At 38.6% G+C, this 144,179-nt stretch overlaps 2 protein-coding genes across 2 annotated transcripts; one reads left to right on the forward strand and one right to left on the reverse strand.

Annotated features, from left to right (window-relative positions):
- The first annotated feature begins 5,706 nt into the window (after positions 1–5,706).
- Positions 5,707–108,203, forward strand: LOC146701664 (cadherin-12-like). The gene is made up of 12 exons (XM_085467953.1): positions 5,707–6,119; positions 41,103–41,513; positions 59,170–59,464; positions 63,796–63,915; positions 66,098–66,265; positions 68,688–68,875; positions 85,111–85,364; positions 92,106–92,242; positions 95,603–95,724; positions 101,078–101,195; positions 103,648–103,899; positions 106,884–108,203. The coding sequence occupies exons 2-12, from the start codon at positions 41,268–41,270 to the stop codon at positions 107,393–107,395; spliced, it is 2,412 nt and encodes an 803-aa protein (XP_085324079.1). The 5' UTR covers positions 5,707–6,119; positions 41,103–41,267; the 3' UTR covers positions 107,396–108,203.
- An 18,274-nt stretch (positions 108,204–126,477) lies between these two features.
- LOC146701665 (uncharacterized) lies at positions 126,478–127,372 on the reverse strand. The gene is made up of 3 exons (XM_085469198.1): positions 126,999–127,372; positions 126,795–126,912; positions 126,478–126,663 (listed from the first exon to the last, which is right to left on the reverse strand). Exons 1-3 carry the CDS (start codon positions 127,068–127,070, stop codon positions 126,503–126,505), a joined length of 351 nt encoding a protein of 116 aa, XP_085325324.1. The 5' UTR covers positions 127,071–127,372; the 3' UTR covers positions 126,478–126,502.
- Between the last annotated feature and the right edge of the window lie 16,807 nt (positions 127,373–144,179).

Raw genomic sequence — 144,179 nt, forward strand, 5'->3', positions numbered from 1 at the left:
CACATCTGTTGATTGGCCACACAGTGGGAATTCAGGGAATAATAACTGTGACGGCAGTGGGAGAGAGCTGGGATGAAGGGATCTAAAATCCAGGAAAGCCGTTTCCCTGGCACCGTTCTTCCCTCAGAGATTACATGTCTCTCGTTTTCATCATAACATCCAAGTTGGCTTGTGACCATTAATAGGACAGACCTCAGTACTTTTCCCCACTGCAACAGGCCAGGCACACAGACCGCATCAGAGGAACTGTGTCATCTACACAGCACTGACTTACAAATGCAAAACATGACATCACAGTGCAAGCTTACTGAGAGATGTTTAAGTATATCACTTCTTTTCAAATGCGAAAACAACATAGAATTCTTTTCACAGCACTAAGCTTGAAGTACAATTATGTAGTCTGGGAGAAATACTTAAATGCTCTCAATAGGCTTAAGCATGAGGCTGCGGGCTGCATTCAGGTGGACAGCGTGGAAACGTAATATACTGTCGCTGCAGAGCACAATTCAGAGCCTGCAGTGAGTTGAGGCAGTTTCTGCACCACAGCCCTGCCGGCTGTTCAAATCATCCTCGTTCACTCGCTCAATATACCTCCACCTCTGCAGGCTGGAGCCTATATACTGCCCGCCTCATCTCTCCACAGTATTTAATGTGTTCCTTCCTTCCCACTCTTAGTTCAAACCTTTGCCAAACGCTTGCCTGACAACATATCCCGCAGCTTTTGCAGCAGACAAGTAATATGGGCTCATTCTGCAGCAGCCTGTGGCACTGACAGGAGTGGGCTTGTGTCTGCCAGAGCTGATTACTTGCCAAGATTGCTGATCAAATTGTCAAATCACCCAAACTTTCAGACAGTTTTCACTCCCACCTAGTAAAATGTGACCCGGTTTTATTTGCAGGGCAATTTCTGTAATATCTGTGCTTTGCAGACAAAGACTGATGCGACTCCAAATCAAAATTTATGGGTTTTTCTCTCATACAACTCGTACTATTCTTCTAGGAAACGAGTTCCAGTTCCAGTGTATTAAATCCCGGTCCATAATAATTTGTCTTGTATTATTACCTTTTATCTTCTTCTAGAGGAGGAAAAACATCAGGGAAACACGTGCCGGCCTCACTCAAATAAGCGTTTTTAATCTCTTTCATTAAGTTGGCATTAGAGCTTTGAGAAACTGATTAGATGCCTCATTCCTAGTGGCTGCACTGATTGTTGTTAATGGCAACCTGTATTGCAGGGGCATTGTCAGACCCTGGCTCACTCTGTTCAAGCAACTTTCTGAAACACATGGCTGTTTTAATTAGGTCTCCATTCAGATCAATGCAGCATTGCTACTGTGATCAGTATTCAGTATTTGAGTTTTCCTTAAAAACTCCCCTCACTTTCCTTCTGGTCTTGATTGTGAAGAGCCTGCTTTATATGAAGAGCTTTAATGAAAGATTATTCCGCTGTGATTTCACACTGTGGATGTGGATCTCAGAACCAAATGCAACTCCAAAAGGCAAAGAGATGAAAAAAAAATGCTTTCAAATTGGTTCACTAGAATGTAGACTGCCTTGTCTAGGTATTAAATGTTTTCTTAATAAAACCTATATTATAAGGTATACTGCATTATTGTCATAAATAGCTTCTCACTGGAATATATATTAAACTAACTAATCATTGTTTCTTTGTAAGGGAGAATGTCACAGCCTATGAGCAAAGATGGAGCCTGGATCAAGTATTCTTTCTACACAGAACATATCACAGGTAAATAAAAAACAGGTTATTTAGGTTCAGTTTTATTGATGCACTACAGAAATCCGTATCTACACATGTGCTGTGCTGAGGATAAAGCCTGCCTCTCTCCTACTAGTAAATACAGTGAGTCAGAGTGGGGGAGGCAGACAAAGGCTCCAGATGCCCACTTCTGGGCTAGACCTCCCTCAGGACAGGCTCGCCTCTTCTTCGGCTTCATGATCCGGCAAGAAGCAGACTGGTGTTTCCATTAGCTTAGCCTCTAATAACAACTACACCTGGGTCCTTGTTGTCCTGCAACAAATCCCTCTCTATGTGACCCTCTTCATCCTAGTCACGCTCCAGGAAAATGAAGTACAAATGAATCTAAATATTTTGTAAGTAATATGGACAAATTTCTACAAAAAAAAAAGAAAAAGATTACTGAAAATATCTGAAATATCACCCTGCCTTTGTTTATACACCACATTGTTAATCTATGAGCTTTTAAATAAAAACATTATAATATGAAACATCAGACCTGGTGGCCAAAGAAAAGTTCATGAATAAATCTCATGCCCTTAAACTGCCCACTATAGCTACACCATCATTTAATATTTGTAAAGAATAAATCAATATAATAAGTTATCAATCCCTGAGCACAAAACTAAATGGTTTTTAAGCACATTTTGCCATTTATAGGAGCTTTACAAATTTAACTTTATTTGAATGGCACAAGTTCATGTCTGGTTTTGGTTTCCATTAGGTTCACAAAGGAACCAAATTTCACTATTAAAATCTCCTTTTTTAAATATAACTACGTCTTTATTTGTGTTGAATGCAAGGCGGGGCTTTCTGCCACATCTTCTTTGAATCTTTAAAAATGTTTAATTGCCATAGCAGTACTGAATACTGCTTTTCTATTAAATTGTTGTGGTCTAAATAGCCCAAACCTGGTCAAAAGGAGTTCTAACTTCTATCAGAGATGTTTTCTTTAAATTGGTCATTCTTTTTAATGTTTCAATTTTTACATCGCTTGTATATTTTTTCTGAACTTTATTTATCCTCTTCTTCCCCTTTAGGTATATTTAACTCATATACATAAACATGTATCTACTCATGTGAAACACAATAAGAAAATCTAGAGAAATAAAATTCCTATTTAACAACATTAAATCAGTGTTTGTATGGTCTTTCTATTCTGATTCTGATTTCTTGTATATCTACAGCATAATGGAATGTTGAAACCTTATTCATCATAATATATTGAACGTCTATTCAGTAAGAATGTATCATCACATTCAGTTACTTTTTTTTATGACACCAATGGATTTATCTCTTCCTCTGTCTTATGCATGCTTCCGTGGGACACTTTTGTGTCCCACACAGCAGTCTGAAATGCCCTGATTGACGCCTGACTCCAAGCATCCGTTCAGCCTCTTGCTTTGCAAAGCTTGTGCCAAGAGGATTAAAAATGGAGTTCTCTAGGGCCATGCCATGCCATCTGGACAGAGTTGATCTGGGAGCAGGGTTGTCAGCCAGGAGTGCTGAGTGCAAAAATACTACATAACTATATTCAAACACAGCCTTTAGCCTTTTAGAAAGACATTAAGAAACACATTTTTTCTGTGACTGTTCTGTGCATTCAGGAAGTAATACAAAATATGGTCAAAAGGAAGACAACGACTTTGTTGTCATTTATTATTACTATTTTTATTTATTTATTTTACTTTCTTCTGCCTAGTTTGATATTGCCACCTATTGTATAAAAACAATGAAATGAAATTGAAACAGGATGACTGACTAATTACGGTTAACAGGGGAGTCTTGATGTAAAGCACTGTTTTGCACTTTGAAGGCAATTACTTTCTCTAAAATAAGGCTAAACTACAGACAGGTGACACATTATATGAAAACCCATCAATGTGTCTAAGTTGAGATATGTTTTGTTTTAATGTGACTTAGAATTTATTCTACCCGTGGGTATCTTAAAGGGGGCGATCTTAATCCTGTATTTTCAGAAGGTATTTGTATATGCTGAAAAATCTTTGTTTTTCTGAAATTAAAAGCACAGACTTTTAGAGTTTGTAATAAAAAAAAAATGCAATGAAATGGGCAGAAAAGGAAATATAGTTTTACCATGAGTCCTGTCTCTCTTTAAGACATTTAAAATGAAATATTGAGAGGACTAAATGCTAATGCCTCAATAACCTTTTTCCATAGAGTGATGTGTGTCACCTTTGATTCTCCCACCATATCTCGGTCTAACTTTAAAGGTTAAAGTGAGCCGTTGCTCTTCAATATGCCTGAGAGAGGCAAGATGACATCTGCGCTCTGCGTGGCCAAGAAAGCCAAGCATAAGTGCATTAAAAACATGCACACATGAAAATAAGAGAATTTAGGTCACCGTCAGTGACAACTGCTATACTTCAGAGGCATCTGTGAAGTTTTGATGTTTAGATGATGTAATTCTTTTTCTTTGGCGATATCTGTTGGGAATAGAAGCGGGAGATGTTGGGGTTCTTTATTAGCTTTTTCTCTTTGAGTGGTTATGGCTATTAGCAGTAACCAGCTGATGCCTCCTTTTCTGACTGGATTCCCTCACCTTATTTTCACTGCGGGCATTCCCTGTACCGCTGTATATTATCGCTTTTTTTGAAAGGTGGCATCCACATAAAGACATATTTCACAACTTCGTCCACAATCTACCCCTGAAGATGCACATATTTACACTGATGCATAGTATAAACTTATACTGATTAGCTTACCCAGTACAAGCTCTGGGGTAGCCTACTAGCTCAGACATGAAAATGGAGACCTCCACAATGGTGCTTTGTTCTACAAAGCTTAACATGTTGCCATGGTATTACATTTACTAGTCATATATGATCAGGGTCTGGTGGTGCAAAAAAAAGAAAAACAAATTTAGTTAATAGAGCCCAATAGTTCTGTCAACTCATTGCTTTAATTTTGTAGTTTTTATTTCATTGCAACACTTTACTGAACTACAAGGTCTACTATACTTTACAGTGATATACTGAGCCACTTAATGCCATCTAATAGTTGCAGTTTTTACTCAATTTCCTGATTTTGACATGCTTGTTTTATATAGAGATTTACCATTTGATTTTTGAATGAATGAATGAATGAATGAAAGGCTTTATTGGCCACATGCAGGTTGCCCCGCAGTGGAGCATTAACATGCACTGTCCTAAATAAATTAAATTAAATTAAAATTAAATAAAAAATTTTCCATACACTGCAAAAACCAGCTTGATGGATTTGCAGAAGGCTACATCATTGCTATGTATGAACAACGCTAGATTTCATGTGCAAAAACGATAATAATGAAGACTTTCTTTTCACCTCTTAAAATGAATCATCAAATGCAGTTTTGGTGATTTGGCAAATTTCAGTTTTAGCTTGTGAGTTTATTTACACTACACCTCCATCTGGCTGGTTCAGCTGCCACTCAGTCCAGGATAATGGCCCTACCCAACACTATACTCTTCAAAGCACTGCCCAACAGTCCCAACAACTTCAGAAAACCAAACACACAGATCTACGTGAATCTTCTTTTTAAAGAAATGATTAACTCGCTTCTGTTTGCAAATACAAATAAGTCATCTAATTTCAGTTGAATTTTAAATGCACAACATCCACATGAGCTCTGGACAAAGGAAGCATCTCCAACCGTCTTTCTGATTAGAATATCCCCAGGGACCACAGCATGCATCATTGCCTCTGTGTGTGTGTGTGTGTGCGTGTGTCATTGGGAGTTTTGGGGGTGGGGTGCTTACTGGTCGGTTTAATCTGCTTGATGATGAAGATCTCCGGTACTCAGGGGACCTGATGGGGAGGGTAAAGGGTTTTGAAGAGAGGTGTTGCTCTACTGTCTTGCACCAATGCAATCACGACCGTTGCTCGCCACTGAAGCCAGCAGCGCTCACAAACGCTCTCCCTGTCTCTTTCCCTCGCTCTCTCACTCCTCCACACACTTCCTCTCTCACTCTCCGATACACGCACACACAGACTCGCACACTAGCTAACTTCACTGCTCACTGACTCGTTCGCCCTCCCTCAGTCGTCACCTTGTAACGGTACGGACACACTCGGCTTTGCTACAGCTCCTGTGTAATTCTCCAGCTATTCCAAAGCTGCTGTCTCAGTGCCTCGCATAGCGCGTTCACTCATAAGCATCTGTTCTGATCTAGCGTGGGCTCAAAGTGTACACAGAGAGCGGGATAATGAAAGAAAGGCACCAAGGAGGAAGGCAGGGTGAGAGAGGGAATTAAAAGGAAGAGAAGGATAGAGCTTGCTCTTGCATAAAGGTGGGAGGACAGTTTGATTCAGTGAGAATTTGGATTAAGCTGGCTACGACTCCGCTCTAAAGTTACCACTAAAGGTAAGTGCATCTTCTCCTTGAGATATTTTCACTCTGCCTCTATGCATTTCACATCCTAGTTTTCGCCTCCATCTAATTTAAACTGATTTCCAGCAACTCTGCAGCTACTTGGTTTAGTTGAGACTCGTTTTACAGCTTGTTGACAGAGCTTCACAGAATAGACGGAGCTTTATTCGATTAAGTCACTGTCATCGTTTCTTTGAGACACACAGTTGAGACTCTTCTTTGCAAAAGCTAGTTAAGTGGGATGAAATTTGGATCGGCAGTGCCCTTGACAGTGTTGTAATGCCGTTTAACTCTGACGACGGCAGACATTTAGTTGTCTGCCTCTTGGACTCTGTCACGTCTCCCAGAATTAAATGAGAATTCAGTGAGTGTCAATTAGTCACATGTCAGGGAACGCTTCACTCTAAATGTGCTAACCCCATTTGTAGGTCTCCGTTATTTCAGCTCGTCTACATACAAAAGACTGTGAAGCTTTTCAACTCTGTGTACTGGAGGGTGCTCAACACTGATTAACACACCATGGTGTGTCAAGTGGCTTTGGCAAGTTTTCCTTGCGACTTCAAAATACCACCCCCCCCCCAAAAAAAAAGAAAAAAAAGAAAAACATGAACATGACCATGCTTTCCTTCTTAAAAAATCAAACTATGGTAAAATATTTAAATCAATAGCTTCAAATTAGCACTAATATCAACGTTTTTAGCTGAGAGTAAGAGCACGCAAGGTCTGATGGCTCAATCACAGGCTTGAGATTATTCTTTTTGTTTGAATAGTGTATATCTGCAACATCATTAGTTGGTAAGGCCATTCTTGTGGTGTGGAAAGGGATTAGGGAGAACAATCTAAGAGGATATCAGATAGGCTTGACAGAATCTGATTTGCTGAGAAACATGGGATCGCAGATGCAACCTTGCCCCCATTTTGCATAACAGATGCTTATTTGGATGAGCTAGAATGGAAATCTTAGGCCACAAAATATGGAAATGTACCCTTCAGCAATGCTGAGACATTTGCATTAAATATATATATCTGATCATTACATCGGCAATTCCGCTGTGATTTGTAATTGCATCAAATTTGCATTTCTCAGACGAGATCATGCAGTGGACAGACACAGACACAATGGACTTACCGGACTTCTGAAGCAATGTGCGTCATTTTTATTGCAGCAGGAGTAATTAAGATCGCAAACTTCCCAATCTCTCTGTGTAACATCATTTCAGTCTAAAGCGATACCTTTTGAATTCAAGCACAGCTTTTCAAAGTCAATCCCATCTTTACTTACAGATTAGATTAAAAAAAAAAAAAGTCTCTTGCCTTCCTCTACTTTAAGCACGTCTAATGTAACTCACTTTAGTGTCAGAGGAGCTGAGTCTTCTTATCAGCATTCAGCTGAAAACACCTGCTTTGGAATAATCAAATTACGCTCCAAGGAGTCCACTTCCAGAGGAAAAAGAGGAGCTGGACCCTCTGAGTACACAGAGGCTACTGTGCAGAAAATGAGCATTCAGGGCATGCAGCCACCAACCACTCAGGTATTATAACTGCATTAGAGGGGATAAATGAAGAGGCATGCAGTATACTTATGGTATATTAAGTGATGACAGTGATATCTGCTGACTCGGGTGCATATTAGGACAATTATTTTAGCCACTTTGGAGACAGCGTGAGGTGGAAGGAAACACTTTCCAAACGACAGGCAATCTATAGGAAATAAATGAACAACTTTTTTTTAAGAATAAAACAATGTCAGGTTTGCATATTTTGTTTTAGATTTTCAGCATTGCCCTGCATAAGTGAAATTTGTCTGCAACGGGAATAAGTGGCATCCTTGCAGATTTCAGATCCCCACACTGCCTTCTATTTACATGGATGTAATCAGGTCTCAATGACCAACAAAATTATGATGAGCATGTCTTGTTTTTTAACTACCTCTTCTAATCACAACAACTGACAATTATGTTTGATTACTTCTTGGGATTTAGAATTAATTTAGCTCAAGGCACTATGAAAAAAGATATTAGCACTTTGTTCTATTTGTTGTAAATGTAAATGTGGAATGTCCAGAGTAATGCATATGATTAGTTTCCTAAATGCCCTGATAGATGGGTGACAAATGAAAGGACATCAAGTGACTTAGTAAGCCTCACTCTGATTTGTTTTATTCACCAAGTCTTTGTAACTCGAAAGGAGGCATGGGACAGCAACTTTTGAACATGTATTCTTTAATTTAGAGTTTTGATGACAACATTTGTTATCGTCTGCATTAAGTGCACTGAGTGGTCTAAATATTGCACAGGTGTTTAGTACTGCTGAGATCTGGTGTCTATGAGGAGGGTAGCGTAAGAGCCACAACCCAAACCTTTCACTGACTTTTCATTCTCTGTGAACAAGAGCATCTTCATCCTGGTGCTCTGAGTCCTGACTGCTCACATCAGGGTAGACATGTTTCAGTACAGAACAAAGGTGACCACTCAGAACAACTTTGTATTGATTTGCTAACTCTAAAGAGATAAAGTGGATCCAAACCACACCAGCAAAATACCTCTAACTACTCACTCTAAGGGTCAGTCATTCAGGTTTTTCCTTTAATTTGTCAGCTGTCCGTATGAGACCATGAGCCCAGGAAAATGTAAAGCCAAGCAGCTCCTGATGCCTTTCTCTGCACTGTGTCCATGTAAATTTAATGGCAACCCTGAGTGCTTTGTGGTAAATTACAGCATTAGGTCTACAAAGCTGTCATCATACGTTAGGATCCACTGCTCTGTTTGATTAGGGCTGAGCTGTTATTTATGGAGAGTCTGCAGCCTTTACCGTAAGCAGAACTACGGTGATCAGTCATACAGATATGCTACCTATCACTGCATTTTGAAGTAAGTGTCCATCAAGAGCCTTGGGCTTAAACAGAATCAATACTTGAGATTATTTGAAGTCCCCAGACTCTCTTTACCTTGGGCTCTTCAATCTCTGCCCTCACTCAACGGACTCATTTTGACATCATTCCACTCTAAATGAGGTGTGTCCGAGTGTGTGTGTGTTTGTGTGACAATAAAGTGTCTGTGTTCATTTCTGTAGCACCCCAAGATGTAATAAGCCATCTGTCAGAAACTTGCCTCCATCGATTAAAGCATCTGAATGCTAATCAGACAGTGGATTCAGTTGTTCTGTCTGCAGTCCTTATTGTACTTGCATAAATGCGCTTTGTGTAAGGCAGTGATTTCTTGCCCTCATCCACCCACACCCCCTCCCGCAAGCCGCTCTCAACTAAGAACCCTGCAGACCTCTAAGACCAGGCTCTCATCAGCAAGAGTCCTAAACATCTCAAATTAAAGTCTTGCAGTGATGGATGACTCTCAATCTCTAGGAGATATTGCGCACGCTTCTACTCTGAATGATGGGCAACTCCTCTTCACTCTACTTAGTAATTATTTATATGGATTTGTCTCTGCTCGTTTGTCAGTTTTTGAGACGTGTCGTTTCTTCCTCTCTGTGGTATTAATACCCAGCAGAGGTAAAACCTCACAGTTTCTGCAGCCGTCTGATGCTGGTGTTTCTTCTTTAATATATATTCTTTTCTCCTTCTGGAAGGAAAACGAATATAACCTTCCCTGTGGTATACGCTTGTTGTCTGAAGCAATGGTGAAAACAGAAGTAGGAAGGATGCAGTTACCAGACGATACAATTTATAGAGGACACAACTGTTTTGCCCTACGAAAATACAAAACAGTGAGCTCAGTGTGGTGTTCTGTGTGAGATAAAAGGTGAGGCAGGACTCAACTGTGCCGAGTTTCAACATTGATTATTACTCATATCTGAGCACTGCTGTGGCTTATCTTAAAATGCCCACAGTTGGAAGCATCAAGGAAAATGACAACAGTTTTTTATTCCTTCTTCATTGACATTATTAAGCTGCTTTTCCACATCCTTTAAGAGTTTCACCTAAATGCCTCTGATTTTTTAAGTATTCCCTTTGAAGATATTTCAAGGAAAGTGGGGTCACATCATTGTCTCTCCTTTTGTTCGATTGCTTTATGAACTTTCTTTCATAAATGATTTTAACATTGCAGTGCAAAGTCTTTAAATATCCCAAAGAGGCCCCTGGGCCTTTGCGTCTTTGAATGTATTTGTGCCATCCCTTTGAGAAATCCACCACAGATTCTCAGCCAACAGTGGGCAGAAACAGTTGGGGTTATAAAAATCACCAGAGGCAAAGCACAGGCACAAGTACAAGCAGATGATTGAGGGTGTTTTTGTGCCAACGCTTTTACGCCACCATTTATAAAAGTTGTTCTTTGTTGTGTCTCCATATTCGAAGAGCACTGAATAACTGGTTGCATTGTTTTCAGTCTTGGTCAGACAGGCAATTAGCAGGTTATATATGTAATCTCCATCCTCTGCATTTGTGATGAAATACTTTCGATCTGACAAACATTTAATCACCGGGAGTCGTCCAAACAATAAACAGTCATCTCTGGCTGGACTCGACTTTATAACCTTAAACACAACCTCGCTCGCCCCAGGGGGGGACGTGGGAAAGATTTCCTGTCACACAGGTGAATGACTATTAGTTTACTGACCCTAGAGGTAGAGGGAGATTGTAATGATTTTTAGAGAGGGTGCTGGGGGGCCTTTCATTATAGGGGCTGAACAGGGCTGTGGAAGTCCTGCAGGAAAGAGGAAGGCAGATATGGAATACTCTATTCTGGTGAACTGATTAAATCTCGCAGATGACTGCAACCCCTTGGCTTTAACGGGTCAATAAAATTATCGCAAGTTTATTTTCATTTGAGTTCGGCTCTTCAGGAAACACTGGGAATCGTTTCTATGTTGGCAATCCGTCACTTAATCCGTCGGTGATGATAAGATGAGCACTGAGATACAAATACAGTGACATCCCCAGGCCAGACAAAAAATAAAACGTGATACAGAACATCCTGAAGCAGGCATTAGTATTTTAAAGGCCCGTGATCCCAAGCCAAGTCAAGCCATTGGCTTTAGCTTCAATAACGCCAAAGATGGAGTGCTCAAAGCTGAGGTAATGAAAGCATAAGAGATGAGCCAAGGAAGTCGAGGGACCTCCTAGCCATCTGCAACCATTACGAACCCGGCTGTAAGAGGATATGGAGAGAAAGAATATAGTCTGCTGGTGCACCTGAAGCAGTGGAAAACTGAATGACTGCATCACATTTAAACACTACTAAGCTGAGCATTAGCAAAAAAAATAACAAGAGTGATGAGTTTTGATTAGCATAGATTTTAAAATGGCAGGGTTTTCACAGGCTACCACCAAAGTTGGCAACTAGGGGCATTAACATTTATTCATGTATGTATTGCTTTATTTATTTTATTCATTTGGTTGCAGTTTTGGTCACAACTTGTAAAAGGATTTAAAACAATACAAAAACCTGATGGTATGTTGGGTTATTTTTAATTGCCACTTTTCATTCAATTAGCATCACCATTTTATCAGTCATACACATTTAGCTCGAAAACATATTTGTCTCACTTTAATGCTCATTACTTAGTATAGTATATAATGAGGCTACATGGTCAATCTTATTAATGCTAAATACAAGCTTAATTTTGATTTAAGGAGATGAATGTGTTGTTGTCTGGTTCAGTATATATTATCGGCAATGCCTCCTTTTTCAGTTTTCAAGAAAACTTTGCAATTAATTCATTCATTCTTCTACTACATGCTGCATAAAATTGTTACTTTATTAATTATAACTCTTTTGTATTTAATTAAAATGAAATTAGCTCCTTCAATGACAATATCCAAGTGCAGCAAACACTACTTTTTCATGAAGTACCCTCAGCAAATACATTTTGTTTAAAACACCTGAAGAAGCTAATCATCCGGAAAGTAGACTTCAGTAATGCAGCTGGTGAAGCCGAAGTGTTTTATACTCCGTTTCCCATGTCCAGCAATACTATCACAGTATCAATTTCATAAGTCTTTGACACTGGAGAATATTGTATAGATATTTCTAAGATCTTCCAAACTACAGGTGAGCCACAAACTAAAAGAACAAAAAGGGCATATAAACACAGTTGTATGATTTATAATATCTGAGGTGTAATTTCAGTCCTGTGTGCATAAAACGGCTGGTGTAGGTGTTCAAGGTGATTTGATAAAATTACCCATGGAAGTTGCTCCCGCTGGTATCTCCTCCTCTTATCATTATTGTGGTAGAAAGGAAAATTACATCATAACTTACTGAAGTAGAACAGGGGCTGAGCTAGCACAGTTGCAGGCTGCTGTTTGATATGGGCGCTAACCACAAAAATCACTTGAATTATCACTCATTCATGTTATCACAGTATTGGTACATCCTAGAGTCAGGCTGTTAGGCCTGTCAACCATTGCTGATGGAGGTTGCACTCAGTGTCTGCAGAAACATGACATGAAACTTTGTAGAGTTTTTGTTGTTGGTTTTTTAGGATTAATTAAAACTGGTGGGTTTTGGAATTAAAGACACACTTTCTAGAGTTTTGTGCAGCACATAAAGATGCTGATGTTAGCAAAAGTTGGCTTTTTGAATGGGACCAAAAACATGCATTTTAGGCAATCTTTGATTAATTAGCTGCAGAAAAAAAGAAAGTTAGTAAACTTTCATATTAAACAACTGACGACACTGTAATTTAGGAGGTGTTGTTCAAATTAGCCTACTACGAGATTTCAGCCAAATCAAAAACCTTTGGAGGAAAAGAATTAAGACTCTGAAGTGTCGTCTTTGATCACGTCTTGAGGACAAAGAAGCTGTTTCTATCGTATTCATTCGTGCTTATCTTCCAGTAAATGCCTCTGTGAAAAAGGTCCCTGAGATAGGCAAACATTGTTGTCTGCTTTTTAGTTTACTATTGAGAAGAGCGCCAATCCAATCTGAAATTACCCATTCATTCCCAACACACTTAAATCACTGTGACTCTTAAGGACATGTCTTTTTTGTATACAGGGTTTTTGACTTAACAGCTTGCCATTTCAAACAGGTTTGCCTCTTATGTCTTATATAAACCATGAACTTGGGGAGTGATAAAGCGTTGCACTTCTTCCATTAAATAGAATAAGAAATCATCCTGACAGACCCTAGATCTTGGCCTGGGTTAGTCTTCTTATGAGCGAGACTTCCTCAAGGTCAGCATGATGGTACTTTTCTTTGGTGTGTGCAAGCACCTGTGATGAATAGGACACAGTGTATGCGGGAAAAGGATGTGAGGGATGAAGATTCACGAGGGTTAATGTATTGTGTTTACCTGTAAATAGAGGCCACGGGTTTCAAAGACGTGACAAAGAACTTTTTTTTTGAGAGAGCGTGCCCTGATATGTCCCAGTCTTTATAAACTGTTAATGTCACTACACGGACAGGCACAAATCACCAGCTATTAAAACCAACAGTTTGTCAAGTTAGTTACCAATTCAAAGATTATCTCTGTGTAACTAACTATGCTTTCTTTTTATTCCCTTTTTATTCCCTTGAAAGATTTCTAATAATGTTACGGTTAAGGTCCAAAAAGGAGCACAACAAATCAAAAAAAGATTGTAATAGTTTGATTCAGTACTTAAAAATGTTAAGAAGAAGCGTGAGTCATTGTTAAAGTTGAAAAGCTTTCAAAGTAATTTCATGCTAAACTTGGAAGTTAAAAGCAGTGTGACACTGAGGTGACCTACATCAAAAGTGCTGATTGGAATACTTGAGATTAGCATGGAAAGTCCCTCTCTACAATCAATATATTATGCCAAAAGAATTTGACAGGTTTATGTCACAATGTCTCATCTGGAAATAACCCATTGAACACGGTGAAATGGTCAGAGGAACAAGACAGTTTCTTTGTGTTTACGGGATGTATTTTTTCTGAAAGTGTGTTGAGTACACTAGAAAAAAAAAAAGAAAATAAATAAAAAGCACTAGTGAAATATTACCTATTACACAAAGGCGGCCTTTCAACCGGGGATGGAAATATGCTTATTGTGTGCTTCAAAGAAAAGAGAACTGTATCTGAAAATGAGAGGATCTGAATACTGAGTGTGGATTTTAACAGTCAAATACAATTGTCAGTGCAACAGACAGTTCAAGACAGGTTGCCTTGATCTGGCTGGTCAAAACTAGTGTCAGGTCCATGCAAAACATCTTGGCTACAATATCACAGGGTTCTTAATGCTGAACGAACACGCTGTCTTGCAGTTTACTTACAAAATCTACTTACACTGTAAGTAGGGCTGCCACGATTAGTTGACTAGTCGCGATTACGTCGACTATCAAAATCGTCGATGACTGATTTAATAGTCGACGCGTCGTTTGAAGCTTTGTAAGATCACAAAAGACGCAGGAATAAGTAGTAGGATTTAAGAGTGTAATAACGGACTGAAACAGAAGATGGCAGCAGTGCATGTACAAGGATGCCAGCTGCCGTTAAACCCAGAAGAAGAAGAAGCTGTGTCCCAGAATTCATAGCGCTGCCCAGCTCAGTTTCCAACAATGGCGGCAGCTAGTTAGTTTTAATGTTACTCTTATTATTCTTTCTGGGTCACAAAATAAACGTTTAACATATTTTCAGGTGAGAATGTAGCTGTGTAAACCTCAAATATCTGCTCAGTTTATCAAGACACCACATATTTTCAAAAGCGCTCCGACGTCTGTTACCCACTAGCTCGATAGCTAGCCGGTGGCAAGGCTCACTAGAGCCCATGAGAACACCGGACTCCCGGCAAATCGTTTTCAAACCCACCGCCGTCTTACGCTACTCAGGTTAAACATATATAAGTCACTTAGATAACTTAAAAATGTTATTGTTTGGCTTTTTTTTTGTATTTTATTTGTTCCTGAGTAAATCGGTTTGGCTGAGATTATAGTTATAGTTTTTACACAGCTGAACAAACGTCAAGCAGACAACTGATTATCAGAAGTGTGAGATGCTGGAGAATTTACTCCGGTGTCCTGTTAGATTTTAGATAGCAAGGAGTTTCTTAAACTTCACCGAAACAATCTGCAAATTTCATTAAAATTTAATAAACTATCATCTTGTCTTTATTTTTAGTTAGCACATACCTTAAACACTTAAAGCTGTAAGCTAATGATAGTTATATAAGAGCAGATGCTGCTGGTGCAATAAGCTGTACGCTGTACGTCCAATGGATGCATGATCTGATTAGTCGACTAATCGCAAAAATAATTGGTGACTAGTCGACTATCAAAATAATTGTTTGTGGCAGCCCTAACTGTAAGGACATTATTTTGTGGTTTACTGCTCTGTCCGATGTAAATAAAACAAGTAATTACCTGAATCTATATGAACATGCTATTAAAGCAGGTTATCAGTGGTCGCTGTTTAAATAGCATGGGTGGCTTTTTCCAATTCTAACTACCCTCAAAGTGGAAGTGCTCCAAACTTCCACAGGTTCTGCTGTACTTTACTTCTGCAGAGCAGAACAATGAGTCACACAAAGCAAAATTCAAAACAAAACCCCAAAGGCTTGGTGCCTGTGTCTTTGACAGCTGTGGCCTAGCCTGCTGAGTTTTCCTGATGAGCAAGACTTCATTGTGTAGAAGATAAACAAGAATGTGCTCAGTCACCCTTCTCCAAGCAAGGCCTCTGTGAACCCCATTTCTGGTAGTCTGCACAATCCACTAGACTGACAGATCTATCATCTTTGTTATATAGAGCTATAAATCACTCTGGCTATGTTTTAGTAACTTAAAATTGGTTACATGTTTGATCAAATAACCTGCAGTAACAAAAGGTTCACAGTGTTTACAAAATATAATTTATGAAAGGGAAATCTAAACTACACACACAGAACAATGCTTTTCTTTTTAAATAAAAAAAAAAAAAAAGTCCCTTCATACATTTTTAAATACAATTTGTATTCTTTATCAAAACCACATGCATTGCACAAGTAACTGGGCCAACTAGGACAACAAAGCATCCGGCAAGGCTATATTTTCTTTATATAGCGCTATCCATTAGCACTGCAGCCTCACAGTAAAAAAGGACCTAGGTTTTAACCTGGGGCCTTGTCCCTGTTCTCCTTCTGCCTGCACGGGTCTCCTCTGGGTGATCCACTTTCCTTACTCAGCCCAAAGACATGTTTGTCAGGTTAACTGGTCATTGTCTGTCTCTCTGTGTTAGCCCTGTGATGGACTCTGAGGTGCAGCTCACCTTTCGCCATTAGTCAGCAGGGACAGTGTATACACTCCAGGCTCACAAAGTTGGAAAAGCAGTAAAGGATATTGACTGTATCTAAACAAACATCTGAAGACTTGAGTAACATCTTTAATTAAAGAATTAAATCAACTGAAATATGTTATAATTCAACAAGAAATTTGACATTGAAGATTTAGCTAATTTTTTGGTTCTCTGTCAGTGTCATTAACGACTGCTGCCAATATTCAAGTGACTGGCAACACTCGTGTGTGCTTGCATCCAAGAAAAAACAAAAAAAATACAACAGCTTATGTTAGTGTCATGACTCAAGAGAACTATTTCTTACTGGCAGAGATGATCTGTTTTAGACTGTGTGATTTTAAGAGTTAGGGTGAGAATTATTCCCCAAAATGTTTTTGTATCGTGCAACAATAGTGGCGGTCTCTGTTGTTTTTGGAGTATTGCACATTAACCCGACATGTGGACCAGTGCACTTATTTTCATTGATTTTATGTGACTACTAATGCACTTTGTCATGTGGCACTTTGATTGCATCATTGAATAAGAGTCAAAGTACACACAGTACAAGTACTCGGGACTGCATGGTGCACAGAGTTTTGACTTAAACCTAATATGACAAGGTTTGCGACTGTGGTTAAGATAACAAAATGTGCTGTAAACTTGGATTTAGTCAAAGAAAAAAACAATAAAATTCCATGTAATCCGAGTATGAACTGGTGTAGCAACATTGCGTACAAAAATGTAATCCATTTATTTCACTCTACAGAGAGCCATTTACTTTCCACCTCAAAGAAACATAATTAAAACATTCTGCAGATGTTTTTGGGTGATGGGTGATGATTATGTCTCTACACGTTATGCACGATAACTGTGAAAGAAATAAATAAAAAAAGGCAAATAACTGGTACATGTGACTCATTCAAGAAACACATGGCTGATCTCTTATCTTATCACACGAACAGGGATTACATAATTAACAGTTACTCTGGGAAAATAATGATTTGATGGTTGAAGCAGCTGGGGAAAAAAAAAAAAAAAAAAAAAAAAAAAAGGAGCCGCATAGCGCTGTCAGATTATACAGACGATGCCTCACAGTAGCTGCTCATCAACACTTAATTTTCTCCTCTACAAAAGAAAAAAAATCCACATGAAGATTAATTTTCCTCCCGCTTATACTGTTGTTTTTAGAATTTTATGGATGCAATTTCTAGTCATTTATAACCAAATAAGAAAATACTTCTTGTTCATGCTGAAGCAGTGAAATCGGCTACGTGTGATTAAAATAATAGATTATAAACATGTAAACATTGCAGCTTATCTATATATTTGCATTTAGCTTTTCAGACGAAGAAGTAGAGGTTGAGTGTATTGCAGCCGACAGCCAGCAAAGAGCAAAAATATCTTCTTCCTGTTGCATAACATCATACCTGGTATACAGCTTACAGTAAGAGACTGCTTTGAAACACCTATGTATAGAATAGTTTTATATTCACTTCAGTTCAATGGATGATGGATGAATAATTTGTATTTTCTGGCAAAGGGTTTTTTCTGTTTTTAACGGAATTCATATTAACCTGCTCCAGTTTCAGCACATGCCAACACCTTTTCTTCCCAAAGTTTACTTGCTAACTGGAACAGAATAATGTAGAGGAGATGAAATGTGGTATGTGAAGTTATTCATAAACCTTTTATAGCTATTGTCAGCATTAGACTCCATCTTTTCAATATTTCAATACAGCTTGCAAAGAAGAAAGTACAATAGAAGGAAAGCAAGTGAGAGAGTTCCTCCCAAAGGGAATTTTATGTCCAGCGCTGTTGCTTAACAGACAAAAGATATTATACCATTTTAAATACTGAAAGAGTCCTTTATAAAATAAACCAGCACAGAGATATTTCTTTTTCCGAAGTCAATAAATACACTTTTTGCAGCAATTAAACAGTCAATATTGCTGCTTTTAAATAGAGGAGTAACTGCTGACAATTAGCTTTAACGTCCAAATTTAACAACAAACATAGATGCACACAAATGCCATAAAGGACATGAAGAGCCTTCAAAACAGAGGAAACAAAGTGACACAGACAGACTATCAGGCAAACCTAACTGTGTTGTTTATGAGCAGGAAAAGCCGGAGACCTGTACTCTTTATTTATTTATTTATTTCGACTTGGTTTGTTGCGGGGGGAAATGTTCCCGTTTTCTTCCCATCAGTGTGAGTCATGAAACTCAAGTGCAGCAACCTCAGATCTTCTTCTCCAGTTTTGTATGCCATACCATTATGCACCATTGACCCAGTGAGACAGGGCCATTACAGAAAAGACTAATTCTTAATCTAGGATATTGCTTTCTCATTATTCCCTCTCCCTCTGGCCTCTTGCGTGATAACTGTTTGATTAAGGCAGTTATGTCACTTGAGGCCCTGAAAGAGCCCACCTTTTAATATTACCTGGCTGAGTGATTATGCCAGCACTGCTTGAGGCTAATAATGTTGAACTGCGATGCTTGATTACAAAAGCTGATGGGGCCTCTTTGACAGCATTCAGAATTCTTAAATATTAATCAATAAACACTACAAACGGAATCCCAGTGCCAATTCATTTTTAATAGCGTGCACTCAGATTGACTCTGAAGTTTACATTTTTGTTTAGTCCCTGTGTAATTCTACCATTTCATACAAGACACGCTACTGCTGCCTGTGAAACTTCATTCATCTGCATTGAAACTGAAGAGCATGAGCAGTCCACTTCAATGAAATAAAGACTGTCATACCTTCAAGAATGCTTTGATTGCACACTGTTGGAATGAGGCTCGTGTCACTTTAATTAAGTGCTGAAAAACACTGGGGCTTAAGTAGCTTTCTGAATGCCTGTGAGGTCAGGCCACTCTATTATAATAGTGAGGCTCAGCTGAGGGTCCATTACATTATCTGTGCTTTGAGATGAGAACTTGACAGCTTGAAAAGGAATTTCAGGACAGGGGAGCGACATGGAAGTCAAACTGTGAGCAAAAAAACTGAGAAAAACTCTCAAAGGAAGAGAGTCAAATAAAGATGCATGTAGCAGCTTTTTTTTTTTTTTTTTTTTTTATTTACTTATAAAATCTGTTTTCAATTTCAGACAAGCGCAGGCTTATATGCCGTGAAGTTACGCTGAGCTGGAAGTGTGCTGTGTATACAAAAAAAACCCAAAAAACAACCTCTGTTTTAACTGAAAGCATATCATCCTTGCCTGTCCTAATGCTCTTTGACAGCTTTGTGTCTCGTATTGTTTCTCAGTAATCAGTGGCAGACGACAGCAGGCAGGGGAAATGCCAAATAAATGAGATCACAACAGTTTCAAAAAGATAATCCCACCAAACAGCCACCTCAAAGTCACTGACTCACAAAACTGTTCCCTCTTCTATTTGCACAAAAAGGTATCACAGGTTAAAGTGGACATTTTTGCCGGCACAGTAATATCACCCTGCAATGCTGCAAACATCAATAGCTTGCAGTGCAAATTGCTAAAGGGGAGGAAGATGAGATTCCGTGAGGCGTATCATTTATATCACATAGTGTGGTCACCGAGGGGCCGCCTAAGGCAAAACCCTGAACTCATTCTCTTTTACTTGCATTTCTTTGATCTTCATTAATTAATTAGATAATTATTACACCAAATTTCAAGCGTGTGAAATGCGCATAATGGACCATTAGTTTGGGATGATGTGATTGGTCTACTGGGTTTCTAACACTTGCAAGTCAATGAAAAGCCTAAAGAAATGTTTACTGCTCAGTTCTTCTGTGTCTTCTTGCATTAACAGTGAGATACTCTGCACTCAGTTACAGACTCGCACACTTTAATATACATATGTACCAGCATGACCATTTGGCTACATGGACACACATGAAAAACACAGAAGCTCATTAGCATAAACCAATGACATGATCATAACTATACATCAGCGACTTCCAACCCAAATGTTCTTTGTGTTTATCTTTACCCTGATAATGAGACTCAGCTTAATGTGATTCTGTATCTAATAACCCAGAACACCATGACAAAAATATTTGCTTTTGTCTCTCCCTTTCTAGTTTTATTTTGCAGCATGGTTGAGCAGAAAATGTGCACCACGCAAGAGAAAATAAAAGAGCCATTAAAACCGAGGATAAAATAGAGCCAGCTGTGGAGGAGTGGAGGTTGACTGGAGGCCACAGAATAGTAACCTGGTCTAAGGTTGATTCACTCCCACACCTGCCCACCCGTGACAGATAGTGGAGACCAGAAAGTTCAACTGCATCATTTTAGGTTCACTGACTTGGCAAAAACCTAACGGTTAATGAAATTAGGTGCAGAGTTTTGTTTTTTTTGTCAAGGTTTCATTTCAAGGACATAACTCCAATAAAGGAGAAATAAACCTGGCTGTGTTACTGATATGATATTCTTCCATTCCATTCTTCTGATATTCTACTTTTCTATTTTAAAGGTTTCTCTTAAAGGGCTTACATCTATGAGCTACATAGATGCATTGATTATATAAGCTATCTAATTAATCTAAGTTAGATGTGTCACCTTACATTTAAGAACAGCATGTTTTAATCATGCTTTTCATCGATTAATGATTCAGAAAAGGATGAAGCTCATTTAAATCAGTTTTGCTGTCTACAACTGGGAAAACACGAGTAACTACACTATCTTTTGCATGCAAATTAAACCAGCTTCTCTCTTCTTCCACTTGTCTTACAGTTCTGAAAATGTTATTGTTTCACAATACTTAAACCAGGATTTTTCAATAAAAGTTGCCCAGGAGCCCCAAACAAACCGACATAACTTAACATCACCAACTGTGTGGTATGGGGGAGTCTGTTGCAGTGATGCAAGCTACTCTTCTATGTGTCAGGAAGAGGAAGACAACAAAGAAAGTGTCAATTGCATCAGCAGATACACAACAGGCACTGCTCATGAAGAAAAGACAACAAATCAGACTCCTGATATGTTTTTTTTTAATGATGCAGCAGTCTGACTGTGCACAAGTCCAGTCGCTCACACAACAGAAACTATTGCTCCAAGAGTAAAACTATAATTTACTAAGCTAACATAAATAATATAAATAACAAGCTCCAGGCTGCATTTACTGTCAAGGTTGGGTTCAGAAATTCAATGTTCACCGGTCACTAGGGGTGAGCTACATAAAAACGGCCTGCTCGCCATGTGAAATTGGCCTTTGATGAGGATTTTAATTTAACAGTTCATTAATGCTCATAATGCCAGACCTTTCCCGACCAAGGAACAGATGTGATGTACATGCCCCTGCTTTAAAGAACCTTTTTCTTTTTATGTTTTAGGCAATGCTTCCAAGTAATTAGGGTCAGACAGGGCAGGAAATACCAGGTTTAGTACGAACCATTTAACTTTAAAACTACATGCAATATCCTCCACCTCTGTCTTGTGATCACAGGTCCAACTAAACGACTCAAGAAGAATAGGTGTGCATCCACATTGATCTCAAATGACAGCAACCACCTCAGAACATTTAAATGGGGATATGCGGTCAGGATCACTTCTCTTTTCCTTATCTTGGAGGTTGTCCTGATAGTCCCAAAATAAAATGTCAAGTGTTCGATCCATGAAACACCAATCAATAGTTTAGTCCTTCTCTCACACAGGCTGATTAAGAGACACATTGAACCTATGTATACAACGGTTCTGCATAATAAATCTAAATGTTAATGTGCTGCTCAGTGCGCCAGAACAGTAGCGGACTCCCTGCAGTCACACTGCATCTTCGTTATCACTTGTTTCAACACATGTAGGCCAACAATAGAAATACCTGCGGTTTGGCCACATATTTAAGTCTGTCCAAATGTGAAGAGACTGTTCACTTTGTGCGTGCTCTTTCCTGTGCTCTTTTAGTTGGGACATCATTTTCATTACTCCTTGTTGTCACAAAGGTCATATCTTAAATAATTATTGCTTATTTGATAATACATGCTGGTATTTCAAATTCATTAGATGGGGCATGCAAATAAAAAAAAGGTTTTCTACTTACATATTCAACTGGGTTTTCTATAGAGTTCTGCAGAATTTCTGTGGTATTTCTGTGGTAGTAATAACAGTCATATATGTGACCTCAAGCCGGTGTTTATCTATTTGCTGTACACAACTGAATCCATTTGAGCGCATAAATAATTTAAAAAACAACCTCTCTGCGATAGCATTTTCTCATTATACTCTAATTGCTAACTTTTAAGAGCTATTGTTTCATTCAGTGTTTCTACATGTTGTTTTGGGAGGTCACATAACCCAAGTTTCATATAGAGTTGACTGCAAGAAAGAAGTGAGTGCAGGTATTTGATGATCATTATAAAATGTTTCAAAATCAATTATTAACTATGCATTCAGTGCTAATGCTGCACTGTATGCTGTATTTAGCAATCTTGCGGACTGTTCATCTGGTTTCAGATCTACCCAGAACACCACAAGCTGTGTGGCTCTGCTTCCATCCATCATGATACTGGGATGGGGGGGAAAAAGGGAAATCAGCAGGACAGAATGCTGAAGGATAGGAAAAACAAGACTACTATATCTCCTCAAATAAAAACTAGCAGTCAGTTTAAAAGCTGAGTTGACATGTGTGTTGAAAAAAATACAAAAACAGAACAGACGAGCTATTTCTGCATAATTTAAACCTGCCAAAGTCTCAATAAAAGTATAACGCAACATCTGTGTTTAGTTAAAAGTCAAAGTTACACAATGTGTTAAAATTACTTATACTGCATTCAGACTGCATGTCAGAAAACTTGGCGTTTTAACAGTAGCCAAGCTTAAGGACTAATGCGTTCAGTCGTTTTAAGTAATTTCATGTTTTGCCCCACCCCCTCCCCTCATTTACCGTTTGGTGGCTCATGATGTGTTTTATTTAACCTCAACTCAGACCAGCAAAGCTGTGACACTATGAGTGCAGTTGATGAAAGCATACTGAAATAAATTTGAGTAATCCCTTTTGAGGAAACAGTGCCCCCCACACCCACCCCAAATTTAAAACAAAACGCCAGCCTCTGATACAAGCTTGTTCTCTTGAATAGTAGAGGCAGATAAGCGCTCTAAGATGCCGTCAGATCCCAAAGATCCCTTTGTTCGAACACACACATTACAGCAGAGCATTAATACCAGACGATTAAGATTTGGAATTTCTATAATCATATCATTGTGCCCGTTCAAGAATAAAGTAAACCAGTCTGTGTCACAAAATTACTGGAAGAATAAATAAGAAATGAATTCACACAGTGTCAGATGTAAAAATGCAATAATTTTCTACAATTTAGCATTTTTAATTAAAAAAAAAAATGATTCCACTTCCATCGGTGTAGGCGTACATTAATTACCATCAGTATTTGTTGCACAGGTTTTTGTTCCTGTGCATTTGTCTGACCCTTGATCGTTTTGCCTCTTTCTAAGCTGTTGTGAATTAGTGGAAAATAACAACATTTTAACTGAAACATTAAATCCCCTTTACATTAGAACATTAATACACAGACAATACAATTTGTCAGTAAACACTATAAAAGTGTATAATTAACCTTATCTGGAGAGCCTTCTTGCACTCACCAGCCTCTTAACAGGCACTTCAACAAGCACCGATGGCACCCACAGTGTCAGCAGTACTCAGTTCTTTGATTCTCATTTTTATTTTTGTGGGGTTTGTTTCAGGAAATTTTCCTGTTGTATTCGAAATTCCCCATTTTTGACAGCTTTGAGGAGATTAAAATTGTTTAGAATTTCACAACAAAACCAAAAAGGCTTCCACTGAACTCAGTTTTCTGAAACTCTGCTTGTTAACAGGAAAGATTGTCAAGAGAATAAAAATTCCCTGTCTCATTTAAACATCCTAAGCCTTTAAATCTGCAACAGGGGAGTAGAAGACTGTGGGGTTTCATTACCCACAGAGTGTAAACCTTTTATTTAGTTTTTATGTTTTTCTTCCAGGTTCGTCCTAAATAAGTACAGCTCTTTTTTTCCCCAAACATCAGGCCAAAATGTTCTATTTATTTTCTGAACAAACAAACTTTTCTTTTGGTATGCAGGAAAAATCCTGCTAGAATGATATGAGAAAGAAAAATAAATAGAAGGGACTGGACAGCATTTTCTTCTTGCAGACTAATTTTGTAATTTCGAATTGTGAGAGGCAGATGTGTTTCATTTTAGATAAACTCAAACAGAAATTGAGTGAAGAAATGAATGATATGGACTCTGATATTCCACAGCTTCTAATGAAACAAAAATGATAGGAAAAGGCCATGAGTATCCCTGACCACGTCAGTAGAGTACAATTGAGTGGCAATGCCAAAGCAGCAGCGTGCAGAGGTAGATTATTGGTATCAGACCTCAAACATGTGGGTTTAAAGTTACAGAAGGACAGGCACGTTCAGCTCCTACGCTGTGGAAGTATTTACAGTGCTGCAGAAGAGGGGAGATAGGGGAAAGCAACTTCCCAGGTGTCACTCAGGACCATATCCATGCAGGGAAAATTGATGATGGCACAAGAAGGAAGGCAGGAATGATGAAGATTTTCACTGCCACCAATCCATATCAGTGTATCTGGGATGTCTGTGACACCACACTGCGTGTTTGTGTGCGTGTCTGTTTCCTCATTCCATGTGCAATCAAAGTAGGCAAACCTCTGAAAAGCTTCCATCTAAGTCCAAATGATAAATTCAGCATATCCGCTAAGAAATGCATGTTTTATGTAAAAGTAAAGTCCCCAAATTATAATTTGATTAGCTTCAAAATGATCTGCATCACCAAAGACAACCGCCATCCATTCCTCACCTACTGACTGCTCCATGTCATCGTTTAGTTCAGTATCATATTCCGCTATTTAGGCATCCTTGCACATTTCCTTGCTACTTGTATCGCTTCTCCTGAAAGTACAGGCAAAAATGTGTCAGCATCTAACCAAAAAGCTTTATTTTGGTTCAATTAGTGACATCTTTTACAATATGCCAACCTGATAAGCAGTCTCTATTCGCTGAAAGTAAAATTTATGTATAACAAAAGGTAGAATGGGAAGGGAAAAACCACATGTCAATTCTAGTGCACATGCTGTGCCATAAGCATCATTCTGGTGGAAAAAGGGGCAGTTAAAATTTGCATTTAGATTACTATGGTAATAGAAAAAAACTACAGTGATGAATCTTGTTCTGAAAGAGAGACTAATGTGGTTGTATTTTGAATAAAATTGTAAAGTTAAATACTTGTGGTAAGCTGTATGAAAAGAGGTACAATGTAATCCTCATAATTAATTCATCGGGGTTAAACAATAAAAGCCAAGCCAAACTTACTACCATAAGGAAAAGATGGCAGTGGTTTAATGGAGATGAGCCAAATCATGTGTCACCACCATTGTTTATCAAGTGCGCTAAAGATTATGTGAACTTGATGCTTACTTCTGCCATGTGTACTTTATAAAATGGACTAATGGTAATGCAAAGCAGTAAAAGCTGAAGACAAGTCATTATTTCTTCAACATGCATAATCTCCAAACATTGCATGAATAACTATATAATTGTAAAATAAAACTTAAAGACACGAGAAATTCAGTCATGAGATGAATTTGCCACACACCACACAAGTACTGATTTTCATATTCATGAGCACCACATTGTTTGTCAATAGTGCATACCAAAAGGGCTTAATTTGTTTTCAGTTCTCCCCCGTCCTCCAATTGCAAAAGTGACGGCTCTGCAGCATCAGAGCCACTTAATTAAGCATCGCCGAGCACACACACACGCACTTTTTAGAGCTGTCTCAAATAATCAAATAATAAGGCATTCTTTGGGTGAGAATTCCCCCGATGACTGTAGTCATTACTGTGGAAGGGAAAATGTAAACAAAAGGCAGGAAACACAATTGAACACAAGTTGGAGGAAATTTATTCAGGGAACTTATTTTGTACTTACTTCTCAAGTTGAGAGAAGTTTATTTTGCAGCCCAGGATGGCAACAGGCCAACTGTTACTCCAGGCCGCCTGAATTATTAACTGCGTGTGACAAACAGAAGTTGGGACTTTTTCATTTCTGTCCAAGACTTACTTGTTGCACAGCAGATGTTTCAGTGAACTGTCAGACGCCATTAGCATTCAGTTGACTGCAGAGGTGGAGAGTCAGATTAAAGATTCAGCATGTGACAATATGCACAAGCTTGCAATTCATACATTTGTAAGTACTTAAAAGTTTGACTTAGTATGGACTTTTTCCCCCCACTTCAACCTCACACGCTTTTCTCACTGTGTGAGAAATATGATCCATCCCCTGCATCAACATGATGAGCATAAGAGAGACGCTGCGGTTGATGTGAAGACACTTATTAAGTAAAATGCTTTTGATCTGACTGTTGAATAGAAGATGCAACATTAAAGCAGGCCTCCATAATAGCTATGCTTTTAAGTACATCACCACAATATCATGAAAAACAAAATAAACAGGAGGAGGGAGGGTGGGAAGAGGCGGAACTGCTCATAATATCAGCTCCAAAACTGTTGATTAGAATCTACAGAAACGCCTTCAAAAATACCACAAAAGCGAGCAAAGGCTGGTTCGTTCTCTGCTACCATCAAACGGGATTTCAGAAACTGTTTAGACTCATTTCTCTCTCTCTTTCTTTCTTTCTCTCCCTCTCTCTCTCTCGCTCATTTCTAATTTATTGCCATCTGCTCTGCTCGGGTGTAAATCTGAACGCAGGCTGACTTGCTCGCCCAAGCTTTATCTGTTAACATTTAGCAATGTCTAATTAAGCAAAAATGGGAAGTGCGTTGGCTGAAAAATGCTGCGGCCGGATAATGACAGTCATAACAGTTTGGGATACGTGTCTGTCACAGCAAGCAAATGCACTTATTAGATCAGGGTAATTAGAAGAAGACAACAGCTATAATAGGCAAAAGCTGTTCAGCTGTGATTAAAGAGGCCAACTTGCAGTACGTCGCTTGCTTCGTTTTTAAGTTTCAGATGTGCAAATTGCTGATGAAGGTCACTAAAAAGGCAACATACTTCATTCACCGTACATACCTACTGACAAAGACAACAAATGCTTTAATTAAAACAAATGTTCTAATCTGATGAATGCAACAGTAATTAACTTTTCTGGCTCAGCTAGACAATACTCAGTAATCATCACTAAGTTGGCTAAATCAGGGCTTTAAGTTGGCGTATCCTGAAGTAGCCAAAGTTGAGCAACAGCAAAGATAAGGAGCGAGGAATTAAGCGCTAAAGCCGTAGTGCCCCATAGGCCTTCAAATATTATTTCATTTGGATACTTAAATACATTAGAAACAATACATATTTTGACGATTCTCTGCCTGTCCCACCAATCAAACGTGTGAAACCAAAGTAAAAACAACCATCTGGAAATAATTCAGCTGTCAGAATTCAATTTTATGAACAAAAATTATTTTATGGCCAAGTGAACATAGCAAAATGAACTTCTACTGGTTAGACATTTTTACATGTTGTCAAACCAGTATTTAATTATAAGATAGGTGCCCTCTACGGGGGTAAAAAAAAGTCTATACATAGAATCCCTTATAATCCCTTAAAACTCCTCTCAGCTTACACGAGGAGTGAAATGTCCCAAGATGGGTAATTCAAGTCAACAAAAAACTAAATAATGCTTAACAGACCAAAAGTAACACATTTGCAATGCTAAATGGTTGTTCCTGAGTGTCATTAATGAGTTTATCCCATGACTGACTTTAATGTGCTGTATTTGCTGCCTCACTAAAAGATTTCCAATTTGTAAGGTAAATCTAGGAAGGGCTTCCTACTGCCTCACTGGAAGTTTAATGTTTAAGTGTATACTAGGACCGGACAGTTTGACCAAAAATCTTCTCATCGTTGTAGTTCTTGAAATTCGGATGGTTTCACAGTATAAAAATTGAATGTCACAATAAATATATAAATACAAGTAAAGAAACCAGAACTCAATAAATAATCTTCTCTTAAGCTCTATCAATTCAATTATTTTCCAAAATGCTTGCAATGTTGAACAGCATTAGTTTGGTTAATTGTTGTCTCATGTAAAAAATGTATCTCGTGCATGGAATTACAATTAGTATAGAGGTAATAGAGTAATCTAGTAATTTAGTAAAACTACACAATCCCCTGTTATAGCTGATAAGAATGTGTTTGGATGGTGGATTTCTTGCATCTACCAGTCCTTTGGGCTTTGGGACTCAAAAGGTAAAATTCATACAGTTGACTCAAACAGCTGGATGAATTTATTTTATACTTTAATGCCAGCTGACTGTACTGTTAATCTTTCAACAGAAACTCTTGTGTGTAGTGAGACTATAGGAGATCAATGCACACCTGCAATGCAGTTTCTGGAAGCAGAAACAGAAAATAATGGCATTATTTGACACCCGCATGTACTCTGCTTCTTGGCATTTCAGTTAGCATTCTATATCTGGCATAAATCATTTTTTTGAAGTTCATAAAATGATGTTTAAGACATTTTTTTTATCCTCAATTAACTTTAAACTTTTCTAGCACAGAAATTAAAATCTGCCTTTCTGCAAACACATTTACATTAAATTACCAGTGTTGTTCATGACAATTATGGATTTTTTTTCTTTTCATGAGTTTTGATTACATATGGTTTTCTGCAACTCGAAACTTAATTTTCTTCTCTCACCTTAAAGAGAACCGGTACTTAGCCACTTCTCTGGTGCTATCAGTCTTGTTATCATCTGACTTGCCTTCTCTAACCTTGTCTGCCAATAGTTGGTGCTGCCTTCAGAAGAATTTAATGGCACACACTGTAAGGCAGCAAAAGAGTTCAAAATTCAGCCTTCGACCATTTCTTTCCATAGCTCAAAATGAAGCAGCAGGGGCTGAAGCACGATCTGAGCTTCTACAGCGTACACTACAGTAGGGAGGTAAAGCAAGATTCCTCCTACTGCCAATTTGGCTTCTGGGTCTGTGCTCAAGCTGAGCACTGACAGGTCTTCACAGTCACACCTTTTATTTTAATGTACCTTCATTGAGTTCAGATCAGAGAACAGCAGTAGCTTTGACTAAAACAGCATGAACCAGGAATCACTTTTGAGCTGTTCCACCTTTAGGGCCAGTTTTTCTTTTCTGTATGTGTGCAGCATGTCACAGATTATCCATAGCATCTAAACTTTAGAAAGAAAATACAGAATTCCGATCCTGGGTGCCTGTCTGAAGTTTTATACATTTTTCCTTTTTAATCATAACCTTTCATTTGAGCGATATCTGTTGCATCATAGATTTTGTTGGCAGGGGATCCAGACATGTTCACGCTGGGGAGAGCTGAGTCAGTGTGGAGCTTTTTTTTTTTTTTTTTTTTATTGCCTCAGGCCAGTTTTGTCTCTACAGCTAAGCCTTCCATATATTCAGGGGGGAAAAGTTCAGTTTCTAACAGAGAGGCAACCTTCGTTCAGTAGGACACATAGCTAATTTATTTTTCATAATAACTGGATTATATTCAAGGTGTTATACTGTCTCACAGAGTACTCAGTGGCATGAAAAGTTCCTAAATGAACAGAACTAAACTTGTGAAAAGATGTCTTAGTTTGTAATCTAGTCTACCTGTCTTAAATGACAATACAATGGAAAGCCATGGAAACCGACGTAATCAAGGATTCCAAAAACACCCCAGCAAGCACATCGTCAGTTTTCCCCTGTCTCTGAACTGATAAGGAGGTGACAGATTTATGACTGGAATAATCTCCAAAGTATCAGGTATCCACAGCTTTGGACACATTTTAGCATAAATCTTTAGCTTTTGGTTGTCGTGTACTTGGTATGGTTAATTTGTAATCGACACCACAATATCCCAAATATGCATTCACCAGTGCACAGCCATTACTGAATTATGAGCACTGCTGCTGAAATTTCATGGTTCATCAATATCCACAATGGAAGGTAATCAACACAAATTGTAGTTTCTACATTGCAAGCAGCTAACTGGGATCAGTATGAAACAAAGAGGACCAGATAGCCACAAACAATTGCATGTATAATTTAACCACTGCTTACCATACATGGCTCATCAAGTGTTACACAGACAGCTGGAGTCAAAAGTTCATGGAGAATTTTTATTCCCAGATACAAAATTGGACCTAGACTAGTGCAACAGTGTCCTGCACAAAGTGTATTCACTACAGAGCTCCATCAAGTCTCAAACTCCACAAGGCAGACATAAATCATCCTAAAGATTCAAATTTTGTTTTAAGCTACTCCTCAGCTAGTGTGTGTGTGTGTGTGTGTTGGTCCAGTCTTGCACTTTAATGGTCATCGGATCAATAGCTTCACTACTTAAAAGAAATATAAAAAAAAGTCTGCTCCTAAATATATTTCTGGAAGTCATTTTCTTTTGGCATAAACACAATCATCCATTGAATTGTGATTATTTCTTAGAGACAGAGGCCCATACAGAGGTACTGTCACAGAATGCATGCAGTTTAAAATGAGAAACTCTGAGGACCACTGCTGCAGTCATGCCTCTGAAACGCAGACTTCTACTCTACATCAAGATAGTGACTTTCTACCTGCTTACTCTAAATAGATCCTCCAAGATACCCAGTTATGTTTAAAAAAAATGTAAAAAGCTAAATGATACCAAATGCCACAAGACAGAGTTGTGAATCCCTCATTAAGTGCTGTTTTCAAGCAGCTCAAATTCACAAGGTCAAAAACTTGTTGTCTGGCATCCCTGAGAACTGTCTGCCTGAATGACGACAGTTGCCTGTGTACCATTGGTGCACCATGGCTGCCTTGGGGCAACAGGGATGTTTCATTTCATCTTAGTAGCTGCTTGTCTTTCACTGCTCCAGAATAAGATCAGGCATGTCTCCTGACTCTGAATATTTGTATCTGTCAAAACCTCAGATGTCAAAAAAGTGATAAAAGATAGCTGAGGACTGGTTTATCAGGATATAGGGGAAATATATTTGTTACTGTGATTCTTTGATGTACCTGGGTATTAAAAGTCTGAGTAAAAAAAAAAAAAAAAAATTTATATATATATATATATTTAGGAGCAGGCGTGCTGGGTGTTTTTTTTTATATATATAAAAAAACACCCAGCACGCCCCTGCGGGCGGTTTATCCTTCAAGCTCGGGTCCTCTACCAGAGGCCTGGGAGCTTGAGGGTCCTGCGCAGTATCTTAGCTGTTCCCAGGACTGCGCTCTTCTGGACAGAGATCTCCGATGTTATTCCTGGGATCTGCTGGAGCCACTCGCCTAGCTTGGGAGTCACCGCACCTAGTGCTCCGATTACCACGGGGACCACCGTTACCTTCACCCTCCACATCCTCTCGAGCTCTTCTCTGAGCCCTTGGTATTTCTCCAGCTTCTCGTGTTCCTTCTTCCTGATATTGCTGTCATTCGGAACCGCTACATCGATCACTACGGCCGTCTTCTTCTGTTTGTCTACCACCACTATGTCCGGTTGGTTAGCCACCACCATTTTGTCCGTCTGTATCTGGAAGTCCCACAGGATCTTAGCTCGGTCATTCTCCACCACCCTTGGGGGCATCTCCCATTTTGACCTCGGGACTTCTAGGTTATACTCGGCACAGATGTTCCTGTACACTATGCCGGCCACTTGGTTATGGCGTTCCATGTATGCCTTGCCTGCTAGCATCTTGCACCCTGCTGTTATGTGCTGGATTGTCTCTGGGGCATCTTTACACAGCCTGCACCTGGGGTCTTGCCTGGTGTGATAGACCCCAGCCTCTATGGATCTTGTACTCAGAGCTTGTTCTTGTGCTGCCATGATTAGTGCCTCTGTGCTGTCTTTCAGTCCAGCTTTGTCCAGCCACTGGTAGGATTTCTGGATATCAGCCACCTCCTCTATCTGCCGGTGGTACATACCGTGCAGGGGCCTGTCCTTCCATGATGGTTCCTCGTCTCCCTCCTCTTTCTTGGGTTTCTGCTGCCTGAGGTATTCACTGAGCACTCGGTCAGTTGGGGCCATCTTCCCAATGTATTCTTGGATGTTCCTTGTCTCATCCTGGACTGTGGTGCTGACACTCACCAGTCCCCGGCCCCCTTCCTTCCGCTTAGCGTACAGCCTCAGGGTGCTGGACTTGGGGTGAAACCCTCCATGCATGGTCAGGAGCTTTCTTGTCTTTATGTCAGTGGCTTCTATCTCCTCCTTTGGCCAGCCTATTACCCCAGCAGGGTACCTGATCACGGGCAGGGCGTATGTGTTGATGGCCCGGATCTTGTTCTTACCATTCAGCTGACTCCTCAGGACTTGCCTGACCCTCTGCAGGTACTTGGTGGTTGCAGCCTTTCTAGCGGCCTCTTCATGGTTCCCATTTGCCTGCGGGATCCCCAGGTACTTGTAACTGTCCTCTATGTCTGCAATGTTGCCTTCTGGTAGTTCAATCCCCTCAGTTCTGACTACCTTCCCTCTCTTTGTTACCATCCGACTACACTTCTCCAGTCCGAACGACATTCCAATGTCATTGCTGTATAGCCTGGTAGTGTGGATCAGTGAATCGATGTCTCGTTCACTCTTGGCATACAGCTTGATGTCATCCATGTACAGGAGGTGGCTGACAACTGCTCCGTTCCGTAGTCGGTATCCGTAGCCAGTCTTGTTAATGATCTCACTGAGGGGGTTCAGGCCTATGCAGAACAGCAGTGGGGACAGAGCATCTCCTTGGTAGATCCCGCACTTGATGGTAACTTGTGCTATGGGCTTGGAGTTGGCCTCTAGTGTTGTACGCCACATCCCCATTGAGTTCCTGATGAAGGCTCTTAGGGTCCCATTGATCTTGTACAATTCTAGGCATTCCAGTATCCAGCTGTGGGGCATTGAGTCATAGGCCTTCTTGTAATCAATCCAGGCAGTGCACAGGTTGGTCAGTCTGGTCTTGCAGTCTCGGCTGATTGTTCTGTCTACCAGTAGCTGGTGTTTTGCGCCTCTGGTATTCTTGCCAATTCCTTTCTGTGTCCCGCTCATGTATTGACCCATGTGCCTGTTCATCTTAGCCGATATGATGCCTGACAGGAGCTTCCATGTAGTACTGAGGCAGGTTATTGGTCGGTAGTTGGAGGGGACCGGTCCCTTCTTGGGGTCCTTGGGGATCAGGACCGTCCGGCCTTCGGTTAGCCATTCCGGGTGTCTCTCGTTAACTAGCAGCTGGTTCATTTGTGCTGCCAGACGCTCGTGGAGTGCAGTCAGCTTCTTCAGCCAGTAGGCGTGAACCATGTCGGGCCCTGGTGCTGTCCAACTCTTCATACTGGAGACCCTTTCTTGGATATCTGCCACTGTGATGGTTACTGGACCCTGTTCAGGGAGGTCGCTGTGGTCTGCCCTCAGATCCTCTAGCCACTGAGCATTGCCGTTATGGGTTGCATCCTTCTCCCATATGCTCTTCCAGTATTGCTCCGTCTCCAGCCTTGGTGGTGCTGTTCTCTTATTGTTCCCTTGCCACTGAGAGTACACCTTTGCTGGTTCTGTGGAGAACAGCTGGTTTATTCTCCTGCCTTCTATCTCTCTGGTGTACCTCCTCAAGCGGCTGGCCAAGGCTGTGAGTCTTTGCTTGGCAGTTTCCAAGGCCTCAGGTATGGACAGCTTGCTGTATTTCTTAGGCACCTTATTTGTCGCACCTTTCTGCAACTCTGTTAGTTGGCTAACCTCCCTCCGTGCTACTTTGATCTTGCCCTCTAGCCTCCTTCTCCATGGAGGGTACTGCCCCTTGTGGCTGTTCAACTTGTAGCCAAGCATCTCACTGATCACTGCTGCCGTATTGTAGATCAGCTTGTTAGTGTGTATATATATATATATATATATATTTATATTAAGTCAAAATATATTAATATATATTAAATGTAATCAAAAATAGTTTGAGTATTTGGGATTTTTTTTTTTTTTTTGTACACCAACACGTTAAATTTTAAATCAGACAGACAATCGAGGTGTGACTGAAGTGAAGTCTTTCGTCTCTAATTCAACTGTTTAACAAAGGCAATGTGAGAACTGACACTTTGTGTCAAAGTGAAGTGACGGGGTGACAGACATCAAATCAAAGGCGCAAAATAAGCTGTTCTTGCATTTCCTGCCTGTCTTGTTTGACTTTATTATAAAACTCTGCTTTTTGGCAATCAATTGTCAGTTTTTATCATTATAAAAACACTGCATGTTGCCAAATCCATGCACACCTAGATCAATATTCCAAGTCCTTTCAAAGTAGCAATCTGCTGACTCCTCGTCTGATCAGATACTACTACTAATTGTGTATCAGACACACTGAAATACCAGCCTTTTATTTCGTTGGAACACCTTTTACTTCCCAAACTAATTCATCCAAATAGTGAAGGCCCTTGTTCCAAACTATTAAGGTGATGAGCTTAAATTATTGATATGACTAAACATTTTAGTGGGCGAATTCATCTCTTGAAGTTGATATAAATTGAAATGCTGGAGAGAAGACGTCTCACTCTCTTGGTTGTACAATAGTCTTAGAGTAGAGCATCTCAGACACCAGCTTGCAATGTTACAATAATTTGACAAGACAAACTTAATTACATAAGAAGATTTTAAAATAATTACCTGAAGCATCTATAACTTTATTTTTCCCTTTCAAAGGGAACACTGACAGAAATCGGTGCACACAAAGCAATACTGCAAATGACAAAGAGTCAAGGTGGACAATGCGGTACAGTACAAAATGTGTCATTTTAGGCTGTTGAACTCCCTGTCCTTGTTGTGATACATAAACAATGAGATGTTTAGATATGTGAAGCAAGGAAAGCAGTAAAAGTATACTTCCTAAGCAGCTTCTATCAAAACCCCTGCAAAGTATCTTTGTAGTGATGACTTTCTGGTTTTGTCGATGTAGCACTTTAACAAACATCAAAGCACATTCATCACAGAAATAGTCTTGGCAACAAGCATAGTTGCCATTTGTCACTATTAAAAGAATGTGTTTTCGGCTACTGTCTAGTAGTTGTAATAAACTCAAAGGATTGAGTTCTTCTTCAACAGTCCAATTTAACAGTTTAGTTTAAAAATGCATACTGGCATTTAACAGTGGTATCACCTCTTTTAAATCAATGGGGTTATTTGCTGCTGAATCTATTTGTTGGCAAGGTAGTTTTTTGAATGCTTTTACAGTTGTTGATACCCAAATAAGACACATATTGAGGGTGCATGCAAACTGGAGAAACACTTCCCGACAAGACTAAAGTGTAAGTGCCAAACTTTTGTGAAAACTTTTCAATACGTTTTATGATTGGAAGCAAAATATGTACGCAACCTTTTTGAAGGACTCAAACTTTGATGGATGTGGACATGAATTTATTGCAGACAGAATGCCACGGGCTACCTATGGGAAAATAAAATTCATCATATTCCTGTTATGCCCACAGTATTTCATATCGACAACAAAATGTAACATTTTTCCAGGAGTAACACGCGTTAAAGTAAAGAAGATGACTTATCACATCATAATAATAATAATGTTTTCATTGTTCAGGGAACAACATTTCGTGCTGCTTGTACATTTGTGTTATAGACCTTACATGCTGACGCCCTCCAAAGTGAAGAATGTTTCCATTTCCAACATTAGCTGTGTTATTTTACACATGAATAAAGGACTGTATTTTCAGACAAGCCAACTGCATGGTAAATAAGTACATTTATCTGAGTAACTAACTGAGCCCTTTTGTTCACTATTCATTACTTAGGTTGTGCTATAACCTACGCATGAGGTGTTCCTCGATAATTTACCTTGACTGGCCAGCTGTGTTGTTACTCCCATTTTCATTACATTGCTTCCACCTACACCTCTCTCCTCCCACTCTTTCCCTCAAGGGTTTCAATGATATTACTGTCTTCTTCTGCCTTAGCTCTACAAAAAAATTCTTCCAGTTATTTCCCTGACACTTTTTTCCCCTCACATGTCCTCAGCTTTAGTGCACATATTTCCTCCTCAGTCAGAGCTGTACTTGACATGAGGTTTCTGCCTTGAACACTGTAGTGATAGAACTGTGACAAGTCCTTTCCTATTAAAACTTGGAAACAAAACTCCTTGTATGTTACAGATTCTTTAATGCAGTGGTCCCCATCCCCCGGGCCTCGGACCGGTACCGGTCCGTGAGTCGTTTGGTACCGGGCCGCGAGAGTTGAGGCTCAGGTGTGAAATGTGTGGTTTTCAGGGTTTTTAATCGGTTTTCAGCGTTATTTTGTTATCGTTTTATCGTTAACTTGGTTTTCCTGGGTCTTTTCACGTGTGTTATGAATAACTCGTCTATTTTTCAGTACCGGTACTAGTTTTATTTTGTTGTATTTTTCCGCGACACCTTAAAGGCCGGTCCGTGAAAATATTGTCGGGCATAAACCGGTCCGTGGCGCAAAAAAGGTTGGGGGGACCACTGCTTTAATACAGATACACATATAGATCCTAATACCATTATATCTTTTAATATCACCAGCTGATAGTTTGTCAAATATAAGCACAGACAGAGGGAGACTAATCCTTATCTAGATGTACATGTAGGTGCTCTCAGGTAATTGAGTGAAAAGCCTAACAATAATGCAGAAGTGAGTGAGTCAGCACTATGTGGAAACACCTATATTCAAAGGACAAATTATCCCTCATGAAACAGCATTTAAAAAGGTTATTCTTGGTACACACTGAGGAATTAAAAGACCTAAGGAATGTGAATCAGGTTCATAAAAAAATGTCAGTATAACATTCTCAAACAATATATGAATAAGTAAAACAAACTGACAGCAAATTACTTGAATATAACTCTTGAGATTATTAGAACAGCCATGTCTGGTCTAAAAGGAAGACCAGACATGGCATTCAACATAAAATCTAAATATTGTCCAATGTCCAGTATTTACAAAAGGATTTTCAGTTCTGTTTAGAAAGTTACCCTTAACGCAACAGTTAAATAGGGGAAAAATGTTTACTTGTTTTAGTTTGCTTGAGTCCCCACAAGAGAAATCTTTGGTGAAAGCCTCGGAGCTTTGCAGAGCTACAGGAAGCCAGTCTAGAATATGTTGAGACCAGAGTTCGATAAGCTTTCTGAGATGCCCTGCACCCCCGTTGCCAAGAATGATTCATTACTCCTATGCACAGAATTCAATTTGTAAAGTATAAATTGTAGCACTAGGGATAAGGACCCAGGTCATTCCTGGACTGGCAGAACATGTGTCCATCACAGTCTGTGACCTCCTATCCATAAACTCAAAATCACTCTTTTAAATGCAAAAGTCATTATGAAGATTTACGAAAAAAGAAGCCATACGACAATAAATTATGTATTACATTCTTGCATTGTTCTGCTTAGGCTGCACTACTTGATGCTTCTGTCTACAGTGAAATGTGCATGCTGTTGCTCTATAATCAATGGAATATTTATTCATCTCTGTATAAGTCGATAACCTCGTGTAGATGATCATCAACATTTACACAAGGTTAGTGAAATCTCATTCGGTAGTTGTACATTCGGGAAATCTAAATGCTGCTGTTAGGGTTGGACAAGATGGTAAAACCTCTCACACAGGTACGTCTGAGGAAAATAACAGCATGCAGTACTAAACTATAAAAACGTAAAATTATAATATTGTAGTATTACTTGTTATTTGCAGAGTCACATGGAGAATACTGTGCCTGACAAAAAAAGATATTAATAGAGAAAATAACAATGTAGAGTGTAAGAAAAGATGTGCTTTGTGCAAATGCTTTGTAGCAATTGTGTTACTGGTTAAGCCTTCCTCTTTCATAAGGTGACCTTGTGTGCTACCTGTGTGTATCGTACACAGGTAGCACTCTATTTAAAATATGAAATCAAGATCAATTCCGTTGTATATCAAACGTAGCTAAATCCCTAACCTTATTATTCCAAGTACAAATTTTCTGCTGGCCGTCACTGCAAGACGCTGCAGTTTTTAAAGAAGGATGAAAACAAACATCTCTGCCCACTTGTCTACCAAGACATTAATGTGTTTGCAAAACAACAACTTGATCCAGATGACTCATTTCTCCCCCCTTTTCCAAAAGTCAATGCCTACTTATTCGTTTGTCATGTTTATAGCAGCCTTGACGACTAATAACTTTCTGTGGGAGTTTCTTGTGGGTGGTAATCTGCACCAGCAGATCGGCCAGCCATATGTTGTTTGATTATTGAAGGTGATGTGCGAGAACACTGTCAGCCTACTGCGTTGTGTTATCTGAAGTAGACACCTGGGTCAAGGCTCACAACCGAAGCCAGACATATGCTAATTAACTTATCTCATAAAATATGCATCAAGCCCTCCCAGGACCGTACAGTGGCAGAGGATCGTGATTTTCCAGGAATTATGGGAACAGTCATTTTCCATTATGTCGATGCTAAATGAGGAGTGACCTGCGGGAGAGGCATGTCTGACCCATGTCAAGACAGTTCCTGCCAATTTTGCACAGAGAACTTTGCAGATCAGTTTTGACTTTTAAGATACTGTCGTGACAGAGAGAATAAATGGATCCAGTTGCACCGCATAACCTTGTTGAAGTAATCTTCTTCTGAAGCCGATGTTCCAAGTCAGTATAATTAATCAAAGACAATGATGTCAATGAGGGCTCCAGTTATGAAATTAGATTCACGCTGTCTTCCATTACTGTACAGCTTATAAGTGCATTAGGAGGGAAAGAGGAATAATAAACCAGGTGTGGAAACCATTAGCTCCATTCTTCATTCCCACCATTTGTGGTTGCCTTCTCTTGTTTTCAGCACAATTAAGTGTCTTGTAACAAGGCCAGAGTTGAATGCGTGAGTGTTGATATGGTAGTCAAGATTGTAAACAAGGTGTGAACAGCAACACTCGGTACAACAGTCATTTGCTCAATAATGAATGAGCTTAACAAATTAGGCTCCTTGTGTAATATTTCATTCTCTTCTGTGCAATGGACTAATGAGTGATTGTTCAATTACAATACCATTTCAGTCCTTTTATTAATAATAATTAAAAAAAAAAAAAAGACTCACCTGACATCCATAATTGCAAGTAAATTAGTTTGAAACTGTATATTTTTTATGTCTGTCTAAACGCAGACAAAAATGGGGTTTCTAAATTATGTACTTTAGCAATCCTGTTTCTCTCTATAATCTCTAGACACACACAAACGGTCATGTTTTTGTGTTCCATTCTCATTTGTTTATTTAAGACTGGTGGATATGTGTGTTAGATCAACACTAAAGTATACCACAGGGGCTGAGCGGTCAGAAAAACTATTAAAAATGCGCTGTGGAGTCGTTTCAATATTATCTAAAATCTGCATGCCATATTTCTGCAAATACTGCAGGGCCATTATTTACCTGAACTGCAACAAGAAAGGTTTCATTTGAAGCTGGCTTGAATTAGAGGCAGGCTTTTATTTCTAGTTTCCTCTGTTTAATCAATACAAGTGTCCATGTATCAGCATTAAGTCTCGTTACGCACCAGTTTGCCCCGTTAAAGTCACCAACACGTGGTAACTTACTTTTGGGAGAGAGAGAGGGTGCGTGATCAGCGAGGTACTTTATATTAATGATTTCACATACATGTAAAATAATTCTCCAATGCACCAATGTACAGGTCAAAACAATTTGTAATACTTCAAGATGTTTACTGTACTGGAAAAAAGTCTAAGACTTCTCTAAGAAAGGCAGGCAAAATAAGGTGCTTTTTCATTAACATAATTTATGAACATAAATATTTAAGCAACTTAAATCCTTATGTTTACCAAGCAGTTTAGGTTTGTTCATACTTTACATCTGGCGCTATAGCACAAGTAAGACCACAACACAACCATTATTGTTTTAACCGTTTTTACATTTTTCCTTCACTCATTGATGCAAAATCAGATCAAATGAACTTCTAATGAGTTTTATGCAAACAAAACCTCTTGGATATACTGTAAGTTCTAATGAAATCTAACATTATATGTCTTTGAGTGGTAATATGTATAATGAATATCTTCTGCATGAGGTGCCACTTTTGTACAATACATGTCTGTCAAATGACACGCTACAGCAATAGGTTCAATCTCCTGTGGCCACTAGTTGTCAAAATGCACTCCACATAAGAGCGATGTCTGAAAGAAAGCAACGTATCCTAAAGAAATCACTGAGAGCATGTTGACATTTTACACAATATGCATGTCAATTTGATATATGAACTGCCAATGTATCACGTTTTATTTTCAGATGGCTGCGTGCAACGTTTGTCAGGTTTTTTGTTTTTTTTTTCAGTAGAGTTCAACTTTCAAGTTTCATTGGGTTTCATACTAAGACAAGGTTTGTGAGGCAAAACATAAAGCTAATCAGCAACCTCTCATTAAAGCGTCACTAAATAATACATAACTTTGAACTTCTGTGGGAAATCATGGCAGTGACAGGTCCACAGCACAGTGGCACACAGTGGTTTGACAGCAAGAATAAAGTCTCAGTTTTCACTAAAGAGATGAGTAGTCTAGATAATTAGTGCATGCGTCAATAAGAACCGTCTGGTGTAGAGGTAATCTATCACCAGGCAAATAATTACAACAATTATTTTTATGCTTGAGAATCAAAGTAGTCTCATTTATCACTGTGCAGTTAAAAAGTAAAGCATGGAGGTTGGGGGAAGAATAAAGGCTATGCTGTACTATCGATTCACTGACATTTATGAATAGCAGGATAACAGCACTTCATATCAACCTGTGATAATCACAAGTGCTGTAAGACATTCCTGGACTGTCTCTAATCAGAATTAGCTGTATTATTACAGTTTGGTGCAGGTGTGGAGGATAAGGACGTCTTTTCGACTAAACATTTGTTTTCTTTCCTTCAGGTGATGAGCTCCACAACTCTCTAAGAGGGATCCTGACAGACCGGGGAGAGCTGCAGAGTCTCACAACTCACCCATTTTCCATACACGCCATCGCAGATTGTTTCACTGTGGCTCAGTTCTCGTCACTGGACTTTAACTTGGGGACCTGAACCGCACAGATCGCCAATGCTAACAAGGAACTGCCTGCTGCTGTTCCTGTGGATTCTTGTCGACGAGGGTTCGGTCTCTTATTTACGTCCACCTTTACCACCATTGGGACGGAGCAGGACGGGAAGGGAGCACACCAGGAGCTTGGTGGGCCCAATGAGGAATGGGGCAGCTGGATTTCAGCGGGTCAAAAGGGGCTGGGTGTGGAACCAGTTCTTTGTACTGGAGGAGTACATGGGGTCAGATCCGCAGTACGTGGGCAAGGTAAAAAACTTTTTTTTTTTTTCCCCACTGTTATTTATGGTGCAGCAGAAGTCATAAATCACATAGTAAGGAGCCTAGGAGAAATTGAATTGGGAGTAAATGGAGGGAGCGATAGAACATGAGGAAGATAAAATGGGAGGAAGGGAACAGAAAAAAAACCTTCTAGTTTAGAGTAACTATAAAACTACCCTAAAACTACCAGTATTTTAGATGGGAAATATTTTATTCCTTGAGGTTATAATTAATTATTGACTATTTTAATACCATGTACTTATACAAGTAACAGCAAATACTAGAAGTTGCCTATTTTCATTCATCCCCAAGAACTTTACCTCTTTAATCTAATAATGCTCCTAAGGCTTGTAAGTCTGCTCCTATTTCTTAGTGTTTTATGATGTGACCAGCATCACGCAAGAAAAAAATCCAGACCTAATAATGGAGCTGTGCCACAAGATTTCCACGTTAGACCAGCCACACATGACATTGAAGTGGTGAAAGGTTTGATGGTGTGGTAGAAATAAATTTAAATTACAGTCCTTGTAAAGGTGTCAGAACATCATAGTTATGAGCCACAGAAGATGCTGACAGCAATAAAAAGACAGCAGAGACCCAACAGCCTGATCCGAAACCAGACAGAGATATATACACATACATCCCATCAAACTCACATCTTTTTGTGTCACCTCAAACCTTGGCCGTCCCCGCTTTTTAGCACAGGATTTCTTATTCACTGTTCTGGCTTAAGACATTCGTAAGCAAACTCTGTGGGGGTTTAAGGCTAAAGTTGTAATTTGGCACTCCAAGCTTACATAGGATAATAGTAAGACTGACTTATCTGCCTCAGTGCCACTGCAATCAGCCCTGACAAGCCACGCTGTTTGTGGAAGTCTCTGAGGCTAAAGCAGGGCCAGGGAAGCAGCTGTCTACTGCACTCCTAAATCACTTAATCCTGGGCGGCTGCTCTTCTTCAAAATAATTGACTGATTCTTCAACATATGAAAAGCATTTGGAGATCCTCGGACCTTTGTTGGGAAAATCTTAAGGGAGAGGATTTCCCTTTGAATCTTAACCTTTTTATTGTACACTGTTAAATGGCACGGGGAGCGCTGGAGTGGGTTACCATTTACACACACTTCTGTGATATCATATTGAACGGTAATGTGAGAAATGTTCAAACAGAGAGCATACTAAGAGATAAAGATGTAGGTGAAAGGGTTCAAGGACCTTAGGAAGCAGCTTTGTTTACAGGGCACATTAATGGACTATAATTGACCATAAGTCTGCAATGAATGCGTGTTCTATATTACATCAATATCTAATGTGGTAATGTTTTCACTTTAGAGTGTACTCATGATTTCCAGCCAGTGACCTGCAGTGAATTGGAGCTCAAGACACTTTTGTTTTATCCTCTGTGGCAGAAGTGTCCTTCTGGACCAATTGAAGTAGTAATTATCTGACAACAGAGAGGCAACTGAACCCAAGAGGAAAAAGTTTAGTGAAGCAGCTGAAGCAGTTTGGGGTATTTTTTTAACATACGCTAAGTAATATAGAAAGCACAAGTAGTGTACATGTGACTAGTTTATCCAAATGCACACCTATAGCTCAAAAAGGGTATTTTAATGAGACATGGTTTGTGAGTATGTTACCCGGCATTTATTTAGGTATATAACGTACACAGTGCTGTTATTATTCATTACTTTTTGTGTTTTTATTATTATTTTTATTGTTTTGCCTTTATTTGATAGCTGCAGCAGAGATCTATGGGAAATGTGGGGAAAGCAAAGAGGAGAATGAAACATGAAAAGGAACCAGGAGCTGAACTGAATTCTGAATACAGCAATCACTATACTTTAGTACGTGATTGTTAAAAATGCTGTCATAAGAGATTTATCAACAATGGACTAATAAGGGGGGGGGGGGGGGGGGGGGGGATTTTACATGCCACACTCCAATTTATCAAGGAGATGATTAATGCAGACAATTAATATTTCCTTTTAAAGTTTAAATGGCACGATCTGACTGTAGGAACAGCGCTCACAGAGGAAGCTCAGAAAAAGGTACTTCTGACAGCAGGAGGAGAACGACTTGCATCCATGCATGTGTGAGACGAATGACAAACATTAATAAATCCTGACCCTGTTAGCAATAATCAAAATCTATTTCGAGAGCATTAAATGCATCACTGCCAACTGTAATTTTGACAGCCAAATCACTACTAATTAGTGCTGGCCAATAAATAAAAAAAACAAAACAAAACACGAGTCACATTACAAACAAGGTGTATTTCTGCCAGTTGTTCTGACAGCACAGAATGCAGACACGTATCGGACGAGGAATGGGGACATTGCCAGTACTGGTATTATGGATCAGTAAGTTTGCCTATTAACTAGTGCCTTTGCCTGAACACACCAGCTGTTTGTGGAGAAGGAAGATGTTAAAGCACAGCGGGATAACATTTAGTTGTGCTTACATCTGCCTTGCTGTACGTCAAATTGTCAGAACACGCTCACCTCAGTTTTAGACTTCACCAAAACAATATCAGCGCCAATGCAATCGGCACAAACATAACTGGATAACATGCAATTCTACCTGGTTTTACTGCTTGACTATTCCCACTAAAATAACTCATGTTTCAAAGCATCTGACAGACATAAATAACCAAATCATTTTGTGTATCTCAGAATATCCTGCTTCTTCTATTATATTGGTAAATGTATTTATTTTTCCTAGTTGCAAATCCATTTAATAATGATGCAACAAACCTAATTGGGCATTTCTGTACTTCTACCTGGGGCAGCATGTGCATGGTGATTAGTATCGTTACTTTACAGCAAGAAGGTCCTGACATCTGGCCTGGCCCTTTCTGTGTGGAGTTCAGATGTTTGCAAGGTTCTCTCTGAGTACTCTGGGTTCTGCCCGTAGTCCAGTTATTGGGTTTAGGTGGTTCTAAATATGCCATGGGTGTGTATGTGACTGTAAGTGTCTTCCTCCATGTGTTAGCTGTGACAGACTGGCGATCTGTGGTAGCTGGGATGGGCTCCACCCCCCCCTCCCTGTGACTCGGATAAGCAGAAGAAGATGGATGGATACAGTTACCTGATATAACTGATATAAAAAGATGATTCACTGGTCCAGCTTTAGTTTGCTTGATTTAATTTACCTTAGTCCTGTCTTAGTGGCTTACATAAGGTTTAGCTAGAGCAACTGAAGGTCTTTTAAACATGATATAATACTAAAAATAAATAACAAGGTTCTGGGTGACAGACTTATGTAAATTTGTGAGACTAGGTTGTCTGTAAAGGGCAGAAGAAAAACACATGAAAAAAAAAAAAACATCAAATGCTGCCTGATCTATTTTGGATTAATGAGTGCAAGCAAAGCAAGATTTCTTTTCTTCTGCACCACAAGCAGAAAGATATGCCATGTCTGCATTTTCACTTGTTCTGTTATTATCAGATGAGTACAAAATAAAGAAAATGAATCTACACTCCAGCTTATATACCGTTTAATATATGCCATCTAAATTAAAAATACAAACTGTGTAACTGTGTGTGACAAAAAAAAGAACCACAGAGCTACAATATTCACACTGTTTTTAAACACATCATATATCTTAATATTTAGATAGGATTTTATACACTCCAACACTAACAGCTACATGCTCGGGAACTTAAGGTAGGAGACACTAAACGTGAGAGGAATGTTAGAAACGCTACAGTCACAACTGCAGGTTCACCTCCACTACTTACTTAATTACCCCGATTTCTCCCAGAGGTGTAAGTAAGGTCACCGGATTCAGCAAGGTCTTTAGCACTACTACTACTAGTCCCAACTGCTTGTATTAACAAATGCTCTGAGTTCTTGCATTTTTTTTTTTACTTTTCTGCATACAATCACAATGCTTTATGGACTTTTTTCTATTAAAGATGCACTTAGAGTGAATCACATTTACATTTGAAAAAGCAAAAAAAAGGGCATGTTAATACCAGATTTGATTTGTAGTGTAAATAAAGGAAACATAGTCTGCCAAGGATATTATAAAGGTTTTAAACCACATTAACATGTCATGCTCGTCGTTCACTTTTATGGTGAGGTTGTTCTCAGCAATGTGAAGAAACAAGCTTTAATGCCATAAACATAAAAGTAAAACAAATATATTTTCACCATCTTTCTCTGCTGTTTATAACGATAGCACATAAAGTATTGTGTCAGCGTTTGTGTGTACAGCATTGTTTCTTTGCTGTTCCATTAGTATTTTCACAGCACTTTTCATTCACTGAATGGTTAGGCACCTAAATTTAAATTAAGTTTTCCACAGTGTAATTGTCTACTAATGAGACTGCATCATCAATGTGGTTTCATTCCCTCAAATTTAAAGTAATACGCTGCACCGACAATACGTTTGCAGAGACAGTTACTGAAAGTTGCACCAGCAGGTAGAGCTTGTCACTAACAGAGGGACAGTTACAACACCAGCTGTGGTGGCCACGTCATCTTCTTGCTGACAACTTGATATAGCTGCTGTAGAATGTTTGGCACACATTGCAAATGTTTTCTTAAATCTGATGCGTTGGCTGTTTCGATGTTTCGTAACTCGTGTACATTCAGTATCAGTCCGGTGCAATTAAAACATGAGCTGGAGGGGAACTTCATGTGCTGGCCCAATGTAGCAAATAGTAAATTAATTGATTAATCTCTATCGCTAAACTATAACCAATAGAAAGGCATGATCATTAATAAATGCAACGCTAAATGTGCATTTGCATAGTGATAAATTTACTGCTAATGTCAATAAGCTGCACCCCTTTTAATACAACCATCAATAAAATCCTAACGACACCTAACCATGCACTTAACTCAAGAATATACGTGAAGAAAATTTTAAGACTCATGTTGACAGCATCATTATTGCAGTTTAGCAACGAAGCCCGGAGGGCTCGTGGGGGTTAATATAACAACCCTCTGTACCCTCAATAAGATAATGCTGAGGCCTTTCGTGTGCCAAGCAGTGATTATCTGATGTTAAAAAAAAAAAAAAAAAAAAAAAAAAAACTATTAACAGCGTGGCTGCATATCAAGTCAAACTGCTTCCTCTCACTCTCGATTAAACTCTCCAATGAGTTCGGGAGCTATTTTCGAGATTTTTCCTCTGACATCATGTCACTTTCTGTTTAAAGTTGATGGCTATGGATGTTGGAAGCAATTCCCTAAGATTTTTAATAATATGGAAACTCAGAATACACTTAAACAGCACTTGTCTTCTGAATGACAACACTATCTTAATACTTAAGAGTAGAGATGTAATCAAAACCCAATGTATCTCTTATTTTTGCCAACCAGACTGCTGGGATTTTTCTAGCTTGATGCTCCAATTTTATATAAAGTCATGCATATTGTGAGTACTTTATATTGCATTGCATATGGATGCTCAAGACAATATGCTTATATACAGTTAGAGGAAGGTAAAGAGAGATTATTACACTGATACTAAACTAAAAACTTTGTTTTCAGTATTTTCAGTGCAACATTATCTAAGAATTGTAACTGAGTACTGGCCCCAGATAAGAAATGTTTTCATGTTATCAAATCCATCTGAACTGTACGCCTGAATTGGTTTTTTTGGGGGGGGTTTTTGCTGTTGTTGTTTTTTCTAAATCAAGCAGTGCACTGTAAAATGACAGTATAAAGCTTGTGACACTGGATGCTTTTGCAAACTTGATTCACATGCATGATATATTTTTTTTTACCATGTATTCATTCTAAGAGATAATTAACCAGTTGTACTGAAGATGAAAAAAATAGACATGATAGGGAATCCACTATTTTCTCTTTATGCAAGTCATGAGAAAATGACAACAATGGAATGTGCTGCCAATGACAGTCTCAAAAGATACTCAACAAATTATACACTTGGCAAGAAAAAGCAGACAGGGAATTGCTTTCATTAAAAAAAAAAAAAAAAATTTAAAAAACGCAGCAACACGGTGGCACAAAGCAATTATTTAACCCGTAACGGCACTGAAGGTTAAAGAGAAAGCCAATCAATTTAAAGAGTCACATTTACAACCCATACAAGGAAAGAAAAAATATATGCAGTGTATGCAAAGACATGCAGGACATGCCCCAATGCCCTGCTTTTCACACTTGCAGACAAAAGGTCACTTATTTACATATAAGTCAATAAGCCTCTTTTTCTAGAAAGGGCAGAGCTGTTTCTCCCACAACTTGTTTGTTTCCTGCCTGACAAGGAATGACCATCCTTCTTTTTATTGATGGCTCTTCCTCCCAGTACCACCCCACACCTGGCTGAGATTTATTACTGATGTGAAGCCTGCAATTTAATCTTTCAATGAGGACCTATAAGAAGGACATAAAAACCTTTTCAGCAAGACTTATGCACCAGGCTCAACAAAGAGAGCGATTCCATCAGCTGACCATATGAAATTTACAAGCCTTACTCTGCGATAGTATGTTCCACACTGTTAAATACAGTTTGTTTTAAATGCTATGGAATTGAGCTGTAAAGCTAAAACCTGAAGACGGCCATATAAAAGCAGCAAACCTGTTTACATCATTTGATGATGACAGCCACTGCTGTAAAATACTTGGGATAAAATACTTTGATTGACTTCAAGGCAAGCGAGCGGATAATTAACTTCAACTCCAAAACTCTCAGCCTTCATAACACTGTTTTGCATGAAGCTATGAAGACTGGTAGCCAGTGATCAACAGCTAAGCTACAGAAAGCTACAATTTGAAGAGTCTTTCAAGAATCCTGTTGAATTGTGCATGACTTCTATGCAGTATGTCCAACTTGTACATATGCTCCCTACCGGTCTCTGAATTCACCTCTGAATTCAAGTTTGCCACCTTTTTAATTCACTGTCACATTCTGCATAATTTGAAAGGATTGCTCTCCTGAAGAGTATGCATGGAGTGTGTCGGTGAGTCAGCTGCTCGTTACAACATATTAAGAGGTTGAGAGCATTTACAATTGTAATGTACGTTAGTGATGAATGCTGCGGGATTTCTGAAAAGAACAGCTGAAATAAAAGCTAATGATGCCATTCATCTGTCCTGCCAAAGTAATATATATTTCACATATTTTGTCCTCATGGGTAATGGGCTTTTTCCCCTGAATTGCTTGGGCCATATATCCAAATGGTGCACTAATGCCCCAATCAGTATCACTTTATACCATAGTCCACTTTTTCTATGTTTACAATGACACTGATGGGCAGTATTGTTGGCACTGTAGGCAGAAAATCGCATTGTGCATGTCATATCACACATCAATATATCGTTTAATCATGTGTGATATGAGGAAATGGAATGCAGCCTTAACCCTGTTTTCTGGGATCAACAGAATCATATATATCAATGTTTTATTTAAAGAAAGAAGAAGAAAAAAATCAGTACTGCATAATGTTATTTGCAAAAGGTAGCCTTGTATACAACCAGTAATCTTAGCACGAGTTCCTCGGATTCTTGGCCTAGGAAACATTTACATCAAAAACAATTTACAATTGACCCATTTACAAATGGTAAATGCAGTTGTCTCAGTTCTGACTGCTGCTGTCGCACACCCACGACAATATCTGTCACTCTGTTACTGCCTCTTGCTTTCGCTCTCTCCCTTCCTCACACGTGTTTTCTGAGATTGCGTATCTACCAGTATAACCTCCTGTATGAATATCTTTTTTTTTGTTAGCTTTTCGTCCCCATTACCTGACTGAGGTATGACACAAACCAGACAGGGAGCTCCGAGTTGTCAGCAGCAAAGAAATAGCTCGGAGGCCAGTATCGATCAGCTATAATAAGCTTGCAGGATTTGGCATAGTATTTTCCTTCCATCAGCCGCTGCTCACCAAAATTACCTGCAAAAACTTACAATGCAACCAGGAGTCATCATGTGCCCTGACAATACACGAACTTCAAGCCACCTGCAACGTACCCCAATGCCAACAGACTGCCATACTGTCATCATACTCCTGAGTTGCTAGGACAGTGGTTGAATGGCTGAACTGAATGGTGGTTTCAGACCTTATCTAATGAATACAAGACAGCAATAGAACAGGGGCGCATAAGAGCAGTGGAATGTTTTACTCTCATTAACAGTGCACAGTATAAATTCTGACAGGTGACATATAGAATATGCCCTGGTCTTGCTCAAAGCATAATCCACAATTAAATATGGATTAGAATCAATTTATTTAATAAATATAAAGTATAATAAATATGCAAAGAAGAGCTTTGTGATACCAGTCAGGAAGCATGTTTCGCTTGTATACCACGAAATGTGAATAATCCACAGAGACATTTAACTGCATTTAAAGACAAGAAGAGCAAGTACGTTCTAACTCTTTTTCGACTTGTTTACAGTTTTGTAAATGCACTCAGTGGTGCGGGATTGCTGGACCATTCAGGGAACAATGTTGGCTCGCTATCAGCAAAGGGTTGTGGCTGTGATATGCATTCCTTAGAGGAGCTCCACATAATCCTGGTTGCAGAAATCCAATTACAGCATTTTCTACAGAGGTTGGTTACGTTCTCTGAAATCACTCAAATTAATCAATATGCAGGGTTTACTGCATTGCCAATGAGGAACCATGCACTGCAAATCCTAAAAGGAACAGGGATCACCGACCTCTTGCACATTCAAGAATTTACTGCAAGGCAAATTCCAAATATGTGACTATTTTACAGCCGGTAAGATGAGCTACCATTTCCCATCATTTCTGCTAGTAGTTGAATAGTCTGAGTCAATATTAGTATTTTGCCCTGATGATTAATAGATGAGTAGTTGCCTTAGCCATATTTGTTTTCAAAGCATTGCTGGCGCATTGGCTGCTCATCATTTCTTCAATACTGTGGAAATTAAAGGTTTAACCCTAAATCTAATCTTTTTTTTCCCCTTTAAAAGCTATGCCAACAAAATCTGAACTGCTTCGTGATCACTGAAACATTTGTCTGACAGTCTGTGAACACTAAAGGACATTAAAGAAAAAAAAAAAAAGAAATGTAAACAAATGAAATGTAAGTGCAGTGACAGTGTGAGCTTGGATGGCAACAGGAATCTCATTTCAGCTCCACACACGAGCAGTTTCTTTTTATAGCTGCCATGTCACCTGATACCTTGAGCAGAGAGTTTTACTAATTGTGCTTAACATGAAAAATGGAGAGGAAGGATATCATCACAAGCCAGCTCTTATTCACTCATTCTCCACAAGTTAATTTACTTAATGTGTGCAAATGAAATAATGGCATTACTGAAAACTGTAACTGTTTTGTTCATGTGTTAGAAATTGGAAGCAGTGCTACAACAATGGAAGGAATTTCCCCGTCTCTATTTTTAAAAAGCCGTATTGTTAAAAAGGTTATGGATACGATCATGTCTCTTGTCTTGTGGGTGTTTTATAGCTTAAACAAAGCATTTGTCTCCCTTCTTATTAATGGACTTTCTTTACATAATTGATTACCATTGTTAGTGCAATGGAATTTTTAATTAATATCAGTCAAGTTTCACTTATAATTAATGGGGCAATGAGCCTGTTCATTTTGCATTTGCATTTCTTTTTCATCTCCAATTCTGCAGCTCTGAATCAATGTGCAGGTTCCTCTCTTGGGTACTTGTATTGAATAAACTACAAATGTGAAAAATATTCTTTTTATGCCAATACCCAGAAGAGGCTTGTTTTTCCCCACTCTCTTCTTAGTTAAATGACAATTAAATATAAACTCTCATAAATACAATGTGATTATTTGCTCAATAGTACACAAAAATATGAATGCGCCCACAGTAGTACTGTGTTGACTGATGATAGGGCAGCCTATTGAGTCATTAGTATATTGATTAAACACCATCACATCACAAAGTAGAGTACATGGAAGCTATCACAAACAACTAAACAACCTTAAGCAATCTGAAACAGTGCACTGTAAGAGACAGTGGTGTGAAGATGTTGGCTTGGATTTTCATGCAACCTTTAAATAGCAATGTTCCACAATATTAAAAAAAATCAAAACATACCGTCACATGTACAGACCCAATATCCGATTTAAAAACATGAGGACTTACATGTAAGCTTTAATTTTCCAGTTTATCAGATACCACAGAGCAGTTCTTACCTTTAAATGTATATCTTCTTCCGCTCCTGTCCTGTTTTTCTTATCTTTCTCCATCTCTGAGTGAAGTTAGCGCTCCTTCTTTTCTCTCCCTGTGAAATACAGCGGCTTTAGCTAGCAACACAATGTGCGACAAACCACACATGAACAGTTTGTCTTTGCTGACGTTTGTTGAGCTGACAGAAACATTGCGTTGACACTTAAAAAAGGTCACTCCTTTTATGCTCGCTCCTCTTCAGTAGGGCTAGTCATTCCAGTGTTGTGGCAAAAAATAAATAAATAAATAAAAACACCAACCCACTTTTAGCCCCTTAATTTGGCACATCTCATCTCTTTTTATGCGATGTCCTCTGGCGATTAATACACGAACAGGATTTCTTATCATATGTTACTGTTTAGGCTCAAATCGGTTTGAAGACCAGCAGTGACATAAAATAACTCCTCTCAAGTGCATTAAAGCAAAAGTTACGAACCTGTTTTGAAAATGTAAAGAGTAGGAAGTAGTCTTGTGAGATACCACGGATTTCCTTTCCGAACCGATACCAAGTCAAATTCACGGCGCTATCAACGATACTGATCCGATACTTTGTACAAAAACTTAATGTGTTATTGTATTTCAGATTATAGCTTTATAATGATTACAGGACATCAGACTACTTGTTCTTATTGTTCAATTATGAAGAATTATCATAAAGAAATGTAAAAAGAACTAAAGTTGTGTGTTAATTGATGCTATTTGAACAGGTATCTTGTCATTTAACATGTATACTTGCCTGGACATTTCAGCAAAAACATTCAACATTCACACTTTCCCTCATTCACAGCAGTGCTGTGCCACACTACAAGTTTTGGTATCAATCCAATGCCAAGTAAATACAGGGCCAGGATTGCCGATATCAGTACAAATTATTTTAAGTTATTCAGGCAGCTAATTGTGGGAGAGTAGGTGCCATGACTTATGAGATAAATTCTCAGTTTGCAAATTCTGCACAGTTTTAATCACCACTATATCACTGTGATTGTTACTTTCCACAATAATTAGTTAACACAACAAAACACACCTTTCAGTTTTTCACGTGTTCTGAGACTGGGTTTTTGTTGACCTGGGATGTAAATATTTCTGTCTCTAAAGCACACAAAAACGTTCAGACATTTTTTTATAGTGCATGTTTGCGGTTCATTTTTTGCAAAGAAATAATTAACACAGTTCAGTGGGCTACATACTGAACTTAATGGATAAAAGCAAAGTATCAATCCAATCGTGCTAGTACCGATCCGATACCAATACTAGAGTTGGTATTGATATTTGGATTGATAAGCCCACCGCTAGTAGGAAGTACAGATATTCACTAGGTATTCACTAGGGGTGGGTTTAAAAAATCAAATCGATTTTAGTTTGAATTATGCCATATCGATTCATTAAAACCTGAATTGATTTTTAAATATAAATGTATTTTTCAGTAACACCACAATCCTGAAAACCGAAATCTCACAGATTCTGAAGCTGCAGGTTTCGTCAGTCTCCAAACAAAACTCACTGAACCAGCAGCAAAAGAAGATCAACACTACGCTTCACATTTGAAAAACTTTGCTATGAATTCCCTCTTAATTTTGCTTTTACTTCCTGCACAGCTCTCTGTCAGTGTACTTAGAGACCAGTTTACCATCAAAAATCTCTATTTTCTGCATTATTCTCTTGCTTATTGTGCTTTCGTGCTGATTATGCGCCAGTCTACCGTTGTGTACCATGCCTTCGGGAGATGTTTTTTTTTCCCCAAAAATGACCTCCAACAAGAAAGCCTCATTTCTGCTGTTGAATACCAAAGAAATGTAAACTTTAACAAATTATGTCAAATTGCAAAACGCTTAGCTGTGTCTCCAACAAAATATCTGTAACTTTGCCCTGCTTCACTTCAGCAGCATCAGGTAATGTTCATATGTTGATTCATGGTTTTCTTCTGTTTTTGATTTCCTGTGGAACATGTTTAAGTTGGTTATCTGCCATAAAAAGCCAGGCCAGCAAAATTTTCTTCATGGTTTTCCGTATTTGATCCTCAGTTGCTTTAACACAAAGGCATCTGCTAACACCTCTGATGAAGTCTCACAAGTGTCAACTTTGTTTTTATACATGGATATAAAAATCTGAATATGTCTGATCATTCATACACTAATGAATGATCAGAATTATGATATTTCTGACTGTCTGAGTCAAAATTGAATCGAATTGGGATCTTGTGAATCTGAATCGGATCAGTTATAGAAATCAGTGACGATGCCCAGCCCTAGGATTCACTCGTACGTCAGATCATTGCATTCAGGTGTTCCAGTCACCTTAATGGGCACAGGTAATATAAAGGACTTAGGCATGCAGAGAGCTTCTAAAAACCTTTTCGAAAGAATGGATCACTCTCAGGAGCTCAGTGAATTCCACTGTGGTATTGTAATAGGATGACACCTGTGTAGCAAGTCCAGCCCTAAAATTTCATCACTGCTAAATATTTCACAGTCAACTGTTATTGGTGTTATTATAAAGTTGAAGCGATTGGGAACAGTCGTGAATGTACGTCACATGCATCACCAACACTAACAAAAAAGTGTCAGATACAGTGGTGTAAAGCATGATGCCACTTGACTCTAGAGCAGCATTCTCTGATATACCATATCACTGGCAATCTGATGTCAGTGGTCTCGGTTTGGCGATGCCAGGAAAATAGTGCGTGTCTGACTCCAATGTGCCAAGTATACTTTTGGTAAAGGGGAGATTATTGTGTGGGGTTGTTTTTGCAGGAGTTGGGCTCGACCCCTTAGTTCCAGTGAAAGGAACTGTTAATGCTGCAGCTTAACAAGACAGTTTGGATAATTTCATGCTCCCAGCAGTTTGGTGATGGCCTCTTCCTGTTCCTAAGCAGTCCTAAAACAAGTTTCAGACTAGCTGCCTGAGATTATACCCTTGGTTTGAACTTATAATGGTGAAATGAGTTGCGCGATTTCTAATATACACAGGGCTGATGTGGTGATAGTTATAGGAAAACTGAAAGAATGCAGAATGCCATGGAGACATGGCCATGGAATAATATAAAACTTCCAAAGCAAATATAAACAGAGCAGATGTTACAGCAATCATGTAGTTTAAGGAAAAGCACAATCAAAACACAATCTCTACCAAGGATAGGGCAATAAAATCTTTAGTTAAGCTCACAGTGTATACGAAAACCCTCTTGCGGAAAACATTTAAGTGAAGAATTCCCTCCGCAATTTTGAAATATGTATTTCAAGCCCTCGCTGTTCACTATTAATTTAATTTCATCTTCCCACAGTTGGAAATCTACTGTAGTACAAGTGATTTCATAAACCGTTTGAATAGATTTTGAATGTTTACAAGATTGCAAAACAGGACACAAGGTGAAAGATGCATGAACCATAGTTACACAAAACCCTTATTCATCTTGTACTCTTCTTGATGCTCTGATACTGTCCAACTAAAACACCAGGTACTAGAATACACAGTGTTTTATTAAAGACCAGCAAACTCTGAAGCACAAATTCCTGGGCAACAACACTTAAACCATACTGCTGTCAGTCAAAAGATCCACAAGAAATGGCTGCCTTTCATTTGGCTCAACAAAATACAATTCTCCACATAAGAGTGCGTATATCCACAAAGGACTGTGTTTATACCCCAGGCCCTCGGGTATCTGAATGTAGTTTGACCCGCAGACATGGTACTGTGTTACATATAGCATCAGAAAATGATAAATAACTGTAATCATTACTGCTCCAAAAAGTGCTGCCCAGATTTTGTGATGAAGACAGTTTAATTAGAGAGGGAGCTCTCTGCCCAGCTGATTTACAAGAGCCTGATGCATCCTACAACAGCGGAGACAAGAAGCAGGGAACTGCAGCCAGCAACATCATGGCAGGTTTACTAAATGATGAAATGCACAGCCAAGCACAATGGCCAAAGTAAGAGCACAATGGCTTAAACCAAAGTAGAATATAAACAAAGGAAAATAAAACAGCCCAATTATACTTTATAAAGACAGAAAACATATCAGGAAGCCTATTGCATCTAGGTGCATAGGTGCATCTGCACCTATTGCCTTTGCATCCTTAAGCAAAGCCATCACAGAATTTCCCACATGGATTCTACGTTTTACAAATCAATAATCCGAACAGAGAAAAAGTAAACCACATCTTTTTTCATAGCCACTGAAACCAAAACCCTTCTGTCTTTTCTTGATTTTTATAATTACTGATTCACATTTTACATTTTTGAGACATGGCATGACTCAAAATGATGGGGGAAAAAAAAAGAATCATAACAACTCAAACTATTTCATCAACTTCTCTGCTGCAATAAATAAATGTCAATTGGATATCTGAAAAAGCTGAACAGATGGGCCAAAACCATGATGCACATGCTGCACAAGCCTGCACACATGCTAGCAGGAAACAAACAAAATTCAAGTGTACATGAAACAAATCTCACAGAAGCTATAAGCAGGACATCAGCCAGGCATAATGGCACAGCAGCCTATAGCCCAACATCACAGCAAAAAGTAAAATAGATGATTATAGATAATAAATAAGAATGTTCCTCTTAAATGTTTTAGGTCAGACGCAAAAAGAAAGGAAGCAAGAAATCAGACAAAAAAACAGTAATGATTTAAATTAATTAATTAATTTTGGACTTGAGAAACCTGGTGAAATAATTGACATACACTGGCAGTCAATACGTCGTTATATATTATGCATCACCCAGCCCTTGCACTCATACACATACACAGGCAAAAGTAAAACTGCAGCGAGCCTGAGATTGACAAATGGCACAGAGGCACAATGGCACCCAGAAATGGAGAAAATGACAAATGGAGTCACTGAATCATATGCTATATTTTGTAATCACAGTGTTTTCTTTAATGTGGTATTTAATACGATATTTTCATCAAACCCAGAACTCCTCGGGTCTTTGCAGTCCTCATGAGCTCATGTTACTCCATTTAGCAGCAAAGCATTGTAACATTAAGCAAAACTATTCCTGGTTTCTGATGGCATAGGTGTGTGTGTAAGTGTGTGAGTGTGCTTTTCTTTTTAAGCTGCTAATTACTTGGCATTTTGCACATTAAGTTCTATTGACTTCATCCACAACATCTTCCAGTTACCGTCTATCATTCCATCCATCCAACCATCCTGTTAACCAGTTCAAGATCGCTGGGGACTGGACGCTTTCCCAGGTAGGGAACACCCAGGACAGGTCACCAGTCTGTTGCCTGGCCAGTTCAAAATTTATTTTTTAATTTTTTAATTCTGTGTGGTTGCTTTGTCTGTCCCTGTAGTTCCCAAAGCGAGGCTCCTTCCTTATCAACATATCTTCCAAACTAGAAGTTTCCACCCTCAACCCCGTGTCATTGCCCATTGGGTTGAGTGCAGGCACTCATCCTCACATGAAATGAAGATGCATTGTTAAAGTTTTAAAAATGAGTTTTTCTGTACACTTACAGTGCTGCCCTGTAGGCGGATAGCAACAAAAGAAATACCCCAAAGCCTTTTACAATGTTAATTTGAGACACATGAAAAATCACAATTAATTATCATTAAAATTAAGAGACCCTCTGGGATAAATGAAACTGCTCAACCATTCAAGCATGATTGGAAAGAAGTTTTCAGTTGCAAATACTGACACTATTGTTTCATTGTAAGCACTTGCAACAAGTTTTCATTTTATTCTGTTTAGTTTTAATACTTTATGACAGGCACGTTACGACATCCCTTTCTTTCAAGGACTGAATTCTCTTCATGTGGAGACACTTGATCCACTGGTTTCTCTTCATTATAAGACCAACATGTCCCTCGGCAAGAGGGCCTTCAGCCAATAAATGTTACCATCTTTTGCTTTAACTCACATGTCAGTTAGTGGTTAAATTGACATAAGATGGTAGTTTTAAATTAACAGTAGTACATAAGGGTATAATATAAGCACAGCACATCTGCATATAGGAAACCAAGTAAAAAGGTACTTTTTAATTATTTAACGTTGGTTGTGGCCCACATTCTGCTACATCATGATATATACTGTTACGATGTTACAGTACATGCCAATCATAAGTTAGAATCACCTTATATTACTAACTAAGGATAAATGCAAACACATTTTAATGTTACAATATCTAGTTTGTGCCTGAGGATCATACTTTTATCATTATTACTTTATGTATATTAGACAATAATAATACTTTTTGCATTTTTTTTGGTCATTGCAGAAAATATTATGTGGTTTTGCTGCCATCCAATAGGGGTCATGTACTAACTCTAATTTTCATTCATTTCTGTAGAAATAAATAATGCACCACGGGTGATAACATTATAATGCCAGGCTATGCTTGCGTGAGCTTGGGAATTTGCTCTGAATCTCAAATTACTTCTAGTGTGTTTGTGCACATGTCTGTGTGTCTTGGGTTGTTTTGAACCATAATCTACAAAGAATTCATGGCCTCATCCCACATTTACTCTTGGCTCTATGCTGGGCATTGCCATGGAAATTCACTGGAATTATCTATGTGCAAAAAGGTTGATATTTACAGGCTGAAGAAAGGCTAATTTAATCGAGAGAAATGTGAGTGTTAGAGTGTGGATCTATCCACGTGTTAGGTAGTGCCATTGTAAGAGGGTGATTACAGGAATCAGTTCACAGGTTTAAAAACAACCAGAAATGTAGCAACCTCTACTCAGACCCCTTTTTTGATAGAATAAAAATGAAAAAGATGTTTTGCCCCAAGCCACAAGTAGTTAGCTGGCTATGGAAATTCCATACCTTAGCAAGCAAAAATCCATAATCATATATGGTGATGATCACATTGCATTACAGCCTTTAAATATTTAAAAGGCTTTGAATTGTATGAATGAGCGCTGCAGTGAGGAAAACATAACTGTGTCAATAGGCTTTCGAACACCAGCCCAGAACTTGTTTGTCTTGTACAAAGAGAGCTGCCACTGTCCTGGGTTTATATACAAAGAGGTTCTCTTGCTGGAGCTGTGATACTGTGAAACTGTGCTGACTCCTCTGGTTACAAGACTTTTAAGGTGAAGGTTGAAAACGAGTATTTACTTCAAGGATTTATAGTTTGAACTTTGCTACTTGGAAGAAAAAACAGAAAAAGAAAAAGAAACCCTCACATCTCCTGTTTTATATAAGAGAAAATTTTTTCGTCATTCATGATTAGGAATTGATCCACGATGTTGAAGAGTTATCACTGCAGCGTAATTGCACAGAGAGAATACATTATTTATGAGCGACTTAGCCTCATTAATCTGTGAAATGTTCTGAAAGCACGATCATTTTATTTTTCTCATGACTTAGTGTTTTGCAGATCTGTGCAGAGAAATGAATTTGCTCTTTGATGCGCAGTCAGTTTCCTTGGCTGTCTTTGTGAAATAGTCTTCCTTGACAGCCCTTCCCCGGCGCATTCAATGAATCATTATATGTGCCAATGTTTGCACTCAACCTGTCGTTTTTTTCTGCTTTGTCTTGCAGCTACACACTGACCTCGATAAGGGGGACAGTGCAGTGAAGTACACTCTCTCAGGAGAAGGGGCTGGCTCCATTTTCACAATTGACCAAACAACGGGGGACATCCATGCCTTAAGAAGTCTTGATAGGGAGGAGAAGCCTTACTACACCCTGCGCGCCCAGGCTGTTGACATCAACACCAATAGGCCCCTGGAACCTGAATCAGAATTTGTAATCAAGGTCCAAGATATCAACGACAATGAGCCCAAGTTCCTGGAAGGACCATATACAGCCAGTGTTCCTGAGATGTCACCAGTAGGTAAGTAATCATTCAGAGTTACTTTTAAATACTTGGATCAGTATCATCATCGGCACACCGCAATTCTCAGCATTGAAAACTTTCTTTTTTCCACTTTGGAAACACATAAAGTTCTCTTTCAGGCGCATCTTTACAACCACAGGGTAAGACTGCTCCCCCCAACAGATTTTGACATTTCAGAGGACCATTTATTCTTGGTGTGCCCCGAGTGAATTGCACTGCTTTGTCTTTCAACGTTATCCCCAGGGAGAACAGATCAAGGTAATTCACGGGGAAAAAGGCTCCTCTTGATGTGAACTGCAATAAAACCCTCAAAACTCCAAAATCAGCACTCTTTGGAGAATTGGTAGGAAAAACAGGAACAACGCAGCATAACCCCAGTGAACACTCCCAAATCACAGGCTGCATGGTAACTGTTTATTGTAGAATAAGAAAGCGACTTTTAAGTTTATCAAAAGAAAAACATCTGTTGTGACCATGGAAACAGTGTACAGATATGAAATTTAAACAGCACCCACACACTGGATTAATGGCATTGCTTACAAATAGCTAGTTGTTGGGCTTCTGAGGTCCAAAGAAAAGAAAGTCAAACAAGCACTGATGATTTATACTGTGACTTTCATTCTAAAGCATTAGCGAAAACTTCACTTTCCATCAAGCGACTGGATAGTACAGTTCATTTGTGAATTTAATCAGTGATTACATCTGCAACAACCCCACCCCCCACCCTGTTTGTAACACTAGCTTCCTGCTATAAGTGGAAAGTCTTAAGCGGAAACACCCCTGATGATATCATATGCAAAATGATTGGTGAAGCACCCCTGATGGTATCATCATAGTCATTTTTTCAGCCTTTGCAGAGCTCCCTCAAGATCCATAGAACACATACTCCAACTGTTTTTACAGCTTGAGTAATACTCCCTATGGTGTTATGACTATAATGACCTTCGTGCCCATTTATTGGACTGCCCATTTAACTGATATTGGCAATGTGAATAAGCTTAACCAATATGTGAGTGATTACTGTTTTAGGAGAAGGCAATATCTAAATGTATAGTATTCTGTGTAAAAATAGTAAGAGTAACCTATTTCTACATTGAAGAATATGTATATTTTTTAAATAATATCTAGTCTGTATAAAGGTTTAGTTGTGTGTTGGGTGATAGAACTGTTATTCCAGGTCCCATTAAAAAGTAATGGTGAAACCAAGTTGGTACCAATTTATACAGAGGGACATTACTACCAGAAATGTCTTTGTTGAGAATTCAACTGTGTGAATTCAGCCGCAGCGGCCAGTGTAAACAACAACCCACAAGGATGCCTATACTGAGCTGCAACCATTGGATTAGCATTAAACCAAATGAAGTCATTATCAATATTTATAGCAGCAAGACTTGGGTGATCAATGGGCTCATTAACTGCTACATCTCTCTTGTTGTCTTTGTTAGCAGGGCAAAATAAAAGCTAAAAGATGCTGAGCATAAACACTGGCAGATAGAGTCAAGTAATCTATTTGCCCTCGTGGTAATAATCCTTTGTTAGCTATTAGCTTATCCATGAAGTTTTTAGAAAAAGTTAATGTGCTGAAACGACTGTACCTTACTGTGCAAAAGTCTCCTCTAATTTCTTTATATTTTACTCCCAAGGAGCCAGACCAAAGCACCTAGCCCAAGGGATGAATCACCTTTGTATCTACATACAGTATATATGAAAATGTAGCAAAGAACCAATTTTAAATTGTATCTTTAGCCAATATGTTACTTGCAGCCTGTCTCAAAAACTCATAATTTGTTCCAGCTTCATTAGTTCAATTTCTGAAAAATCCCAATTACACCAACAAGATGATTTTTAAAGAGCTAAAAACTAGGCATATCTGGGCATTGTGTGCAGTGTGTCCTTAAAAAATCTGAAGAAACTAGACAAGAGGAGAACAAAATTGTTATACCTAAAAAAAATAAATCTGCGTACTGAACAGTATCTGAAAGTCACGCCCTTAAGAAGGTCAAAATCCAGCAAAGACCTGATGAAAGACCTGAGAGATATATCTGACCCTTAAGCTGATGCATCTGCAAAGCCTCTTCAGAAAAAGTCTCAGTGGATTAAATGCTGTTGAGGTAAATGAGGAGGCTGAGGTATGCCAAATCACTGACGAAGTGGACAAAAATGGACCATAGTGTCAATAGGTCTAATGGAGTGATGAATCTGAAATTGTTGGTTCCAGTTGTTATCCATATGTACAGAGTCAGGTACAAGAGTGTGTGTCTGCAGCCATTTGCAGGCACTTCAGCTAGCAGTATTGGGAACCTGGTCAAAATTGATTAAGTTACAAACATATAAAACTACTATCAGATTTTGATCCACCATTCAATATCATCTGGAAAGTCTCTGACTGGAAATAGCTTTATTTTTTCAGCATGGCCATGCTTACAAAAGCATTGTAAATGCAGTGAAAGCATATCTGTATAGAAGACACAGTGCTTACCAGAGCTCAGACCTCAACATTATTGAACTTTAACTTAACAGAGGACATAACAAAAGGCAGTCAACATACAAAGAAGAGCTGTCTGTGTTTCTTTGAAGACACTTGTCAGGCTTGAATGTCCTTCAAGAAGCCTGGAGAACTATTCCTGAAGACTACTTAAAGAAAGGACAAGAAAGTTTGCCTGAGAGAGTTCAGGCTGTGTTGAAGATTAAAGGTGGCGATACCAACCATTGACTTTCAAGCTCGTTAAAATCCGTTCTTGCCTTATATACTGTTTTTCCATGCACCAGAGTTCTTGACTGATGCTCACTGTATTCATTCTCTTCTTTTTTTACTTCATATTTCATTTCAGTGTCATTTGACTTCCTCTACACTCTACTGAAACACATCATCGTCATTTTTTTGAATACTGACTGAAACGAATTGAATATTTAAAGTTAGATAAATACAATATATTTCCTTTTTGCAAAATGTTACCAGCAGTGACCTTTGAAGTCACTTCTTTCATCGTATTCCTACTTATGCATTTGAATTTCCATAATAATAATAATATGAGTAGAATTTATTTGACTTGTTTATAGCCCTACACCTAGGTTGGTGCCTGCTGCGTAGGCGTATGATGTGCTTAAAGTCTCTCAAACTCTCTCTGCATCTGAGCTCTTACTGAAGCGGATTTCCTCTCCTTGGATGAACAGAAAAGGTGTTAAGTGTATTATCTCATCTATTGTATACCGTGTTGTAACATGATGCAGTCCTTCTCAGGTATGTCTAATCAGGCACATGTGGAGGACTGAAACACTAATCCCTCACACCATGTTTAATTCCATTGTTACCATCTCCTCAGACTGAAAAGCCTATTTAGTATACATCAAGTTCTTTATAGAGAGCTAAAATCTTAGCAGAATTCCAAGCAACTAATAATAATAATAATAATAATGGATTGGATTTATATAGCGCTTTTCAAGGCACCCAAAGCGCTTTACAATGCCACTATTCATTCACTCTCGCATTCATACACTATGTAAATACAGTCCCCGTGGTCAGCCTCTCTTGATCATACTAAGTATCCCATAAATGCTTCAGCTATATTGTGCACAGCTATCCAGACGTAGGCATGCGGTTGAGACGTGGACGTATGTGCACTGCGAGTGAAGCATCAATGTCAACCTGTCTGCAAGTCCTCCTAAACAATTGGTCCATCTGCACGAGAACCCCCAGAAATGAGTTGTGGAGTTGTCAAACAGTCATGCTGTCAAGGCATCACTTATTGTTTCCTCACACTAGAAACTTTTTATTAAATCTGTTTAATTCCAATGCATTTAATCAGGATTGTGTTAGTGAAATAGTGTTTTCACTGCCAGCTAGTTAAAAGGGATGAGCAAAACATCCAACAAGTAATTATTCTGTCCCTGTTACTGAAGGAGTTTGGAAGACTGCCATCTTAATACTATTCTTGCCATGCCCCTTTGTTTTCTTAATGGTTACACTGTATAATGAATAGTCACATAAGAGTTTTAAGAGTTTTTGATAACCAAAAACATAAAACTGCTGCTCTATTGTTAAAGAACAGCTACTTTTTAGCGATGCACAAATCAACACACACAACAAGAAAATTGAACAACTTCCCAGCACATTATTTCTCCTCTGCACTCCTCCTCATTGCTCATTGCACTCCATCAGGGGCTCTGAATGTTGCGCATTAGCTGAGGCTTTCTCGGCAGAGATTCACCATTCATTAGTGTCAGGTGAGATTGTTTAGCAAACTGATGAGGTTCAAAGAGTTTGGATCTCGGTCTAATGAAGAAAGCGATTAGATCGAGTCAATATGTCTTCTGACTCCTGTCTGCAGGGACATATGTGACGCAAGTAACAGCCACAGATGCAGATGACCCTACCTATGGAAACAGTGCCAGAGTGGTGTATAGCATCCTCCACGGGCAACCCTATTTCTCTGTTGATCCCAAAACAGGTAAAGTACTTGTGTTTTTTTTTTTGTGTGTGCTGTGAACAGATTTAGAATTTAAACAAAACAATAATGCAATGTTTTGCAAATCTCAGAAACCTATATTTTATTCACAACAGAACATATAAAGCATATCAAATGTTAAACTGAAACATTTTATCATTTCATTAAAAAATATTGTCTCATTTTGAATTTAATGGCAGTAACATGACTAAAAAACTGGCTGAAAAACTAAGTGGTACTAAAAAGAAACAGCCAGAGGAACCTTTTGCATTAAGTTTCTATTAATTGGCAACAGGTCAGTAACATGACGGGGTATAAACGAGCTTCTAGAGAAGCAGAGTGTCTAAGAATTTAAGATCAGCAGATGTTCACCAATTTGTAAAAAAACTGCATCTACAACTTGTTGAACATTTGTAGCATAGATATAGCATTAAAAATAGTCATGATTGTGTTATGAAAATCACTTAATTATCTCATGAACACTTCCAGAAATAACTGGCTGTTATCCACGATATCCAAAAATGCAGCTTAAAGCTCTAGCACGCAAAGAAGAAGCCTTAAGTGAAGATAATCAGGAAACACTACCCAATTCTCTTGGCCAAAGTTTGTTTTAAATGCACTAAGTCAGGACGCTACCTGACCCCATTTTTTTCAGATATGTTGCTGCAATCAAATTCAAAATGAACAAATATTTTAATGAAACGGTAAAATGTCCAGTTTAAACATTTATGTTTTCTGTCTTCCACTGTGAATAAAATATGGCTTTATGTGATTTGCATTGTCCCAAGAGAATTTGGTTTTTATCAAACGTGTGAGCATGTGTGAGAATTTAACACTCGGGAAAAACAGGCCTCAGAATTAACCTTGGGGCAATAAGACCTGAGAATCTGAATTATTTATTTGAAGGTTTAAAATTGGATTATAGGATGTGCTACACTAAAACCAAACTGCTCTAACATCACACATTCACCTTGAATATGGTGAATGTCATTACTTTGTTACTGAATCTCAGGCATATAGATGCTGGCTAGCCAGTGTTGTGTGCATATAGAGGTAGGTAATTTTAACCAGTATCTATCTGTCTCTGGTGGTGAGACATTAAGAGTGTTGGTTATTTCCATCTTATTTATATGTGTGCTTTGGTCTCATGTGAAGGAAATGGCACTAAAAAGGTTGTGGAGTGGCAGCAGGGGGAGCATGGCAGATGATGGCTCTGAATCTAAAAAAAAAATCGAAATAAAAAAATAAAGAATACTGTACTTTCATACTGCCAGTACTTGCTGGTAGTAGGCCGCTGTTGGCTTGCTTTCTGGAACTGTTCAAAGCATATGAAAATAGGTTCATACATATCACACAGCCAGATATGGTGGAATCTGTTGCTGATTATGCTGCTCATCCCAGAGCTTTACAGAGCACCTACTGTGACTGTATTTCAAACTGAAGCTGGAAAAAAATCAAACTGTTAAAGCAAATGTTTGCCCTGCTGGGTCTGCAGCTATCTACAAACGCACATAAACAAGGGGAACAAACACTAGGAGGTAAAAGGTGAGCAAAGGCAGGAGGACAACAATATACATAAATCACCATGCATGTCACAGGGAGAGACACTCTCCTTCTTCCCAAAAGAAAAAGATGACAGAAGTTTAAAAAAAAATAACTATAGTCTTTGATTTGGATTCTTACATGTTAGATGTTTGCGGATCAAATGGGACATCCTCACCAGATTGAGTAGAATGAGAAAAGGAGAAAGTGTGGACCCACCTATGCTGGTTGCCTCTTTTTAGCCTGCCAACCTCCCACTGACCTAGCTATTAATCTGCAGTACAAACGCTCTCTGATCTCAGGGTCTCTGATCCTCAAGTGAATCATTATATGGCTTCACCAGAGCTCCCTATTGAATGTCAAGTGTTTCCAGTTTGTAAGATGACCTCTATTTCAGCCTTGGTCTGAGCACATATGCAGCTTCTTACACGGGAGTCAGCTGCTTAGGTGGAAATATATTGTGCTTTTTGTAGTAAATTGTGGATCTGGCATCAACTGTTTTTTTCTGAGAATTTTATGTTCACCACTCTTTTTCCCTTTGTCTCTCTATCTCTCCATCTCTGTCTCTCACTATCTGCTCTTCCTTCTCCGCTATATCTCTTCTTTATTATCTGTATTTCTCATCAATCTTGCTGTACACCAGGGGTTATAAAGACAGCCTTGCCCAATATGGACAGAGAGGTGAAGGAACAGTACCAGGTATTAATCCAGGCCAAGGACATGGGGGGCCAGCTGGGGGGACTGGCTGGGACCACCACCATCAACATCACCCTCAGCGATGTCAACGACAACCCACCCAGGTTCTCTAAAAGTGAGTGCACTTTGCAGAAAACAACGTCTTGGCTGTTATGTAGAGCAATGATGATGGAGATGACCTTATACAGGTTCACACATTTTTTTGATAATGAAATAAACACTGTGCAATTACAACGGGGCAGGAGGTATTCATCATATCTACTCTTTGTAATTGCTTTCCATTATTTGTCATTACTGCCTTACTGTCGTAAGCAGTCGTAAGCAATGGCCTGTTTGTTTTGCATGATTGCATCTACTGCTACTACTCCTGGCAAATAAACCGGGGTTGGTTTTATTTCGCTCATGGGGCATCCTTCTATATTTGGATCAGATTTGAGCATGTCGCTGATGCATCAGGGATTGAGCCAGTGTATTTAAACTCAGTATTTTACTCAGTATTTTATATAAGCTGCTAAACAGATTAATTCAATTGTAGCGTTCACCAGGTCATGTAAGAAGCCATGCAGGGGAAAAAAATCCACAATTCTGTAAAATCATTGATCTGTGAAAGCTTCTCTGCATATACTGAGCATAAATATTAAACTCTCTGCACAATGTTTTCTATTCCAAGCCAGCAACTGTATGACAGGAAAGCACAAATACTGCTCTGTATTGATGCAGACTTTTTCGGTATTTCAGGTGACACTGAATGGCCTCCTCTGAATGTAAATAGATGCAGTCAGACGGTCAAGCTCCTTTGGCTGCAAGGAAAAGCTGATATTTCCATAATGCTGTCACAGCACAGAGGTTTGGGCCAAGTATGGTGGCTCCTCTGCCCTGTCCTAAATCCTGCCTTTGTCTTCTTCTTTTTTCCATTTATATGGGGCTTGCAGGTTTAAATAATGTGCAGTGGTCATGAGTAGAAGCACTCTTTCTGTCTGATTCAGTAATATATTGCCGTATGAACCCACCACACATCTGTCTTTCCGTTGCTTGTTATTATAGATTATGTGTTTGGGAACTGTCAATCCCCTAAACCTCTGTGATGGAAAGCCAGCAGATGCCATTACTAATAGCGGTGTATAGTACCTGCATCTGGCTTAGCTGAATTAAATCATAGAAGCTTGTTAACCCAATGACAGTGCCACATAACAGCTGTTTGTTACCATCTAATAATTTATAACTTGATTTTTTTTTCACTCTGGGGTTTACAAAAAGTTCTTGTTCTATCCTTGATAGGACACGAACCTGAAATGACTTTGAAATGACAGGATGTTCTTGAGAGTATTTGATTATTTATTGATTATATTTAATCACAGCTCCTGGATTCACACATATGCTGCAGCTTTCCTCTCTCAATCCTTGGATCAATATGAAGGAAAAAGCTATGATCCACAGTAAAATTGAGGAATAACAAATGAGTCCTAAGATAGTACGCTATTATTTTCTTGTGGTATTGGACAGTTGGTGGTTTTGTTTTAGCATATTTATTTTTGAGAACCAAAGTAGGAATCCACTGTTATCAGAAGCACAATCACACAATTTCTTCTGCACATTTTGTTCTCTTTATTGATCCTTTCTAATCCTCAAGTTCAAGCAAGATTTTATTTGTCAAATAAAGGCTGAGCAAATAAAAAACGTGTAACTGGTCTTTGCTGCTTTTTTTTTTTTAAGTATTGATTCAGTATGATTGGAATTTGCTTATTAAAATGGCAAAGCAGTGAAGCTGGTGCAGCGGTCAGGTTCAGCTGCTGGACTCTGATTAGACGTGCTTGCTAATCCAGTCATCATGAATAATATTGCAGTGCCTTCTGACATTGCATCATTCTGAGATTTCTTAAACTTATATAGATTGCAAGGACAAAATCAGTGGTGTAATTACCCTTAGACGTTCCAGGTCCACTTTCAGTGTTCTACTGAATCGCCCACACCACCTCCTTGAAGTCACTAGGTGTAGGCACTTGATTTTTAATGCAACAGTAAAGTTTTAATTTCTCTGGCAGCAGCAGAAACTGATAGTTCAAACTGATATCCTTCTGAGCCAGAGTAGGGAAATTTAGAATGAAAAAAAAAAGAGATGAATTTCTATCCACCACCTGGTGTAAGTGATAATCAATCAACCTGCTGCTTGTTTGCTTATGGATTTCTTCCCAAATCCTCGGCAGAAATGTCTGCTGTTGGTAGTATCAAAGCCCCTGGACTCTTGTGTATGTTGGTCTTACAGGTTGAGCCAACCAATTTCAAGGAGCCGAGCAGCCTTGATGTCCAAACACGTCAAAATTGAATAATATCATGCCTATAGCTACAGGCCTGACTTCAGACAGAGAATATCAGTTGCTTTGCCTGTGGGTGGATAAGACATCCTTGGCTCGGTGAGAGAATACTTAAAGCACAGAGGATGTAAGGAACTCTACATTTCCATTTGATGACAACAGATGATAACAAATGAGTCCTGTCTGATTTATATAAACACATTTTTGTGTTGTTGTTGTTGGCAGGTTTCTTTCACTTGAGAGTGCCTGAATCGTCTACAGTGGGCTCTGCTGTTGGGAGAATCAAAGCCCATGACCTGGACATCGGAAAAAATGCAGAAGTGGAGTACACAATTGTGCCGGGCGATGGAGGAGCCATGTTTGATATCACTACCAATGAACACAACCAGGAGGGGATCATCATTCTCAGAAAGGTAGCTTTTCAGAATTGCTAATTGTTTCAAATAATGGTTGCGTGTTTTATTAATGACATTAACACACGCATTTGCTGGAAGCGTTGAGTTACCAGAAATGGGAAAAGACCGGACTGTGTCAATCTCTACGGGTCAGGCTGTTGCAGTAACCTGAGCATATTTAGTTACCAGTGTTGGTCAAGTTACTTGAAAAAAGTAATCAGTAACTAATTACTGATTACCTCTCCAAAAAAGTAATCCAGTTACTTTACTGATTACTTATTTTCAAAAGTAATTAATTACTTAGTTACTTTTTAAAAACACAATTTACAACCTGAAGAGGTGATAAAGCGATAGATCTTTCAGCCCAATTCTACTTTTTCTGCATAATCCATCATACAAAATGTAATCAAATGGAAAAGTATCTTTTTTTTACTTGTTTTATCAGTTTTAATCTTTTAACTCACAGTACAATAATATTGAATGGGTTGCATTGTTGTATTTTGTCATGTTTCTCAGGTCTTTGTCTGAATTTCTACGAACATTATTGCTAAGGATTGTCTTATTGCATTGGAGTCACACTGGGTTAAATATGTACACTTGGGTTTTAAGGGGTATTTATTATTTTCTTCTTTTTTTTGGGTTGTATGGAAGCCCCAAACGCAATTTCATTGTTCTTGACAATGACAATAAATAAATAAATACTAAAAAATACTAAAACTTTATGCATCAAGCAAAAAATTTAATTATATGCACCATTCTCTGACTTGAATAAATTAGTTTAACATTTAAACCTATTTTCTGCACATTCCAGCACATAAAATAAAATATTTATTGTGTTTACACTCAGTCTTTCAAATAGAAACAAGTAAAACACAGCAGAAAATAAATAAAGTCAAAGACTCAGCGGTCCTTTTGCTCTATTTTCACCTGTAAAGCAGGAGTGGGGAGGCGGAGGTTTCCCCTGGTGCAGGTGTGCCGCAGCGGTGAGTGGAAGAATCCGCGAGTGAATTTCCCATTATATCCTTGTGCACTCAGTGCTTGTTTAGGGCTTTTTTTTCGCTGTAAAAAGAAGTTTTCTTCCCACGCACAACGGACGCTAATGTTTTTGTCACTTTTTATGGAATCAAACTCAAAGTAAGGTCAGTACTTCCACGCTTTAAACGCTGCACGCTCATACTCTCTCCGCACTCGATATATTATCCATTGTTGATCTGCACACAGCTGTTGTCACTAACGGTGCACTCGCTTACGTCACTGTCATGAGACATTCTCGCAAAAAAATCACGGTTTTAGTAACGCAGTAACGCAGCATTCCTATGGGAAAGTAACGGTAATCTAATTACCGTTTTTGCAATAGTAATCCCTTACTTTACTCGTTACTTGAAAAAAGTAATCAGATTACAGTAACGCGTTACAAATAACGCGTTACTGCCATCATGCATTGTTTTTTGTTATCTTTACACCCAGGATGTCCACATGGATAATATTTTTAGTAGTGTGATTATGAGTTTTGAGCACTGCAAAAGGTTTTTGTAGCATTTTTAGGCCATAGCAACAATATTCAAATAAGTGAAAATGTTCAGGTAGTCCCTCTTTATGTTATGTTGTATAATGCTGGACTAGGCAGATGCAAGGGCCACACCTGTGATCTCTCAGTTGTGAGATGTTGCTCTCTGCTTGAGTCCTTGCTGTCCATGCCTTAAAGCACAGCACGGAGACATGGCATAACTCTCTCTGAGCGCCTGTGCTATATAAAGCATTCACTCAGCACGTCAAGGCTCATTTAGTATGCCATATGTTCTTTCTGCTAAATGGATTAATACATCGAGAGCATTGTGACCCACAGCGAGAGGTCTTGGTTGCTGGCTGTTTTGAACCACAGAGCAAAAGTATCTCATTTAATACCAACTTCTTTCACCACACACAGCATTAGAGTGGCCATGATATCACTTCACAAAATGGTAAGTGGCACATAGTGATATTAGTGAAATGTATTACTCCTAGGATAAACCCACTGAGATCTGTCATCACATTTTCGAGGGGGGCCTGTAACTGCAAGAGGTGAAAAAAGGCCATTACAGCCACAGACTAAAATTAGAGAGAGAAATAGAATGGTCCAGCCAGCGCAATCACTTCTAATCTGCTAAAATGAAGCTATATTAAGACTGATTATGCAATCCATTATTACATTTAAATATGTATAGACAGTGCTGTGCAAAAGTCTTCAGCCACCTACGGGGAATGGAAATGGGGAATAAGTTCAGTGATTTATTGAAATGTGCATACATGGAGACACACTATGTTAGGGGAAAACAGAGTTTGTACAAGTCTGATTAGCTTGAAAGTACAAAGGAGTGTTAGGGCCACATTAAGAACAAAATGCAAAATGCCTTGGCACTGTCGTGCTGTGTGATACAACATACATTCTCTTTATTGCAGAAGAGTGTAACCATTGTTTCCTTGCATTTGTCCATTGCCAGCCATTTTGCTTTGTACAAATCTGGCCAACTCAGAGTTTGTGTGCTTTTTTTGTTCTGAGCAGATTCAGATTTCTGCACCGTTTTTTCAACGTCCTTATAATTATCACCACATAGTATTTATGTGCTAAAAGAGGGATAATTTCCTTGTAACTGTAAGTGTAATTGATTTCACTACAGAGGGCACTTTGTATAGAGCATAACAGCTGCAGGTTTTTTTCTTAAAACCACAACAGGAATCTTCACATTTCAACTTTTTTCCTGAAATAGAATTTTGACTTTATTCTCAAAATGATTAATAATGTATATATTTTTTTCTTAATGTGGTCCTGATACTCTGTGGTATGATAGTCAGTATTTCCCATGACCAGCTTTGAATCAGAATCAGAATACTTTCTTAATCCCTAATGAAGGAAATTATGTAATTTTGCTTTTTGCTTTTTAAGATAGTCTGAACCTGAAGTTTTCTTGTCATGGACTAGTAACTAGTTTTTGAAGGACATTCAAAGCTTTTCTTTGGATGTTGGTCATGATGATCTCACATTGCTACATTAATGTTGAGATACGGGCTCTGTGTTGGCCAATCCATGACCAAAAGCTTACCATTGTGGGGTTTTCTGTGCAGGTATAGTTCGACTGAATTGGCAGTGTGTTTAGAATCATTGCCATGCTGAAAAATCAAGGTGTTGCCAACCAGATGCTTTCCACATTGCATTACATGGTAAATTAAAACCTACGTTTGTAGTTCCATTCATTTTTCCTAGATCCATAACACCACTGGCTGAAATGCAAAACTATGACAGAATGTATCATAAATCCAACAAAACATGAGAACAAATGATGTGTTTTTGTAACAGGGAGCAAGTTACAAATTTGGCATGATTTAATTTAAGTCTTTACAAAGTTGCTTGTTATGTATAGAGACAACACTGGTTTATCCAATGAGGTGCCTCTTTTATACTTGAATATAAGTGGTAAGTGGCTTAAGAAACCAAAATAAACATTCCTCTGTAAACAGTCAGGTAGAAGTACTGAAAGCAAATGAAGAAGCAGCCAATGTCCAAAGGGAAACTTTGAAAGACCATCAGAAGTATTGCTCAAGACCACCAAAAAAAAATGTGACCTGTGCTGCTACTCCAATATCCATTGCAATTTTTTGGATTTGAATAACACAAAATTAGTATACATCAATTGTCCAGTGTCTGATTTTAAAACCCTTTGAAAAAATAAGCAGAACTGTGCAGAAACATTTTTGTTTTTTTTTTTTGTCATTTTTAAACAGGTTGAAAAGTTACATTTGAAATTACTTAAAACAATTTACCTCCATTCCACTTCTGTGGTGTTAGCTAGATGCTGTATAGTGATCGAGTGTATTTACATCTGCACCTTAAATACATCACAAAGATGAGAAGAAAAAAAAGAGTGTGACCAGGTCTTTTCATTATTTTCTCATTGCTGAATAAGTGTCTTCGTGCCATTACTGAAAGCAACAGCCAGCTACAGGACACAGGCTGCAGGACACAAAAATGAACTCATTCAGCAATAATATGCATTAACCTGTCTATCAGATTTAAATGTTCATTTATTCAAGGTGCAGGAACGCTGTACCGGATTCTGCTGGTCCACTTTAACGCCTGAGTACACCTCATGATTCAACAGCTTGTAGAACCACCTTTAGCGGCAATAACTTGAAGTAATCATTTTTTTCTATGACTTTATCAGTCTCGTCACATCTTTGTGGAGGAATTTTGGTTCCAGCAAGGAACCAAAAGCAAGGTCCCAGCAAAGTGTTTCAATCAGGCTGAGTTCTGGACTTTGTCTTGGTCATTCCAGCACCTTGATTCTTTGCTTTTTCAGCCATTCTGTGTTATCTGTAGAGAGAAAAATCCAATTTTAGATTTAGACAAAGAGCTGTGACACAAAAAAGCAAACCTCTAAATTTCTTCAAGTCAGAATATCCTCATTAAAATCATTTATGCTCTGTTCTGTTGTGACCCTTTCTTTGTGATAAATCTGGTTAACAACGTATGTTAACACACATAAATAGACATACTGTCACTCTTACACCCACAGCAAAAGGATGATATTTCTCTTTGGACATTGAAAGCATTCAAGTCAATTGCCGTGGGTGGGTGAGTGCTGCATGGGCAGAGAAGAGTCACATTGCAGTCTCATTAAGGTTTCACCGGCCATCTCTTAAAAGGTACAGCTTTTAGAATGATGGCATGCATCACAAAAAAGTGCATTAATAGAATTTTATATAACTTTAATTACCACTGGATTGATTTTTTGCCTTCATCGGGCCATATTAATCAAAATCAAAGTCAAAGTGCCTATGTACACAGAAACACGAGCTTCCTGATGTTGATTTGTTTGCCTCTCCACTCTGTTTTGTTTTATGAAAGCATCAAGCATTACAGGCCTAACTAATACTGTGCAATATGTTGTTTTCAGCAGTGCACAAACTCATACCTTTCATTGCCATTTGGAGCCATAACACAATAAATAATAAACAGAAATGCTCACGCTTCCACAATTCTGCCATCATGCCAGTATCACTGGAACAGCTGGCAAATGTTTGGCTCACTATCTCAGAAAGTGTCATGTAACAATAGAGAACAAATAATGTGAAGGTGTAAAAGTTAAAATTACCCACACAAGAAACTACACAGATGCACTCATATAAAGTTTTTCATGCATTCTCGCTTTCTCTCTAACGCATGGACAAAGAAACATGCAGAAATTTTAGCTCTCAATCACTTAGCAGCTGACACAAGTCTATTGTTACACTGATACCTTCGTATTCTTTTGCGTATTTCACTTTAGCAGGATGCAGCAGACCCCTGTGGTGAGTTTAAATGGCATTTTCTATCAGTGGTATTGAGATTCAAGAGAAAAGGGGGGGGAAAAAGTGCAAAGGAAAGCTACATTTGCATGATGAAAAAGCCAGAAAATGTCAGCATTGTGGAAAAGAAGACAATATAAATGTCAGTGACTAAAGATTATGCTTAGCATGCTTTTATAGAAAACATTTAAATGTGTTGGAACATATGTAATCGATAAGCCACAACTTTTTCTGTTTTTTTGTTTCTTTTTAAATACTTATTTAACAGCAACATTTAATTTTAATTTCATTTGATGTCATTAAATTTTTCTTGTCTCGTAGTTATTTTTGGTTGTGTGTAATTGTGTATAAAAAGAGTCTTCCTTCACATGAAAAATCACTTGTAGAAGTTAAAGAAGTGGGTTTCACATTAAAACTTGCTTTCTTCACTAAAAAAAATCACTGCTAAGGAGTTACAACAGATCCGTTTTTGTCTCTCATTTTATTCCGGGACGGAGCATTTATTTCATCTGATTGCAGAAGTATTTGAAAAAAAGGTGCAGCCAATTCTGTCTGTATTTTGTGCCTTTCAGGCTTTTTCTGATGTAAGTGTCTAAAATTTTCTTTGGGGGAATGCGAATCTGCATTTGTTTTTCTGATCTATCAGACTGAGGTATTCGTTAACTGGTACATTTTTAGTACATGCCCCAGCACACGACTACACAAAGGTGTGTGATCCTTTGATCCTCCAAAAATATGCAGCTGAGTGAGTAATTGATTCACTGCTTAGTGTAAGAGCTCCCTCAGTATGCTCTATACGTGTGTGCATGAACATGTGCAAACCAGTGTGTGTAGATCATAGGCACGCGTCTGTACACTGAAAGCGAATAGTGGATATAGTCATAGCTGTAGATCATTATATCGTGACCTTCTCATTGACAGTAATGGAAAAACAGAATGAAACAGGAGGCAATTATAATGTAAATGAAGACAGTTATTTGTTTACATCAGGCATAGCCTCGATGGATGGCAGGGATGCATCTTTCCTGCTATTGTTTTACTTCCCATGTTTGATATGCTGCCATAACAACAATGCAGCATTGTGATGTATCCCCTACAGTAGCATGGTTCTGTACAAAGCCAGCATTGAAGGGAGGCATTCTGAGCCCCTCTAACTGACCAGACCCCCCACAGGGTAATTTGCCAAACAACACGTGCTCCGTCCCATCTGGTATTACGATATTAGCAGGAGTGAGAAAGAGAAAAGAGGAAGAATGAGCATTGCCTTGGAAAGGCGTGGGAAGCAGGTAGCCAGAGATGAAGCCTTTAAGAGTTGTTCACTGTGTTCCCCAGAATGCTGACCTGCCTACGGACTTGTCTTTTTTCAGGTTGATAGACTATCCCTAGAGACAGGTGTGCAAATGTGCACAGATCACCCCTCACTCTACCGTTTCCCCTCCCTCTCTGTCTTTCTTGTCTTTTTTTTTTACTTCCCTTCCTCTCACACACATTAAAAACAGTGGGGTAGAGACAAGAGCCACATTGTGCACAGAGCAGAGTTTGGCAGACCTCAAATTAAAGACTCAGGAAGGTTGGCTATGATAAGAGGATCAGGCTGAGTGTTGGGTTCAAAGGATGATCATCTGTTTCCCAGTCTACCAATACAGGGAGAGAGGTAAAAAAGAGGCACAGAGGCATAGGGGGAATTTGTACATCCCATCTGCAAAGCATAAGATTATGGGAGACAATAGGTAAATCCACCAATGAATTCCCAAAGAGACGTACTGACAAATGTGTGCATACAGAGGGACATACTGTACATGGAAAAGCATGCAGTGGCACACAGTGTGTTCAAATACCACTATAGGTATATGGAGAAGACTCGCACACCCACACATTGAGAGATCTTGCATGATAACCTTGGGTTACGACGCTAGAATAGTTTTCAGTCAGATTGAATGCTGTTTGTCCATTTGCCTGTTTATTTGCCTTCTCCTGGGAGGGAAAAAAAGATGGCAGATATGTGTAATTGAAATGTGCGAGGCCTAAAGGAACAGCATTATTTAATGACAGCTTGTGTGGCTCAATATTTGCTGGCTCACATTCAGGGAATCTATTTTAATACAGGACTATCTCCTCCCTGTAAAAACTGAATGCCCCCAGCGGCCACAGTGCATTGAATAAAGAGCATTTGCTGCAAACCTCTGGCACCACTTCCAAATCCATTACCACAGAGAGCGACAGTGGTCCATAAACCACTGTAGAGAAGTACAGACGACTTCAGTTGCAAGCTGCTGTATCTATAGCTTAACCATGAGTATATATAGACAACTGGGGTTGGTAAAATAATATATCTAGAACATATGTATGCAATATGCTAGGGAAAATCTGGACAGCTCAGCCAGATTTCCTGTAACCTCAGATGATAACAGCATTTCCATGCCAGTCCATCTTGCCTTACACCTACATGTATCTGGGCATCCTACTGGCAAATCTCCTTTTATAAATAAATTTGAATTGAAATATTTTTATTTAAAAGGGGCAGTCTATATTATTGAACATATCAATGTAAATATGCCAGAGTTAGCCAAATGGCTATGTTTCATCTCCAGTGCCTGGCAGTTCAGACAAAATAAAATAAAATAAATAAATTTAACACATCATTAGATAAAACAAATATGATATGGTTCTTTGGATATTACAGTGTTTTGAGCTGCTGTTGGATATTTTGTTACAATGGTGTCATGTCTGGCATCGTTTTTGATTGGTTGTCAAGGTTTTCTATAGTTTATGTTCATGGTCTGGCTATTCCTTAGCAAGAGTGGAGTAAGTTTATTAATCAGTGGTTTGATGCTACAAGATGTTGAACTCCAATTATTCTCTGTGGCAAGCCTAACACCTTTGCGCTGAAGCTCTACAAACATGAGGGTGAAAATGGATTAATGAAATACATATTGTATAGAGATTTGTCCTCAGCTTTAATGGTCCAGTCTATTAAAAATCGGTTGCCATGGATTTTGAAGTCATCAGTTAGGATTGTTAGATTATTGTTAGTATATTTAAGTTGGTTGTCAAGGCAGTGTTGGAAGATCATTGCATAAAAATGCACAGAAAAAGTGAAAACTTATAAACAGCACAAAGCGTAAACTAGACACTCTTTAGACAAGCTTCATCTTAAGAATACCAACTTTCAAACAAACCAAATACACAGAAAATGTGTCCACGCTGTAGGCATTTGTGCTTAAATTCTGTGCTGCATTGTGCCACATTTATAGAAACATACATGCAACAATAGCAAAAGTACACTTTACATAGAAATAAGTTTAGTGCTTACTATAAAAGAAACAATTAGTTTTACAGAGTCCGTGAACATAGGTGTCATTTGTCACTCTGTCCTTGGTGCTGAAACATCTGACAAAGAAAAAAATGGCTTGAAGGTTTCAAACTTAGCATATACTCACCAGCCACTGTGTTACCAACCACATCGCCACAATTCAGTAAATTTAGCCATGTAGACAAAGTCAATATGACCTGCTGAGGTTCAAACTGAGAAACAGGGATATAGGGATAGGGAATAAAGGGGAATGTGCTGTGGTTTTTGGTATCAGACAGGCATTTCCCATTCAAAAATCTTTCAGTTTACAGAGAATCTGAAAGACTGTGAAAAAACATTGAGTGGGTGGGAGTTCTCAGGGTAATAATCATTTTCTAATTCCAGAGGTCAGTGGAGACTGGACAAACTGCCTGGAGCTAATAATCAAATAACCACTTGTTACAACCGAGATTTGCAGAACAGCATCTTTAAAACACAAAGCAGATTGAATGGAACAGCTGAAGCCTACACCAGGTACAACTCCTGTCAGCTAATTACAGGAAACTGAGCCTTCAATTTGCCACAACTCACCAAAACTGGATGGTACGGAGGACTGAAAAAATGTCTTCTCTGACAGTCAAATTTAGGGTCAAAATTTGGTGCAAAAAACATGAAAATAGGGATCCATATTGCCAACAACAGGCTGCTGGTGGTGTTGATGCAATATTTGCACACTTTGAACACTTTTAGTACAAATTCAGCATGATTTAAACACTACACCACAGCTTCCCTGGTTGTTGTTGTTGACTGTGTCTGTCCCTTTATGGCCACATTGTAAGTAAGCTCAAATGATCTCAGACTGGTTTCTTGAACATGAAAGTAAGTTCACTCGCGTCCAAACTTTCCAAATCAAAGAGCACTTTTCTGGGGCTGACAAATCTGCATCAATGCTTGATGCTGTCACAAGCAAATTTCAGACCATATCTGAAAAGTTTTAACTGAGATAATACTTCATACAAGAAGTCTATAAGATTCAAGACTCCATCACTCTTGCTTATACTAGATTTTGAGTTAATAAAGCAGCAGTCAAAGCAGTCAAAGTCAGCCAATGAGTCATCCAGCTTGCATAAGGTGACATGTTTTTTCTGCTCCCAAAGAACAGCATGTTCAAGTGATTAATGTTATAGTGTTGCATGGCATTTAAGAAAAGAGTGTGCCACCAATAGGGAGCAAAACAAATTTGACTGATTGCTTGGTTTGCCTTTGCTCAAAATGTCCATATTTAGACTTCCCCATAGTCAATTGACTGTACTGAGAGAAGAAGCCTTTTTTTTCAGCCTTCCTGCCATCAATTAAGGACTTAATTTTACTGAAGCCATAAAGTGACTGCAGTCTAATTTCTTCATCAGACATGTCATTACTGTGCTGTTTGAACAGTAATCATTTCAGAGCATGAATGCTGTTAGCGCCTTTCAATCTCCCTGAGATACTAGCTTAAAAAAAAGGTCAAACGACAAACACAATGAACAAGCTGCTCGAAGGACCAAAAACTGTGAAGAATATTGGTTGAATGCAAAAGAACAAAGAAGACTGATTAGACAAAGGCACATTCATTCAAATGTCTTGAAATAACATGTCATTGTATTGTAAAACCATCTGAAACATATAATGCTCATAACCTATATATTTGTATAGGATAATTACAGTACTCCCCCAACAAACAAACAAACAAATAAAAAACAAAAACAGACAAACATACACGCCAAAAAGAATCCCCCAAAAAACAGAGACCACGGAGTGGCATGATACTACCTAGTCCTGCTCAAAGACAAGAGTTGAAACTCATCTATTGATTAACGTGCCAAATGTTCCAGTAGGAGGTGAAATGAGTTATTTTAGGCCTGGTGTAAAAGGAGTCCAGAGATGGGGGGAAGCAGGAAACAATATGTCAGCACAGCGGGAGATTCAGGTGTCCAACACATGAATAACACCTTGCCGAGACGCCAAGCAGGGAGCAATGTGTGTGCACGTCTGTGTTTGCATGTGCCGTCTGTGAGCAAATACGTACAACAAGAGAAAAAGAGGAGAGAGAGTGACAAAGAGGTGGCTGAGGTGGTGCTAGGAGTCGATGAAGTGCCTTCTCTCTCCGGTGGCCTGGGGAGGCGTGGGTGTTATAGATTAAACTAGTGTCTCGGGGCTCATCTCATGGCTAACCCTGTCCTATTAAGAGTGGCAGCGCGAGTCTTTCACAGTCACTCTACTCAACTGCAGTGTGGACAGAGCTGCTGGCAAGGCTCTCACATGGCACTCCACTGTTGTGAACACTGGGGGGATGGAGATGCTTCGAGGCAGCCAAGGACACAAACCGATGTGACTGATGGCAGCACAATAAAGTGAGCAGCTCTTCTCCGCAGTGTTAGGACCCCCTGGTATTCACAGGGACATGAAATGGCTCTCTGGGGCATGTAAGCTTTTCTCTACTGATGATAAGCTCTTTGTGCTCTGTGGTCAGTTGACTGCTGATAGCACAATTGTGGCCCCAGGGCTTAAGTATTCTTCTGCATGGCCGAATTTCGCCGAACTGTCAGTCAATGATTGCGGTGACTTCATGAAGGTGTCATTCATTTTAGACAGCCCTACTAAACCGGCGACAAACCATGCCTCATAACTGCTCATCTCACAATCTCAGTGGAATCTGAAGCGACTTTGTATCCAACAAATAATGTGTTTAGCTTATTGGACTGGCTGTCATGTAGGCTCGGAAGGTATTGATCTCACAAGAAATAAGCATCCAGACAACACGCACTTTTGCTATTCAGAGAAATATGTTGGCTCACGCGGCTGCTATTAGAAATGTGTAATATTCTGGGCATGTTTGGCTTAACTTTGATTTGCTCTCGAGGGGGTTGGAGAGGTTGGTGATTCATAAGCAGTATTGTAAATATATAATATTGTGGTTAAACGGATTTAAAGCCGCTCTGCACATCACAGATTAACCAACACTGTTGGATTTTTCACCCATTTAATCTTCGGCCCTCTTCAGGTAACACAGGCATTCAGCACAAACAAATAAAATCAGCCCTCTAATGGCTTGCTGTGCTGTGATAATGATTCGTCAGTGGGAAAGACTAGATACAGTCCCGGCTTTTGGCAGAAAACTATCCCCCCCCCATTAGCAGGTGAGCATAGCTGAAGTTGAAGAAGAGTATTGAACTCTGCTATTGTTACAGTATACTGAAGTGAATGCACAAACAAACGGTGAACTTATTAAATATGCATATCATCCTGCCTCTCACATCCCTAAAATAACCACCAAGGTAAAAAAAAACAAGACAAAACAAAAAAACAACAACAGCTGCAGCTAACACTTTATGCTGTTAAGAGAGAAAGCTGCGAAGGCGCGAGTAGAAACAGAAATGAGTGCCAAGTGAGACATAAATTACTTTTTTTTTTTGGACTTGCCCTTATAATATCTCAGTATAAATCGTCAACGAGCTCATCCATTGTTCTGTATTCACACATGGGAATCTGTCGATGTAAGGACTTTTTAACGTGTGTGAAGGATAATACTGTACCTGTGAGACTATGATGCTGTGATTAGTCCCCAGCTCTGAATTAACAAATTCCCTTGGAACATAACAGGTTCAATTGGCAAGGAAAAAATAAATAAAGTTCCTTCATTCAGTATCACTGCCAGTGCAATGAAGGTGCACATTTACATATCAAAGGGCGCTGCGCCATGTCTAGAATTTCAAGTATGTTCTGTTGTGATGTTGAAGAGCAGTAGCACTGACATGAGAGGAACTTGGTTTGTCCTCCTTACAAATTCCGCCGTTGATACGCTTCCTTGTTGCGTCTGCAGTCACCCATAAAAAGGTGCATAACAACTGAAGCAATAATGAGACACTTTAAACATGTAATTGAATGGTATGCAACTTGTTTATGGACAATATACATGTGTGGATATGGGTAATACTTAGCAATACAGAGCTGGCTTCATAAGTAGGTCATCTTCGAAGGAGAGGGAGAAAAAAAACCTAAAATGATACATGCAGGCACAGAATGAATGGCTGTTTTTTTTTTTCCTTCTTGGGAAATTTCCCCTATGGCCTGCAGGTCTGATTTGATTCTCCCCAAGTCAAGCGTTGACACATTAGTACGTCTTCTCATTAACTCAGAGTTTCTCATTACCCCCTCCTGGTCCCATTTTATTCCAATTTAACCACAGCTATCCCAGACATACTTGGACCATCATGTGTCTCAGACATATTTAAAAGGCCGTGAAGCTCTGAACATTACTGTTTGCACTGTGGAATTTGCTCGATGGTTTGTCCATGCATTGTCTAATCTCCCGCTTCCATTTGTGAAGTAAATGAACTGCACTTTGCCCCCGTGTTGTCATCTCTTTTCATTTAATAGGAGACTCGATATCAAAACCTTTCAATCGTCTGCCATAGTACTCCATAAAAAGAAAAAATAATAAAGCCATAATAAAGCACTAATACGTGCTCTATCATGCCGGGGTGTTTGTTGTGTGTTTTTAGTTTTCAAATGCTAGTGTAGAATTTGAGAGCTCTGCTCTTTATTTTGATACTGTAGAAGAAAATATCCTGGGGGGGGGGGGGGGGGGTCTTTGTGCAATCAAATATTATTGGCAGTGTTTGGTAAGCTTAAAACAATATGATGGGGAGGGTATTAAAAGGTTTGGATTTTTTATATTATTTTTCTGGTCTCCTGTGCACTATATTTTAGTCTTCCACTCTGTTGAATTGTTACACACTGAATAAACATGTCAAATGAACTTAATTAAGTTTCATAATGAGCAAAATGTTATAAATGTGATAAATGTTGCATAAAATGATTCAGGGCAGGAATATTTTTATGACATTTAAAACACTTTCTAGTTGCCACATTGGCTGTTTCAGCTAACAAAGGTGAGTGTTTCATAATTATGAAAAGACACACATCTTTCAAAGAAATGCACCATACTATTAATTTCTTGGCATAAAACCTGGGACATCTTAATAAGTAGGAATTTTTGTCAAACAAAGCTGTTGTGAATGGGAGGGTGAATGTGAATGCACAGATTTGAGAGCACCTTGTAGTTAGTGGCTTGTGAGAAATGTTAAAACATTTGCAAATATGCAAATGCAGAGAGTATAACTGCAGAAGCAAAGAAGTTGAGAAAAAAAGAAACAAGAATATGTGAATCATAACTCATATGTGATAAATATGTAGTAATAACGAATAAACCAACCAGCAGTTTTAAGATATAGCAAGGTAACTTTTTGAGTCTGACAAAATTGGCTAAGCGTTGCTGCAGTTTAAGAGTGCCTTATTAAAACAGTCACATTTAAAATGCCTGAATCCACATGCAATTAAATAGCATTGCTCATGCTCAACTGTTTTCAGGCATTATTTATGCAAAGTCATTTGTCAGCTGGAGCTCCAAGACACCAGCTGCGCTTGCTAGGAGATTTGTGTCAAAACTGTGGCAAAGTCGGTGTGTGAAAGGAGCATTTCCTCATCGCATCCCGCAAGACTGTCCTCAGCTAGCTGCGGATTACAAGAAAATTAGACAGTTATAAAGGGTGAGATTTTAGGCCTGTATCCTAATTGTGGTGATGCAGCATGTTGAGATGGAAAGCAGAGCTTCTCCCTATCCCCAGTGAGATTCTGGCTAATGAGGCCGGGCGTACACCTCCTGCTGTCCACAGGCCCACCACCGCCTTCCCTCCTCCTTCTCCACCTGTGCAAGTATTACTGTTGAACTATGCATGGCTGTCTACAGATGCCGGTCCAGGCACAGTATGATGTACTATGCCAGAGGGCCTATTATTAGTATGTTATTCATTTTGCTTTGTTTATGCGGGGTTTGAATCGTATAAATTCAGGTAATGAGAACTGTTTTAAATATCTTATTGGTGCAGTTATTTCAGTTCTCTCAAACATACTTTTTAAGAAACAAAAGCACAGAGATTTCCTTTTGATGCTGGTTTCCAGGAATTCACAGCAGGAAGCTCAGTAAACACTGACTGTTGTACATTTCAGACTACTTTGCAGGTGTCGGTGTAACTTTGGGGAAACTTCTCGCTTGATTGCGGCGATCAGAATTTGACTGACACCCACAATTAATTCAGTTTTTACACCAGACTGTTGCTTCAGGGAGCTCTGTCTTCCCTTGATGTTGTCACCTCTTGAGAGTGATTGAAAGGGACAGAGTGTATTTCCTGTTAAAGAATCTTATAGCTGTGCCTAGCCAGTTGCATCTGGTGCACTGTAATCAAACCAATCATGGTGGTTGATGGTCAATGATTGCTTTCAGATTGGCTTGCCTTCACATAGTGCTCTCGCTCTCTTTTTTCTTTTTTTTTTTCTTTTTATGGACACCTGCTGCAAGTGCAAGACTGTGAAGCCGTGGAGATGGAAGAGAGACAGAGGGCTTGAGAAGCATCTGTTATCACTGTGAAATCATGACTGCACAGCCTCTGATTATTTCTAGTGGTTGGACTCTAATTACATTGCTAATTCATGTGCATTTAATTTGGACAGATGATTTAGTCATATTCATTTTGCATGGCAAAAAAAAAAAAAATCCTCAATTTTAGGCATCCTCCAGCTTACCCACTCTCCCACAGCCTCTGTCTCTTCACATAAGAACATTTTGCAGCCCTATTACCAGCTGTTTTCACTTGGTGTCTTCTGAAACAGCAGGCCAGAGAAGCCAAAGACCTGAGGCAGGGAGATAGCATTGCTGCCATAGTGGTTACATGTTAGTCAATTTGAAATACACAGAAAGGAATGTCTCTCATGTGACTCCCGGCCAGTAGAGCGTGACCAACTGCAAGCTTGCCAAGTACGGTTGGTCACACATGAGAGGGCAGGAGACAGGCAGAAGCACGAACACGGGTGTCATTGCTGTCGGATGTGTACACCTCATTCGCAGACATGCCGAGGCCGCTCATTCCACCCCTCGCTTTTCACTAATTGACCCTGAGCTGATATGTCAGACGCTCAAGTAGGAAGAACATATGAACTCTGAAGCTATTGTTTGAGAACTCTTGTATGTGGGGTGAAGTCCTGCTGAACCAAATAAGTGCTGCTTGACTTAATCACCCTGAGGGGGGGGAAACGTTGACCTGGTCAGGACCTGCAATATGTGTCTCATGAACTTGGTGCTACTGTACTATTAACTGCCAATTGACCTGTCATGTAAACAACAAGCATACACACAATCATTATCCTTCCTATCATATCAGTTGTTGCTTTTTTCACATGCATTTACTCTTTTTTTCGCAGGCAGGTGTGAACAATGCCGCTTGAATGTGTTTTGCCAAACTGAATAAATACAGGAAATAACACGTAATGCTGTTTTTTATTGAATGTGAAGACTGATGTTGACATTTGATAGCAGTTACTCATGCTTGAAAATGATAATATAACAAAAATGAAGTGAGAGGAAACTGCTGTCAACAGCGATGCTGATATCGAGTTGCAGCATTTTCCTCAAGAGCTCTTAGCACGTACATGATGAACACTACACCAAAAGTGCATTAGATCAGAAGTGCAAACACATGACACAATTATGATTTGCAAACAAGTTGGAGGTAAAAATTACTTCTTTTTTCCCCTCACTCAGCCTCTGGACTATGAAACAAAGAAGGCATATACCTTTAAGGTAGATGCTTCCAACGCTCACCTGGATCCAAGATTTCAGAGCTCTGGGGCCTTCAAAGACACAGCAACAGTGAAGATTAACGTTTTGGATGTGGATGAGCCTCCGGTGTTCAATAAGCCCTCCTATGTGATGGATGTGTATGAGGACACACCTGCGGGGACCATCATCGGAGCAGTGACTGCACAGGATTTGGATGCCAGCAGCAGCCCAGTCAGGTAAAGTTAAACTCTTCAGGATTAAAAAGTAGATCCTGTAGACATATATTTCTGCACATGGTGTTTAATCACAGTTCAGTTTTATCAGTTTTGTTATATCTCAGTGGTGGGAAAAGTGATATGATTTATCAAAGGGTAAGCCAGTCTCAGGTTTCTTTCAAGTTAAACTGCCACAAATATTTTGCACACAGTGGAAACTGTCTGGAAAACCTTTGTTTTTAATGCCCCAGGAAGTGGTTGTATTTAAATCACAAACATATGTCTCCACAGTACTACACAAATGTCTTGAGTAACCTCTCATTTCTTTATATTCTGCAGAAAAATGGGAAATATGTGCACTGAGTTATTAAAACATGAGTATAATTCAAAGGTTAATATTTGGTGTAACCAGATAGTATAAGTAACTCCAGTACAGCCTGAACTCTCTTAAGCAAGGTTTCTTGTTATTTCTGTAAGCAGTTTTCAGGCATAGTTCTCCAGTCTTGTTAAAGGGCATACAATACAATTCTCTGGATGTTGTCTGCCATGATGAGGTCTGGACTTTGAAGAGGCACATTTTTCGAGCAGGATACACTTTTGTTGCATTAATAACATGTAAGGCATCACTTTTGTGCTGGAAAAATGACGCTGTTGCCAGTTAGATGCTTTCCAGATGGTATTGCATGATCCACTAAAATCTGGCTGGACTTTTCTGCATTCATAATTCTATCAATTTTAATCACATGCCCACTACCATTGGGTGAAATATAGCTTGGAATTTTGGAATTTTCTGTATAGTCAACTAAACTGTTGTAACAAGGTACCAAAAGATACAATTTAAAATAGTTTCTATGTTAAGTTGTGTGAAGACATGAATTAGGTGTGTTTTTATACTTATTCACAGTTTAATAAACTATAAGAAGCATATCTGTGAGGCTTCTCAGTCATCCAGGTCATCGTAGTGTAAGGAGCTTGGAAAGAAGAGCATCTGGAGTTGTACACCTGCATCTAAAGGACAAAGGCCATTTTTTTGAGAATGCCAATGTCCACTTCTTGGACAGAGAAGACAGAGGGTTTGAAAGAGGAGTGAAAAAGCCATCTATGTCCACTGTGAACAACCATCTTCAAACAGAGGCGGTGGCTTACGACACCAACTGTCTGCCATCTATAATCCAGTTTTGAGATCCCTTCCCAGACACTTTAATGCCCACTCACATCTTAGGTCATTTGTTCTCAGTAAGTCACATGATAGGGTGGGGCAAGGTCTCACAACAGGTTCACCCAAAACTTTGGCTGATTGTGACCCACACCTGTTTTCACACCTTTGCTTGTGTGATTAGGAAGAGGAACAACAAGGGGTCCAGGATCCTCTTAGGGACACTCCCAACAGGACTTAAAAATCTGGGACTCTCCACCAGTTGCTCTTAGAACTGAAGAAACTTCTCAGATGAGAGGTTGAGAGGTGAAATATCTTCAAGAAATTTTAAAGAAGTCCAGACACTTTTAAAATATAAGAACAAAAGAAATAAAAAATGTGCCTGAAGAATGTTGCACAGCACTGTATATAATTCGAAATATTTCTCTTTTGTAGAAATGTTCAGAGACAAACTGCACTTGAAAATCAGTTTTTCATGCAATCAGTTATGCCACTGACCGAATATGATGCTGAATGAACAACACTTACTTCTTTTCTTAATTACTAAGATTAACAGACTTGTCAAGATGCTATGCATTTTGTGCCAACTTAATTATACTAAATTTGCATCGTCATGATGGTTTTATGTAGAACCTTGACAACACAGCTACATTACAGTGTTTCCCGTGATTCAGAAATCCCTGCCATTAAAAGAAACACATTGGTTGACATTATTCAGACTATAATTTGTACTAAATACTTGAGTAAAGTATGGTAGGATCTAAACGCGCATCCATCTTCAAGAGCTCAGGCTATTGAGCCAAATTGCCCTTGGTATTCTCTTGAGAATAAAAGTGTTAAATAGGGAAGTACTGTCATTCTGCAGCCGGTGATTGAAGGTTTTAGATCTCTATTCATCGGTGTTTCCAGTCTTCATTCATCAGTGTCATCATAGCTTTAATCTTGAGAGTTTTGTCAGGTTTACTCATCAGTCTAAAGCCCAATCAGTCTATGTAGAACATTTGACACTGCCATCTAAAATCCTGCTAGGATGATCTGTTAGCAGGTCTACACTTGCCGGTAATGTTACACAACATAAGCAGCCTATTTGAACTTTGTAAGAGTTGTCATTAAGTATATTTAAATATTCTGTGTACTTTCAAAACAAAAATTAGTGACTTTAGTTTTTAATAGTTTATAATGACTCATTAAACTAAACTGAATGTATTGATCCCTCCCTCTCAAGCTGAACATTAGAGATACCTGTTGTTATGTTTAATTTGTTTTGCAGATAACAAATAGGGATAAAGCAGCAGGAACCTATGTAATTATGCCAACAAAGGCAGACAATTTGTTGGCACAACATCATTGAAAGAACACTACAAAGCTGGACATTGAGAGGCGATAGCACACTGGGAACAATAGTGATCAGTATGGACATAATAAGCCAGCCCTGACAGAAGAAAGCAATGACCAATGCATCTACTGAGCTGAGGTTAAAGATTATGGCCAAACACAAGGTATCAACCCAACTGAAAACGATCCGGAGCTGAAACGGAACAATTTTGAAGAATATGTGGGAAAAAGAGTTGTCACACAACACAAACTCCAAGTGGCTATTGGACCTAAGAGCACACCTCCCAGAACAAGAACCAGTCAACTTCACAAAGACAGACATCCACTTTCTGGAATGAAGAACTGGACAGTACCGGGACCCGGCACAAGCCCAGCCTATGAAAAAGCTATCTCCTCCTGAGATCCAGCCTGTTCATTTATGGCCCCTGTAGTTGACATACAAATCACAAAAAAAGTTAAATTGGAAGATATTTTTGCCCTTTGTTCTCAAGAGGATTTGGCGATCCATGATTGCCTGGCAGCACGAATAAGGGGCTGCTAATAGCAGGTATTCATCCAGACAAGGCAGAACAATCCTGATCATGAAGGATCCCCTAAAGGCAGGTAACAGCCAATTACCTGCCTCTCCACAGAACACAAATTCCTATCAGGCATTATAGCAACCAAGCCGATTAGGTATATAAGTCAACACGTGACCATGACCGTTTTCCAATGCTCAGAAGAGCATTGGAAAACCCACCAGACTGCCAAAGCATCAGCTTGTGGTTGATAGAGCAGACAGTAGGAACACATGTGAAAGGTAAAGTCCAAAGTGATCCCAGTGGTATTAGTTACATCAGAAGCTGTAACCCCCCAAACTGGGAGAGAGACTCCACCAGATTCTAAGCACAACATCAGAGGTCTCTGTCCAGAAGATTGCAGTTCTAGCAACAACTAAGACACTGGACTTGTTACTGGACACCTTTCATACTGTTTAAGTCCAGTTAAGAAGGAACAGGACGAACATTTTCACCAATCACTTTTAAAACTGTAGGTGACAAAGAGTGGACCTTAAAAATCTGCATAATTTACAAAATTGATTTTACAAAACAGATTTCATACCTTGTTTTGTTTGTTTTTTTCTTTTTCTTTTTCTTTATTTTTGTCGGGTGCAGGTTGTTTTCCCATAGACTTCTATATAAACATTTAAGATTGCATGCATCATTTTTTTTTAACAGTGAAGGAAATACTTACTGTATCATGCAATCAAAACCCAGATTGTACAGTGAATTACGTTTTACCTTCTCAAATCTAATCCCTTTTGTTGTATCAGTTTAGTATTGCTGATAAAGTATTTTCAAGACATTCTGAACAAAACATGTTTTCAATAAATCAAGGTTTACATACATGGCTGTGGATTCTACATAAATGCATACAGTATCATCACTTCACAGTGTTGTAGCTTGTAGTAAGTCTGCTTTGGACAATGCAGATGACATGTTTGCATTAAATACTGCTCAGAAGTAATAGATCTAAGAATGTGTTAGATGAAAGAAAAGTGTAAACCATAGCATAATATATCCATGTAACCTTACAAGGGTACTAAAAACAAATGGAAATTCATTCCCTTTGCTAATTTATATTATTAGAATTAATTACTCAGGTTTTAATTTCCTCTTTAATAGTTTTTTGTTGAACGCTGAAATCAACCACCTAGTTTATGAAAGCTGAAGGGTCCTTTATAAGGCGCTGCTGCTCTCTCCTGGGTAATTATCAGGTGAGACATTTTAACATTACAGCTCAGTTTTATAGATCTGACATGCCTCACTCATCTTCTGATTTATAATCAAGGCAAGACGCTCCTTTTCTTTCTCAATCTCTCTGCCTCGATATGCACCCGCCACTGCACGCACACACATACATAGAACGCACACTTACTCATGCTGCCCCATTTTCTACCATTAAACCTCAGTGGTGGATAACAATAGACTGTCCTTTGCAAAGACAAAAGAGTGCATTCTTAAAAATGTATGAGAACCCTTTCGCTTTTTAAAACATATTAGCTGCTCTTATTCAGGTGGATTGCTTTATAGTAATGGATTTCAGAGATGAATTACCAGAGTGTTACGCAAAAAATGGGAAAAAAAAAACATGTTGCATGGACAGTAGTTGTTTTATTATGAATATTTCATCCCAGGGAAAACAAAAGAAGAGAAGAAGCAAAGATTTGTACAACAAAAAACGAATGCCCTCTACTCTGTGGATCTCCACTTTGTCTCCAACATTTTAAATATTCATCAATACCACAGCTGACATTGTTCATTTGTGTGCCTTTAGAGAGCCATACATTCTTCACTTCAAAACAACGGACCCAGTGACCCATCATGCATAAGGAATAATGCTTTTAGACATTTAGACTCGACCAGTAACACTATTTAGCAGTATAGTGTCAAGCTATCTCTAGCTGCAGGGACAAAAAGGGCATCATGAATAGTGCATTGTTGGCTGATTCTATAGAGCTTCCTACAGCTTGTGTTAGTTTTCAGAACTTAAAGATGGAAAGGCCTCTGCCTAAAAAAGGCAGTAATACAGATCACAAGACTTTGAAGAGGCACATTGGTCATGGACTTTAAAATGCTACCACAGTAAAACCATAAACTCTAAAAACCAACGACTGTAGAAAATAAACTGAAACATGCCTTCCTTTTTTCCCTTAAATCACCTTGTGCACTGTGTGCAATGTGCACTGAAGTGAATTAACATCATCGCAATTCAAAGAAGGAGATAACGCCATAATTAATTTTCATATCTACAGCTGTCTGCACTGAGTTGATCTTAAATAGACTCTTTATATCTGTGATTTCTTATTCCTAGCTGTTGATGAGCTCTATTCTATTTAAAGATAACTCAGAGATTAGGACAATTACAAGTAAAACTATTTTACATGCTTTTTGTCCCACATGAATACAGAATTAATGTTTTTTTCATCTTTGTAATGCACTTTTAGAAACTGTGACTGATGTGTTGATACGTATTGTGTCGTTGAACTGAATACCAGCGCTGTTTGTTAATGAACATGCGATATCTTGTAATACCAACTGCATGGGCCACGGTGAAAGCAACACATGTGCTTGACTAGCAGGTTGACAACAATGATACCCTCTCCCCACAAAAAGCATAAAAATAAAATTTTTACCCTGAGGAAAAATTACACCTTTTTTGAACTTTTGATGGGAGTTTGGCTGTAATATTTATCAAAGAGACTCACACTAAACTATTTTGACATGATCATGTTCGCTTCAAGGCCGCATGCAATGCAGAGTTAAAGAGAAAATGGCGACTGACCCAAAACTAAACTGAAAATTTAATGGAACCCAAGCTCATAGAAAATATTACTCAAGTGGTGTTGTTATCAACCTGATTACAGTAAAAGACTTGAGGGTGTAAATGTAAGCCAGGCTTTTTTCTCTTAATGACTGAGTCAAGTCCAGTTTGAGGCTCTGTAGTGTGGAAAACAAGCATTATAAATATTCATGAGAAATAGCTTTTTAAGATCAAATACTTTGGCATGGAACAAAATGTTTTTTTTTTTACCAGGATAGTGGCAAAGACAGCCTTTTCTGTATGTAGTGAATGCGGACTCACTCCCATGAAAAATTAACTATCAGCCCTGTAGAAATGACCATGAGTAAGGCACCAGATTCCCATTACATCTCAACTGACCTAATTGTGAATGAGAATGAAAAAAGACAATCTATTTATTCCTGCTGGAACGCCATTGACGATCACAAAATTATTAATGAAAAATAGCCTTTTAAGATCAAATAGCATGGAGTGATGAATGGCGCTGTCACTGCCATGCGGTCTGCTCTCAGATCTCTTTTGTGTTTCATAGTTTGCATTCAGAGCAACTCAGTAAGACCAAAGATGCATTTCACAGAGAGGACATCATGCCTTCTGTTCTCAGACATCGAACCAACACTTTATGCCTTTGTTGTTCATTGAGCATGAGAGATTGATACGGTTTCAACTGTGCCCAAAATTCATTTATGTTCCCAAGAAAACCGTTAGCTCAGCATGGCCAAAGTACGTGTGCCCCATTACTAGATTGGAATGTATATGCGATCCTCAGCACATTTCCTGGAAATGACCATTCAGAATGAGTAATGAAGGCTACGCCAACATTACATTACACCTAACTCATATACATGAAGCTAGAAGGAAAATCGCTGTGGTTTAATTTGCTGGTTTGTGCTGCAAATGGATGTCTTTAAACTAACGTTTTCTTTCAGATATTCCATTGACTGGAAGACCGACTTGGACAGCTACTTTGACATTGATCCAGTGGAGGGAACGATTTCTACAAACGAACTTCTTGACAGAGAAAACATCGCCCAACACAATATCTCCATCGTAGCGACAAAACTCAGTAAGTATGACAATGAGATCAGTTATGATTCACGCAGGTGTCATTGTCCTTCCCCCACCTTAATCTGCGTGAAAGATTTAATGCACTTTTACTCAAGTCAATCAATCCCATTTTGCTGGAAAGGTTTATAGGTATCTATAAACTATGATAGCTCTCCCAGAGGGATGTGTCTTCAGGACATTGTCTCCTCTAGCATACTTGCCTTAACTCTGTTTTCATTTTTAACTGCCTCTTTTAGCACGTTTGATGTCACTGGCATTGGAAGAGAGCTTGTCTTGCCAGAGTCAACTTTTACTTACGCCGCAATAAAACGTGAACCTTCCACAGTTTAACAGTCCGCCGACGCAGCAGCATCGCAGCATGTTGTGAGCCAAGCTCGGAAAAGGATGGAACTAATGTGAAGCTGTGGCTTTAAGACATGTCATCAAGCTAATTATGTTTTTATGAAGGAAGTGGAGCAAATTTCTGGATAAATAAGCAAATCCATCGTCATCAAGTCATCAAATCTGCTAAGAACCGTCAAAGTCATTATCCCAGAGGCAGGCTGGTGCTCAATCAAAATTACACATGCTGTATATTCATTAGGACAGACTGTGAAATATGGGCTGTTAAAACTTGAGTCATTGTCGCCTTGGAAACTGATATTAGTCACTTCCCCTCAAGGTCATGGAAGTGACATGCTAATTTTGTTTTCAATGTGTGTGCGCCTTTCTTTGTGTGGCTTTTGTGCATAAGTGCCAAGAAATTGCAGGATGAGGTAGACTGAGAGGAAACAGCACAGATGAAGAGGAAGAGAAGCGAGATGGAAGTTTTAATAGGCAGTTACATGTTCAGTGTGTCATACTAGATGCAGGAATCAGGGGGAAGTTCTGCTCATTTTATCCTCACCCACCTGCGCTTCACTCCTTTCTTATCACCTCGCTACAAGTCGGGCTCTGATCCAGACCTCTGCCCACCCCTCTCAGAGGATCAATGTTCATCTACAGACAATGTTACTCACTGACAATAACAAAAAAAGAAATAAACAAAACTTCCAGAGCCAGTGTTTAAAAATAATAGTTGGACTGGTGCAGCAAGAACAGAGATAAAACCAGCACCCCAGAGTTTGTGTCCCAGCTTGAGTTCAAATCTGTGTTTGACCTTGAGTTAGATTTGGCAGTACTTTGTGTTCTGGGTATTGGATGGCTGTTATGGCTCCACTCTTCTGGATACTATTGTCATCGTTGGCATGTTTGCTGTCTGTTATTCAGGTCTTAAACCATGGATAACAACAATAAATACTAAAGCAAGGATGCCTTCAGTGCCCATACAAAAAAATCCAGTTGTTGAGGAGAGGTCACGCACACACAGAGAAAAAAAATAATTGTTCTAACTTATCTACAGTCTGTAGCAGCCCTATTTAGTATTGCACAGCAGTTTTCAATAAACAGTAAATTATTGCAGACCTCTGTATTTGACCTGCCTCGGTATCTACCGAGTGTTCTTGCCGCTAATGCTTTTTAACATTTATCCGCCCACACCTTTTATTCCCGTTACACTTGGTGGAAAGCATCCAGCAGTATCGACAGAGTTGCTGGATTGCATTTATGCTTTTGTTCGTCGGCGATAAACACCTGGTCACAACACCTGAGCTGGAGACACTTTAGTTCGGAGACCTTGGCGATCCGTCTGGTCGTCTGTAGACACTGCAGTCATGCAGCAAAATGAGAGCAGTGCGTGCTGTTCCCCTGAGACACTGGGCTGAACAGAAGGCGTGCTAAATAAGAGCCAGGGCTAGATTAACTGGTTGTGTTTTGGCATTTAAACTCATTGGTAATTTTAAGGCAAGGGAGAGATATATTCAATGCTGTAATAACCATGACATGGGGCAATTAGGAAGCACACTTACTATCTTTCTTCTTTTTTTTTTCTTTTTTTTCAAAAAAAATGACAGTCAACACAATTTGTTTTTTTGTTACTTATGTTATCTGCAGTTACACTTTTAGCAGACAGATACTCAGAATGATTTCTTTTTATTAGTGTTCTGCAGTGCATTTTATAGATCCGTGGTTGATTGCTTGCAATAATAAAGTATTTTTTTTTAATTAAAATGAGAAATAAAAAATGCAAAATGTGCATTAGAAAAACAGTATAAGCTGGTAACTTCAGGGCAAATCACTCAAGCATTGTACAACTATACAGGACTCAGTAAATCAATAGAGCATATGTTTGGGCTAAATTGCTGCTCGAAGTCAGATTCAAATATAACCACTGTGCCATTGCTCCATCTAGTGGGCTGAATGATATATCACTCATAATAACAACAGTTATGGAGATGAGTTTTTAAAATTAGATGAGAGGGAAAACTGTAAACTTAACTAGCTCAAACCACTGAGACTATATAGAAATATAGAATTTATTGATATGGAAATATTTTAAGTTGTCCCCACTTTTATAAATAGAGTTCTCGATCACAAGTGAGCGATAGTGCCTTTTTGCCAACTGAGCATCCGTGTTAGTAGTTCAGTCAGTGCAAAGCAGCAAATCCCATGATCAGTGTCATTTTTACCTTGGTGGGAAGATTGCTTTTTCCATCAAGGTCAGAGACAGGTTGCTAACTGAGCCGTGGCTGCTTCTCCAATCCCCCCGCCCTTGCATTTTTTTTTTTCTCAACCACCCAGCAACGCACAAACCTACCAACCTATGCACTGGCACTCACACAAACGAGAACACGCTAAGCCTCCCAATGTGCACCAAAGCCTATTCCCACATCAAATCCATAAAGTTTACCTTAACTGGGCTCTCACACAAAGAGAACATTTCCCCATTGTATCCCCTCTGTGAGGAAACACTAACAAACAACTGGATTCAAGCTATTCCCACTCGAAGGGGCTTTCACACACTAATTAGAATGGGATGCACATCTTATGGTTCAAACCCATAACAGAACCTTTAAAAAAAGGCTTGTAATAAAAAATGTCCTCTCGAAAGGGCCGTATACAATAATATGAGGTGTGCTTTAGAAGCAACACATGGGATGAATTTAGTGCATGTATTTATTTTATTTTCCTTCTTAGCGTCAGTCAAAAGCATCATAAAACAGCATTTATGCATCACTGTGTTCCACACACATAAGACGTTTTCCAGAATTTGAACACTTGCAGTGGCTAAGCAGCTATAACATCTGTTCAAGGAGACTCAAGCCTGAAAGCCTCTTTAACCACTTGACCATGCTACTGCAACAGTGATAAACCTTCGAGCTCTGGCTTGTCATAAGATGGTAGTACTTAATTTATCCACATGATGTCAGTGCTGTGAACAAAACACCCAAAATGTCTCTGTTTCTGTATTCATGTAATTGTTTGTTGCTTCTCTCTGCAGACAGTCCAGTTCTGACCAGTCGAGTAGCCATCACTGTCCAAGTGCTGGACATCAACGAGTTCCCCCCTGAGCTCGCCAGTCCTTATGAGACCTTTGTGTGTGAAAATGCTAAAGCAGGACAGGTATGTTTACAGCTGCTGCTTTTGTCTGACAGGTGCTGAAGGAATTAGGCAGAACTCATTAAATTGTGTTAATTTATAGCGAGATAAAATCTGCTTGTTGGAATATGTGTTCCCCCATAGAGGGGGGTATGGTTTTACAGCATTTACTGACAGTTATCTAAAGATGTCAAATTGAATATGAAGGATACTTCTTTATGAATAGTGACAAAGTGTCCCTGTTTCAACTTTGGCAGAAATAATTTCAGAGTTTTTAGAGGAAGTTTTTGCTTTTTGGAATGCTACACATTTCGCTCTCACATTGATATCTAACCAGCTACTGCATCTTACTCAAGGTCACTTGAATAAAAGCTTTTATTTCAGGGGATTTTTCCGAGAACACTTACAGAGTAGTACAGAGTATGAATCAAAATCTCGAACTGACTGAGTCATGGAGTTGGATTCAGTTCATAAAGCAAAGCGGCGCTTTGCATATCAGCAACCTCGAGCACATTTCGGATAATATATTTGAGATGCAGTGGAGAATTTGCCTGTGTGGATTGTAAACCACCTGTGCCTGTAAATTAGCCCATTAACTAGCATCTATATGCAGTTAGCGTTGTGAGGGAACAGCGTCTTTGGCAGTCTATCAAATCACCGTAGACACCTCATCACATTAAGGATGTTTTGCTGGTCGTCAGGTCTGTTGCAATCAAAACGCCCATGCCCTTCATTTGAAGACATCAGTGTCTTCCTTGGCATGTGAATTTGTCATGTTTCTTGCTTGCCAGACTGAATTAAAACACAAAATTGTCATTTTTCTCCTAAATTTAACGTGAATGGTTTCTCATTTGAAGTTAACCTTCACTCAAAAGCGTGTTTTGCTCATGGCTTCACTGTGCAGGATGATGAACAGTATTTGATAGTGGAAGGATGTTTTATCATTTATCTCCTCATGGAAAATGTTTGTCTTGAAGTTTTTGTCTTTAGAGTTTAAAGCATGTACCTGTGAGCATGTAATTCATCTAATCACACCTAATCGGAAGGCAGTTCTGGACCAATATGCAATTTACACTTCACAGCATAATGTGAGCACAGTAGTACAGATACACATAGCATGTTCAATGATGTGCAAGGCTTTGTGCGGGCAGCAAACTTTTTTTTTTTCAATCTAAAAAGATTGAAAAAAAAAAAACTATATATATATATATATATATATATATATATATATATATTTCGATCCACATTCTAAAGAAATGAGGTGTACAATGCGTCCTTTAAAAGGTTTTCAGGCTAGCGGCTGTGGACTTGCGGGTGGCTTATGGGAGGTTTAAGGAGAGTGTATAAATGTGCAGATATGGGTGGCTATCTGGTGCCCTGAGCATAGTTTCTCTTTCCTGAGGTTGTGCCCCTAGCTTTAAGGATTAGGAGGTCATTATGTTCAATTATATGACTGCTTTGATTCTGCTTCAGATGAACCGATAGAATCAGCTTTTTATTTTGCTCGGTCTGTTGTTTTGGGGGTTTTTTTGTTTTGAAATTCCTATATTTAACAAGATTAAGATTAAGATTTTTATTTATTTATTATTTTTCTATATAGACCTGTTATACATGTGCAAATGTATTAGGGAGGTAAAGAAAGTAAACAAGTTGAAATAATATCAAGGCATTCATATATTCAGGTGAACTGGTCACATCATGCAAGAAGTGTCCTGTATATAAAACACAACATCGCATCTCCGTGGGTGGCATGGTATCGTGGTGTATAGTATTACTGCTTCACTGAGTTTGAATCCACCTCGGAGCCTTTCTGTGTGGACTTTGCATGTTCTCGCTATGTTTGGATGGGTTCCCTCTGTGTACTCTAACTTTCCGACACAGTCCAAACACATGCATGTTAGGTTAATTTGTGATTTTAATTCGAACATAGTTCCGAATGGTTATCCTCGTCTCTCTGTTAGCCCTGTGATAGATTGGCGACCTGTCCGGGGCATACCTCGCCTCTCGCCCTATGACAGCTGGGAAAGGCTCCAGTGACCCTGAATTGGCACTTCTATTTCTCTGGAGCTTCTTTTTCCTCAAATCCGGAGCATGCTTTTTCTTCCACAGCATGATCCTTCCAGGTGTTTTGCACAGCACAGCTGGAAGATTTAACAAAAAAGAACCGCAGAGCCTCTCTTGTAAAATCCATCATATGTTCCCCTTGTCTGCACTCACACGGCTAAAAACATGTAAAAACAGCTTGTTTCAGAGTGTCTCGTGCTGCTGCACAACATCCAATTCAAAATGACTGGTAACTTGGATGAAACCAAGCAAGCAGGAAAAGCAACTGATTGTTTTTATGTAAGTGTGTGGAGAAAGCAGGGAGGAGAGTGGCCTGAAACCTTCAACTGAGTTTTGCATATAAAGAAGATCAGGGTTGTGGCAAAGTTAGACAGCAGGTCGTTTCCACATCCCATAATTTACTGTACTCAGAGTCAACTGGTCAAGTGTGAAATGAGAAAAGCAACCATAAAGGGAATATAAAACAAATGACTTCCTACATATTAGCGCAGCTGGCGCTACAGTGTGTTCCTTCTGTTATATTTACTTTGTTTTTGATAATGCTATATTAAAACAGTGACCTAATGAATCACACTGATTCGCTGGAACAATTACATTTGCATTTACAGCATTTAGTTGACACCCTCATCTTGCTGTATGCAAAAGTGCAGAAGCAGGATACACTTAAAAACCATTAAAATATATATAATAGAGCCCGGTATATTCTACACATGTTTGTATGGGATATTGTATTTGTTTTAAATGTTATATACCTATGTGGTATGTGACTTTTGTTGCCATGATGCCAGGTCTCTCTTGGAAATGAGATTTTTAATCTCAATGAGATTTTTTACCTGGATAAATAAAGGATTAATAATAAGCGGTTACTGCAGCAACAGCTCTACTTGTGATCAAGAGGAGAGGTGAAGCATTTTTGAGAGCAAGGTAAGGTGGATTTACACTTGACAGATTATAATTAATTTTCTGTTTGTGAAAAATATAATAAATGCTGTTTTAAATAGGTGATACGAGGTTCTGATGTTTCAGCAGTGAAGCTAATTGTCAGTTAATACTGCGTGACATGGATTTACAGTAGTAGTAGATACTGTGGTCCTTGATAGGTAAAGAAGAGGGATAGTGGTGCACTAAAACACATTTTAAATAAGAGCGAGATTTTGTGTAGCCAAAGCTGATGGAGGCATACTTGCCAACATTTAATACAGGCTATTTTACTAAGGTTTTATGCATTTTAAAATTCAATTGATGCTAAAAGACCGTAACCTCTTTCATCCTTTACTTGGGGATAAGTATCCACAAGGGAGGTCTCCTGGGAACGACATACCTTCCTAGCCTCCCCCCCTATTTGCTCTTGCATCTCTAATAGTGAAATCTGGAATGATGTAATACCTGGCCAATGGTTGGTAATGCAAAGTCACCTTTTACTTTTGATATTTTCTTGTAATCCTGTTTCAACTTCTTAATTTTCTCTCTACATGTACCACATTACTGTGCTTTGTGTTGGATGCCCAGCAGCAGGTCAAGTGGAGCTACTTGTGAAGATTTTTTATATTTCCTCTGTCGCATATAGGTTTAGATTTTCCCTGTTTTTCCACCTGACCTCTCTGCAGAGAGTAGGGAGCCAGAAGTGTGCGTGTATATGTATATGGTTTTGTTGAGTTTGCGTTCTCAGTTTGCTTTTGTTTTTCGCTCTTGCATAATTGAACTTTTTGCACATCAGCATTTTTAGGTTTTCGTTCATATTGTGTTCATGCTCTAGTTAATGTTTCTGTTGTCTTCTATTTGTGCTCATTTTCCTTAATGTTGCTTTTGTTCAGTGTAGCAGTTATCTGTGGATTTAGTTCTTGTTTTACTTTGGCTGTGCTTAGTTTTACTTCCTCCCCTGTCTCATTTTCTTGATTGTCTACACCTGTGTCGATTGCCCCAGCTGTCTTCACTTCCATGACCATGACTTTCATGGCTTCCCTTCACTCTTTCTTGCAGTGTCTGTTTAAACTTACACTGTGTTCTCTGCCTACTTTGGATTCAGTTTTACATTTTTCTGGTGGACTTTGAATCAGCCACAATAAAAGGCCCGTCTTTTGTTATGTAGTCTGTTTTGGAGTTTCCATTTGGGTTCTCTTCTTGCAATTCATTAGACAACCTGCCCATATTTCTGGACCAATCACAGTACACCTACATAATTCAAAGTTGAAGGTTTTATGTGATATAGTTTAAGTCATTTTCCTTTGGAATACACTGCAAAACACGATTTCCCAGTCTTTTGATGGCCATTAGACAAAATTGCCTATATTTATTGAAAAAAGATGGGTCTGTTTGTAGCTTCATTTATTCATAAAAAAGCTAATTTGGTTGCAGGGGTTCAATAGTGCAAACTGTACATCTGCAGCGAGGACCTCAGCAGAGTGCTCATCACACCTAGTGTCAAGTTTACTCCCCTGGAGGGAATTTCATTTAGATACTGAGAAGGGAAAACCTCAGACACAACGCAGCCAGGGTAGCAGGGCAGTGGGGCCGAGTCGTGGCTCCTGCAGGTGGGGGAGCCAGCACCAGGGCACTGGGTCTCCCGCAGGTTAAATCCAGTAAGTGAAGAGCAGCTTGATTGCACAGCTGGATTGGCAGCAAGGCCATTTCCAGACATATCTCTGAAATGTTTGGGGAACAAAAGAAAGTAGAAAGCAGTCAGCCGCCTGGCACAGAGGTGGCTAAATCAGCAGTCTATGTCTAACAGGAAAGTGCAGAGGGGATAGTGGCTGTCATGGTGTTCTATTAGTAAACTCTATTTCACATGTAAGTGATCCAGTTTGCTGAGGTGCAGTAGTACGTAACAGTCGGTGTCGGACTGATCAAACTGTGTCTTTTTCCTGCATTTGTCTATGCCTAAAGCAGATGCACTATAAAAGAAATGCAATTTAAAATAGCTGGCCTCTTTCCATGACCATTGCACAAGCTCCAGCAGTTTTGAATGAAGTTAATCCATCACTTCATGTGATGAGGTGATCTAGCAATTTCAACAAGTTTTCAATCAAGTGCTAAAAACGTCCGGCAAAACAATTCAGTGGCAGGTCTGACACACAGGCAGTTTAAAATGACTAGACGTTGTTCAATGATGGATAATTTTCACCTCCAAACTGTGCAAATTCAGTCAATTTTCTGCATGTGCGGTTTGCCAGTCTTCCACTAACCAACAGGCAGGAGAAGAGCAAGCCTCTTAAAATCCCCCAACGTTTCATACACATAAATGGCAAAGGAAAAAAGTTGATTTGAATAGTTTTATTGTCAACCTGTGGCATTCATTTATTTATTTTTTTTGCAGGTGATACAATCTTTCAGAGCAAAAGACCAGGACTTACCAAGCGCTGGACAACAGTTCTCCTTCAGATCACCAAAAGAAGATCTGAAAAACAGGAATTTTACCATCCGAGACTTTGGAAGTACGTATTCTCTGTTTTGACATACCTGACCAATGAGTACAGTTTGAAACATGTCTCCTGCTTTAACAGTTTATGAAATACTGACAAACAGGTCATAATCTTAGAAAGCAGATGACCTTTTTCAGAGATAAATTGAAATTGCACTTGAAACACTTTAAAGTGACAGTGAAAGTAATGATGATACTGAAATATACTGGGGTAGTGACATAAAAATCACCTTGGGTTGTACATTCAAGTGAGATATTACTCTTCAGTCGCTGCCTGCAAAAAACCTGTCTCCAAACAAAACCCAAAAGCACAGAGACTTCAGATCATCTTTTCATTGAAAGGTTTGAGTGGCATGTCTCAGTGCTAAAAATAACCCAAACACATGCAGTCAGACACTGTATTGTGATAAGGCCACATATCACATGTGAAGCTCTGCAGTCTGCACCGGTTGAGGCCTTTGAAGTCTAACCAGAAAGACGGGTAATGAAAAGTGAAAAGTGGGACATGGCAGGATGAGGCCAGGGAAACGAATGCATTCACCATCCTTGACAAGCACTGGTCCGAACCTCTGATCCAGTTTTACCTTTTGGACACAGTGTCTTGCAGCATCCTGACTGCCAGAAGCCTCAGAAGCACACTCTCCAGATACAAAGTGAGATCTGATAGGTAGGGACAGGAAATGCAAACACCACAGGCTCTGCGGACAGGTTGGGTAAGACAGGGGGAGAGAGTGCACAAACAAAATCGTGCTTGTGCGCAACATGCAAGGTGTGCTAAAACGCCTGACCTCCTGTCAAGAGAAAGTGCTAGGCTTCGTCACTGGAACAAACCTGGCTTGACAGGGGTCAGACAGTCTAGCTGTAGCAGACAGAAGCAGGCAGGTTTAACCTGACATGTTCCCTCTCCCTCGTATACACTGTCGACCTCTATTCAAGTTGAATTTCTTACACCTTTGGCTGTCATCCCAAGTTGTGTGTTTTTAGGAGTGTAATCAACAAAGCAGCAGTAACCCCACTGGAATTATTCAGATTATTTTATCCAATCTTCTTTTTATTTCTTTATTTATCCATGCTGCAAAAGGTTCATGAAGTCAGAACCATAAAAACAAACATTTCACGACAGGCTCCCTGTTGCCAAGAATATTCATACCACAAAACTTTAGGTGCCGCACACGGAGGTGCCACTATCAAAATGAAGTTTACAATTTTGCACATAGCTCAAAAACAGCTTGGCTTGCAGTGGTTTCTTTTCATAGTTTCATTCTCGGAGTCTTTGTTCTAATAGTTTTCAGCCCCAAAGTAATTTCCAAAAAATGGTTACAAAGTCAACTGATACATCAGATTTGACATTACAAAGTAAATCAATATTTATTGATTTAAATAGATAAAAAATAAAAGGAATTTCCCAGTTGTCTGAGAAAATACATTTCTTAATGCACACTCACTAATGCGTACTTAACTTTTCTCCAAGTGTACTCATTCATAAATAATAGTAACAATTTTTAAATCATTAGACGTCTCCATTTAAATGCTGCCAACACTGTTACAGATGATTTAAAGAAAGCGATCACATTTCAGTAGTAATCGGACACGTCGATGGTGAGACTTGTCTGAACTGCTACTGTATAGTCAGCCTGTATATTATAGACTTAGAGTATTTGATAATACATGCAAAGCTAGCAGAACAATATTTTAAATCATAATTTAATCTATTTTGCTTTAAGTTTAGTTTGACAAAAACATGTACATCTGAGTTATTGCCTCAGCTGTACACATGTGATGTCATTACATCAAGATGTGAGAGAGTATACTGAAAACCATGTGTCTCCCCCCACTGGTGCAGCCAGCAAGTCAACTTCAGCGAACACGTAAAAGTTAATATTTAACATTCCTGGTTTCTCCCAAATCCTACTTGTGTTGACAGAGATCTGCAAATGCTTCCAGTCAGCCTGGACCCAAATTATTTATAATAGAAAATTATCTACTACCTGTAAAACAAGATAACATCATAAATAAAACATGCATACATAATTACAAACTCTCTGCAGTTAGATAGAAAACCCTTTGTGGTGTTTCAAGGAATACTGTCTCGGGTGTGGCTCGAAGCAAATTATTGAAGTTTCTCATCTCACTCAGAGAAACAAATTGAGAGGATTTGGTATCACACATAAAGAGTTATCAGACATGGCAAAATTTCGTCTCTCAAACTTGGACATTGAGAGTTGTAATTCAGCTCAGAGGATTGTCTGACTGATGTGAGGTTATACTTGGAGGAATATTTCAGAACTTTCAAGCCTGCACAGATCAAGGAATAAGCAGTTGCTGCACTACTTCAGGCCTTTCCATAAAAAAAAAAAAAGATCTCTTAAATCCAAGACTACATATGTTGTCAAAGAATCAATGACTGTGTTTGAAGCTCTTTTGTTTATTTGATGACATTTTAAAAAAGCTCTTGTCTTTTTTAGATAACACAGCTGGAATCGTGACAAAGCGGAGCGGCTTTCGAAGACGTTTACAGGAGATCTACTTCCTCCCTGTGGTTATTGAAGATAATGGCTACCCACCCAAAAGCAGCACGGGCACATTGACCATCCGTGTATGCGGCTGTGAATCGGACGGTTCACTGTTAACTTGCAGTGCAGAGGCCATCTTTCTTCCTGTGGGTCTAAGCACAGGAGCGCTGATTGCTATACTTCTATGTATCATCATCCTGCTCGGTGAGATTCGGATTTTATTCTCAAACTTTTGAAAACTCCAAACTGTGTGAAATATGACTATATTTATGGCAGTTATAGTTAGTAGTCATTTTCTTTGTGGAAAATATTTCATGGGATTTCAGGAGGATAAGTCCTAGTCTGCTCTATATTTATCCTTTGTACTATAAACTCTATTAAAATGTGAACTAGTTTGACATTTTGGGAAATATAACATCATTTTTCATAACAGCTGGAGGCAGTCCAGCAAAACTGCTCCGTCCAAAGGTCTGATGGCTTCTTATCACTGTAGAGGCTCAAGGGCACACAGTGTGCATATGTTTAAGTTGTATGAAAAACCATTGCGTCCAATTTTCCTGGGTTGGACTCTTTCTTGGCTGGGTTCAGCGACAGTCTGGAGTCTTCATTGTTTGCCTGGCGATCTCATAATGAGGCCAGGACTTGGAGAAATATTGATCTTCTCTAACTTCTGGGGGGAGAAAAAAAAAAAAAAGCAGGGGCTGACATTTTCTGAAATATCAAACTATTGACATTTCCACTCTACAACTATTTCTTTAGTGCAGGCTCTGAAAAGTTGAGAATTTATTTTTTAATTCCTGCGATTTTAGTAGCCAAATTCTGATCTGAATGTAACCAAAGAAAACTGTAATGTTTTAGAAAACCCTGTGAGACTAGACGCATGTGCATCAAAGAATATTGATGCATGTGCTCCAGATATACTTCCCCTTGTGTCTGGCAATACCTGGTTCCAAACATGCTGAGCTGACCGTCAGAGTTGGGCTGGCATTTCTCCAGGAGTGTCTGCAGTTAATTATCAAACCCATGTGAATATTGTCATTCAATGAGATGTTAAAGACTAAAGGGAGGGTCGCTCGGCTCTATAAACTAAATCCAATCTTGCTGCCCTGTGGCTGTTTCAGAAGCTACAGCTTTTACATTTCCCACAAGGTCATGGTTGTAAAACTCCTTCCTAATTCTCTGCTATTAATGCCTGAGCTCATCTGCATAGCTGGGAGGAAGTAAATGTAGGTTTATGGCATCATTTTCTGAATTATAAGCGTGGGATGGTCGGTTGTTAAAGAAGACCTTGTTTTAAACTGGAAGTCCATGCCCTTTGAATTTAGCTGTATTTACTTTTCTCTATCTCCTTCTAATTTACGGTGCACGAAGAATCCACTGTTAAATTCCACCTATGCCTAATCATTAATCCTTTTTCATTACCCTCATGAATGTATTCATGTGAAATATCAGCCCAACTTCCACTGTTTTATATGTGATTGAACATAAAAGCACATTGTGGCACTGTGCTGTAGAGCTGTGTCGGTGTGTTCACTTCATTTGAGAAGAATGTCTTCAAAGCTCCAAGTCGACCCACCCCCAAGGCTAAGGCTGATGCCAAACTGTCATGCTTTCCCTGAGAAGGGAAGAGGCAGAGAAAATCAGCACTCCCACTGAGAACATTTCCATAGAGCCACTTAGTTTCTGTGCAGCATTTGTAAGGATGACCCAGTTGTCCTGTGAGGGGAAAAAAACCGAGGAGTCGAAATTAAACAAGCCAGGCGTTCATCTGCATTGCTATGTCTCCCAAACCGATGTGGATCGGCTGCATCTAATGACAAAGCCTGTAATAACCGTCTGTTGTGAAAGTCTACAAATGAGCCACTGGGGGGAGCTGGAACACCACTTAAAGGAAGATAAAAATAACTTGAGAGTAAAAGAAAGGAGAGAGAAAGTGAGCTACAGAGAGGTTGAAAAGAGGCGACCTAGTCAGGGCTTTTTTCAGTCTGAATGTATTTATTGGAATATTTCATTTGAATGATTTCACTTTTTCCTGCCCATTGCTCTTACTCCTAGATGCAGCTGTATATTAAAAGCCCAGAGGAGAAAAAAACCCCCACATTTTACTGCAGTTTTCAATGACTAGGCTGAGAAGGGGACACAGACACAGAGAGACAGATTGCACTGACAGGAGTGAAGAGAGAGTAGGAAATATACCGTGCTGAAAATAACACAGCGGTACTATGGTGTCTAAAATATGCAGCACCTCGAGCAATCTCTGATGGTTTGTGTGAAAAAACAATAAAATGTTGCTTTGGGTATATTGTCAGCGGTACAATTTCACTTCCAACAATGTTTACAGCTCTGTGCTATTTTTTTCTAAGCATGTTTTGCAGTGAGTACATCTTATTCTTTGAGATGCCAAGGCAAAAGAAAGCATTGATTTGCAGGTCAGATGTCTAGACAAAAAATGACAACGATAACAGGGATCGTGGGTTTCTTTTTTACCCCTTATAACTGTTGTTCCTGTGCTCTATATTACCACTTGCTTTTGATCGTGGGTATGACACAGCATGGCAAAACGTATGGCTTATGTTGGAATGAGATTAAACATCTAGAGTCATACTACCTGCACTTTGCCGAGCACATTTCTACACTAATCCTCTTTGCTAGCATACTCATCATCTTTGTTTCATGTGTACGCATGTTAATAGCATTTTATATATATTTTTTTAAAACACAATACTCAAAAAAAGAACACTCTGGGCCACACTGTGTATAAATCTTGATCCTATTAAATATTTTCAGTAGGATTAAGCATAAAACCAGCTGGACTCAGTGAAGGAGGGAGACTCAGGTGATACCCTTCTGTCCATCCAGTCGAGTAAATTTTATATAGGGTTTAATATTTAAGTTGCCACAGTTTCTCTGCATGCTACTCTGCCATACAGCCAATCTCAGCTGCAGTATCTGTTCTCATGTAGAGCCAAGTAAAAATTAAGACATGCCAAAATCATCTTTTTTTGACTATAGGGGTCCTGTTTAAAATGACATTTACTGTTGTGTAATCCAAATTCATACCTCTGATCAACACATATTTTGAGCTGTAAATGGTTAAAACTATACCTCTAAGAGGCTCTACTTTTCTCACAAATAACCTGATTTTTTTGGGAAATCTAACATGGAAACATTTCGATTTGTTCTCCTAGTTATTGTAGTTCTCTACGTGGGATTGAGACGGCAGAAGAAGAAGGAAACCCTTATGTCATCCAAAGAGGACATCCGGGATAATGTGATTCACTACGATGATGAAGGAGGAGGAGAAGAGGACACGCACGCGTTTGACATGGGGACACTTCGCAATCCCAAGGTTGTCAAAGACAACCTGTACCGCAGGGATGTCAAGCCTGAGATGAAAAGAGGTACCAGGCCGCCTGTCTCTCAGGACAGCGCAGACATCCGAGACTTCATCAACCAGCGTCTGAAAGAGCATGACACGGACAACTCAGCCCCGCCGTACGACTCCTTAGCGACATACGCTTACGAAGGAGATGGCTCTGTAGCTGAGTCGCTAAGCTCCATTGAGTCCCTCGCAATAGACCTCGAGGAGGACTATGATTACCTCACTGACTGGGGGCCCCGCTTTAAGACACTGGCAGGGATTTTCGGGGAACAGTCAGAAACTCAGTCGAACTCAGCAACCACAGAGAACGCACATTGATGTTGTTCACAGACTCAAAAAGCAAATATGTAACAATATTCTTTTTGTTGGCTCAAATGTTTCATCATTACTTTCTTCCCATGTTATCCATTTTTAATGTTTTGGGGATTTTTTTTTCAGCTCACTGTTTTCTATTTCATTGGTGCTTCACCATGCTCAGTCCCCAAATTGTCTCAAAAAATAAAATAAAAAAATAGAAAGAAAGAACATATGATAACATAAGTACATGAGCTAAGCAGTCATTCAATTTCCTTTCGGCTGAATATTGTTTCTTGTCTTACATTTTATTTCCTCTCGGGGATTACGCATAGACACGGAAATGTTGCCGTTTCCAACAACATCCTTTAAAGTGCCTCAATATAATTGTTCTTTCACTTGCTATTTCATGCCACATGTCCAGTGATGTTCTTTTGAGCCCCATAGATAAATTCAGTCAGCACTGCGCTCTGACTGGCAGAAGCATCTACCAACACCAATGTAACTCTGTGGGGACAATGAGGTGGCCCAAGTTTGGCCAAAGATGTTTTGAATGTTATTTATTGTTATATTTATTTATTGGCTGATTGAGTTTGATTCGATTTTTGTGTATTTATCTATTTATCTCTCAGTCATCAATCTGTATTTTTATTTTTGGAGACACTTGAGGATTTTGTAATTAATCGAGGCCCACTTGAAAATGTATGTTTCTATTAGGTGGGTCCTGTGAATAGACTTGTACTAGAGTTGTAAAAAAAAAAGAGAGAGAGAGAAATTAGGGCTAAATACTGCAGTTGAGTCATGTAAGCACTGTTTTGTTAAATAAACCACACTTGGATAGAATCCCTCTCCATCTATTTATTACTTATGAAAGTTCACTTACCACTGATTAAAATAATACTGTCTGATTTATGGTGAACTTAGAAGTTGTATGAATGGACCTGAGCACTCTTGGTAGGTACATTAGGTGTAATTGTGAAGCTGTATATATTATACATGTGTAAATAGTAAGTTCTAGCTATCAGTGGGTGATGTTACAGTACTACGCACCGGCAAATTCATAATGTGAGTTGCTAACTAACTTAGCCATCAAATGTCATTATGTTTAAATAGCATACATACAGCCATGGTGAAAAAGAAAGTGCACCCTATTTCAATTCAAAGAGTTTATGTTTCAGGACATAAAATCATCTACTCCTTACCAGGGCTAAAATGAGTTAAATACAATATTGTTTCATTGTTTTTTTTAAGAAAAGATAAGACAAAATGCAGAAACAGTGTGTGGTAAAACTAAGAAAAGCCACGTGCTGCTAATCAAATGTACTTGTTTGATTAATCATCATCAACTGTGAGCACCTCTATAAAAGCAGAGGTTTTGGCAATTTGCTGGTTTGGAGCATTCGGTTGTGCAAGCAATTGTTGATGGCCATCAGTCTTGGAAGGGTTGTAAAGCTGTTTCCAAACCATTTCAAGTCCATCCTTTCACAGTGAAAAAGATTATAACCAAGTGACCAAAGTATTATAGAGACAAATGTGAGACCGTCTGTGTGACAGATAAGCTTGGCTGAAATTGGGTCATGCAACAGCACAATGATCCTGAGCACAGCAGCAAATCTGCAATAGAATGGCTGGGAAAGAAAAGAACAAATGTGCTGCAATGGCCCAGTAAAAGTCCAGACCTCAACCGGATTTAGAAAGAGATGTATGGATAAACAAATGCCAATAAAGATTAATGAACCAAAGCAATGTTATAAATACAAGTGGGCTTGCACAACAATGTGAAACTTGTTGGTGAAACGGCAAACAATTGGAGTTATTTCTACTAAAGGTGATTCTATAAGTTACTGAATCAAGCGGTGCACTATTTTTGTTTCACGCTGCTTCAGTATGTCAGCTTAGTTTCTGTTAAATAAATAATGACACTGTGTGGTAAGTCATGGGTTGATGTTAATCTGAGGTTGTATATCACTAATTTTAAGACCTTTTAAGGACCAGACCATTTTAATATGTCCCAACATTTAAAACCTTAGAGCTGAAAGACTTTCTTTTTGCCACAACTTCATGTCTCTTTACCAGGTCTCACCACCAAAGTAACACAACCTTCCTGCACCTGAGAAATTACTTTCTGATCATTTGATTGAAATAAAGGTTTTTAAGAGAGTGTTTCTGGATTTGGCCATACTGAACAAAGGTAATCAAGGTGCAAGCATTTCAAGTAACACAGAGACTTCAGTAGGGTATTAGAATGGTTTATTCCTCCAGTAACTGAATGAGGTGGCTTGGTTTTTTTCTTGGCATGCTCTGGTGACAACATAATGGAAGGTCTGGATGAAAGCCAAAGCAGTGACATACAAGGTAGATCTTTTACTGATGGATGTAAGTGATTCCACTTTCTGTCTCTCTTTGTCACATCCAACAGGTATACCAAGGTAGAGCTTCAGTAAATGTGTAGCGATGTGTTTAAATGGACATTAGGTAATCTATGATCCTTGCAGGCAGCAGCAATTGCAACGACAGTGATATAAGTTAACTCCTACACCCTCTCTGTCCTTTTTACGGATAGTGGTCCACAACTGACAGTGATGACAATAATGCTGCTTTGTGCTTGTCATTTTGCAATTTGTCAATTATAGAACTGAGCTTTCCTCACAGCTTAGCTGCACCACTGAAGTTTACTCCAACTATGCCTATGATGCAATATGTTAATTTTGTGCTCTTGTCATATAACAAGTTTTTGAACCATTAAAACCTGTGAATTTTTTCATTTGCAAAATTGCAAGTGCAATGCAAAAATATTCTGCAAATTATAGGCTTAGTAGACAGAAACTGCAGACTCTGGCATTACGATTAATAATTCTCATCTAGCTCACATTATTGCTACTACCATAACAGCCTCAGGTTTTTAGCCATGGATCTACCAAATGGATTGGCACCTAATTTGGTACAAACTATTTGGTATTCATTACATTACATTAGATTATTCCTAAACCATCTGAATTTTACCTTTCAAGGTCCATTTTGAGTTTGATTTTTAGGTAAAATATTGCCATTTTATGTCTTTTAATTATTTGAAGTTTATGTCCTAAAGTAATGCCCTCCCATCAGCTTCAGAAGCACTGTGCTTTGTGCTAACTGGAAATGTTTTCTACCTAAAAGGCTAAAATATATGAATTCTACATGGTGAACAGTTATGAGCATATATGCATAATGATTAAATACAGCCTCAGAGGCTCAAGGCTGTGCACTTTTGTTGTACTGTATTAACTGATGGTGTAATGCAAGAATTATTGCAATTGTGGCTCATTTTTGAAAAAGAAAATGAAAAGAAATCTTAGCTGCATTCTTATGCCAGGGGTCAATTTGGTGGCAGCAGTTCAAATACTATGGTGGTGGTGGACTACTTAGAACTGTTGTCTCACAGGAAGAGCCAGCTGGGGTATTTCTGTGTGGAGTTTGCATGTTCACTACATTTACAATCTCAAGGTAGTCTGGCTCTCACCCACAGTTAAAGTGCATTCTTCTTGTTGTAGTTTAGCTGGCGATTTTAAATTTGTAATATGTGTGAATTCTTGTCTGTCTCTATGTGTTAGCCTTGTGACAGACGAATGACCAGTCTGGGATGTATCCTGCCTGTCATCCAGTGACAGCTGGGAGAAGCTCCACCTCCACCGCAAACCTGAATCAGAAAAGTAAAAGGAAATGACTGGATAATGAATGGATAACTGAAAAAAAAAACCCAGTAATGAAAACAAATCTTTGCTACAACCCCAGTTTGGTGACACAGTATTTGAGCGGATACAGTAACCAACTGTGATCAATAAACACCCCATTCCCCTGTGTGGCTGTTCTCAAAGGACAGCATTTCCAACACTGCTTGTGACTCACTCTGTCTTGTGGCACAGTCTGTGTACCAAACCAAACAGAGACATCAGGACTAACAGGGGGTTGTGGTGGGTGTGGGAATGAGGGGGATGCCATCCCCTGCATAAACATGAGAGAACTGGCACAATCTATGCTATAGCTCAGGGGAAAGCGGCCATTACTACCGCCAACAAAAAAAAGTGATGGCATTGATACTGTTTATGTTGGACTGGGTTCAGCCTTCTGTGCCCCGGTGAAGAACACTGTCCAGTCCCATTGTTCTTGCTCCTCTTTTCTTTTTACTGCCAGTACTCCACAATGAGTTAAGTAACTCCATAAAATGAAAATGTCCCCTTGGTTGCAAGTTACTTGTCAATACTTCAATAACAAAACTGTAACTCTGGAACATAGAGAAATATCACAATATACGGGACATTCATGCTCTGGGACCATTGTTTGGCTCTGAACTAAGATGTTTGTGCAGCATTCACTTTCTGAGTCATATTAGCCTGTGAGAGCATAGCTGTCATGATTCAACAATCATGAGTTGTCAAGACACCTTTTAAATCAACTCCCCTATTGTTGTAGGCACTAAACTATTTGCTTAGACGAAATAAATGAATACACATCACCAAGAGTACTGTTATTACTTTGGAGTTGGCTATGGAAATATGCCTCGGTTACTAAAGAACCCCTCAGGGATTATAAGGCTCAAAGATGCACGTGCGCTAATTAATACCAGTCACTTTGTATTATTCTGCATGTAGGATGCTTTTAGAAAGTGGATTTCATATGTACATGGCAAAAAAAGCCTGTCACTACTGCCACTGAGTTCTCACTAAGCTGACAGGTTTGCTTTACAGGAATTTGCTGATCTTAGTGTGCAAAGCTGCGCGTCTTTGGCCACTTACTTTTGTTAATCCTATTAATTATGCAGTGACAGCTGCTGCTAACCTTGAGACAGAGGAATATAGGTAAACACAGCAGTCATTATTGCACTCTAAGAACATTTTTAGCTTTTGTTATGGAATAATTAAGACATAATGATGAAACAGAAATAACTTTTTAAATAGGCAGTTTACACCCAGATGTACCAGATATATGGCACAACTAAGAAAGTGAAGCTGATCGCAGCCAAATAGAAAATGATTATTGACATGATGTTGGAGAATTGCTGTCTAAAGGTTCAGACCTTATGCTTAATTGTATTGTACTGCATGGGTATCAAATCCCATTTACTTCAAAAGGGTGAAAAACGGCTCTTATTTTTATCCCGAATCATGACAGACTGCACCATAAATGACACTATAAATTCTAGGCATATGTACAGATCATCTACTTGGAATTAACATAGGGATGTGTTTGAGGCTTCCTATCTTTAGTATTACACCAGACACCAGGGTTGAAAAGAACTGGGTGAAAAAGTCAGCCAGTGAATAGAAACAAAGACCACAGTAATTTTTTCCTTTGATGGTTTTATAAAACTAAGCCACAAAGTAACTTTTTGAACCCATCCACAAATTTCAAAACCATGTGTAAAATAACCTGAATTCTTTTGTTGTATGGAGTATCTTTATTTTCCAGCTTGTCACTGTTCTCCACCTGTGGTGTGATTCATAAGAAGTCGAACTAAATCGTCTCTCTCTGTGTGTTACATGTTCTACTCTGTGAAAATGGCAGCGTGACTGCACCAAAGCCAAGAAAATTAAAAACCTAAATAAAAAAAATCAGGATTAATTCTGTGGCGACTTTGATCGAAAAAATTTCTGATAATTCAATTTCTAACCCGGGGAGCTAAATATGGCACGATTGCATGTATTTATGGAGTAGTATACAGTCCCTTCTACTAAACTTTGTCTTGTCCCTGTAATCCCACTGCTGCTTACTTAGTGTGAAATGAAAATGAATAGACTGAGTCTAAGATAAACAGACATCCAATACGATAAAATAAGCACAGAGCCAAATTGAAGTGCTATGCAGAGGCTACAAAGTACATTAGAACAATGGCAAGGGAAATAAAAACAATTAAAGGAGAATCAAATTGAATAAAATGAGAAAGCACTCTCACATCTCCCGTATAAAAACAAATATATTACATCGAAAGCTGTTTTCAGTGATTTTCTGTAATCTGACAACCAGCATATCAAAGTTTGTTCCATTTCTATTTTTGATCTTCAGCTCAATCTTCAATGACTACTCTTGATTTCTGAAAGTCCTGGATATTACTGCTCTCGGCGATAAACAAGAATGGAAACAAATGCATTAAACATTAAATGCCACCATGACTCAGCACACAGCTAGTACTTTACTCCAGCCCTGACTCATTCTTTCAAGGCAGTGACACTATATATAAATAGAAAAAAAGGCCGTGTATCTCTAATGCAGGTCAATATGGTACAACGCAACCTAAAAAGGTCAACTTTTAGGCCAGTAACACATACCTTTTACCTCTTCTTGCAAATGGTTGTCTTTCTTGTCCATCTTTTGACAAGCAGAAAATACTGTTTGACATTACCTCACAAATGACAGAAACACAATAAAAAGCATAAAAAAAGACAATCCAAAAACAATAAGAAATACAAAGTTAAATAGGCTTGGATTTAAAAGGGAAAGTTATTGTGTCAGTGTTTTAATACGTTCTCATATAATTGAGGCACAGAATGTAATTGTTACAACCAGGAATCCCTAAATAGCAATATTTCAGTCCCCATTGTCTTTGCTACTTCATTAACTAAGGAGAAGCACCTTCTCATTTCACCACTGAATGACTTAAGGGCCATATACTCTGTGCTCTGTTCAGTCTTAGAACGTAGAGTACACATTGCTTGAACTCATATTCATTTAGTCGGCTCCTTGTGTGCGTTACTAACACTAACAGACACAGACCATTTTCTACATGGTATCTGCCCCAAGGGAGTGGAGTGCTTGCTATTTTTAAAGCCAATACAAAACAGGTTAGGCTGGTGAGAGCCAAATGTGCATGTTATTACCAAGCCAGCTACTACAAAGCTGTCCCCATGTAATGTGTATCAAATAAAACAACATTGCCCACAGATTTGTGTCTACTGTCATCCTTTTCTTAGAATGTTTGCATAATGTTGATAAAAATAAATACATTTTCATTTGTGTCTTTTGCAAGAGGGAGGGACTGAAGTTGGTTCCCTGTGCAAAAACCTGACATTGCTTGATAAAGTACAGGATTATGGTAGGGATGCGCGCATTTTGCATGCTCGAAGGAGTTTATTCCAACTTTGTAGACATGTCTCCTCTATACTGTTCCAAGTCGTGGAGCTTCCAAAGAACTGGGCCAAGATGCTTTAAAAATGCACTTCTCACTTCTTCTTCAACCACAGAGGTGCTTGTGGTATTTAAGTACAAATAATCTGCATTTAACCTTTTTACCATGACACTCAGTTTGGATGTGGGTCTGCTGACAGTGAGAGCTCCAAAAGTATTGAATTTTGCAGAGCATCCTGCCTGAAGCCTTCCTTCTATGCACCGCTGATATAGTAAATGTGTGGAAGACTCAGACTCCTTGAAGAGATTTGACCAGAGATCTGTGAAATTAAACAGATTACTGATTAATACCAGAGAGCACTCCAAGAGCACATGACTGTGTCAAGGCTGTGCAAACCTCTAAGTTTTTTTTTTTTTAATAAAACATTCTATTGGGATTATATATATATATATATATATGTATGTGTGTGTGTGTGTGTGTGTGTGTGTGTGTGTGTGTGTGTGTGTGTGTGTGTGTGTGTGTGTGTAGATGAACCTCTCATTTCAAATGCAATTTAATTAAAAACACACAGAAACAAACAATAATGATATCATACCTGTAATTCCCAGAAGCAACTATCATGCCCTCATTAAAATTATACACATTCCTATTGGTTTAAAAATGTTATTTAGCATTTATGAATCCATTGCCTCTAGTTTAATAAAGTCTGTAGATGAAGAAGGACTACTAATGCCATCTCTGCAAGACTTTTTTGATTTCCTGGTGGTGGAACAAGTCATCAGCCTCTGTAGAGTCATAAGAGTCTCTCCTCACAAATTGCTTGAAGACTTACTGTACCTCTTGTGAGACAGTTTTCTCATACTCTCTGGTTACAGCTCTGCCAAAAAAAATACCATTGGCTATGCACTTATGTGTTACCATGCACCTAAAGCCTTGTGGCACTGGAATAAAGTGGAATAGAGTGTTGAGACACTTATTTTCAATGGTCTCTCCTCAGTCTTCTGTGGATTGTGTCAGATTTGGTTGTTGCTTAGGAGAGAATTGTTCATTTTAGTGCTCTAATTGTCTAGTAACACTTTATTCTGTTTGTATTTCAAAACTACAGCACTGACATTGCATCATCAGTATGTGTTGTCTATCTTATAAGAATCTGGATAATATCACATTTTATTTCCCACGTTTGACAGTTTTCTTCATGTTGATAAGCATAGATCTTGTCTGACAGTTCCTATCTGATGTTGATTTAAATTAAAAAACTCTGACAGATTGAAAACAAAAACAAAAAAAGAAGTGTGAAATAACACTTTATTTACATCTACTGTAGGTATAGCAGGCTCACAGCGGATAGAGAAAATGAAATGGAGACAGATTGAATCAATGTTAAAGATATGGCGCATATGATGTAGAAGAATGAAGGAAGACTGAGCTTGAATTATTATAGTGATGACCCTTGCTTTATATATTTTGAGTGGTCTGCTGATTTCCCACAACACCCACTGAGGTCAGTGCACAAAATTCGAAAACACGGCGGTCTAATGAAAAACAACCAAATGATTATATCAGCCACATAATATACACTGGATTACACAATCTCTGTGATTACCCCTGTGCTCAATGAAATTCCCCCGGCTACATCTGTTTAACACATGAGATGCTACTGGTCAGTAAAGCTTCAAGCTAATGTAGTTTGGGAATGTAAACAAGTTTAGATGGCAGTGGGTTTTGTTCAGCTCTTTGAGGATACTACGACAAAGCAAAACATTTATTTATCCTTATTATTACATTTATTATTAATTTATATCTAAAGTGTATAAGTTTCTAGATAAAGTATTTCCAGCTTCAGTGTTGTGTTATATTATTTGATTTATGTCCCACATAAATCAAAGTCCTGTTCCTAGACTACAGTTCAGCATTCAACACAATAATTCCCTCAAAGCTTTTCACCAAGTTGAAGGACCTAGGACTCAGCTCATCACTGTGTCAGTGGATCCTGAACTTCCTCACAGGCAGACCCCAATCAATAAGGGTGGGAAGACATGTCTCCCCCCTGATCTCACTCAGTACTGGAGCACCTCAGGGCTGTGTTTTAAGCCCCCTGCTGTACTCACTGTACACTTATGACTGTGTAGCCACATCACATACCACCTCCACTGTCAAGTTTGACAACATCGAGAAGGCCTACCTGGAGGAGATTAGGAACCTGGAGAACTGGTGCCAGGAGAACAACCTCCTCCTAAACGTCAGCAAGACTAAGGAGCTGATTGTGAACTTCAGTACAAAGCAGGCGAGGAATTATGAGCCCCTAAACATCAGTGGCATGCCAGTGGAGAGAGTGGACAGCTTCCGGTACCTGGATGTCCACATTACCCAGGACCTGTCATGCGCCTGTCACAATAACACCCTGGTCGAGAAAGCCTGTCAGCATCTCTTCTTCCTCAGAAGACTTCAAGACTTCTACCTGTCGCATTTACTCCTGCACCACTGAGAGCATCCTGATGGGAAACATCTGCACCTGGTGTGGGAACAGCACCAAGCAAGACAGATGAGCTCTTGAAAGAGTGGTGCGCTCGGGCGAACGCATCATTTGCATCAGTCTGTCTAAACTAAGCGGTGCAAGACCAAAACCAGGAACATTATGAAGGATCTCTCCCATCCCAACAACGGATTATTCTCACTGTTAAAGTCTGGGAAGCGCTTCCGCTCCCGTATGGCCAAAACAGAGAAAATGAGGAGGAGCTTCTTCCCTCAGGCTACTTGGTCTCTGAACCAGGTGTAGGACATACATCACACCACTGCACATGCACTCTAATAACAATAATGTAGCTTATTACTATACCTCAGTAACTTGTTATTTTACTGTAAACTATTACTTTGCACACCGTATATTTTAAAAAAATCTTCAAGTTGCTTATTTGAACATTTTTTTAAAATGTAACTTTAATTCTTAGTTCAGACTTTACTTCTTGGGTTCAATTCCTAATTTATTCTTTAAATCTTGTTATGTAACTCTTATTTCTTTTTTCTGTAAATTTTTACCGTATGGTCGGGCATTCCACAGCAACAAGCATTTCACTGCATGTCATACCGTGTATGATTGTGTATGTGGCGAATAAAATCTGAATTTGAATTTAAAAAATACATAAAATGTGATCAGATTACAAAAAGGACATTTAAAGTCCAAAACAAAAATCACAAAGTCAGTAAAGTCCATAATCAAAGCAACACAAGTCTTGCAGGAGCAAATAGTAGGAAACACATTGGCAAGGAAAAACTGAGGAGGACTGGACTATTTATACACATGTAGTAATCAGAGAAGTGGAAGCAGGAAGGATTACTAAATTAAATCTAAACAAGGAGACAGAGGCCAAGAGTACCAAGTAAAACATGACTGCGTGACAACCAAACCAAAACCCAGAAACATGAACGACCTTAAGAAAGTGAATCTATAAGAGGATGACACTGAAGGAAAAACTAAGGGGACTAATTAAACTCAACAAATACAAAGAGCAAATAGAACTAAAAATACTCCAAGACTTAAATGCTTAACACAAACCTAAACAAACCTAAACTAAACAGATCTAAGACCCAAGTAGAAATCACAAAAAACAAATAATAAAAAAAGTAATCCTAAATCCAACAATATCAAAACCCTGGGACCACTTAGAGATCATGACCAGTTCAGGAGCAAAATAACATTTCTGATGAAGAACTGTGAATAAAGTAATTCATTTGTAAGCTTATTATTTCCACATTATGTAACATCGCTGAAGAGTAGCATTCAGGGTATTTGCAGTAAAACTCTATGCAACAAAGTGCAACAGAGAAACTAATCCTTGGTTTCATATCCTTCTGGACAACTTGTTATACTTTGGCATGACTCAGTCTTTTTATCTTGTCTTTGAATGTTTCAGAATTCTGCAAAACAAGTTTTGAAAAGCTCAAAAGAGAGTCTGTCAGTTCCTCTTATCGCTTCAGGCCAAATAATTTAATTTAAAATTCTTACATCACAAATGCCTGTTTGGATATATTAGCTTCAAAGGCCTTTGCTCTTCTAACCAAAGTCCTGGTTCCTACATCGAGGATTAAATAAATGTTATGGGGAAAACCTTAACAATAGGTGCATCAAATTTACTAATTATCTTCCTCTGCCACTGTGCATGTTTTTAGAATCTATTGAGCTTGTTATTCACCTAAAATTCAGTTTTCCCCATTGTGTCTCATCAAAGAAATGTGTTTAATCACTTCCATAGCATTTTTAGATGTTGTGTTTCTGTGAATTGTGAAACAATGTGTTTGCATTCATTTTATTTGATTATTTTCACCACATTTCTCTCCTTGTGTTTATTTTACTATCTCTCTGAATGTGCTGCAAGAAACTAGGAATCTTTTGAACATTGCTTGTGAGAGAAATTTTACGATAATTATTGAAATATCTGATAATAAAAGCTATGTAAAGAAACTAAGTGATGTTAATTTACCTTGTTTCATTATTTTGCTAATAGCTGCCTTTCCCAGCTACCGCACAAAGACATGGCGTGTTTGCTTTTCTGCAGTTGCTGCTGGGAAAAATGACATTCACTGTCAATGCTTTTCAGACAGCTTGATAATAATAATTATGTTTTCATCGTTGAATACATGTATCTTTTTGTCACACTTTGACAATTTAATATTTCATATTTTAGTAAAAAAGATCATTTAGTTTAGTTAATTTATGGACAACAAAATGCAAGAATTTATATACCCTCACTGAGCACTTTGTTAGGCAAACTCGTTCAAGCTGTTCAACTGCTCGTTTACACAAATATCTAATCAGCCAATCGCATGCAAAATTTAGGGATGTAGAGATAATCAAGACATAATTCAAATCAAACATTGGAATGGGGAAGAAAGGTGATTTGAGTGACTTTGAAGATGTCATAGCTTTCAGGTTATCCAGTGAGCAGCAGTTCTAAAAAAAACAAAATCAGAGGAAAATGCCTAGACTACCTCAAGCTAATAGGAAGGCAACATCCTCTTGTCTTTCCACTTTTTAGATTAATGTATACTGAAGAACATGATACCACTGACCTTGAAGAAGATGGCCTACAGCAGCGTAGGACCACACTGGGTGTTGCTTCTCTCAGCTAAGAACAGGAACTGAGACTGTATTTCACACAGGCTTGTCAAAGTTTGACAGCAGATGATAGGAACGTGCTGCCTGGTCTTATGAGTCTTGATTTCTGCTGCAACATTCAGATGGTAGACTCTGAATTTGACATGAACAACATTAAAGCAAGTTCCATCCTGCTCCATATCAAAGGTTCAAGCTGACCGTGGTGGTAAAAACGGTGTGTGTGTGTGTGTGGGGGGGGGGGGGGATTTTCGCGACACCCACTGGGAAGCTTTATATGAGATAATCAATATTTAAACATCACCACTTACTTGAGTAATCTTGCTGACCACAATGTACCCATCTTCTGATGGCTGTTTCCAGGAGGATAACACACCCTGTCATAAGGCTTAACCTGGTTTCTTGAACATGACAATGAGCTCACTCGCTGTCATGTTCACTTTGTGATGCCATTGTATCAATATGGAGCAAAATCTCTACGCATGTTTCCAGCACCAAGAACTAAGGCATTTATGAAGGAAATAAGGACTGATAACAGAAGGAGTATATAATAAAGTGTCTCAGATGACATGACGACTATTGTGATGTCTAGTGTGTCATCTATTTTGTATTTTATTTATTTAATTAACTATTGTTTGTGTTTTTCTTTCTTTTCCTTTTTGAATTGTGTCAGTTTTTAGTACCAGGAATCATCTGTAATGTTTCTAAGAAGTTATCTTGTATTCATGTGAGGTAACTTAAAAATCTGTACATAGATATGGAAGATAACTTAAACATTTATTCTCATTCAAGTGTGTCTGCTTCTAAAAGTTAAGATAGTTTTGAGGTGAACATGTTGCAGATTTTGATCTATATGATTCCACGTTAAAACGCTCAAGGTGTAATATCTATTTGACCTTGATCGTTGGAGATGGACAGCGTGGTGTGGTTAGATTTGAGCTTTAGGTTCTTGACCTGGCATCAAACATACTCCCAGAAAGTCTTTCTATACAGGCTACTTCTGTTTATTAATTAATTTAATCTCTCTAGCAGCAGTATGCATCATACATAATCATAGTCATAATCATTTATATGAGATTTTGTCAGCAATTGCAGGTACTACCTTTTAGGAGGAAGCTGTCCTGTGTGTGCAGCATACCAATACTGATTGGTCCTATTAGGAATAAAATGAAAATAAGACCACATAAAACACCCCAAGCCTCGTGTTAAGTATAGAAACAAAGCATTTATCAGGGTTTATGAGTCATTACTACGGGTATTCTATATTTCTATTTAGGTTGGGATAATTGAAAATTAGTTTGGCTCAATTGTTTGGAGACAATGATACAGAGAGCACAAAGAGACATGACTTCGACTTTGCCAAAAGCACCTTCGTTGCTGAAATAGATACTCGCCAAGGGGGAATGAGGAAACTCATTACCCATGTCAGTTTTGTTCACTGATGAGATGCACACTACTACTACCAACTAACTGCCAGGGGGAGAAAGAGGGAATGGAAGACTAGAGTAACCTCGAAACCGGCCACCTCGTTCAGGTATAAGTGCAGATGTTTGCAGTGTAACTCTGTTCTGCATGATGAGACTCTCATTACCAGTTCAAGAAGAAAAAAAAAAGGATGAAACTAATTTTTATTGCTTTACAAAGAATGTAATCAAACTCAACAAACCGTGTATCCTATGCAAACTGCCTCACTCTATAATGAATGAAAAAGCCAATGTTTATGCAAGGTTTGCACTGTAATTACAGAGTTCATTTAAGTCTTTTAAGTCAAGTACAAGGTAAACAATTTTAAGGTGTGCCCCCCCCCCCAAAAAAAAAAAAAAAAACGAAGAAAAATTAAAAAACAAACAAACCTGAAATTATTGTGGTTGGCAGCATTTTGTTAAGCAGTCCCTGTCTCACTGATATTTGCTGTTTGAAAGAGATGTGGTTTGTGTCAGGGTTCAGACAGAGTGAAATGCTGCTCTGCAAAATGCCAGTTTATCTCTTTTTGTGTCAAATGGGGGTGTAATAAGCAGGTGATTTACTCGGATCTTGTGGTTGCAACCATGTGTCTAAAGAGGTCTTGCATATAAATAACACCTCTGTCTAATTTTGAAAAAAAAAGATTTATGCAGCATTTCATATATAACATTAGTTTTACCTTGTGAGTCATTCTGAAGTATATTTACTGTATAAATACTAATAACACAGAAGCTCAGTTGTTACCATTGTCTAAAATGAACATTTGTTTGATGATTTTGACATTTAAGTGTGACATAGCTGACAAATGTACAGAAAACTAAGAAATAAAGGGAACATACATGTTTGTTTGTTTTTTTCATTTTTATTTTTATTAATAGTCTAACTGCACATTTCCATCAAGTTTCAGATGTGATGGAACTAATTTCAAGGATACGGTCATGTAAATGTTCTGAGATGGTAGGATGAGCATTTATAGACTTTCAACAATTAATTAGGTGCAAAGAAGAATGTGATGAGGACAGAAGATTTTATTTAAGTTTCATTCAAAACATTAAATCACAACTATTTTTCAGAGAGCCTGAATGTTATACTTGTGTTTACATTTAAATGTGTTAATATCAGCGAACTAATTTTCCCTCTTCAGTAAATGAAAGGAATAAAAAGGGAGGAAATATGCATTGAACACCTTTCTAAAATGAGAAAGAACAACAGGGTGCCTTTCAAAGCAAACCAGGCATAAATTTGTTGTGCACAGTTGGTCGACCCTGAATATCAACTTCAAAGAGGAAAACCGGAGTTTAGTTATGGCTCGAATCTCATGCATCCCACAGGCAGCATAAATAAAGCAGTTCTCTTAATGGTGAAGTGGAATCTGCAGATTAAAGTGGTAACAAACAAGGTTAAATCTCCAATTCAATGATAGAGAACTAGCCAGTAAATTATGGAGAAGAATAGAGGTAAACATATCAAACACTGGTGTTGGAAAAAAGATGTTTTACAAATTTTGCTTAGGACTGAATTGTAGCATTTGTCTAAATGTCTGAAGGACTTTTATCAAAAGCTGTTATTGCAAAGATTTTAAGCAGCTATTGGTGCTCGGTTATGATTAGTTCCCCAGTCTCTTTTCAATTTGTCATTCTTCAAACACATAGACACCTCAAATTTCTTAAACATAGTAAGTGCATATACAGAAAATCTAAAGCACTCTGTGAAGAAACAACAGCAAAAAACCAGCAAACAAACCAAAAGAAAAGAAAAAAGAAGGCTGAGTGAAACTTGATTTGATCGGGACAAAAGAAACAAGAGTGACAGCATATCATCACAGTGCCATACTTAGTAAAAACGTATAAACCACTCTCAGAAAACAAAACAAAAAAGAAAACACTGTATGGAGACAGATCCTCTGTCCTTGAATGCTGGCTGTGCTGTAATAAAAGAACCCGTCTCACTATCAAAAACAAAAGATAAAAATAAAGCTTTAGGTTGTTTCACACGCCTGCACCCTTGAGATGCACTTTTGGCAACTGTAAAATGTGACACTGTTCGGCCTGTTTTTCAGAATTTATAGATGCTAAATATTATATGAGCTATACCGTACCATAAAAACACAACACTTATGGTTGGATGTGGACTGTAAAAACAAAACTAATGGTATAACATGGAATAACACAGGGGATGAAGCATGAGAAGAAAATCACATGATTTGTTCACACCCTTGAATTTTAAGAACATGTTTGGCTTTGTATTTATGGATGCACAGTGTGAGCTACTAGACCACCTGTGTTGAATAGCGATTAAGATAATGGTGCAAGTATTCTCTCAGACTGATGAAACATGTGGATGAATCACTCTGAGTAAACGTGCCAAAAAGATCGAGCTTTGAGCACTCTTTCCTTGGTCAGTGCCTCTAGAAATAACTGGTCATTTTGATGTTTATTCAGCCTTTTAAACTGAAAAGAAAAATGGTGATAAAACTGGGTTTCCAAAATTAGACAGTTATTTCACAGTGATATCAAATAACTCGATTCTCCATGGTCTTAATGCATCGGTTGAGTATGAAATTCAATCAGATTTGACAAATACAGAACTCTGCCTGCCTTCTATCACTAGAACATCCAAAGCATCAGAAGACTCTTTTTTTGGATAATTCATCAATAGAAATTGATAAACAACTATAGCAGTCGGTTGTGGCATAATGACTTTTGCCAGTTGAGTTTGTGGGCCAGTTTTAAGTTTACAAACTCCTACAAGACATGCTTAGTGCTTTCAGTGGATTCGACTGACTATTTCAGCATGTATTATTGTTATGGCCTAGAAATTATTCATTTCACTGGATTTAGACCAGAGTTACTTTAGACAAACATCTAACTTTGGGCAAAAGCAGATGAATATCAAAACAGGGCCATGGTGCTAGGTTTATGGTTTAGATTTTCTTTCACCCTCTGCTTTTTACCGTTTCCCTCCTTGTGTCTGTGTGACCCTCCATGGAATTGTGTATTGTTTGCGTATCCATGATATGATCCTCATCAAAAATGAACTCAAAAGATTGTCTGTCTATGTCAATGTGGTATCATTTAAAACTATTGATCTTTTCCCATATTGATAACAAAACTGCTTTCTAACCAGGCCGTTTTGTTATCCTGGTCGAGCCATATTTGGAAACGTGAATAAAAACTGAGACAAAGTGAACCTTAATAGTAGAAAAGAATTGCACTCCACTTACCTAGCCAACAATCAAGGCCTCCTACCTGCTAATACAGACTTTCTCCATCACCAACAGTGGATACACTCAGAGATAAACATTTCAAAAACTCTTGTATAGGTGACATTGAAACCCTAGGAACGAATGAATGGTATGATGGTTTAGTCATGAGAACCTGCTGGTGTAGTTCTGCCATGATCATAGCTGTTTGTCATCCTGTCTTCTTATTTGCCTGTTATCATTCCCAGTGTTTTCCTTATGTTCATTGGCCTGCTTATTTTGAATTTTGTGCAGAATCTATTTCATGAGTTGATTAAACACACATTTATAACAGTAGCACAAACAGTCCTTTTAATATAAAGTGCTCACACATGACAATGATCTCCAGAGAACTGCCAAGACAGGAACAAGCACTTGATGTACCTCAAAACACTGAATATATAAATATATGCCATCATGTCCATAATAACCAATTTAAGTATTCCTGGATATACCGGAATATTGGATTTAAATTGCTGCTGATATTGGAAGCCATTGCCTTTGTGCTGTATATATGGTGCTATGCATTTTTTAAGTTAGCTAATGTTCTCTTAAGTATCTGTCACCTCACTACTAAAGCCTGTTAACCTCATCCACTGCAGAGATGCCTGTATCAGGATCAGGTTGTATTTAATATACAGACATGACTGGCTTTTTTTTATGAAGGTTTTCTAAGCATGAGAAATTTACCAAAGAGGCCCTTTGGTACTGTTGTGACTAAAAAAAATGTAGGATTTGCTGTGCATGAATTTGGTAGAGTTGCCCTGGAGAAATCTCTAGAACAGGTTCAATAAGACCACTGACACTCAGGCATTATGAAGCTGTCATTCACTCTCAACTTCACAGTTTTGATCATAAAATAAGTATTTTTCCCCATTGTCACTGTAGACCGGTGAAGGATGAGGGGACTTATTGTTTTTCCAAAAGTCTCTCGATTGTCTCTTACCAACAAAGCCCAAGGTTGCATTTCTTTTTTCCCCTTACCATTTTGAAGCTATACCGCAGTTATGAAAAAAATGACTCAATCTTGAGATCTAACTAATTTTTCAAGCACCTGAATCTTGTTTACTTGCATAACAAGTTACATCAACAAACAATTCTGGTTGGATTTCTGTCAGCTCGTGCTAAACCCTTTTATAAAACAAGAAATAAATAAAGTATAATCAGGTTGTTCAGTTTTCTCTTCTCCAAGGCTTCATGCAAATCATGTCATTGTGTCATGATCCAAGCAGCCAGGAACACACAGGCACAAATGTAATCTTCAAAAAATGGGTTTTATCATACCCCCAAAAAGGACAAGATGATTACAAAAATTCAAGATATCAAAAATAAAGTTTTTAAGAACCAAGTGGGCCCGTAAACGAGGTTAACATAACATAACGCTACTCAAAAGTCACTTAACAAAACCATAACTCAACAAACTGACCTGCTCAAATGAGAAACAGCTCCAGTTATATAGCAAATGAATAAACCATTATATACACCAAAGGTGAAAACTAAAGAGATAACAGCCAACCATCATTCAAGAAGAACCCCATTCCCCCTGCATGATCACAATAGATGGTTCAGTCCACTTTATTGGCTTCTGCATTTAAACCAGCTCCACCCTCAGCCTCCTCTTTCAGCCAAACCAGGAAGGACTGGAGCGGAGGTCAGGTAACTCAGAAAGCGCAGAAATATAATCAATATAACATATACCTATATAAAATAACAAACAATGCAAAGCAAAGTCTATGCCACCATTTGGGCTATAGCTAGTGCTGTCATGCATTACAGGTAACTCAAAATATCAAATTAGTAGTGATGGGCAGATGAAGCCCCATGAAGCACTGAAGCTTTTCATCCAATTGGTTCACCCCAACGCGAAGCTTCATGAAGCTTCATTTGCTCTAGCAGGACACCTACTGGACGTAAAAATAATAGCTGGCATGAATTTGAAGAGTGTGGCATTTTGCACACAGCCTGTAAATGTCAACAACAAAAGGACTGTGTAAAACATCTATATTGTAGTGATGGCAGTATACTGTGTATATTTATAGTGGCAGTATGGGAAATGATTATTTGGAAATGCTTGAAATGGAAATGATCATTTACTGTGAGGTGAGGTGTGGTTGGGGTGTGGACAGTAGTTGTGCTTTTGTAACGTTGAGGTATGGACAGCTACACACTGAGGCTTTGAGCCTCAGTCCTGCCTGTTCACATTTTATTCTGTAAAAACTAAATTTTCACTGCTTTTATGACCTTTTTAGTGGGGAGAACATAGCTAGGATTTAATGATTTAACAAATCTTTTGAATCCTTTGTCCTCCACAATGCTAAATGGCTGGGAGTCCTCAATCACCATGCTGACCAGGTCTTCATCTATTTGAGATTGTTCTCCTGAGGAAAGACAATAAAGATAAAGCACAAATATAAATATCACACACGTAACTTATAACAGTTGTATAATATTGTTATATCATTTAGTAACACTACAGCATGCTATATTATCATTGCATTTGATGGCTCACCTGGTCTTGCTCCACAATCGGTGTCCCCCTTATTCTCATGCAAAGCTCTGTAGTGCCTAAGCATGGATGAGGTGTTGTTGTTATATCCCAGCTCCCTGGCACATAGCAAACACTTCACCTTGTACAAAAGTCAAGACAGCTCAACATAAATTGTATTGCACCATCAGTATCATGAAAATACATCTTCTGTAGAAATTTACATACCTTGTTGGGAGGAATAAAATCAAAATGTTCCCACACAGGGGAGGACATCCTCCTCTTCTTAGCTGGCTCCATTCTCTCCTGACTTTCCTCACTCTCATAAACCTCCAAACGGTCTCCAAACTCTCTCTAACCGCAACTCTCCATCAAACACCCACATTTTGAATGAAGTCTGAGGGGTTTATATCGCCGTCATATCTCGCGGCAAAGTTTGAACCACTTCATGAACCAGTCACGTGGTACAGCCGGGCAGCGAGGCTTCGGACGTCATCATTTTCAGCTCCTCCCATAAATGAAGCAAGCCTCGATACGCGCTTCGCGGAAACGCCCCCTCCATTACTCGACACACGCTCCGAAGCCTCGATACAGAACGTCACATCACTACAAATTAGTTAACTTATGATCACAGAAGCTTTAGAGCATAACGTAAACATAATACAAAAGACCACATGAATATTACCTAAGTATCTCAGTTGTGTGGTTGCATGCATCCATCACACATTGTAAGAACACAAGTAATTCCAGCTTTATCTGTGTCTATCCCTCATGTGTTCAACTTGCCACCTGGGTGTTTTAGTTGTGAATCAACACAGGAACATGAGCTTTGCTGGCGTAACTCAAGCTTTGTGTGTCTATAAGCCTTGTGTTTTTAGAGCATGGGAGTAAATGGTGGATTATGCATGAAGCCCCTTGCACCAGAGCAGTCAGACAAGGTGACCCCAGAGAACAAGGCTGTGTTTGGAAGATATGGAGATCAGTGTGGTCATCCATGACTGCCAGTCTCCAACTTTTTACACCTCCTTTTTTAACAATTGCAGTCTAACTGCTACATTTTGTATGGTTTGCTTTGCATTCCCCACAAAGTCTTGTCTTGTTTTTTTTTTCTAAGACGCTGTGTTCATAAGCAGATGGTTATTTGCTTAATGAAGTGAGACTCATTCCAGATTATAAACATGGTTTAAATTCCACTGAGAATGAATTATCTACTGTACCAAAAAACACATTAAGACCTGTTTGCTCTACATTTATAACAAGTTTGTATTAGTCATATTGCAGTTGGAGTTTTGTGAGTCAGAAATGTCTGATGGCCAAAAATGTGAGTCAGAAAAGTCTGATGGTAAAAAAATGCTCAAGACTGCAGAGCTTTGCTGTGCTGTGCGCTTGCTATATTTGACTAAAAAGGTCAATCTGGTGCATATGGCATGATGAAACAGGCTGAATTCAGTAATAGTATTCTAGTTATTGCCACAGATACAGTGGGTGCATGAGTGATTGTTACTTTTTCTTTCCATTCTTCAAAGAAAGAACTTGCTACAACCTACTCTTATGACTTAGTTGTCACATGATTTCGTGGTCAGGACCCATCAGCCTAACATTGTAATGCACTGAGTACCCCTTTGGTGTAATTTTTCAGAGTGTAGTAGTCAGACACAGTTCAATAGGAGACCACAACGTCTGAAATAGACACGATGAATCTGTGTTGATGCTCCCAATGGAAATGTCAGTGAGGTCTGTTTGTAGATGGGAAAGGCTTGCCATTTAAAGCGTGTTTATTGTACTGAAAAGGAGTATTTTTACCCAACCCATGGGTTTTGTTACCTAAACCTAAGCAGAGATTTTAGTGACTAAACAGCAAGAGAGAGGAGAAAGTAAACGAAAAGTGCAAAATACAGATGATGCTTGACAGATGTTCTTCCGTATATATATATATATATATATATATATATATATATATATATATATATATATATATATATATATATATATATATATATATATATATATATATAATGTTCTTCCTCTACCCCCCCATTTTTGCACATGTCGAGGAGCGTGTCAGGTTACATTTCACTGTGTGTTATACTTGTATAATTATGCATGTGACAAATAAAGAACCTCGAAAAGTGCAAAAGACAGATAATGCTTGAACTCTCACATTCTCGATGAAAGTCATATGATTACCTTATTATGCAATCTGTTGAGAGTGACATATTGGCTGCTATGTTTTGTTCTTGTAATATTGGGCATGGATGTTAACACCATTGGCTCACAGCAAGAAGGTCCTGAGTTTGTGTTTCTTTGAAATTATTTTTAATTCCCCGAGATATGCAGATTTTGTGAATGGTGATAATGAAGAGAGCAGAATGAGAGATTGCACGATGCAAAAATCAAGCCTGTTCAGAAGTGCAGATTATGGCATCTTATTTTGTTGAAGGAGAAGAAAAAAAAGATGAATCAACATGTGTCTACAAAACTTTAGTATTCCAAATACTGTATGTCTGGGACGTATGAATCTGGGAAAATGCTAGCTGCTATCTTCCACAGTTCCCCATCAATATATTTCTCTGTGGAGATGGGATCTAGTTTCTCTCTGTAATGACGATCATGTTATGTTTATGCTTGTGGGCAGGTTTGTATATCTCAGTTAGCCACTGACAACGTTCAGCTGTTGTGCAGCTGAAAATAGTTATACACTGGCTTCAGAGCAATAAACTTTCAACAGTCCTCAACTTTTTTGTCTTTTTTCCGACACCTTTGAGAGATAATTTCTTATATTTCTGTTCCCTTAAGATGCCTCCTGAAATCATGTCAGAGTGTTCAAAGCATCTCAGGCTGATGCTGCCCTATTTTAGTGACAAGACAGGCAAGGGAGCAGTATTCTTCTCAAAAACAATGATCCGCTGTGGAGATACTCTCAGTACTGTCTTTTTGTTAGTTGTGAGTGTGCTAAAGTAGATTCACTTACCACACTACAAGATTGAGCCTCAATAAAGTTTAGACGTCAAGAAGGGATCCTTTCACTCAACCGACAATCTCTGAAAGCTAGGCTCCTTTCCTTCTCTGTCGGTGGCTATTTAAACTGCGCTATTATTTTAAGTCAGACTTCCTAACATCCAGACTTGGTGAGGGATACAAATAAAAGTTTTGGAACTAATTGAAAGCAAATACAGCTGACTTAGCCTGTACTGTAAAGCCCTTTTTTGATGTGTCATCACTGTCCTCTCCTAAACCTTCACCCTGCCCAACCCCATATTAGTCTTAGTCTGAAATTCACCTCATTGCAGTGAATTACACCACAGGGTACCCACTGACATGCTTCTCATGCAGAAGGAAATTAACAACAGACCACAGCTTTCCAAAAGTAAGCTTTAAAGCCGAGTAATTATTGATGGAGGTGTGAGCCAAGGGCAGCAGCCTCTCTGTTTGAAGGCTGCAGAGGCTGGAGCATGGTGACCCGAGTGGGTTCTTCTTATGCAACACTTGAATGGTAAGAAAAAAATAAAGGAAAGCAAAGTGTTTCAGTGGTTTTGGCGAAACAGCTGAAAACAAGTCGATTGTGTTTGCTGTTTGATGAATGTTGTAAATATAAAGTCTTTTTTCCAATTATATCACCATGTGAAATATGCTGTTATCCATGTAACATGTGTTACAAGTTTTCACAATGTTATGTCTTTGGTTTTTTAACAGAGAGATGTTTGTAAAAAAAAAGATATAGAGAGGCACACTATCCCTCTTAGGACACAAAAAAAGGTGACACAGTCACTGCTTCTTGTAGTTACTGCAAAATCCTAAGGTAGTACTTCTTAATTGTGCTTCTCATAGTAATAATAAGTTAGGATGAAGTTATTTTATATGGGCTGACTGAAAGTGTTGGATTTCAGGTCAGGAACAAAGTTCTCAAAATAGAAAAGGCCTCAGGTTACTCAACAAATATTTTTCCTTTCTTTTTTCCACTCTCCTTGGCTAAAAACTTTTTAGGTGTTGCAAGTTTTATTATTTATAATTTATGTATTATGACTACCGACTACACTCTCAGAGTGAAGATGCAATAATTAGATGTAAAAAAAAAAAAGTCCTCCAACTACACAAGCATCTTGGGCTTTTGTTCATACTGTTTGAAAAGATGTATGTAATCACCTACAGTAAGCAGATCTGAAAGTGTCCGTGAAAATCTTTGCCCAATCCTAAAACTCAAAGATTTCAGCATTATTAATCACAAACAAAGACAGTGTTCATAAGTCTTGTAATGATCGCTCCTGTATTTTTATTTTCTTGTGCTGTCCTATATTTGATTTGTGCATGAGGGTTTTTTTTGCCTTTGCAATGATGTAGTGTTGTTGTTATATTTGGATGCTTCTGGGTTTTCTTTTGTGTTTGCTTTCCCCCATGTCATTGGATTATATTTAAGTCTCTTCCTTGAGTTTGTGTATTATTTTTAAATCTTACAAGTACTTTCCATATTACCACTATAGTAGCTCTATATTCCTTTGTTTTTTGCTGTGTTATCGTGTCTACTCCTGCATGCTTCTGCCTTCGATTAATTCCTATTTATTGCCTAGTGTTCCTGGATTTACCTCATGCTTTGGATTTCATTTGAAATTTTGTGTGACCTTTGTTATTTTGGATTTCCAACAACCACAATGAAGGAGTAGGGTGCATCCTCTACTCAACACACTCAACTCGTGTACCAGCCTGTGTCCAAAGAAAGTCCACTTATTTATACATATTCTAAATGTTTTTAGTTGCTTTCAGTGCACTGTTGTCATTAAATAATAATAATAATATATATAATATATATTATTATTATTATTATTATTATTATTATTATTCCTGAATAAAAAACAAAAAAACCTCAAACAAAACAAAACAAAAAAAATTGCAATTTAATTAAATCAAATTAATCCTCTTAATTATTATAGCAGCAATTTATATGAATAATTTTTTTTTTTATTTAAAAAAAAAAAAAGACTGACTGGGGTTTGGCAATGGTGTAAGCATCTCTTTTATTCTTTATTCCTTTTTATTCTTTTCATAGATGTTGGGTGGTTAAAGGTCATCAATGAGAAAGAGGAAGACTCAAAAATTCAGGACCCCAACACTGAAACTGAGTTTAGAGATTTTACCAACAAAACTCAGGAGTTGCAAAGTTCCTTAAAGGCTATGTTGGAGCACAAGGAGAATCACAACTAAGTTGTTGTTCAGATAAGTGAAGTTTAAGCTGAGTTTGGACCAAAAAGGTGAGGTGGTCAACCTATAAACAAAAACACTGCAATTTATGTGACCTCTCAACCCGCAAAATGTCAAAAGACAATGACAGTAAATTAATAATATATGATATACTAGATACGTTTTCAGCTACTTTTGAAGTGAATTGATGAAAAAGAAAATTGGTCATATCTATAAAATCTATTGTGTATCAGCAAAATAATAACAAAATACACCACAGCCCCCACATCAATCATTAGGTATTACTTTATTGCTCAACCTTGCTGTACTGAGCGTTTTACACAAAATAAAAAGCAACCATGCTATTGCAATACACTTTCTTTCAATACTTGCTCAGCTCATTTAAGCTCTATGATCTTCCTCGCTGGACATACTAAAGAACTTTATTGCAAACACTGAATAATTAAAATGGAAGTATCTGCCATTTCATTGTAATGCCAACATGCAGTGCTGTAGCTAATGAGATTTTGGTGATGGGCCGAATTTCCCCCCACAGGTGCTTTAACACCCGTGTCTCGAACCATTTTGGTGGAGCCAGGAAATTGCCTTGCTGCAAGCTCCCTGCCCTATTGAGCTATAAATTCCTCCAAGGGAACAGAGCACCTTTATGATCTCCAGTCTTCTGCACAATTGTTGCTTGTTGTGAAGACTTGTCACTTGTTTTGTGCGTTGACAGGTATGGCTTGTTTGGTGTCTGAATATTGATAACAGAAAAGCATTTTTGGATTTATTTAAACTGAAAGTGGTGTTTCATGTCATGTTATACTTGAAGGAGTGTCGGCTATAAATCTCACATAAAAGAGATGCCACGCATATTTTGTGTGTGATCTCTCAATTGCTATTTACACCGATTTCTCTGAAATACATGACACCTCAGGTGAAGTTACTTTTTAGATAGCCTAAACATCAAGTCTGCTGTCTTTGGTTTCATTGACATCTAATTTTATGACAGCATTATTATTTATTTATTTATTTATTTTTTGCATGACAAATGTTCATTAGCTTTATATTTCCCCGCCTATTTTCAAGACCAATTCACATGGCTGGTTTATATGAAGCTCATGTGTAAGAGTAGTAAGGAAGATCTCATCTGCCGGCCTTCCTGGGAGTTTGAGTGCTTTTCTGTTCTTTACATGAATACCACTTTCCCCTTAATCTCAATACTGACTTCATTACTCTACTCCAGTCCTCTTCATACATGCCTTCTTTGAGCCAATCAGCCTCTGCTTCACATGGTTAAATCTGTGCTCTCTGTCATTCCCACTTTCAAACGTCTTTCATGCAATCCACCTTCACCCCATTTCAACCTTTAGACACCTCAGACAGAGCTCTATTCAAGCCTCAGCCTTCATCTTCACCACCACCTGTTTCTAGATTCTGGGGGGTCCTGTCCTAAATCTAGTCACTGCCGGGACTCTCTTCTGGTTCATCGGAGTGTAATCGACAAATACATTATTTTCTCTACCTCAATAAATCATGTTCAGTTCTTCCAAGTAATCTCTCCTTATTTAAATATATCTATATTAAAACAAAACAAAAGACAAACTTCTACAAATATTGAAACTCTGACATAATCTGGTAACACTAAAAATGTCTAGAAGTTGTGAGGAGATACACCCGGTGCTCATAAGCCTTACAATCTGGAAAATCTTTCATTAATATGTAAACCACATAAACCTGCTGGTATCCCGCTACGCTGCATAAATCACAAAATAAATCTGAAATCTTCCCTTTACAATTTAGGTCCCTTGTTTCCTGAATCCTTCCTTTTCTTTGAGAGGTGTGAAGTATCTAATTGAACAGTGGAAATCTCTCTGGTGCTGTTTTGCAAATCAAACTAAATTAAAATTCGCCTCACTATGGACAATAATCATTCACTGAGGGGCTTTTTCAGAATGCCAGCCACCGCATATCGGCATGAATTCAAGTCCAGATGAAACACTAGAATAAAACCAGTCTCCCGTGCTTATGTAAATATGTCTAAGAACATTTGTAAGATATATGGAAGAGGATTCGACCACAAGGTGGAAAACAGGCTTAACATTTAGCACATACAGCAGCATTACAATAACAAGCAGGTTTTAGATTTTATTGAGACTGTGTCAGAAAAATGTGATGAGATTTTTGTGGCCATAGCTTATAGCATTGCTTGGGATTGCATTTTATTGCAAGCTTTTTCCTGTTATTTTGGCCATCCACTGTAGGTGGACTGCAGATTGGAAAAATAAGCATACAGCCTTGGACCTTGTCACAGAAGAGGTTAGCTTCCAACAACCTCTTCTCAGATGTGTAAAGATGCTTAATTATCATTCAGACAGGATAGACTGTACTAGAGCATATGGGTTCTGCAGAAAAGAGTGCAGAAGGTGCCAGAATATGGGCACTTCTTGAACCAGATGAAGAGTAAATCTCAAAGAAACATGTGAAATGTCATTGGCACACAAATGGACAGCTCTAAGGTTAATCAACGTGGGTTGATTCATATACTGAGATTTTCATTAGGAAGAGTAGACACTATTGTTTTGGTCCATGTGACTAAATGTTATTGTAATGTAAAAAGGTCATAAATAGGCTGTTGACCCAGTAATCTAATAAAAAACAGATTAGAAAGGGGAAAATATGTTAATAACACCTACATTTAAAGGGTAACAGGATGCTTGATTTTACTCTGAAAAACAGTAAAGTAAAATAAAAAGTCATGCAGTGCATTGGGTTGCATGTATTTTAAGACAGAAAGTGAAAATATAACCCTTTTATGCATGCATGCTTTAAACCTGTCTGATGTCTGTGGATTTGCTACACCAAATTCACCTTACATGAAACTTATTATGACATTCAAGGCATAACAACATGTGTGGGATTATTTTGTTGAGGTGTCACACTATAGTCCAAGAAGTGCATTTTCTTTCAGACACATATTTAACATATTGAAAGACTGTTCAAGTGTCATTCTTTACATTTCAGTTGGATAGACTGTGATGTAACCAGGTCACAGGTTCAGAGCTTAGCATTCAGTTTTCTGACAGTGAACAATCTACAAGATGAGATGAGAAAGAGAGTCAAGTTCATTTTGTTGTTATATAATTATTTAGACAATGTGCAGTCGTAAACTGCTTATTTTTTAGTATAAATAATTTCACAAGCCATGTGTTTATGTCTGCTCAGTTGATGAAGAAAGCATTGAGATACTGATATCAGACTACAACTAAGATATTACCTTCAGTGCAAAAAACTGAGATATTACCTGCATTGCCTCAAGGTTTGGAACTCCACAAGACTCCCAGAGACTCTATGTGCTCACACATCAACACTTACACCACATGGGCTTATGCATTCTTTTGAACCCATATGTTGGTCATCATAATTACAACTTTTTAATTGGATCGGCAGTATGGTGCAGCAGGGTTCCTTGAGGTTCAGCAGCAGCTGCAAATTAACTCCATAAATCTCTCTTTTCCCAGGAAATGCATGTTGAATGTTGGTTACTTGTATGGTCATTAGACAGAGTAACACAGGTTGAAAACATCTATAGAGTCATGTGAAAAAGTTTCTGTAGGACTCTGTGCTGTCCTGTGAAAACTTAAGTATGCCCAATGATGCAGTAGTTTGCAAAACTAAAACATTTTATGGACAGCTTTATCAATCTCGGTCATTGTTGTGTACAAATGTTGGTCCCTTCTTCTTTATGATGTTGTTCATCAAGGTTTGTAGGCATTTGTTTATACGAAACATTTCAGTTGGGTCGGGCTTTGGCTGGTCCATTGGAACTGCCTGATTCTTCCTCTTTTTTTCAGCCAACCAATTGTAGATTTGTTCACGTCCTTGGGGGTCATTGTCAAATTGCATGGCCAGTTAGCGTGACAGTTTATGTTTGTTTGTTTTTTCTCTATCCAGGTACTTTGAGTAAATTGGCATTATGTTTGGGATCATCATGGTGACATTAGTAATTAAACACTTTAAAGATGGAATCTGACAGTACTTCTGTGTTCATCAATTTTTGACAAAATCCCCAACACCACAGAGTGAAAATCAGCCCCAACCAGACATATCATCCACTGTGTTTTGCAGATATCTGTAGGCACTCAAATTTGTAGCACTCTCCTGACCTCCTCCAGGCATACTGATGAAAATGTATTTGCATTAATCACTAAATAAGACCTTTCTTGTTTGTTTTTTTAAGTCATTTTTTAAATAAACATTTGTAATACCTATCCATGTTCTCCCTGTTTTCCTTCCCTAAGAATTACTTCTTGACATCTACCCTTGTCAGGGGCTGGGTCGGTGACTCAGTGTTTTTGAGTTTATCTTGTATGGTCGTTTTCCTATATTAAAATTAATGTTAAATTCAGGTGTTATTCTTAAGTTAAGGGTGTAATTGAGTTATTTTGTATTACTTGAGATATGTTAAGTTCTAGTATTGTTATTAGTTTGTCTTGGTTGAGTTTTAAATCTGGTTTACATTTCTTCTATGCCTCTTTGTCTATGTAGGTTCTCCTTGTGTTCCATGTTTTTCCAATATGTCATGTGTCTATGTCTTTGTGTTCTGTGTTGTCATGTCTACATCGATGTTCCCTCTAATTTTTCATGTGTCTGAGTGAACACACAAACTCCCTGAGCGGTCCCTTGGACCACTTTGAGCAACAGTAGACGTGTGCACTGTGGTCACGCCAGCATCGAATCTATCAAAGTTACATGGTTTATTAAAATAATCAAATTACAGCATTTACATTTATGTTAGACTACTTTTAACTGCTTTAGCCCACTTTCAATGAAAATTGAAAAAAAAATCTTGTTCATGACCTGTGTAGTATGTTAACACTATTGGAAGTAAAAATAACATGAACTCCAATTTTGAAAATTTGCTAGCTGAAATGCTAAGGACGCTGTCATAGCCTGTCAACGACGTTGATTAGCTGCGTATATACAAATGTGAATCGCATCATTGGCTGGACTATGGGATAAGGTGGAATCGTTCTACGGGATCAGCCAGTCACTTACTGACTAACACTGCAAAACAGAATTGTTAAAGTATTAATTTTAATTTCAATTCAGGTTAGATTTCTTTTTTTTGTGCGCAACGCAGATTTTCTGTGCGCAGAGACCGTGCCAGCAGTGCGCATTTGTGCACACGTGCAGCTTAGAGGGAACATTGGTCTACATCCCATTATCTTTCCTGCTTTATTTTGAAGAGTCTCATGTTCCATGTTCAGTATGTTTTGTTTTGCTTCCCCTGTGGTGTTCAGGTTCATTTGTGTCAGCTGTGTTTCCTCCAGGTGTTTCTACTTCCCTTCTCTGTATTTAAGTCCTCTGTCTCTCTCTGTTTATTACTGGATTGTCTCAGGATCATTTTCATGCTTCTGTTCAGGTCCATGTCCATGTTGATGTCAATGTTTCTGGTTATAGTTTTTGCATGTGCCTGTTCAGATTCACGTCACGTTCCATATCATAGTTTTCATGTTGCGTTTAGGTTATTTGAGTTTAGGTTTTGGTTTCGTTTTTCCCCCCAACTTGCCTTGTTTTCTGTTTTGGATATCAATCTCAATAAAAGGGTTGACTTTTGCTATACCTTATTCCCTCTCCTGTGTCTGCTTTTGGGTCCACACCACAAACACACAAGCCGTGACAATCCTCCCATTAAGGCCATTCTTGATGAGGCTTTGGCAAACAGTAGATAGATCATCGGAATGACCCGATGCGTCTCTTAGGCCCTGGGACAGGTCTTTGCTGGATTTTTTTCTACTTTTTAATAACTCAACTGTTCATAGATTCAACCAAAAAAAGATGTTTTATGTCTTTGTGACAGGTTGCTAAAACGATGCTAAAAGTCCAGCAAGATAAGCCTGTATTTGTAATGCTTCTAGCATCAGTTCCACCCCCATTGAATCTATCTGCAATTTGTCCGCCCATTGCTAATTTCCCAAAGACATAATAGTGCATTGGAAGGTCTGCTTTATGTTATGGCTTTAGTTCAGTCTAAGTTGTGATTCCAAATTGATGGAATAAATAAAGATATTTAAAACTTTATGTTTCCATGTCTAGGATATGGGTCATTGGTTGTTTCTTAGTAAATCAAATTTACTCTTGAGTAGGAAATGTTCATTTGGACTGTAAAATTAAGTCCATAATAAGTCAATTTTAAAACAAGGTTGAATTATATTTCAAAACGCATCTTACAGACAAAAAAGTATAAAGGCATTATCCGTGTCTTGTTTGAGCTTGTTTTCAAATGTCATGACAAAATGCCCTAGAGCAGATTTGATTTTCTTTAGTATTTTTAAGATTAGACCATGACATGACTTAATATGTTCCTCACTTAAACTTGGTAATTCTTTTTTTAATTTTTTTTTTTCAAATAGCAACCCTAGAGATCCTGAATAATGAAGGACCTCTCCACGGTTAATTTGGCTGAGCTACGTCTGTCAAAAGGCGGCACTATGTCAAAGACCTGCATTTTTAATGAACTTTCATTAAGTTGATTGAATAATTCAGCAATCGCTTTGATGAAAGCGACATCATTCTCATTGCTCTCATGGTTGTCGCTTTTTACACTTTGTCTAAACATGATTACCCAAGTGCATTATGCAACCCATATGTGCTAGATGTGACAAATCAGGTTTTTCATCAGGTCTTTCTTGTTTTGTACTTTTTAGTTGTAAGAACTATAAATAAACAGTAGTTGTTAAAAGTCAATATTTGATATGTCCATCAAATTTAGACACAACTCCATAAGAAGCATAAGAAGTTGAAAAGATTTTGATAGGTTGAGTATGGAGAGAAACTAGCTCTTCACTCTATAGCTGAGCTTATATTACAGGTGTTTTAATATTTTCAGGTGTTGAGCTGGTCATTAATATTGCATAAAGCCTTCTTATGCACTTGATCTGCAATGATTCATTTCTCATGACTGAGATCTTAGCACAGCTTTTTTTCCCCTGTTTCCCCAATGTGATTTAAAGAATTATTAATTTAATTTATTTTCAGCTCCTCATTAATATTGTATCCCATCATTTTTGTTATGATGGCCTGATTGTAAATTCTTATCATTAAAAATCTGGTTATAAAACATAATTACCACTGTCAACTATGCTTGGAAAACAAAGCTTTTGATTTTCTGTGTGAAGGTGACACGGGCTGCTCTGCATGTGCTGTAACAAGCAAACTACAAGCTGAAGAAATCCAGCCTTGATTTAAAGTTTTCACCTGCTTTTTGAGTCACATTGGCATTGGCAGACTGTGTACAGTACTGCAGATTGCATTGTAATAATTGAGAACTTGCCCTGTCCAGTCCAATACCAAACCAAAGAAGAATCCTTTGCAAGTGTTTCCCAGAAACTTTTCCAAAACTTGCAGCCAATCCAAATAGAGCCTCATGCCCCACAAAGCCCACCTATTCAGTGGTCTCTAACTTGATTTTCTCCAGACCTCTTGAAATGAGCCGGTGTTGTGGCTACATCAGTTTACTGCTGGTTTGATAGATGGCTGAGCTGCTGATTGAACTGATTCAAAAGTGCATTTTGAAGGGGACAAATGTTTGTGTCTAGACCATGGGACAAAGTACAACCAGCTTCTTTCATCCAAAGCATTTTACGGAATACACATGAAATACTCCTCCGCATTTCGACTGTTATTTGAATTATTTGTGCACAAAATAACAATATTTCTGCAACAATGCAAAGTCACTTTTACCTACATTCTACAGACAGATTAAAATGCAAATTTTAAATAAATATAATTAGGACGTAATTAAAATTTGCAGTAACAAACAGTTTAAAATATGTGCAGCAATGTGATTATACAAAAGTAATTATATTTCAAAAGTAATTTAGTTTGCAGGCTTTACATTTTTAATATAAACTAGTAAATTGTCACAGATTTCAGCTTCTCTTTCAGTCTGACTTAATGAAAAAGGGGTAGGCTGAGAAATGAAATGCACCTTTAATTATTTAGCAAACTGCTGAATGAAGCTTGTTCTCTACATCAAACAGAGTGATGCACGGCACACGGAGAGCGAGGATCCACTGCAGTCAGTCACGAGCCGACACTCTACTCTCCGAGCTGTCTACTTAACGAACTGCTTTTCTGGTCCCTGGAAAATTGCAGGAAATCCGTCTATTTTAATGGATGTTTAACTCATAGTCATAGCACAGCCCATAACCTCCAATCCCCAGCGCATATTACAGCTTGGCAGAGTATTTGTTTTGTTTGAATAGCAATGTCAAATACTTTGTAGAAGAATTGCATTTTTGATGTAGTTTATTAATCTTTTTTTTTTTTTTCTCTCTGTCCGGTAGCAAAATTGTTGTCTGAAGGCCAAAAAGATTTACTTTCACAAGTGGCGCATTACAGCATTTGATATAATGGTCCACTTGATAGTCATATTTTATTAGGACTTCATTAGGATTTGTTATTTTTAGTTATTAAACCCACACTGGACAAGACTGGGGGACGTGAAAGAAAAAGAAGAAAGAAAGTGAAGAGTTGGGAGAAAGTTAACAGCAGGAGAGATAGAGTGGGGGTGGGGGACTGGGAATCTGATTCAACACCTGCTGAGAAAACCACAGCAGCAACCAACATATGCATGAACAGTGACAATGTTACTGAACAGCACACAGTACTAATAATACACAATATTTTTAGAGGCAGCAGCCGAATAAGATAGTGTGTGTCTGTAAGTACGTGTGTGTGTGTGAGCACTCGTGTTCATAAGGTTTCTCCATGTTAGTGTCTAATAGAAGGTGTGGGGAGCCACAACCATGCCCCAGCCACACCCAAGTACCCAGCCCTGGACACTGAGAACTACCAATGCACCAGGCACGTGGGGGAACCAGCCAGTGTGGTGGGGAGAAATAGGCCCCGTACATGGGGAAGCCTGAGATGTTCTAACAGAGAGATGGAGTCTAAGACTTGACCTAACACATAGACATAGACAAACAGGCCCACACAGACAAACAAGCATTTCCACCCTCATACACACATACACCAGACACGGAGACACACGTCATGCACACACTCACTCTCCACATACAGACTTTATACTCCCAAGTGTAGGCACCAATACCCCCAGATGGGCAATGGGGCCCCAGACACAGGAGATGGTCCCCTTCACTCTAGAGAAGGTAGAGACATGAGGCCGAAGAGAAGCCCACCAGCCCAGACCCCTCCCAGATAGCCAGCTTCTCCAGAGAACAGTTGTGTGAAAATATAGTTTGTGAATCTTTAAAGGAAGAATTAACAAGCAGCCACTAACTTTATTTATATTTTTAATCATCTACTTATGGCCACAAGGAAAATTACAATGTTCAGACAGTAAATTAGATTAATATGGAGATTTTGTAAAAAGGACTTATGAAACACAAAATTTGAAACACAAAAAAGCCGCCAGCCAAAGAAACAGTGCACAGTGAAAGTGCAGAGCAGGGCACGTTGACACATTTTGCAAACTAAATAGAAAATTGTCTGGCACCGACTTTCCAAATAATCAACGTGTTCACATGGGGAGACATGCAAAAGGTATCCTTTGGTTCGGATGTCTAGGCACATTGATTGTGAAGATGTTACATTACGAAGGATGATGTGTGTGTGGGTTTTTTAAAATAGTTTGCATTAGGGCAAGAGATGGTGGTGGCCTTTTGTAACTTTGTGCATTACATGTCTTTTCCCCCTTATTTTATTTTTTTCTTTTACTGGCTGGTTAGCTGAGGTGGGAAGTAACAAAATGCACTTTGTTACTGTACTTAAGTAGAATTTTCAGGTTTTTGTAATTATTTCGGTATGTCATTTTCTGTCAACTTTTTACTTTTGCTCCCTACATTTTTTCCCACTTTTACACAAATACACTGTGTTGCCAAAAGTATTTCCTCGTCTGCCTTCACATGTATGTGAACTTGAGTGATTTGTCATTCTTAATCCATAGATTATAATATGATGTTAGAATTCAGTGAGATCTGGACAGCAACCCATTCTTTCACAAATGTTTGCAGAAGCAGGCTGAATGCCTTTGTGCTTGATTTTATACACCTGTGGCCATGGCAGTGATTGGAACACCTGAATTAAATCATTAGGATAGGTGAGTGAATACTTTTGGCAATATAGTGTATCTGTATTTCGTACTCCTTACATTTTTTAAACAGGCTTGTTACTTTAGTTTTAACAAAGTTGAAGCTGAGATGAATTATTATTTCATATCCCTGCACACCCTGCACATAATAAAGACAGTCCCTACGGCATCTCCATCACAGATGCTTATTGCACATGAAAAGGGGAAATGGGCAAAATATATATATAATCTATGCATCATTTATTGCATTATACCCAAAAATTAACGTGGGCCAAAGTGACCGAGAACAGCAGATTTTGATGCAGTTGTAAATACACTGTGGTTGCCGTACTTCAGCATGGTAAGCACTACTGAATATGAGAGAACATAAAGGGAGTAACACTTAAATTGGCAGATAATTTGAAATGCAACATTTCTAACAGCTCAACAAATATCAGCAAACACACAAACCTGTCATAAAACATGACAAAAGCAGATGTGAAAAATCAGACAAATTTGCAGATGAACAAAAGACAGATCTTTATTCCAGCAATGAAATGTCCAAAAATCCACTGAGAAAATAAACAGAGCACTACACCAACTGGGAAGAGTTAGAAAGGAAAAAGAAAACGGACACTGAGACAAAGACTAAAAGGATGAGGGTAATTAAGAGAAGTGAGCCACGAGGGGAAGTGAAACTAAACATAACACTAGAGACAAGTAACTATCAAAATAAAGGAGTGAGAACTGTAACTTAATGGGGATGCACAGACATATAAAAGAACTTAGCCTGGAGGAACTGACAATGACGATAGGACAGGAAACACTGAGGGAACAAATTAAACTCTAAATCTAAGATTAAATTTTAACAGGAACTAAAAAGTCTAAAATTTTTAATTCAGTTTTTTTTCTCCTTACGTTCCACATAACAGATCTTAAAACTGGGTGAATTCATTAGAATTTAAGTTGAAATACAGCTTTTATTCCCTTGTATATAATATTATTTTATTATATTACATGTGACAAGTGGAGTTAAAAAGAACCATAAAAGATTTACGTTTAATTATCATTCTTTGAGTATATTTCACAGCGTGCCGTTTTTCACTTTTACTTAAAGGTACAGTGAGTAATTGTTTGAGGTTATTTAAAACTGATTAGTTTGTAATTATGTCTTCCAACAACTGGATGACTGTCATAAACGTAAAATTCATTAAACATACTAAAATGCTTGCAATTACTTCAGCTTAAGCATCCTAAAAAGGCTCAAGTGTCCCTAAAAATCACAATATTAAACATTCTCATATGGAACTCAGAATCAGAATCAGAATACTTTATTCATCCCGAGGGAAATTAGGGGTTACAGCAGGCAGCACGCTAATGGCGCATGCGCACTCACAAAGGAACCTTCTGACCAACTTTACACAAACATCACATTGGGCAGACTCAGTGAGGATGTGGCAAACTACACTACAGGGGTTCAGATGCTGCTGTTCTGCATAGGTCTGAATGGCATCAGTGAGATCCCTGGCAAGACTCGCTACGGATACCGATTACAGAATGGAAGAATTGTCAGCCACCTGCTTTGCATGGATAACACCAAGCTGTAAGCCAGGAGTGGTGAACGAGACATCAGGAAATGAGTGAAAAAGTAGCCAATTTCCAAAGAAAAACTTTTAAAAAGCTTTAGAAAGCCTGGAGAAGTATTGCTCAAGACTACTTAAAAGCTATTTGAAAGCAAAATATAAAGAAATAAGGGATGCCTCCAGACTTATATATTGCTTTATGCACTGTTGTTACCCCAGTAACAACTGTCTTTCCTTAATGAGTTATTGTCAATGAATACTGTGTGCTTGAGGTCTCTAAGTCCACTTCATTTTTATTACTAGGGTGTCCAACACTGTTGTTTTGTCAGAATCTCCTGGTGTCACACAGATAGACATTAGGTGTTCACTGAAATACTGTCACCAGGAGCTCACATGCTATTTCAAAGCAGTGACAAAGTCTTCATTAGGAGGAAGGAAGAGGTGGTGGTGGCTTAAATCACAGCTTTTTCAGACAGAAGATCACATTCCTTGTTCTGTTTGGTAATGTTGTGTTTTGCTTTTTGTTTCACTTTTGTTTTTTTCTTTTGGTTGATTTGT

Source organism: Copadichromis virginalis, linkage group LG9 (genome assembly GCF_057382275.1).
Source record: "Copadichromis virginalis isolate Kocher_CV1m ecotype Utaka linkage group LG9, C_Virginalis_male_GT1.1, whole genome shotgun sequence".
Lineage (NCBI taxonomy): Eukaryota > Metazoa > Chordata > Actinopteri > Cichliformes > Cichlidae > Copadichromis > Copadichromis virginalis.

Excerpts from the sequence above, each read along its gene's own strand:
- LOC146701664 (XM_085467953.1), top strand. The coding sequence starts at position 41,268 with ATGCTAACAAGGAACTGCCTGCTGCTGTTCCTGTGGATTCTTGTCGAC. Across the intron at positions 41,514-59,169 it reads ATCCGCAGTACGTGGGCAAG|CTACACACTGACCTCGATAA; the intron begins GTAAAAAACTTT and ends TTTGTCTTGCAG. Across the intron at positions 63,916-66,097 it reads CTCTGTTGATCCCAAAACAG|GGGTTATAAAGACAGCCTTG; the intron begins GTAAAGTACTTG and ends GCTGTACACCAG.
- LOC146701665 (XM_085469198.1), bottom strand. The coding sequence starts at position 127,070 with ATGGAGCCAGCTAAGAAGAGGAGGATGTCCTCCCCTGTGTGGGAACAT. Across the intron at positions 126,913-126,998 it reads ATTTTATTCCTCCCAACAAG|GTGAAGTGTTTGCTATGTGC; the intron begins GTATGTAAATTT and ends CTTTTGTACAAG. Across the intron at positions 126,664-126,794 it reads CGATTGTGGAGCAAGACCAG|GAGAACAATCTCAAATAGAT; the intron begins GTGAGCCATCAA and ends GTCTTTCCTCAG.